Source organism: Gossypium hirsutum, chromosome D04, assembly GCF_007990345.1.
Source record: "Gossypium hirsutum isolate 1008001.06 chromosome D04, Gossypium_hirsutum_v2.1, whole genome shotgun sequence".
Lineage (NCBI taxonomy): Eukaryota > Viridiplantae > Streptophyta > Magnoliopsida > Malvales > Malvaceae > Gossypium > Gossypium hirsutum.
This window is the reverse complement of record NC_053440.1, coordinates 45,929,197-46,073,375: the sequence shown is the minus strand read 5'-3', so window position 1 is coordinate 46,073,375 and position 144,179 is coordinate 45,929,197. Positions and strand designations below refer to the sequence as shown.

The following is a 144,179-nucleotide window of genomic DNA, read 5'->3' as shown; positions in this document are numbered from 1 at the left end:
ATTGCCTTTTAGACCCTATAATAGGGTTTTTTTGGATGGCCACAGGAGAATCCACTGTAACAAAACCCATTGCCACGTCCGTAACCACCAATGAGTTGTAAAAGAATGCTTTAAAAAAGAAACAATAAAGGGAATACTAGAGAGGATTATGATGAATAAAATGCGAGATTTGTTTTTATAAGAAACTCTGCTTTATTATCAATTGCATTTCACAAAATTTTTACTTTTTTTTAATAATGGAAGAAGACAACCAACTGCCTTTAAATCAAATAAATCTTACATTTGATGCACCAAGTTTATCTTCTAACAATAATTTCCTAACAGGAAAGCTATGGAACTAAAAAAAGAGTAAATTCAACGTAATTAATTGAGTAAATTCAACGTCATTAATTGAGCCTGATTTAGCAAACCAATCTGTTACCATATTCTTGTAGCTTGACTTATTGTAACTTTCTTCTGAACTCATTAATCCTTCGTATAATTGTCATTGAAGGAATATTCACAAAATTTCCCAATATCATCTCAATTGCATCCAAAGAGTCACTTTCAACAATAACCTTACTATAGTTCCTTAATCAAGCCACTTCAAGTCCAACTAAAATAGCCCATAACTCAAACTTAAGAGCAAAGCCCCTTCCAATGTATTTCCTGAAACTTTCCAACCAATTCCCCGTGGAGTCGTGCACCACTCTACGAACCATCAATCATTGTCTGTTCATGCTTGAAAACCCATCAACATTGACCTTAACCCATCCCAGACTCGATGGACACCATTTTACCCTCCTACCTTGCTTCACTCTCAAGGACCTAGAATTCTTTAATGGCTCGCAGATATTAGAAACAAATCAATTTACCCTGCAAACAATCTCTTCAGGCCTATTTGCTACTTGTTGGAAGATAAAACTATTCCTATTTTTCCACAGCAACCAACACAAGATAGCAAAAAATCACACATGAGCATCATTTCCACCAAAATCACTATTCAAATTGACAACTACTTAGTCCAAAAGATCTAAACTAAAGAAGTGAGACAAAGAATTTGAGGATATCACATTTTTCCATACCTTAGTCGCAGTAGTGAAATCACACAAAACATGAATAATTATTTCCTGATTATCCACGCACAGGGTGTAGCCCATTGTGGGAGACATATTCCTCCTATTCCTTTCAAAATTTGTTAAGAGCTTCTTGCGTAAACTAGCCAAAGAAAATGCTTGATTCTTGGTGGCAAATTGGTCTTCCAAATTCCACTCCAAATATTATCCCTTGCTCGTCATCCATCTGTACTAAACTATTATACGTTGCTTTGACAGAGAACTTCCCAGTTCTATGTGGTTGCCAAAAATAATTATCCCTCCTTGCCATATCACAAGGGAGAGGGCATACTGCTATATATTCCAAGACATTTCTACATTAACAATCTGCATTAAGCATCTTCTATATTCAAGCTGAACAACATGTGATTATGAATCGCCCCCAATTTAGGAATCTAAATGTTATCAAGAAAATACACATCTTTCCCATTGCCTATGCTCCAAGAAATATTATGCCTAAACTGTTCCCAAATATTTGATAAAGAACGCCATACATAAGAACAACAAGGTCGATAAATAGATTTAGGACATTGGTCTATTACCTTATACATATACTGCAGCAGACAAACCCAAGGAGCATCCACATTGTTCGTGAACTGAAAATCTACCTTCATAAGAAAAGAGCGATTTTTGGGGACCAATCTTCTGAAACCAAAACTCCCATGCTTCATAGGTTAGCAGCATGTATCCCACTTAACTAAATGCACTTTCCTAGAGTCTCTCGTAGAACCCCAAACAAAGTTCCTAACAATTTGTTCAACCTTTTCATATACTCCTAAATGAATCATGGTCAATTACATAAAGTAACTTGAGATAGCCAACAACACTAACTTAGCCAAAGTAACTCTACTAGCCATAGATAGGAGTTTAGCATCAAACCTATTGAACCTCTTCTGCACCTTATTTATAACAAATTGAAACGTACTCCTAGTGACTCTTTTGTGGAACAACGGTATTCCCAAGTAGATCCCCAAGTCCTCCACCTCTTGAAAACCCAAATCTTCACTAAGCATCTCCCTAACCAATTCATCAGCGATAGCTAAAAAATATATTTTTGATTTCTCTGCATTCATTTTATGAATCGAGTACAATAGAATTGTCAAAGGACTGACCTCATAGACTAAGCAATTTTCTTACTTGCTTCTCCAAACAAAACCAGGTCATCCGTAAAAAAAAGATATGAAAGAGGAGGCCCTCCCATCCCTAGTCGAACAGGCTTTCATGTAGACTCCGTAACTGCCAAATTAATTGTCTGACCAAGCTTCTCCATTGTTAAAACAAAAAGATATGGAGAAATAGGATCACTTTGTCTTACTCATCTGTGAAGCACTCATTCCACAAAAATTGCATGAAAGCAGAAGTGACACATTGCATAATGGCGCGAACTAACCTCTTAGGAAGTTGGGCATTTAAGAGTGTCTCCTCAATAAATTCCCATCTTAGTCCATCATAAGTCTTCTCCATATCAAATTTGACTGCCATCCAACCTTTATTCCCTTTTTTGTATTGCCTCAAATGTATAACCTCTTGAGCAATAATCGTGTTATCCATTATGTATCTCCCCCAGCAAAGCTAGTTTGATTAGTTGCAATAATGGACAACATAATAGGCTTGAGGCGGTTCACAATTACCTTTGTAAGGACCTTATAGGGCACTGTACATAAGCTTAAGGGTCGGATCTGTGAGATAAGTTTCGGAAAGCTTACTTTGGGAATTAGAACAATCAATGTCTTGTTAAAAAAGGATTCAATACTACGTTATTCAAAAACCTTTCTAATTATGTTCACAAGTTGATTCATAATATTCCTCTCAAGGGCTCTTTGAATGCCATCAAGTCTATTCATAATATTCCTCTTCCTCTTCAAAACATTCTTGTTCCATATTTTTGCTGCCACAGTTAACTTCTTAACTGACTCTTCTAAAGAGCTTCCACTATCCCAATTCTCATTGATTATAGAGCTAAAATTACTATGAGACAACTAACCACTTAAAAACTAGAAAAGACGAAGAGATTCTGTTCTCACCTTATTTCCAAACGAAATCGAGAGCGAGTGATGGTCAGATTTGATTCTCAACATATGAAATACAGTAGTATTAGGAAACATTAGTTCCCAGTGAGAATTACATAATGCTCTGTCAAGACGTTCGAATATGGTCCCTCTATTCCAATTGAACCTGGGACCTTTAAATCCAAGGTCTTTCAACCCACAAATCTGACAAATCTATTGGAAAACTAGACAACTAGAAGCAACCCTTTTCAAACCACTTTTCTTCTCATCCTCGTAAAGTAAAGCATTAAAATCCCCAACAACCAATCATAGGAGTTGCATACTTTTTGCAATATAACTTAGGCCATACCATAATTCCTTCATTAGTATTCTACGATGACTCCTATAAACACCTGTAAAGAACATCCAATCCATAGCATCATCAAACTTAATTTCATGTGAATGAACTACATATGATTAATCATAACCTCCACACGGATGTTATCCTTCTAAAGAATCCAAATCCCACCTGAAAACCCCATTGTTTCCACTTGATGTGAATAAGGTAGACCAATACTTCTAATCGCTTTATTTGTTTTAATGCCACTAATTTAGGTTTCCATCAACACAACAACTTGAAGATTTAACTCACGTAAATATTCATTCATAATTCTACCAAAATTAGGATTCCCAGCACCTTGGCATTTCCATACAAAAATTCTCGACATCATAAAGAACATAAATTAAATCGGGCAAACCTTGGAGAAGTCCATCACTCATCTGATGAATATTCTATGAGTGTCGCGTCGTTTTCGCCCCATGGACCAAACTCGTCGATCTACCCAGTTGCTATCCACTATCGGCCTACTTTAGCACCACCAGATTAATGCTTTCCTCTCGCGTGCCCGCAGCTCTCCCCTCCACCTTCAGATGGTCCAACATTCCTTGAATAACTTGTTGAACAGGGACCATGCCATCCAAGCCACCAAAGTTATCCCCGTGGCCTAGTCGCAATGCTCAGGGTGTTGTTACTTCTCTTTTCCTTCAAAAATGGAGGGAGTGTCAAATGAGGAATTAGATTAGCGATACCCAAATTATCCTCCATTAGAGAAGAGAAGCCAAATGTAGCATTCGGATTCTAATTCTCTTTGAAGTTATGGACTGAATGAAATTTTTGATAAAAAATTCCTTGATTACCATTAACACTAAAATTAGGTATCCCATACCCCACTTTTGGACCAATTTCTCCATTACCACTGCCCTATTTCTCCACTTTAGGCTCATTTATAGTCTGCTTAGTACCCTGCCCTTTAACACCCACAACCCATTTTTTATGGCCTTTGCCTTTACTGACTTTTCCTTTAATACCCCCATCCAGCTTTCTTCCATTCGTTACTTTTATAATAGATTCTATAATACTTTCCTGGCCCTCACTTGATAATTCAACAGATAATGTAGCTCATTGTTCCTTCTGTTTTTTGAAATTAAATATACTCGTGCCATTCTCGTTGCTATTAGCTTGTGGAACTCCAATTTTGGAAAGAATATTGAACCGAGATCTAGAAAGATTGTTCTCTTTTTCACCCTCCAGTCCATCAATGTTCCTTTGGCTTTGTCTAAGATTCTGGTGATCCACAATCATCCACTCACCAAACCTTCATTCTCAACCCTTTCTTATATTGATCCAGGGCTTTTTTATTGATCCAATCCAACAGGTTCCTCAGCATCCACCGATCCATTCTCCAAATTATTCACTTTCTGGAATTGGGGACAGTCTCATTTCAAATGCCCAAGGGAGCCACAACTGAAACAAACCGTTGAAAGGGATTCATACTCCACTTTGTAAATGTGGCTAGCGATTCTAATTCTGGATACAAGAGGCTTCCTCAAATCTACCTGAACTGCAAATCTGGCAAATTGACCCCTAGCTCTTTCATCTTTCTTTAAATCAATTTTGCTTACATTCCCCACCATTTCATCGATAGCTTGGAAAATACTTCTCTTATACAATGATCCTGATAAACCCAAAATGTGAACCCATGCAACAACACTATGGGGAAACGACTTTAATGGAGAAAACTGATTCGTCCAAGGTTGAACCATCATATATTTCCCATAAATCACCTGTTGCGCGGAAGCGTGTGAAAGAGTAAAATTATTGTACTAAAAAATCACACTAAGTTCAATTCCCAGGAAAGAGAGGTGAATCACGAGGATCACTTAAGTACCAAGTCTTTCCTAGCCAGAATATCCCTCTATCGTAATTTAATAGCACAATAAATCACTACAATCACACTCACAAAATATGAACATTAAATAGTAAAGAACACCAAATGTAACGAGGTTCGGCAAATCTTGCCTACGTCCTCGGGCACTACCAAATATATTTCACTCCAAAATACAAGTGAAACTTTACAAATAGGGAGAGAGAACAATGCCTTAAGTAGAGAATGGCAAATGTGGGATGATGAGAATGAGCAATGGTTGGCCTATTTATAGTTGAGATTCAAGGGCCACCTTGCAAAGTCCCTATTCACTTAGGGACCAAAAATTGCTATTATCCCATGCCCAACACTAAATAAATATTTGGTGCCCATAACTTTGACCTTTCCAAGGTATGGGTAGGTATGGGAAAGGTATGGGCAAGGTATGGGATATATTCTAATATCACCCATGGACCATTTGAGAGAATGTTGCTATAATCCAAATACGATTCAAACTTTGCTGGAAAATAGTCATTTTTAATATCCATAAGCTGGAAGTGCATAGATGGTTTCCACAACTAACAAACTTTGTTCCATGAGGCATTGTACCCTATCTTCCTCCCTAAAAGTTTGATGAACACAAGTTTTGACATGCTCTCCTCAATTATTGAATAGGCTCTGTCAGAAAAATCAATAGAGGGAACACCATCAATAACCTCATTAAGTATATCACCATCTAGTAAATCAATACCATCCTCTTCCCATTTATTCTCCAGAGAATTATTCAACGGATTTGAATTCATCACCAAAGGCTCTATTTGCTCGTTCCCTCCTCCGTCATCAGGAGGGTCCTCTTCTCTCTACCTCACTTTTTTAACCGCCCGCGAAGGAAATCCCCTGGTCTCTTCGCTTTTACCACTCATAATCATTAAAATTGTTAATACTTTTGTGTACTCTTTTGCACAAAATTTTTACTTTAATGGCCTTTTATAGGCTTTTAGTTAAAAATTCTTTTTTCATAAATTATCATTCATGTATATCATAATGTAAAGGATTTTAAATCTGAAATGATACATAAAGTACCTCTAAAGCTCCTGTTGTTTTTTCAATGTCATTGTGATCATTAAACTTACATTTATGTCTGTTTTGAGTATTTCATTCAAAAATGGGAGGACTTGACTTGTACCTTAAGTTTATGCAACCTTGTTAGCTTCTGCCTTGGATATTTTAGTTACAATGCATGGATTAAAGTTTGCGTGCTGCAAAAATTGTGATCACCAAACATCTAGGCCATTGAATGATCATGCATAGGTGTTATTTTCTAAACTTGCTCGACAAGTTTTAGGTTTAGGTTGAGTTTAGCTCATGATCTTTCTAATTAGGGCTTAGGTGAGGACTTGTTGTAATTTCATTAAAATAATAAAAATGGTTAATTATATAAAACTGATAGCACACTTAAAATAATTTAATATAAATTAAGTCGCTCGTAAGCAAGTAATTTAAAAAGTAAAAGAATTGAATCAAATTATATTTCTTTAACCTGCAGCATTCTCAAATTTTAGTTGGAAATTTTTATCTACTTATTTAACCTTTACATAATTTCACTACATTAAACATTTTAATTTTAATTTTAAAATTAAAAAACCTATATATCAAATTTAAATTTGGAGAAACAAAATATTATTTATGCTTAAAGATATATATATACCTTATAAAAGAATTACATGTATATCACTAAAGCTATCCTTAGGCCGAGGCTCAATTCCAAAAAGAATTTCATGCCCAGGCTCTCGACTCATTCAAAAACTAATAAAATACTTAAATATATATATTTTTAATTGATATTTTATGTATTTTATAATTAAATTTAAATTTAAAAATATTTTTTATTATTTAAATTGAATTTGTGTCGGGCCAAGCCAATTCAAAATACAAAAATCCTTATCCAATCTCGGTCCAAGTTAATCCGGGTGGACTACCCGACCCTTGAACAAATCTATATATCAACATTGCAAGGATAACAATTTAACATCATATTACTTTAATTGAGTTTAGCTATAAATTTTAATATACAAATTATTATAGTATAGTATAGTATAGTATACATCCAACATATTCATAGTATTTATGTACTTTATATTATTATTTTATGTTATACTATATTATATACTGTAATTTAACGTGTAAGTGGCTATTTTATACTATAATATAATGTGCATGAATTATTCTTCGATTAACTTTTAAACTAACAAAAATATTATATATTATTTATTATATTACTATATTCGCATTTAAATTATTTGATTGTTTAGAGGAACCTTTACTTTTATTATTAAGTTTTGAATAATAGAAAAACATTTTTCAAAATTCATAAATTTTAAATCCTAAACCTTTAGTTTAGAGGTAGAGCAAAAGTCGAATAAAATCAACTTAATCATCTAAACTAAGGGTCCGTTTAATTGCCAGTAAAATATTTTCCGTAAAATGATTTCTGGAAAATGTTTTACTTTTCTGTAAAATGATTTACTGGAAAATATTTTCTGGTGTTTGATTGAATCTGTGTAAAATATTTTTTGCTGTTTGGCAGATTTCCTGAAAATATTTTCCGGAAAAGTTGTTTTTACATATATTAATATATATTAATAAATTTTTATATTTTAAATTGTTTTTACATATATTGCAATGACTTATTTATAAATAAATAAATCAAATTAAATATATAATAATATTCAATTATTAAAATATAAAAGCATTGCAAACTACTTCTGAAATTTACTAATTAGTAGTGAATCAATTGTAGTGATCTCCTGATGAAATTACGTTTAGCATAAAAGCAATTACGAGAAATGAATTCAATGCCAAAGTACAAGATAAATGGAACCAGTCATTACTTGGTATGAGGTTAATGCTTGCAATAGAGGGATCAACACAATCAGTTGGCAACTTTAAGAAATTGATTCGAGGTCAATTATTCTTCTGAATCATAAAATGGGAAAAAGAACAATAAAATTAATGATACTGAGACAATAAAAATTATAACAGATAGAGGATCGTTGATCTTGGTCTTCTAGATGTCGATGTTTGCACCAAAGATGTGGCAACTCTCATTAACAGCCCATTAGCGCACAATAATACACAAAAGCACATGCCCATGCCTTGACAACAAGCACATTCCACTCTTGTCCATCCCTGTTTCCCTCCTCTGGATTCCAAGAATGCAGAACAATTACTCCATCATCATGCCCTCCATGACCTCTAGCTCCTATTACTAGTAAACTGTTTCCGCATGCTTTAAATGCCAGCCCCCAACCGTAGGAAGAGTCCGCCCTCATAGGGAGTCTCTTCACAACACTCCATGAGTTATTAACCTTATCATATTTCTTAACTTCATTAGTTGCTTGATCAGCAGAGTAAAGCTGATTATTTACAACAGCAACTAAAGGAGGTGAACGCATAGCAGGATGAAACATACCTGCATCGCAACCAAGGTACATATTTTCTATCCTCCTCCATGACCTTGTCTCAATATTGTACTCTTCACCACAAGTCAAACAAGCTGTATGACTTGACATGCCCCCAATCACATAAAACTTCCCATCCATAAAAAATCCCAAACATAGTTTACGCGGGAAGTTCATGTCGGGCAATGTTTGCCAAGTACCTACTTCAGAATTGTAGAGTTCAGCAGATTGTAGTACATTGCCATTCTTATCACTTCCCCCAGCAACAATGGCTATCTCCCCAAGGCTGCTAGAACCAAACAGAAAACGAGGCAAATTCATTAGGGGGCATTTAGAGCAATTGTGATTAACCAAACTCCATGAAAATGTTATAAATTCGCAGCAGCTCATGATTCTAGTAAACTAACTTGAGAACAATTCCAGAAAACTAACTTGGTGTTATATTGAGAGTCTAACTAGTAGGATAATGGTACATTCTCATTTAATGTTGAATGAATAATCATCATCATTTGGTGCTATCTGTCCCCATCTCTCTTTCATTCAAACATATAAATAGCTCACTTATTTCACTACACTAAAACAGGCTTTTAGCGGCATTTTTAGTGGCGTTTAGGTAAAAAACGCCGCTAAAAATCTAGCATTAGCAGCGCTTTACATAAAACGCCACTAATGCTCAGGGTTTTAGCGGCGTTTTTGGAAAGCGCTGCTAATGCTCTGGTCTTTAGCGGCGTTTTTGGAGAAGCGTCGCTAATGCTCTGGTCTTTAGCGGCGTTTTTGGAGAAGCGCCGCTAATGCTCTAGTCTTTAGCGGCATTTTTGGAAAAGCGCCACAAAAACATTTTATCTGTCTAATTACTATTTAATTTGTTTATTTATATTAATTAAAATTCAATTTATTTTTAATTTAATATTTGTTAAAAATGGATAAATTTGAAATAATGACACGTAGAAATAATTTGAAATAAAAAAATAGAAAAATATTTGTTAAAAATGAAAAATTAAAATGCTATTATTTAAAATAATTTTAAAGTTTTTTGGGTACATTACTGAGTGTTTTTTAATTTACATATTAAATAATTTCTTATATAATCGTAAAAGAGATAGTATTAATTTTAAAATATTGAATTAATTGTCTCTATAGTTTAAGGTTTTTTGTTTAGGGTATATGATTTAGAGTTTAAGGTTTAGGAGTTACTATTTTAAGGTTTATGGATTATGAGTTTAGGGGTTATGGTTTATAGTTTATGGTTTAAGATTTAGGGTTTAAGGGTTACGGTTTATGGTTTAAGGGTATAGATTAAGGGTTGGGGTTTAAGGTTTAGGGGTTAAGGGTTAGGGGGTTGAGGGTTAAGAGTTAGGGGTTTCAGATTTAGGGTTTAGATTAATTAGTTTTTTAATTTATATATTAAATAATTTCTTATATAATTGTAAAAGAGATAATATTAAATTGATATATTAAAATTATGATTATAGTTTAAATTATTTATAAATAATTTATATATTAAATAATTTAATATATTAAAATAATGATTATAGTGTTCTTGGTACATGACTGATTGTTTTTTAATTTATATAATCGTAAGATAGATAGTATTAATTTTAAAATATTGAATTAATTATGATTATAGTTTAGGGTATATGGTTTAGGGTTTAAAGTTTAAGAGTTACTATTTTAAGGTTTATGGATTATGGGTTTAGGAATTACGGTTTATGGTTTATTGTTTAAGGGTTGGGATTTAAAGTTTAGAGGTTAGAGGTTTAGGATTTTAGAGTTATATTTTATGATTTATGGTTTAGGGGATAAGGGTTTAGGGTTTAGATTAATTAGTATGTTTTAATTTATATATTAAATAATTTCTTATATAATTGTGAAAGATATAATATTAATTTTAATATATTAAAATTATGATTATAGTTTAAATTATTTAAGAGATAATCGATAAACTTTATATATATTAAATGGTTTAGGATTTAAGGTTTATTTGAGATTTGTTAAATGAAAAATTTTTATACAATCAATTAATGCTTTTATTTTAAAAAAATTTTAATCTAAACCATTTGATATATTTAAATATTAGATTTTAAAAAAATTAATAAATAAAAAAATCACTTAATTAATAATTTTTAACAAATAAAATAAAAAAATTTTAACAAAGCAAAACGACAAAAAAAAGCAGTAACGGCGCTTTTTATAAAAACGCCACAAAATTCATTTTACTTGAAAGAATTCGCACTGATTTTTTCCCAAATTTCCCCCCTAAAACCCCTAACTTTATCATTCTTCTTCTTTCCTCTAGTACACGGGGCTTTGCACACGACGAACACCGTGAAACATCGACGGAGACGCTCCGCCATTAAATCCATGTTTGGCAAACATCGAGCTTCGATAATTTTCAAATCAAGGTTGCCATGTAAAAATACAACAGGATCCGAAGCATCTTCCCCCATTGAATCAAATCGAGAAATAAAGAAAAATTATTCAAAGACGGTCAATGAGAAAAATGAAGATGATAAATAGCAATGTAAAAGGTAGGCAAGGTAGGTTACAGCAGCTTGAAAATAAAATTGTTTTTGTTTTTAGTAATTAATTAGTGTTCATATTGGTGTTGGCAATAACCGGAGAATAACAAAGTCACTGCCGTGTAGGGACGTTGTTTTCGAAACATCAGAATCCCAGTTTGTTTTCTCCGACTAAAGCCAACGTCCATAACCAAAGGCTGTAACAGGGAGCGAAATTCCAGAAGTTTACGGTTTTGTTTCTTTTTGGCTAATGTGGTTCTGTTTATCATTCTTTGCCTTTGCCGGCTACTCTCTCAATTCTTCTTTATCATTCTTGTTTTGGGTTTTCATTTTTTTTTCTAAATGACTGACAGCTTCGATGCGCCATTTTTTTGAACTATTCTTTTTGCAGCGATTGGGTTTAATGTAGAGGCTCTACAATACAACAACATCAAGTTTCAAGTTTCAAGTACGGGAGCCATGAGTAGCTAGTTCTCTATTTCCTTACTTGGAGATTGTAGTTCTTAGAGGAAAGAAAGATTGAAAAAGCTGTTTGATATTTGTTCAATTTTGACAATTTTGATAAACTAGTTTTCTTATGTTGTTAGATTAGGCTCTGGCTTTTAAGGTGGGTCTCTTTTGTATTAATTTGTTATCTATTCCTCGTACAAAATTTAGTTTTTTGAATTGTCATCCATTGTCTTGTGTAGTAATACGGATAGGGATGGAACTTGTGAGAGTTTGTCTTGAAGAAAAGAATGATGATATTTCATCAGTTCCACCAGGTTTCGAGCCTCGTGCATTGTTTACCTTAAAGAGTGAGGCACAGGATACTAAAAGACATGAGCGTGATAATTTGATCTGTTGTTCAGCCTCTACTAGAGCCATTCTAGTTGAAAAGGGAACTGGGTTGGCCAATGATGAAAGTTCAAAGATTACAAGGTCAATGTCTATGAGGCGTCGACCTTGGATAAACTATGGTCAATATGATAACAGTTCACAAGATGAACCCGATCATGGAAAGCTCAATCAAGTTAGTTTCTTCTTTCCTTGTTAAGTTGTTTGTTTTATCATTGTATAGCTGCAGCGTCTTAAATGCATGAAATGACTTAGAAGTCCCTTATAGTTAAGGTTTTTTTGGTAGGATAACTTCATGTTTATTTTGTATTGTAGAGTTGCGTAATTCAGTGACTATAAAGCAGATTGACTATGCTTTCTAGAATGTATAATTGATATGATGTTTTACTTTATTAACCATTGTCTTCAAATGTTACTTCTGAAAAATTTACATGAAGTTGAACAAGAGAATAGGACAAGCAAGCAAAGTTTCCGATAATGAAGTGGAACTAGTGTTGAAACAGGTAACTGCAAGATGGCGTCCAGAAGAGGCATGTCGGCCAGATATTGAGGATGTACCTGTGTTCTACCCAACAGACGAGGTACTTAATGTTGCTTACAATATTTTGAGTTGTTTAATTTTCTTAATTTTTCGTGCCATGCTTGTTACTTTTGCTTGTAAAATCTAGAGTTCTACTTTATAGAATTGAAGTATCTTAACTGGTTTCATTTTGTTTCTCCAGGAGTTTGAAGATACTTTGAAGTATATAGCCAGCATACGACCAAGAGCAGAACAATATGGAATCTGTCGCATTGTTCCTCCATATTCTAAAATGAACAAAGAATATGATATGATACTTGTTAATGAAGAATCCTACTTATGGCATCATAGTGCTTGTGAATTACAGTGTTTATAGTGATTAACACTTTTTTGCTCCACTGTTTTATCAGCATGCTGATCGGTTCAGCATCTGCACATCTGCTTGTTTACTTTGCCTGGTACAATTGTCAGCAGTGTTGAGTGGTTTTTAGTTTCTTCATATAGAGAGTTGGCAATATTAGATGAAAAATAACTTAATCACAACATAAAATATGACACGACATTGAACAATAACATGAATATGACTCAATTACAAATTTATAGTAATATAAAATACCTTAAACAAGATTACGACACAGATACAAAATTTCCGGGTCTATATGTATAGAAAATTTTGCTTCAATTTGGGTCCGCGAAGAAATGAAATATATGCTTGAAGTAGAGGTCGTGAAGTACATATATTCCTGTAACTTGCTTCAATTTAATGGAGAAGGAATTCAATATCTCTAGTATTATGTTTCCTTTGATTTTGTATTTATCTATGCAGCATACTTATAATCTTTGACATTGCTTTTTATAGCTCAACTGCCGGGAACAACTCAAGATCACTTGCAAATATTTAACATAGAGATGAAAGCAAAAATGAAGTCACATCAGATGCCTGAACAGGTCAAATTCATTTGTTTTCTCAAATTTTCTTTGTAATGGTTCTATTACATTTTGCCATTAGCTTTTGGGCTCTCGACCTTTATTGTTTTTCCTTGATGGTAAACTTGATTGCATGAGCTTATCAAACCATCCTGGGTTCTTGTCCAGGTTGTATTTTGGAAATGGATTTCCCCAAAAATACTTGGCCTAGTCACACAAACTTCTATGTATCATTGGTCAATTGAAGGTAAGGTGCTATTTTACAAGTCCAGAAACTTTGTTTTATTCATTGTTGATTAATTCCTTTTGATGCTTGCATACATGTATGCACTCCTTTGTGTTTTATTCTATTTTTGTTCTTAGATCTATTAAATCTAACTTAATTTTCACGCATTCTGTTGTGCAAGTAGATCATTCTTCTCTTATGTAGAAGCCATTCATTAGTATATTTCAAGGCTACCAGATTCATTCCAGATAAAGTTTTCATGAAGTAAAAGAAATAGGCAGTTCTGAGAAGAAATTTGCTCGTAAACTCAGTGAGATCAACGTCGTTGACGAACAGGTATTTTGCCTCATTGAATCCCCATCTGGAAAAAAGCTTTTGTTTTTTTTATTCTTTTAAATTTTGTTGTTTTAAAATTGCAGGAACTTAGAGAAGCTTCAGCTAATATTGAACCAAAGCATCAAAACGACGTTGCAAATTTAATAAATAGTTACAAAAGTTTATACCCAAAATGGGTTTTTGATCTCAGGTAATTTAAAACTCTTATTTACTTAATGGTGTAATTTTGAATTTCATTGGAAACTTTAATTTGTTAGAATTTGATCCTCTTAATTTGCAAAAATTGGAAATTTGATCCTGTTTTTGGTGCATACATGCACTTGAACAGTTGGTTTTTGCTAATTTGTTTTGATCTGCGATAGTTTAAAACTCTTATTTATTTAATGGTGTAAGTCTGAATTTCATTGGAAACTTTAATTTGTTAGACTTCCATCCTCTTATTTTATAAACATTGAAAATTTCATTGGTAAATACATGAACTTGAACCATTGATTTTTGTTAATTTGTTGCATATAAATCGTTATAGAAATTGAAGATTTAGCCCTATTGCCGGTAAATATATGAACTATAAATCGTTAATTTTAATTTATTTACTAACCTTGTGTTCGATTAGGTGAGGAAACCAAGTAGTTCATTTACAAGGCGTGGTTCAATGTTATACACCAAGACCCTTTCAAGGGAATCCTTATCTGGAAATGCGAGATTGTAATATATATACATTTGTTTCAATTTATTCTGTTGAGTTTACTTGAAAATTTGTGGAATTATGTATTTCTTGCTTTATTTTTTTAATAGCTTATACTGTTAGTGAATTAGATAGATTTACTCCCTATTATACCTATATCTAAGTTGAAATTATATATGCCTTTGCATTTCAAATATGAAAAATTGGAAATTAGGCATAGCCTATTGAAATTGGTGTTTTGATATGAATGTGTTATGCTTTTGTTTGTGCAAATCTGTATCGTACCATGGTAGGATATTCAACATTTGAGTTTGTGTTGAACAAATATGCAATGGAAGTGTTTTGCAGGATTATCAAAGGAATTCTCACCAATAAGGTTTGTTTTACATGATTCTTTTATGTGCAATTGTTTTTACTATCAAATTCATGCTCATATTTTAGTTTAATAGCTTTTCATTTTTGAGATGGTTATAATGGGGGTTTTATTCTACCAATCAGTTGGTAGGTCTTTTTTTTGTCCTTTTTCATTTTCTGCTTTTTTTTTCTAGTTTTGTAATGGTGAATGCAGTATGGTTGATGGTTTTGCAGGGGAAGAAGTTCTATTAATGGGTATTTACAATTGAAGAGTGGTAAGGTTTGGAGCAAGTCATTTTACTAAGAGAGCAAGGGTTTTTATTATGAATTTATGATATATTTGTTTAGGTTTGTTGAAAAGAGTTTTAGATTCTAAAATCATGTTGTTATACCAGGATGGTAAGTCTCATGAAAGGAGTGGACAAGAGACAAATCAACAGATGTGAAATTATAAATACCAGCTTCAGCAAGAAGTAAGAGGACTCTAATTCTATTTCATTATTTGTTTTGGTGTATTTGTTCGAAAATCAGTTTCTCTAGAAAATTTTCCCTTTCTTATGTTTTTGTCCCCCCAAAATGATGGAGATTGCAAGAAGTAAGGGTTTTTGAACTCATTTTTAGTCTACGAATCTACATCACTCTCACTCCTCGTCTTTATAAATCTTAAGCTTATCGAGGGTTGATTTGATGTATTCTACTAGGAAGCAAAGAAGCATCGGCATAACAATAGACTTTTAAGGGAAGACATATGAAAACATGAAACAATTGTTTACTCGTTCAGAATTAACGGTTTTGCTAATGAATGACATGCCGTTATCATGATATACATGTTTTGATTTTCTTTTTTTTCTTACCGGTAACAGCTAGCTTTGTGCAGGATTTATATCTCATTCTCATGCAACATGCTACCACTTGGGTGATACAGGTTAAAAAGTTGCAGCAGCAGTTGCAGGAAGAGACCGATTTGCACTTAGCTCTAGCAAGTGCTGTTGAACATTGTGGTTCACCTTCTTCTAGTTCTCCAGGCAAGCTTCCAGATAAGGTCAGTCTCCTTCCGTGGGATTTCCGTTCTTTTTTTATGTTCTTTTCTCAATTTCTGAAACTTGGATTTCAGGCCCAGGAGATTTTAGATAGCATAGTTGTTCTCGAGATTACCGTAGCAAAGTTAGAGCAGGAATTTGTTTATAAATTTTCCCATCAAACATACCTTATTGAGGCACTTAAAATTTTTTATAGATTTCTAAAGAAATGTTCCTTATTTTTGGGTTTTTACTTGTTTTTTATTTGTTTACAGCAAGCATTACACCAGGGACTGTGTTGATTTTGTTGGCTGGAAGGTTTATGGGGAAGAGAGTTGTTTTCTTGAAGCAACTTACTTCTGGGCTCCTTTTGGTCACCGGTGGGCATTACATATTTTACTGCTATCCTTGTTTCGTCATTGATTTGCTTACTGCTTTAAAATATTGGATGTATGATATATGTTATTCAATTGCGAGCTGGATATATGAACATGTTTGTTAAAACCCTTGTTATTGATTTCTGCAGTATTACTTCCATAGTTTCTCACTTGGTTTATTTTCTAGAAGCATTATGCTGCTTTTATCTTATAGATAAGATTTGATGGTAGCAAACCAATTTAACATTTAATACGCCCGAGATTGAGTGATGCTATCTTGAAATTTAATGCTTCAGAAAAGGATAAACGTGGTGAAAAATATCGATTCACTATAAAATTGATTTGATTAAAAATATATTAATTTAAATAATATTTTTTTATTTATCCTTAAAAGTATATTTAAAGTTTAAATTTAACAAATAAAACATAATATAATATTTATTATAAAAAAATTTATTTGATTAAAATAATTTTTTTTAAATGTTATGTTTTTAGTGGCGTTTTTGTAAGAAGCGTCGCTAAAGGTTTGTTCTATAGTGGCGTTTGTGGTAAAAGTGCTGCTAAAGGTCTTTAGCTATAGCGGCGTTTGTGGGAAAAGCGCCGCTAAAGATCTTGATCTATAGCGGCGTTTCTCGTAAAAGTGTCGCTAAAGGTCATGGCCTTTAGTGGCGTTTGTTGGAGAAGCGCCGCTAAAGTCAGCGACGCTGTCATTAGCGGCATTTTTTGCGGCGCTTTGAGCGGCGCTTTTCAAAGCGCCGCAAATTCTTTTAGCGCCGCTAAAGGCCTAAAAAAGCGCCGCTAAAAGCCTATTTTGGTGTAGTGTTTTGATCCATGAATGAAATAAGCCTTGAAAAAAAATCAAATATCAAGAGGGGTAGGGAGCTTACAAAAGGCGATCAGAAACTTTCCATAGCCTTTCCTTTGATACGGAGGAAGGGTAAGGATACATGCCAAATTATATGATTCCTCTTAATGCTTTTCCTGCATGATTAGACACAAACTACTAACTAAGATATTTGTTTGTGTTAGGAAGTACAGTCTAAAACACAAGTATGAATGAAATGACAAAAAATGATCAGTAACAACAGAAAATTTTAGCAGACATGCTATGAAATGAATAAGCAATTGAAAGCCCCAAATACACGCATATAAACAATAAATTTTACTACTTGAAAGCTCATAATTTAAGGCTACAAAGGCAAGAATTGTTGTATCCACTCCATGCCACATTACTAAATTCCAATTACAAAATATCAGAATGACCACAAACATATAGACACTAGTTGTAAACCTCCACTGCATCAAGAAACAAAAACGCACTAAATGTTACCTTAGAAAAGTATCCAACCATATGGCAACCTCGATCATCACATTCACATAAAACATAAAACAGAAACAGATCAACATCATAATAAAGGGTCTTGTGGTCAAGGAATAACTTCGCCAAATAACAAAGATTCTGCCCATAAACTTTATTCTGGAATAAATCACAGCCCTTCCCTAATAAGTACAAAAATAAACAGCCCTTTCCCCACATCAATTTTTTCAAGAACAGTTTTTCAATATCTTAAGCAGTTTTTCAAGAACCAAAATGATGGCATACCTTAAGCAGTTTTTCAAGAACAAGAAGAAATGAAAATGATAAAGAAGATAAAGAAGATGTCATACCTTAAGCCAAGACCCTGCGAAGATTGAGATTTGAGTGAAACAAAACAGCAGCGTGTAATTTTCCTGAGAAGAGAAGATATGAGATGGACACAGCTAAGGAAAAATGGAAGATATTATAAAAGATGAAGAAAGGAAGAAGTAGAATGAGGAAAGTTACTTGGATGAAGAAGAAGAAGGAATGAAGAACGGAAGGAAGACGGAGAAAGTAACCTGGTGAGAGTTGAAAAATGTCTTACAAAAATAAAATCGGTAAGACATTTTCCGTATACTCATGCTCATTTTACCCGTGTTTTGGAGAATGTTTTCCTTCAGGAATTCATTTTCCAGCAAACAAACACCGGAAAATAAGGAAAATATTTTCCGAAAAACATTTTCAATTAAATTAATTTCAATTTTAGATTAGTTGGAGAGATTAATTAAAATATGTTACTTATTAAATTTATATATTTTATAAATATTTATGCCCCAAATATATTACAAGGAAGCCCAAAACCAAATAAATATAATACTCATTATTTAATATCCAAAATACATACATAACCCAAATCCATAAACATTAAATAATAAAATTTGTAAAATTAACCGAAATCCAATTAAAATTTATTAACGATAAAAATTTTAATATGTGAAAAGTATAAAAATTTAAATTATTAATTAATGTATTATATCATTATATCTTTTATACTATCATTAAATATAAATTTTGTAGATTTAAATAATAATAATTTTGAATATTTCTTATACATATATAATAATTTTATTTAAAATATTTTATATTCATAATTAAAATTTTAAAAAAATTGTTTCACTTTATAATTTAAATAAAATCTTATTATTAATAAATTTATAATATAATTATATAATATTTATAATTTCGAAACCATTTTTATTTTGAAAAACGGGATCGACTTTTAAAATGAAAATGGAGTCGCCACCAATCTTTTTTCGAGGTGTGATCGGGTCACCTTGAGATTAATCATTTTAATCAAACATTTTGATTTATTAAAATAATGATTTTGGTCTACAAAATTCGAGAAAACAGGCTCGGGAGTCGGTTACGCATGAGGAAGGATTAGCACCCTCTCATAACGCCCAAAAATTGGTACCTAATTGATTAATTAACATCCTAATGCCGAAAATTTAAAAAGATTTTAAAATATGATCCTCTTTAAAAACCTGAATAAATCGAATTTGATGTTAAGACCTCCTTGTCCCGAAGTAATAAGATGTCACATCCAGTAAGTTAGGATACGACATTTTAACCCTCGAAACTAAGTTTGTCTCATGCATTAAAGTTTAAAAAGGATATTCAATTATTTGGATAAAAAAATCGAAATCCAGTAAGTTAGGGCACGTTTTCTCAAAGCTCTAAAGTACCGAATATTGCCTTATTTTTAAAAGTTTTCTTTTTTAAAATTGGGGAAAATTGACGTAATATTAAAACGATGCGTAAAAACTTTGATAAAAAACGGCAATATGAAAATACAAATAAACAATTTATAAAACACATAATGACAATTATTTAAATGCTAGCATCAATAATCAAAGACCAATGAATTTAAAACAAAGACTATAATATATATATATAAGGCAAAATAATATGTAAACAAATTTAAAAATAATAAATTTGAAAATGAATAATAAGGGAAAAAGAAATTTGAAATCAATAAATAAATTATATATATAAAAAAGTAGGTAATATATGTATACGTTTGGAATAAATAATATATAAAAATGAAAATAGGTAATATATAAAGTAATAATATTTATAAATGAGTTTAAAAATAAATATTGTGTAATAAGGAATTTAGAACAAGTTATACACAAAACATCTTAAAAATAAATGGTATATAAAATAGATAGTATAAAAAAGTTTGCAATTGATAATATATGAAAAAAAAATTTAAAGCAAATAATCAAACAATTTAAAATGGATGATTTATAACACGAGTTTTTACAAAATAAACAACATGTGTGACATAATATTAAAAATAAATAAAGTATATAATTAATGGAAGAAAATAAAAGAATGATAAGAATGGTTAAATGAATGAACAATATGTAAATAAGAAAGTTGATGGATAAATAAACGAATAAAAATAAAAGAATGATTAATAATTAAACAATTAAATGGATAAATAAAAAAGGTTTAAAAAAACGCTTAAGTCAGCCTAACTCTCACAATATGAAGATTCAACGAAATTCATCCACCAAAATCCAACTCAAATTAAAGCAACTTAAAAAGAAATGAAGATGAACGAAGAACAAAATAAGAACAAGCCACAGAAAATAAGAACGCAAGAGAGGGAGAAATTTGAGTGAATGCTATTAAGAATTATTATTGCTCCAAACTCAGGTGTTTTTACAATGAATGGAGAGGCCTCTATTTATAGTTAAGCCTCCCCAAATCCAACGGTACAGATCAATTACATCAACGGCTAAGATTAAAGGGTATCTACAAATTAAATCTCTAAGATTACAAAATCATATCTTCTAAGATTGCATATCCTTGAAGATTATGTTTCCATATGCATCAAGCTTGTAGATGGACCTTCAACCTTTTCAAGTAAAGGGCCATTTCGATCGGGCCAAATGATATAATTTTGGACTAGACTTGGACTTTGTTTTATTATTTTGGGTTTCTTTTTGTGAGCCCGGGCTAATTTGGCCTGTTACATATAATATATTTTCATAATAATAAAATTTGTGAAACCTTTTTTAGATAATTACATTTATTTTCTTTAAATTAAGAGTTATTTTTTTAATTTCATGTATGATTTATTTTATTATTTTCCACAAGTAATTATCTTATTGTGTTACCTAAGTAATAAATTACATCTCATTCAAAATATTCCACATCATCCACGTAAATTTTTTTAACAGTACTTTGATCAAACCAGTTAGAAAAAACAGTTTGAAAAAATAAATAAAGGTTGATGGCCCAAAAAGACTCAAAATTTTAATTAGGACCATTTTGACAAAACATGTAAAGGTTAATTAATTTTTTTTATGAAAAGCTTCCATAGTAAATACAAATTAGTAATCTTTTTCAACTGTGTGAACAAGTAATAATGTCTTTGACAGTAAAGACATCTAAAGCTTAGCAAGAGCTTCGTTCTAAACGTCATAGCCTTCTGCATAACTTAAACTTATCATAAATCAAGAAAATCCTTTCACCCTCCAATAATGTATCTTAATTAAATCTGATTAAATGTCAATTTGTCTGCTCTTTCAAGCGTTAACCGATTTAGGGTGGGTTTGGATGGGCGATTGGGTGCGGTGCGTTTAGCTTACTTTTTGTCTCACGCTACAGTGTTGCTATAGCATCTAATCTCACCGCCACCACTGTTTTTACACTAACCGTAGGTAAACGCACCCCCCATCCAAACTCCCCCTTAATCATCCTCAAACATGTAATTTTCAGTTTTCAATATAGATTATTAACAAGAAGCGACAATCCCTTGCGTAGATAGAGAGACATGGCTCAATTATTAAAGAAAATCATACAACATTTCACCCATTGCCATCCATTAATGAAAGTTTCAGCCAACACAGAGTTCCTATGCGATGGTTGCAGGACACTAGGTTTCGGCACAAGGTATCGATGTGAACCATGTGACTCTGATCTCCATGATCACTATGCCAACTTCCCTTTGGAAATCTCTTCTTTTAAGCACCAAATGTGTCTGCGACTTGTGTGGCAACCTTGTCAAAGGCCTTTTCTATAAGTGCAAGCTATGCGAATTCGATGCGCACACTCTTTGTACACAATTACCAGAATATGTACGGCATGTGATGCATACAGATAATCCTTTTTAATGTTGCAATGATCAGTGCCTAGTAGGTGCATGGTCTGCAAAGATTCATGCTTGTAACGCCTCAAAATTTTGAATGTTTAATGGTGAGATTTTACAGTAATTAAGTCTTTGTATCTATGGTTTTGTGATTTTCATATGTATTCGAGGGCAGGAGTTCGAGTCACGATTTAGAAGTTTTGCTAGTTAAATTTAATCAACCATTTCTCTTGAAGCGTCGACTTAACTTTAATTATATGTCAATTTATGACAAGAATAAGCCTACTGATTCATTGGTTAAGCATTTGAATTTTGTTTGGTCTTGTGTTTGAGTCTCAGCATATGTGTTAGGAAATATTTTTACTTACTATCAAAAAACTTATTGGTGGTTAAAACAATTTTAAAACGTTTCTTTTTCTTCTCTTTCCTTCTCAAAGTTATTTCTTCTTTCTTTATTTTTTTTTATTTTTCTTTTCTTCTCTTTTTCATTTTGTTCATACATCTCTTGGGCGTGCTGTTATCGATTGTTGGACGTCTTATTCTGATCGGATGTTTGGGGCAAGTAAGTACGTTTTTTGTGATATCAACTGAGAGTTAACTGTGTAATTCTGTCGGAAGTTCTAGGAAACGACGGCTTCGTGTCGTTGAGATAGTTTTACGCTAATGGATAAATTCTTGTAGTTAAACGATTTTGGTTTCCCTATTTTAGGAGTAGGTGTTGAAAGTAGCGAGTCTCGACATGTCAATTAGAGTAATTGCTATTGAACGTTCAGTAAATGTTGATTTCGTTGAAGGTTTTGTGTCGAAACTTTTGACATAAGTGTTTTGAGTATAATTGTGCATCATTGTCGATAAATTGGGTTGATTGAGTTACTGGATGGTCATTTTAAGCTTCGGAGATCCACTGCATTGTTACTGCTTTGAAATCCCTCCAGGTGCATACTGAAAACCTCGAATTTTGTGAATTTTAGATACCGAGAAACATGGATGTCGATGCTACATGGCCGTGTGCCAGGCTGTGTGGTAGGCCATGTAACACATTGTTTACCCAATTCGAGCCACACAGGCAGGGGACATGGGTGTATGCCCCGACTATGTGTGGGCATGCTAGTGCAGGGTTCACACAAGCCAAAGACATGGGTGTAATGACCCAAATTTAAGGTTATCGGAACAGTGGTTTTGAGACCACAAATCTGATGAGAAAAAAATTATTTTTATTATATTTCTATGGCCTACAATTTCACAGAAAGATTTCGTGAAAATTTCGTTCAAAAATTTTGACGTTTGGGCACTCAATTTAGTAAAAAGGACAAAATTGTAAAAAGTGCAAAAGTTGAGTTCTATATGTTAGAGGTGTCCAATTGTTATGAAATTTTAAATTGGAGACCTTTATGTGGTAATTAGACCATTGGTTAAGTTGGTGGACAAAAATGGACATGGTTAGGCATGTTTCCAAAGTTTTTCATTAAGGGCATTTTAGTCATTTAGTTATTAAAATGAATTAAAAATAAAATTAAAAGCCAATTTTTTATCATCTTCTTCATTAGGCCGAATTTAGCAAGGGGAGAAGCCATAGTTAGGGTTTTCAAGCTTCCAAGCTCCATAGTAAGTGATCCCAAGCCCCGTTTTTAATGCTCTTTACGTTTTTGATATCCCGGTAGCTTAATTTAGCTTATTCTAGCAATAATTTAACCTAGGGTTTATATTTGGAAAAATACCCATAGGTGAAAAGTGTTTATTTTGATGTTTTATGATAGAATATGAAGCTATAAATTATGTTAAATAACTTTTGCTAGCTGATTTTAAGCGAAAACGAGTAAGTTGACATAATCGGTAAAAATCCCTAATGTACATAAGTAAGTGTTAGAGTGAGAATTTGATGTTGTCATAGAAGAGAAAAATTTTCAGAATGTTATATAACATAAGAATATGAGATGAATTTTAATTTCCGAACTTTGGGGCAAAAGCATAATTATGTAAAAGTTTAGGGGCAAAATCATAATTTTTCCAAAGTTAAAGTCGATGGCTATTTTGATAAATGTGAGTATTAAATGAGTTAAATTTGGTATTTTAGATCAAGAAGAACGAAACTCGAGGTTTGACAAAGGAAAGAATAAAGTTGAAGGCTAAGTTGATGAATTTGGCTATATTTTGTACCGAGGTAAGTTTACGGTAAATAAATGTAATATTTTAATAATTATTATTAATTTTGTTATTTTCCTGCAATTATATATTCATTTCATGAAAATATCTAATGTTAACTCAAGTATGAGATGACAGAGAATCAGTGTTACAAGGCCCCGTTGAAATATGAGGAATGTATCGGATACAAATGTCATGGCATTTGGGTAAAGAGGTCTCATGTAAGACCATGTCTGGGACATGGCGTTGGCACCGAGATGAGAGGTCCCATGTAAGACCATGTCTGGGACATGGCGTTGGCACCGAGATGAGAGGTCCCCTGTAAGACCATGTCTGGGACATGGCATGGGCACCGATATGAGAACATCCCATGTAAGACCATGTCTGGGACATGGCTTTGGCATGTTCTTATCAGAAAAGACCCAAGTATCCTTATTATTCCAACGTGGCTCAATGGGCTAGTAAATGAATCGTGTTAATGAAAGTTCATTTAAAAGCATAAATGGCAAGCTCAGATGAGTTATAACAGTAAGAACATACTATATTATCAATTGATACTCAATGTTTCAGCAAGAGAAGAATAAGTTACGATCATGAGTTAACTAAGTAAACCAACAAGAGAACGAGAATGAGATTAAATAAAGAGTAAACTAGAGATCTTGACATTTGAGTTTAATTATTTGTGTTCAATGTTGTTATTTATTTGCTAGTAAACTTACTAAGCTTTATGCTTACTTTTTCTTTTCTCTTATAGTATTGTAAAGCTACTTTCGAGAACTTAAAGACGTCGGAGATCGTCCACACTATCAACGACAACAACTCGGTATTTTATGATGAACCATGTTTGGGTTATGGCATGTATAGGGACTTAGTTATTTTGAATGTTTGTATTTATGATTTTGCTAAAGAATGATATGTAAGTATTTGATGATGAATGATTGTTAAAATGCTAAGTATGAAGGTTTTTGTTGTTACAAATGTTTAGGTGATAAATCATGCATACAAATCATGAAAGAGTAAAATTTGCAAAGAAATAGATTTCAAGCAGCAATAGTGACGTGAATTTGAAAAATCACCTAGGATATTATAAAGTGAATTAGAAGATGAATGATATATAGAATTAAAGCTTATTAAGTCTAAGTTCATATAAAAATAATGGTATAGAAAAATGAATTTTATATTTTAAGATATGTGAATTTTAGTGAGACAGGGTCAGAACTATTTTTGGAGTCCTCTGTTCTGAGTTTAAAAAATCATTAAAAATTTTACAAAAATGGTTATGAGTTTTTGTTTATATTTATAGATTCCTTATTGAGTCTACTTTCTTTAGAAACAAGTGAGAACACCATATAAAAATCCTAAAATGAGAAAGCTTATTTTTAGTGAAAAGAGGTCAGGATAGTCGAGTGGTGAAACAGGGGAGACTTTAACTAATAAACTGTACTAATTTTCTGAACCAAAAATTCTGAAAAATTTATAGTAAGAAAACATATGAGTCTAGTTTTAGGAAAAATTTACGGATTTAAATTTCAAATTTCATAGCTCGAGTTATAACTAAATTAGTAACTTCTGCGCAGGTGGACAACTTTGTTGTAAATAGTGAAATTAATTTCAAAAGTAAAATTTTATGCCCCGAATTTTTAAGTTAAGTAAAGTAATGCCTCGAGCTCAACTCCGGAAACAGTCTCGGGTAAGGGGTGTTACAATGAGCATGTGTTCAGGCCATGTATCTCATTGAGTACAAGATAAGGACTACACAGGCCAAAGACACAGGCGTATGACTCACTATTTGAGATTTAAGTTCCCACGGACAAACTAAATGGGTGGGTGTTAGGCCGTGTGAGGCACACGGGCATGTACTAGGCCGTGTGAGGCACACGGGCATGTACTAGGCCGTGTGGAATCACATGGACGTATGGGTCAGTTTTGGAAGTCGTTTCTGGGGCTGTAAGCATTGTTAACGTAAATGTAAGCCGTTTGTAGTTTATATGTATGATTTAAATTAGGCCATTGAATGCTATTTGATAATCTGATATTGAGATCCTGATTATACAAATGTTTACTAAATTTGAATGATTGTGTGTACATTTTGACATTTGTAGTCTATAACTGCATTGGGTGGGAAATCATGTAAAGAAGGAAGTGATATGTTCAGATTCAGCGGCTAAACCACTACTCATATGTGAGTTCGGCGTTATTCGCCTATTGATCTGGCAGCTAAGCTACAAACATTCTGAAAAGTATCGTATCGACATTAAGTGGTGTGTAGGGCTGGATGGGTATTCTATACCTAAATGGTGCGTTGGGAGGGACATAGATAGTGTGTAGAGGATGGGGTAAGAATAAATATATCTGTTTTTGATCTATTTTGTTCTGTATCTGAATTGGAACTATTTTGTTATAAAATTGATACAGTAAGTCCGTACTGAATGTCTTCCAATTCTGATTGGAACTTAAGACCCAATAATTATATTTAACGTTGTGCTTTAGTTAAATCTATTATTGTTTTGCACTGGGTTTACAACTCATTTTGTGTTGATTGATTTTCAGATGGGTCGTAGACTTGATCGGGTCGGCGTTGTGGAAGCTCAATCAATCACTTTATTACCCTTTTATTTATACTATTAGTAAATTTCAGCATTCTCTAGTAATACGATATTTGATGACGATTGAATGTTTTGTTTATTTCTATGATTGCTATAACGTGTTGAATGATTTTTCTTTTTCTCTACAAGTATAAATGTGGATTTCTAGTATCGTCAATGTAACTCTTCAGACTTGGTCCTAATGTCTAGGCCGAGTTTGGGGTGTTACAATGATCATCATGGCATTATAGATGTGGGATTTGTTGCTCCAATCTCCACCTTGAGTGTGTTTTAGTACCATGTGAGGAGGAAGCAACGATGTTAGTGCCTCGGTCTTTGAAAACACCAGCTCCACCACCACTGGCTTTGTCGCTTTCTTTCGATGTATATTATACTTAAGGCTAAGGGGTGATTCCACCCCCTCTTTATTTTGCATATGCTTACAGAGTCCCTTATGCCCATGGCTATGGATCCCTTATGCCCATGGCTATGGATCCCCCTCTAATTGTGGCGAATTCTATGAAGTTAATAGTTGTCAAACTCATAATAATGGTAGTCAAGTGCAGGGAAATTTTGGGAAGGTGCGAAAGAAAATGTATGCAATTACTGGGAAGTTGGCTCTTAGAGCGCTTATCAACATGGTGTTTGGAACCTTGTTCTCATGATATAACTCAATATAGCATTGGGGTTTTAGTTGTTTTTCTTTGTAATCTACTTTAATCTTTTGTTTGAAGACCAAAACATTGTAACTTCATGCTATAAAAAATCCCTATATATTTTGTGATTTTCTTTTTTATCATTTAAGGTTAAAATTTTAAAGAAAAGAATTAATTTTGTAATATCCTTTACTAAAATCAGTACATCCAAAGTTGATGTGTTGATCGAATTAGGCAAAGATGACGGTGAGGATAGGCAATTTACTTCGCTTGATGCAAGGTGGCAAACCTCAACTTAAGGTGGCCGATATAAAGAATGAAGAGAAGAGTTGGGGAAAGATATAGTGTCATACCCCGAGTTTGGAGTTAGAAGAATCAAGGTTTGTAGGATGAGTCAATGGGTGCGATAGGGCTTTTAAGTTTGTTTTCGTGTTCTAAACACAGAATGAGACTACTGGTTCAATGGTAAGGTGTTAGCTTACCCTTAGTCTTGTGTTCAAACATTCGCGTATGCTTAGTGGAGATTAATTTTGATTACTTTTTGCTCTAAACTTTTAAAAAAAATTCTAATAGGTTAAAGTTTTATTAAATTTTATTTTAACTATTTTCTTTTAATTTTTGAAATAGGAAAATTTCCTAAAAACTTCCTCACATTCTCACGTCTCTCTTCCTCTCTCTTCTAACTCCAGATTTTGGTTCTTTTTGCCATTGGGTGATCTTTTTGCTATCATCTTCTTTTCTTCTTCTTCCTTTTATCGTTCTTATTTGATTCACTATTACCTTACTCAAAATTCTTGTAACCTAGTGTCATCTCTCTAGTCTCATTCATTCGTTCACATTTTTGTTCATCAAGTTTTAACGGGTAAGTATGGTCTTTTGAGTTTAGATAGGTTATACCTTCATTCTTTCTGTACTGTAAAGTTTAAATTCTTATAGGCTTTGTATACATGTGATATTGAGTTTTTAGATCGATATATAGAGGCAAACCAATCATTTGTTGGTGCTTTGAATCGCGTTTTAAGGTGTGCGTTCTTGAACCTTCATAATTAGGGGTGATTTGTAGCTGAATTTCGTGAATTACAGTAGTTTTGGGGGTGGTTTTTGGGATCACACAAGCATGTGCCGCATACGAGTGGTTCACACGGTCGTGTGCTGCTTAAGATATCAGGTTAAACTTCTTGTCACATGGCCTGGGGTAGGCCACACAGGATAACCACACGGTCGTGTCTTCCCTGCTTCAAAATTGTCAGTGAGTTACATGGCCTGTACACATGGTCGTGTATCTCAGCCACACGGACGTGTATCTCAACCACACGACCGTGTCTCCTCTACTTCTGAAATTGACAGTGAGTTACACAGCCTTCTCACACGGTCGTGTACCTCGGTTACACAGGCGTGTCCCTCTACCACATGGCCATGTACCTGTCACACGGTCTAGACCTTACAACAAGTCTATGTGGTCCCATTTTGCAATTTTTTTTCTTTTTGCAAATTATCTCATTAAGTCCCCGAATGATCCCTAACTCATTTAAGTCTCCGTAAGAGTGATTTATACACTATTTTTGTTTGTGGAAGGTTTATTTAGGGGGTATTACTTCTCGAATGTGTATAATTATATGTATTCATAAGATTTAATTTGTCATTCGCAGGAGTGCTTATTTATGTGGTATACTAAGTTGGAATATGAAAATGTCTGGATGTAATAATTGGAAATTGTGTATGTTGTCGTTCCATTATTTTGTATCTAAATACAAGTATGTCTGATTCTGCTAAACTGAATTGGTTGCAAAAATGTTCATTGTTTATGCAAGTTCAAAAATGATTATGTTCAATTCTACATATCCAAATTGATTCTGTTATTTGCATTTGCATTTGCATTTGTGGTTGAGATTTGGATACGAAGTGAAGGAAGTTTGATTTGGCAATTTAACTGCATTATTTAATTTGTTGGTAAATCCGTAATAATTCAAGTGACAAATGATTACATAAAGGTGTGATTTGGTTGGATGGGTCCACCAAAACCCAAAAATGGTGTGTAGAGGATGGAAGGGTTTAGTGAACCCTATTTGGTGTGTTTGGATAGAAGGAGATGGTCTGTACCGTTTGGATAGGTGGGATTATCTTACATTTGTTTTTGCATTTGAGTATGTACCACATATACGATTAATTTTAATATCTACGTATTGATTCGCTTATTCAATGTGTTTTGATATCATGAATCATCAAGATTTTCATGTGTTTGGATGTTCACTTGACACCGCTTATTTACGTTTGTTTTGGAATCACACTAAGCTTTCATAGCTCACCCCTTAGTTTTCCTTTTCAGGTAATCGATAAGATTAGGATTTTGGACTCAGCAAATCAGAAGTCTCGGGTTACTCATCCCGGTTTGATTTAATAAGTTTTTTCTGTTAGAAAAAATAGGTTTGGAAAACACAGCGGAATATAAATTTAGGGGAAAACTAGAGTTTTAATTTTTTTTCAAAACAAGATCTTGGTTGTGAGATCTAAAGTAATAAACACTTAATCAAAATTGTACCTTTTCGATTACTCTAGGATGAGCACTTCGACCGAGCAGTCTCTCCGCTATCCTCAAGCTCACGTTTTTCGAGTGTGGGCTCGCTTCAAATAAAAAAATTTTCACAAAAATTAACAGTGGGGTAATTTCATAATTTCTCTAAACTTTTGGGTCAAGTTGTAAATCAAAAAAATATCTCTAAAAATTTTCTAAAATAATCTCTTTAGAGAATTTTCTCTCTACAACTTACTTTTGAATTCAAGTGTGTATAAAATTGTAACAGCTCAATTTTGACCCTAATCGGACAAAGTGGTTTCAGGACCACAAATCTGAGTTAAAAAATATTTTTAAATTATTTTTGGTATTTGCAGTATGTGAATTAATATGTGTAAAAATTTCGTATAAAAATTTGATCGTTTGAGTGCTCAATTTGATAAAATGACTTAATCGCGTAAAATGAAAATTTAGAAGGTCAAACTTAAAAGAACCCAATTGTTGTTGTCTTTCAAACATGAGGGTTTTAAATGGCAATTAGGCCATTTAGTAGATAGTGGGCGGCAATGGTCAATATTGCCCTTAAGTTATATGTTTTATAATTTATTTAATTAAGGTTAATTTAGTCATTAAGTAAATTATAATATTACAACTAAAAATAAGTAATGAAAAGATGAATATTTCATCTTTCTTAGCCAAATAGTGAAAATGAAGAAACCTTCCATGGCTTTTTAAAGTTTCGGCACTTCTATAGCAAAATTAAGGAATGTTTTGGTTTCGATTTTTGATAATTTTTATGTTTTTGAGATCGTTGCTTTGTGTATTACAAGACCCATACTTTAATTTTAGAATTTGATGGTGATTTTGAGATATGCCATTAATGAATGCTTGAGCTTTGTGATAGTTGATGATGAAATATGAAAGATATGTAAAGGATTAACATGTTTTTTCTTTGAATGTTTAGTGAAATTGAGTAATTAGGGTTAAAATTGTGAAAATAAATTTTTGAAGGACTAAATTGCAAAAAGTGTAAAATGTCAGGGGCAAAATTGTAATTTTCCCATTTATGTATTTTTGGATTTAATTGAATTTTTTGATGAATAAAAAGGTTAAATTTGAATATGTTTAGATCAAGAAACGAAGAAAACATAATTGGATCGGGGGAAAACGAAAGTAGTCGAATAGTCGATCGTGTCCGCCGATATCCGAGGTAAATCAATTAGCAAGTAAATGATATCTAAATTGAATATATATATACTTTTTTTACCACACATATGATAAGTTAGAACTTAAAATGCGTAAATTAAATAAAACCTTGTAATTTACCTATATTATAGCTGAATATAATAATAAATATTGATAAGTTGATGTTAATGATTTACGTTTCATGTATGTTAGCTAAATATGCTATAAATTCAATGTTTCGAAACAAATGGTGGAATAAATATGCATAGATGTGTAAATTCGAATGTAAGGCTTAATTCTTTGGATTGAATTTAAGTTATGAGTTAAAGATATGGTTCTAAAGTATATTATAAGTTCTTGTAATAAAATTTACATACTATGAATTACATATATTTTTGTGTGTATGGTTAGAACATAGTTATATACGTATATTCATGTTCTTGAGCTGGAAAACTAATGTATGAATTTTATAGGTATAAGAGGGTTCGAACATAGATTACAAAAACATTTGTGCTGAATGTAATGTTTTTTTTTAGTTATACCTATGTGGTCTGAATGTAAGTTTACTATGAAGAATCGAATATAATTCAATGTTACGGATATGCAGTTACTGAGTAAGACTTATGTAATTATAAATAACTATACGAAAGATCGTCTTTGATTTGAGATTCTCAGGCTTGTGCCTGGCAGGCTTAATGCCGGTGAAATATTCAGACTATACGTCTAGCAGGCTTAATGCCGGTGAAATATTCATACTATACATCTATAGCAGGCTTAATGCCGGTGTACAGAATCAAGCTTTAAGCCTAGCAGGCTATGTGCCAATGAATTTATTTAAAACGTGTGTTCAGAAAGTTCTTGTTAATGTAATTTTAAATGTAGTCAGACATGTGAATGAATTATATCTGTAGGTATGTATTAATTAAATGAATGAATGGAAATAAGGTAAGTTGTCTATTCGGAATGAAATATCATAAGTGTTTGTAATATTATAAGTTACCAATTTTATTTAGAGATGTAAATTGGCTTAGTTGATAACTAAGCTACCATAACGAAGGCTTATATATACATTTATATATGAATGAATTAAGGTATGTTTAGATTAATAGAAAGGTATATGGAATTGAAAGTGTAACCAAGAGATGTATAATATCCTTATAAATAATTTAATTGTTCTTTTATTTTATTTGTTAAATTTTATCTATGCTATTGACTTACTAAGCTTTAAAATGCTTACTGTATGTGTTTGTGTCTGTTTATTTTGTCTTACAGATTTTGAGGTGGTTACGAGTTCGGGATCGTCAGTAAAGTTTATCACACTATCGGATAATTACGGTATTTTAAGGTAAAATTTTCTTGAAACTATGACATGTATAGACTAGTTTGAAATTGTTTCTTTTGAGAGTATATTTGTATTAAAGCCATGCGAATATGGCTTAATTAGCTTGCTCTACTCGATTTTGGATTGGATTAAAGACCATGCACAATTTGGTTTTGGTTTGACATTATAGGAAAATTGTAAGGTAAATAAATGTTGTGTGTGTGGTTTATTCGAACTAGGTATGAGCTTAATATATATATAACATGGTTATAGGTGAAAGTATACATTATTTTAGAGTGGAATTTGGTTTTGAATGCTAATGAAAAGTTAAACTTGAGAAGTTGGATTTTATATACAAGTATATATGTTAAAATGGGGTATGAAATGCATTTTTATAAGGTGATGAAATAAAAACTTTGGTAAATGATATTTGTATAGATAATTACGTGTGTGCATATGCGATTTTAGTATTTATATACATATATATACTTGATAATTAAAGTTGGCATTGAAGTTTATAATATTTTGGAATAAGGCGATGGTTGAATATGCTTGTTCGGCTTGGTCATAGTAAATATTAAGTAAAATGTTTCACATTGTAATTTAGCATCCGCATGATATATAGATACATATATATAATGGTGATTTATCAAAATGTTTGACATTAATGATGGGGTGGTTGTTGTTAAATAATGAACTTTGCTTAAAAGTATATTTGACTTGTTAAATATATAATATGAGAATAAGTATATATGCAGTTAGTGAGTAGAGAATATTAAATTGTTGAGTTCTAAATTTATGCAAAGGTTGAATAAAAAAAATGCTATGTACTAAACCTGTATTAGTAAATATTGTATATATTTATATATATTCATATAGAATGTCTTGAAATTTGTTTGATTCAAGTATATAGGTGATAAAGAAATATAATTATGTATATAAGATTTGCTAAACTGACACTGATATATATATGTATAAATTACTATATGAAACTTAAGTTTTTCATTAAATGAGTATATATATACTATTTATGTTCGAGTATACCTGTGATTAAATTTGGTTGAGTTGATAAGGAATGCAACTATGTAATAATTTGAATTGTCCAGTAAGTATATTTAGCATTGTTCTTGCGTGTTTAAAATTTTTCAATAATTGTCTATAATCATGTTACGTTCAGTAATGCCTTGTAACCCTAATCCGGCGACAGACACGGGTTAGGGATGTTACAAAAATAATGACCCAAGGCTATCTTCATATAGGAAGAGTTTAAAGAGTTCAACTATGATTAAACTTAATCACTTTAATATTAAATCTTATTAAAATAATAAAATGCTTATAAATATTAAATTTATTTTAATTTTAAGATAATTACTTTAATATTAAATTAATAAAATACTATTAAGATAAGTATTAAATTTAATTTAATATAAAACTATTAAAATAATATTATTTTTGGAATAATTAATCTAAAATCAAATTCTTTGGTAGAGTCCCAGTAGGAGTGTAACTCTTCCACTGCTTAACCACCGAAGACCAACCACCGCCAGCACCGCTGTGTCCGGTGATGCGGGTGCGACACCCTTACAACACCCTCGAGCCGATTTGGTCCGGGTCAGTGACAACTTGACCGATCTGGTCTATCCACCGGTTGGACCGTCGACCCGGTTTCACATACTGGGCCCAGTTCGACTAGTATTTGGGTCTTGGTCACAGTTTTTAGGCTCTCAAGCCCAATTTACGATCATAGGTCCAATTTTCTAGTTCAATTATCCATTGGGCCAATTGTCTGACTTGAAACTTAATTTTCAAAAATATCATATTAATTTTAATTAATTTGATTAATTTAATTTTACTTGATCAAAATTAATTTTCCCAAAAATCACTTAGATTTTCCAAATTAATTTTTCAAAAAAATTCTTTAATCAAATTATCTAGTTGAACAATTCTCAGGACCACCTAATTTAATTCAACATCGAATAAATCGACTCGATTAAATTATTTCCAAAGTCGTAGAATTTTCTTCTGATTCAAATGCAGTTCGATCGAACTTTTGTTGAGCTAGTGGAGGGACCAATAGGACATATACAATTAGGCTCTAGTAATTGGAATTATGTCTAGAAGCATCGTTCCGATAATTCACAATTACTTAATCATGGAATCAGTCCACAAGAAATACCATGATTGAAAACTCCTTATTGTATACTCTTTACGAAAACAATTCATCCAATTGTTTTGTCCACTGACCTCGTCATGTGTGTGTTACCCTTATATGATATCCTTAATTCCTTGGAGTTAAATCTATTCACTCAATACAATCTTATTTATCTCATTGTCACCATTGTGTCTTTTTAATGATTAATATAATCACTGTCAACAAATGATTGTGATAAATTACTCGTTCGAGAACAAGCAACCCGTAGCCACATTTCATATTTATCAATCCACACAATGCTAATGAGAGGATATCATTAACTCTTTAATTGAGCTACGAATTCCACTGTTGCTAGTAAAGCCATGCCATACACAAGTCATGTACCTAACATACCGGCTATGGGCTCAATCATCTTTAGAGCATAAGCCTTCACTTATATCAAATCACATGAGTTGCATACGCATAGTTAGTGACTAACTCAGGATTTAAGTAAATCACACCATGAACATCATAAGTGAATTAATTCACAAACGGATTCAGAATTAATCTATCTTGGGTCCGGTCCAGTTTATCATTCTACCAATGAATACATCTATATCTCTACCCATGGAGTCAACTGCTCCGATAACCAAGACTAGCCATTTCCCCAATTGGAATTGTAAACGACATAATAATTCTTCTCAGTATTTGAATCAAATGCTCACTTTGATTCTTTTACGGGATTACGGGCTTATTTAGATTATCTACAGAAGTAAGTTGTCTTTCTCGTAATGTAAACGTTCTTACAATGTCACTTATCTTCAATTTGAACTTAGACAATCAATGAGTTAATATTTACGGGATTTTGTGATGTTACATATCGAGAAAGAGAGAGAATTCCACTCTATAGGAACTTTGAGCTTTATATCTCGAATGGGAATTGATAGAGTCAGGGATGATAATTAATAAGTGGGACATTTATGAGTAGTGAATCGAGGGGTGCTCCAAAAAGATATGTCCGATAAGTTCATGACTCAATTTCAAAAGCTGCTCCCAAAGTAATAAAAATTTGAACCCAAAAGAATCCAAGTTCAAAAAGATATAAATTTGAACCCGTAAAAATATAAATCTTAAAGAAAGCTTGATATAAGCCTGCCTGAGCGTAACCATTTGTCGCTTCTATTAAACTCAAAAATGTGTGCTTAACGTGCCCACACATAATGTTGGGGGTGGGCAATAATGGCCCTAAGCCCCTTACTCTTGACTCACGCTATATCTTCTTAGCTCATTTCTTCAGATTTTTATTTGGTGCCCAATAGAATATCTGTTTCGGGCCCAATAACTCTAACCTCTGGCAACTTACATATATTCCCAAGGTCTCTGCTCGGTCCGTCTTCCTAAAGTGTTTTTGTTCTGTCCCGGTTGAATTAGTACCAGAGTTTCAAGCTGAGACAACGACATCATATATTGATCTATAACGTCGTTTTAAGGCTACTATCTAAATCATCCCAATAATTGTCTGTTGACAAAAGGAACAGGCCAGACCAGGCATATGCATCTTGGTTGTTGATCTACGACAACCCCGTAGCCTATTCATCAATAACCATCAACGTTTGTACATTCATTAAATTTTGTGGTGAGATTCGGATGTGGGCCTATATATCATCACCAAAATGTTGAAAAATATTGGATCAATGTGCCTTATCTTGCTAGCTGAATATCCCGTCCATATATTTTTCAAACAGTTGTTCCACAAGAATTTTGCTAATTGCCAATCTATGATTTATCACTTGAAAGTTTATTTCTTTTTCTCTTTGTCTTTGTATGCTTTATTGTGTTGGCACGCTTTCTTACAGTAATAATTTCTGCTCTTGATATTAATTCTCTTTCATTTTGTTTCGTGTTAATGAATTGAGCTTGTTCAAATTAATCTAAAACTAAGCTTACTTAGAAAGAATTTCCATGTTTTTTTTTTCTTTTTAAAATTCAGATTGAACCATCGCCTTACGCAGCAAAACTGTTGAAAATTTTAATTTTTTGATTCTTACTAGGATTATTTCACTCAAAAAAAAAAAAACCAACCCAATTGGTAGATCAATGCTTGCTTTTAATGATAATTATATTATTTTTAGGAATAATAATAAAGATAACCTTTTAAAGTTTACATTTTTTATTAATTTGATAATTATTCTTCTTTTAGTTAAACTTGATTATGTCAAATCACTTTTCTTTAATAGAAATATTGACTAGAACATTAATTTTTTTAATGAAGTTGATGTGGTACCTGTGTGGCAGTCTACATGCGTTTCATATTCATGTCGCACTATTTGACTTATATGTCACGCTAAGAAAAAATTTTAAAAAATATAAAAATAAAAAATGAAAATTATAAAAATTATAAGTTCATAAAAATTCAAAAATATTAGCATGCAATACATATGGATTGCCATGTAGGCTACTATGTTTTAAAATTTAACATTTTAATTAGTATTTCCATTAAATAGCATACTCAACTCTTTTCCAAAAGGCTAATGGTCAAATTGGGCTATTTATAAAATCTCAAGGCCCAAATTTAGCTTAAAAAAAGAATATGGCCAAATTGGTAAAAAATATAGACATTAAGAGCTAAATTTGACATTGGACCTTATATTTAATACAATCATACACAGATAATTGACATGCATAAGAATTGGACTATTTGTCCATGCAAGAAAATAAGTTTGATACTTTTACGAATAAAAATATTAGATTCTAAAAATGAGTTTTGACTAAAAACTAGGTTCATTTAAAATATGGATCGAACTTGGGCATTAATATTCAAGACTCAAGTTTGGTTTGACATAATTTTCAATTTTATAATATGTTGATGATGACATGTTTATTTTGCATGTTTTACATGTTTAAATCAATTAATTCTTGAATCAGTTCCTGCTAAATTGGTGAATTTATGTTTAAATTCTGTCAGGAATGCAATTGGGATGTTTTAAGTCAGAAACAAGCAGACAAGGACTAAATTGAAGCACAAGCAATAAAAAGGAGCCGAATCAGAACTTTTGAAACATTTAGGGATGATAAGATTTTATTTGATTTTGTAAAAGTCATATTTAGAAAAAAATCAGATATGAATTTGATTTCATGTAATTGGTTGTTAGGTAAGTTAGGCTAATTTTAATATATGTATATAATATGTATATAAATAGGATGGGTGGTGGCCTTTGAAAAAACACAATTGAATACACTGGAAATTGAATAAAATTATTTTTATTCCTTTCTATTTCATGCGTCAGTAGCATTCTGCCATTTTATTTCTTTTTCCTTGTTTCTTTACAAATTTGTTCAATTGCTTCCTAACTCTTTTCTCTTTCCACCTTTTACCATTTCCACTAAATCCATTTACATACACCAACTAGCATGATTAATCTCATTCTTCATTAAACTTCTACTTAACTTTAGGCCGGTATTCTTTCCAGTCAAGAATCGTGAGAAAAGGAATCCACACTAAAAATCTTTCATAGCGGTATTCACCATCTCTCCAGAATACGGGATAGTACAAATTCATCCCTTAAAGTTAATTCAATTTTAACACTAAGTGCACATTGGGTTGGAGTCGTTTTGGCATACAGTTGGGAAGTCGAGTCGGCCATGTTGTATTCGGATTTCTGCGAACAAATTGGCATATCCTAGCGGGATCATACTAGTGGGATTTTCGTCAAGAGAGATAGTGATCGGATTTAAACGACCCACGCAGTTGAGGCCGTTGATCCGATTTAGGTTTTTCAAAATGCAAGGTTGTCTAGGTCTTGAATTGTGAATGTGTGTATCGCGGTTAGACAATCGGTAAGGGTTGGTTTGCAGGTCATAGCGGAATCAACTATGAAAGGAAGAATTGGCGGTTGGGACATTCTTGGTAGCTATAACCAACTTATGGTTTAGAAGAGAAAACTCATTTTCAAGGATCAATTCAGTATCGAAATTCACCGAGTCTAAGGCTGAGACTTTATATTACTGCTTACGAAATTTGATTCCATTTCTTATTTTATTTTCAATTAATATAATTGTTTATTATTGTTCTTTCATTTTATTTACTTTCTAAACATTTTCATCTCCCCTTATTTGTTTTATTTTTTCCTGCAAGTTTGTCACATGTCGTGGGCACTACTATTGTCGTAACAATAATTCTATTCACAAGAAAGGCAAAATTAGATAACCAATCTTTGTGGATTCAACCCTACTGCTCAATACTGCTATTTAGTGTTATTTTGTCATAGGAATTTATATTTGGTGGTTTCGATGCATATCAAATTTTGACGTCATTGCTAGGAATTAGAAATATTTTTTTATATTTTTTATTTGTTTTCTTTATGACCAAGTCAAAATCGAGGATTCTAAAATTTGAACCGAAAATAGAAAAGTTGGCTCGAACACTACGAAGAGAAGCTATTCGGTGCGGTAATCGACCGCAACCTGAGTTTGAAACAAGATCTTATACCGAAGATATTTTCTCATTCGACGAACCAGAAGAAATGGCAAATCAAACTATATGCCAACTTGTAGCAACACTAGATGAACAATAGCCATTATGCATAACTTATCCGGTGGGGGAAATGTCGTTTGACTTAAAGTCGGGCTTAATTCATCTATTGCCCACCTTTCACAAATTGCAAAATGAAAATCCACATAACCATCTTAAAGAATTTCACATGGTTTGCACAAGTATGAAACCTCAGGGAGTAACCAAAGATCAAATTAAACTTCATCCTTTTCCTTTCTCGTTAGCCGACTCTGTCAAAGAGTGGTTATTTTATTTACCTCCTGCTTCAGTTAATACATGGTCTAATATGTCTCGTTTATTTCTTGATATGTTTTTTCTAGCAGCTCGGGCAGTCAAATTAGGACAAGACATTGTAGGAATTCGAAAAAAAGAGACTGAATCACTCTATGACTACTGGGAGCAGTACAAAAAATTGTGTGCAAGTTGTCCAATACATGGCCTGATTGAACAATTGCTTTTGTAGTATTTCTATGAGAGGTTACTTCCAATGGAGATGAAGATGATACATGCTGCTAGTGGAAGGGCACTTATAAATATGACACATCAGAGAGCAAGAGAGTTAATTTCAACCATGGCTGCGAATTCTCAACAATTTCGATCGACTATAGAACCCACGAGACAGGTTCATAGGTTAACTTCTTTACCTTTAGAAGATAAAATTGATAAACTTACTAATGATGTTCAAAATTTGCTTACAAATAAAATAAGCCCAGCACGGTTATGTGAAATTTGTGTTATGCCAGATCACCTGACAGACTTATGTCCTATTTTACACGAGGTTTCGACAGAACAAGTAAATGTTTTCAAAAACTTTTTAAGGTCACTCCAAAGGCGATATGATCCCTATTCGAACACTTATAATGTAGGGTGGAAAGATAATCCAAATTTGAGTTATGGATCGAATCCTTGATTCAATCAACCATACCAACAAAGGTCAATTCCGATTCAACAATTACCACCTCCAAAATCATCTTTGGAAGCCATAGTAGAAAGGTTAGCCAACAGTATTGAAAAATTTCAACAAAAAACTTACATGCATTTGCAGGAAATAGATAAGCAAGTGAGCAAGCTTATACTTACGGTAAGTCATTTGGAGTCTCAAGGTAAGTTGCCATCTCAAACTGAATATAATCCTCAACATAATGCAAGTGTTATGACATTAAAAAGTGGAACAGTTTTGGAGTCAACTCCTAACACGAATCATACCCGTAACCCAAAATAGGAAAAATAGAAGCCCGATCTAGTGTCTACTATGGATTTGACTCCTCAGAAGTCATTTGTAATACTGTCTCCATTTCTTGGAAGACTCGTCCAATGTAAAAAGAAGCGAGAAGAAAAGGAGATCCTTGAGACTTTTCGAAAGGTAGAAATAAACATTCCTCTTCTTAATGCGATTAAGCAAATTCCTCAATATGCAAAATTCTTAAAAGAATTATGCACAAGTAAGAAGAAGCTCATGGGTAATGAAAATGTGAGTGTTAGAAAAAAACGTCTCCGCTATGTTATAAAAGAAAATCCCACCTAAGTGTAAGGACCAATGTATGTTTTCTATATCTTGCAAAATAGGTAGTGTTGGAATTAAAAAAGTCATGTGTGACTTAGGTGCATCTATTAACATTATCCCTTTGTCAATTTATAAAGTACTAAACACGAGTCCTTTGAAAGAAACAGGTAGGTCTGTAGTGTATCCGGAAGGAGTGCTAGAAGATGTTTTTATCAAGGTAAATGAACTAATTTTTCTTGCAGATTTCTACATCATCAACATGAAGGATAACAACTCAGTCAATTCTTCTGATATACTGCACAAACTGATACATGCACGAATTGGGTGAAATTTATTAAATTTCAATCATCAAAGCTGCCAATTTTCAAGCTTGGGAAGTCAACAAACTTGCGACGACTTTTTGGATGGGATCTTGGCATTTTTAGGTTGAGATGTCTCATGGCGTTTGAAGATCTATCTCTTAGCTTCGAAACGCATTTTGAATCACTCGATTTTGAGTTCGGGAGCTCAAGTTATGACCGTTTTAGTGAAGACTACACGAGCATAATTTCTAAACGGGATTATGACGAGAATTATGAATTTCGGGCTTTTAATTCAAGTTTAAATCATATTGGGTTTAGGTTTTAGGCTTAATTTTTATTATATATGAGCCCAATATTGTATTTATTCGGTCTTATTATTTTATTATTATTTTATTCTAATTTTTTATAATTATCAAGTATTTTAAGTTATTTAGGAGTTTTATGTTAACAAGAAAGTTTAGTTTAAAACTACTTCTTATTTAGATTAAATTAGAGTTCTAGTATACTTAAGAGTTTTATTTAAATTTATTTAGCTAGCATATATATAGGCATTTGCATTGTACACAATTGATACAATTCATTATTATTCTATTTCTCTTTCGCGTTTATCCGTCTCATCCTTTATCACAAACAAAGATTGATGTGCGGAGTGGAATGCTCACTATGGAGTTCGATGGTAAAGTGGTCAAATTTAATATTTATAAGGTGATGGGCCAACCCAATACAATATTGAATGTCTCTAGTATTGATATTATTGAGCCACTAAAAAAGTTACATTTTGAATATCATGAAGAAGATGGGTTACAAACTGTGCTTTGCAAGAGTTTAAACTTCGATACTATGGATAAACTGGAGGAATTAATGCCGTTGGAAAGGTCAATTCATGAAGCTGTCATTTGCATGGAGACCCCAAAATTAGAGCTCAAATTGTTACCGAAACATTTAAGGATTTCGATAGAGCAAAAGGCAAACCTGAATGGAGAAGCTCAAAGACGCCTCAATCCACCGATGATGAGGAATCCAAGAAGTACTTCAAGGACAATGGGAAAAGGTTGAAACCTTTCTACAAAAACTTTTAAGTGCACGTAATGGAAAAATTTATTCTCAATGAACCAAACGAATAACACTCAAGTCGTCGAGCTAACAACGTTAAATAAAAGCGCCTTTTGGGAAGCAACCCATATTTATTTATTTTAATTTATTTAATTTTTGAGTTAAGTTTAGTTTATGTTGAAAATAAAAAATAATAAGATTATTATTTAATCTATTTTAATGTGTTGTTTTTCAGGAACGATGGTGGAGGCTATCCCTTTTCATGCAAAAATAAATCAAAATCGGATTTCTTTTGTGGCACGGGCACACCTTATGAAATTTCAGTGCTGCCATTTGTTGAAACATACACCTAGGACCGAACCAACCAGAACCAACCTGAACTACCCAAACCATCCTCTGCCGAATTAAACATACACGAGGAGTACACTTGACCCTTCTCTTTCTTATTTATTCTTTTAAAATTGCACATTGAGGGCAATGTGGGCTAAGTAGAGGGTGTTGGATTAGTAAGTATGCATGATTGTTTCTCTTTCATATGTGTTAATTCTTATGCTGGGACTATTCATTAATTTGTTTGACATTGAGCCTCTAATTCATATGATTTGTCAATTTAGATACTTGGGTGTTAATTTGTTCGACGGTGTGTTATAAAGTTGAAATATGTAATTAGATTATTTCAAGAAAATTAATTCTTTATAAATTTTCTTGGTAAGTATATCATTCTTAGTTATTTGATTTTAATGCATTTGCTAATGGAAAAAATAAATAAATAATAATAAATTTTACTCCGTTGATGGCTTAAGTTATGAGTGAAGATTTCAGAAATGTGACTGAATTTAGTAACCGAGATGAGGTGCTTGGGTTGTCATCTCATTTCACATAAAAAGGTTTGAGTGACGAACCGGAAACTTGCAAACACTCCACTAACCGAGCTACCATAAGTAGGGAGAAATAGTCTGTTTGGAGACGTGTCAAATTGAGTAACCGGGGTAAGGTGCTTGGGTTGTCATCTCACTTCGCGTAAAAAGGTTTGACTATGTCCCAAATTTACTACATAATTAATTGAGAATAAATACCTTGCAACTTTTGGTTCAATTTCAATTTAGTGAAATAATTGAATTTACATGTTTGAATTTTATGGACACTTGTTGGTTAAACTGAGTATTTGAACACTTATTCATTTTTCACCTAAATTGTTTATATGGATCATGGTTGCAAAAGAGAGGCTTGATTTTTGATAAATTATTGGATAGTTTCTAATGTACGAACATACAATATGCTTGAGGACAAGCATAGGCTAAGTAGAGGGGTTTGATAGCATGTTTATTTTGCATGTTTTACGTGTTTAAATCAATTAATTCTTGAATTATTTCCTGGTAAATTGGTGAATTTATGTTTAAATTTTGTCAGGAACGCAATTGGGATGCTTTAAGTCAAAAACAAGCAGAAAAGTACTAAATTGGAGCACAAGCAATAAAAATGGGCCGAATCGAAACTTTTGAAACATTTAGGGCTGATCAGATTTTATTTGATTTTGTAAAAGTCATATTTAGAAAAAAATCAGATATGAATTTGATTTCATGTAATTGGTTGTTAGGTAAGTTAGGCTAATTTTAATATATGTATATGATATGTATATAAATAAGATGGGTGGTGGCCTTTGAAAAACACACTTGAATACACTAGAAATTGAATAAAATTATTTTTATCCCTTTATATTTCATGCATCAGTAGCATTCTGCCATTTTATTTATTTTTCCTTGTTTCTTTACAAATTTGTTCAATTGCTTCCTAAGTCCCTTCCCTTTCCACCTTCTACCATTTTCACTAAATCCATTTACATACACCAACTAGCATGATTAATCTCATACTTCATTAAACTTCTACTTAGCTTTAGGCCAATATTCTTTCCGGTCAAGAATCGTGAGAAAATGAATCTGCACTTAAAATCTTTTATAATGGTATTCACCATCTCTCTGGAATATGAGATAGTACAAATTCGTCCCTTAAAGTTAATTCAATTTCAACATAAAGTGCACGTAGGGTTGGAGTCGTTTTGAAGTACAATTGGGAAGTCGAGTCGGTCATGTTGTATTCGGATTTCTACAAACAAATTGGCATATCCTAGTGGGGTCATACTAGTGGGATTTTCGACAAGAGAGATAGTGATCGGATTTAAACGACCCACGCAGTTGAGGCTGTTGATCCGAGTTGGGTTTTTCAGAATGCAAGGCTGCAGAGGTCTTGAATTGCGAATGTGTGTATCGCGGTTAGACAATCGGTAAGGGTTGGTTTGCAGGTTATAGCGGAATCAACTACGAAATGAAGAATTGGCGGTTGGGACGTTCTTGGTAGCTATAACCAACTTATGGTTTAGAAGAGAAAACTTATTTTCAAGGATCAATTCAGTATTGAAATTCACCGAGTCTAAGGCTGAGACTTTATATTATTGCTTACGAAATTTGATTCCATTTCTTATTTTATTTTCAATTAATATAATTGTTTATTGTTGCTCTTTCATTTTATTTACTTTCTAAACATTTTCATCTCCCCTTATTTGTTTTATTTTTTCCTGCAAGTTTGTCTCATGTTGTGGGCACGACTATTGCCGCGACAATAATTCTGCTCACAATAAAGGCGAAATTAGATAACCAATCCCTGTAGATTCGACCCTATTGCTCTAAATTGCTATTTAGTGTTATTTTATCGTAAGAATTTATATTTGGTGGTTTCAACGCCCATCAGTTGAGTTTTTTTTATTTTTATATATTATGTAGTTTATATTATATTAAAATTAAAAATATAATAATTTTTATGTCAATATTAGATTTAATTTTTGTAAAAATCTTAAAAAATTGTTTTCACATATTTTTATTAAACCTTTTATTAAAAAATGAAAAATAACATGGAGGGCATAAATGTACTTTCATTAATCATTTACACATATTTTGAGCGAAGATGAACTTGAGTGACATAGTATGGTATCGATAAAATAAAAAGACCCACCTCAACCAAATTATGGACAGCTCCAACAGTCGAAAATTTGTTTTTAAGGATTTTTAACAAAATGTTATAGCATATGAATTTTTTTTTACCAAAATTTATATATTGATAATATATTAAATATAAATAATATATAAATTAATGAAATATTGATTAAAATGATAAAACTAAGATATGTTGAAGTGTGATCATGTAAACCGCATAAAAAATTTCAATTTTTTGATGGTATTTGATTAACTTATTGTACCAACATGGACAACAACTTAATAATATAGTATTGTTAACAGGTAATCATATATATATATATATATTACTTTACAAACTCTGCCACAACTGCGAAGAATCAGTAGCGTAATGGAATCAAACATCTGCAATTATTGATATGGTTACAAAAGGGTGCACAAGGGAGTGAAATGATTAGCCCCAAAGACCCAATGCATTGTCTTTTGACAACCAGAGACGACAACACCAAGTGCCTACATTGGCTCTCAAGTCTTAACAAACATATAAAAATCCTATTTCTTCAATTCTATAATCACTGTGGAGGCTGATTCATCGTCCCTGATCATTACCATAATGTTTCACTTTCGTATAATATATTGAGGAATCAAATGGAAATTTGTCACTTGCTTTACAAACAACAATATCCAAACACGTCATGTGAATCAAGATCTGCCACGACTTTTAATTTACTCAACAAAAACACTTGTCCTCACAAGATATTTTATTTTAATAGCCTGGGACATTTTTCTGCTGCTGAAACCTGGGTGTGCTCCTAGGCGAAACGACTTGCATGGTTTTACCTTATAGGATCAGCAATTGGGTGTTAAAGTGGGACATTGGTACACACCTAGACTAGAAAAACAAAGTCCAAGAGAGACGTGAATCACTTTTAAACTAAACAAATGAAAAAAGCCGACCATTTCTCACGTCTTTCAGGTGTGACTAAAAGTCGTGCATTGATTTTGGTGCCGATCTTGCTTTGTCTCTTACCGCAGCATATTTCAAAGCTTAGGAGTACGTGGCGATATCTCCATCGCCCGCGTTGTTTTCTTCCCCTAATGATTGGAGGGTATAAATACGAAGATCTAATCAACCTGATTTCTGAAATAAAACACCACCATCGTCTTCGAGTCGCCTCAACCACCCAATTTAACTCAGAAAAAGCGGCAGTTGCCGATCTGACGCAGTTTTCCAGGAGATGTGGCTTTGTCCCTTCGCTGAGAAGGCCATGGAATCTGAACGAACTTTCATGAGAAACGTGAAGCGTGTGTTCGTTAAGGTTAGCTAAGTGTTTAAGAGTTTCAACCCAATCTTTATTTTCTTATTTTGAAAATGGAAAGAGACTAATGGAGGGAAATCTGATTTTGATTTCCTTAATTAAGAGATCAACGTATTTAAATTGTATACCTATTTCTTATCAAATAGGATTACTTAATCCTATATTTTCTAACTTGCAATTAGACCTGTTCATGGGTCAACCACCCGACTCCACTTGAAATGTGAGAGGTTTAGGCAAAAATATAAGTCTGTTTAAAAAATAGATCAGGCCTCAAGTAAGGTATTTTTGGCCCTGGCCCGACCCGAATTCACTAAATGACAAAAAAAATTATTTTTTAATATTATTTTCTTGTTGTTTTCTCCCTATTTTACTACCATTTTATTATTATGTTGCTACTATTTTGTTGTTATTGTTTTGATGTTGTATAAAACTTATTTTATTGTTAAATTTGTTATTATTTTAAAGACATTTGTTAATTTTGTTATTATTTTAGAGGCATCTATCTTAGTGTTATTTAAGTAAACATATTTTTTAAATTTATTTTCAATTTGTTGGGAATTATTTATTTTGATATTTTTAGTATTTTTGATGTATTATATATATTTTAAAATTTTATAAAAAATAATATAAAAATTAATATGGGTAGGCCAGGTCGGGACCGGGTTTTAGCATTTTTATCCGGGTCGGGCTTGGGTAAAATTTGAGGCTCATTTTTCGAGTCGATCCGAGCTCAAGCTCAGGCCTAATAAATGGGCCTAAATTTTTAATTGAACCTGGCCCGGCCCATGCACACCTCTACTTGCAACTACTATTTTCTTTTTTATTTAATTTCTATAAATATACTTTTTTTTATTTGTGGTTTAAAAATATTTTATCTACTCGGAAAAAGAGTTCACATGCATTCTATTGGTTTTTATAATTTTTATTGGTATCGACCAAACTATAGATTAAAAAAAGTACTTTTATAAATTATTTTTTGTCTCAAATGCACTTTTAAAAAGCTCAAAAGCATTATATATAACAATGTTTTTATTTTAAAAGTGTTTTTATCCCGACAGTACTCTCTTATTTTTCTATATCTATATTTATAATAAGCTTTAAATTGAATGGTGTCACGAATTAACCAAAAATAAAGCTCAATTAAAAAATTATTAAAATGCTTTTACTTTCACGAAGTAATAAATATCTATACTTATTTATATTAAGCTTTTGATTGAGTTAGTGTCACGAGTTAAACAGACACCAACTCGATTTGAAAATTATTAAAATAACATTATTTTTATAAAGTAATAAATATCAATATAAGAGTGTTTTTTTATGTTTTCAGTAAATTAATATTATGGTAAATTTTGTGTTTAAATACGAATTAAGTTGTTATTTCTAATATAGTATAAAAAAAACTAAATTTAAAATATTAATATTAGGGTTGGTTATCATTAGTTTCAAATTAAAAATTGAATGTATATTTTAAAAAGAAAATCTGACTAAATTTGATAAATCAGTTTATTTTGATGCGATTTTTCTCAACTGACTAACACTTAATTGTCTAACTTTGTGATCATTGCTTCCATGGATAAATGAACATCCAAGTGTTTACATGTTAATTGACGTGATGATATTTTCCATAGATTTTTCTCGTTGATTATGGCAAAACACAATTTCATGGATGTATTTGAGGGCTTCCAACAATATCACCATTATTACTCCTATATATCTATACTATTATTTACGTCTTTTAAGTTAATAAAATTATGAAAAGATCCTTCTAAAATTAAAATAAATTATATGATTCGAAAGTATTTTAATCTTTTTACTTAAAAAATTTAATAAAAATTACACGTGAAGTTAGATTAGAATTTGTACTATTTACAACCATAAAACATTAACTTTACTACAACACTAAAACTTTATTTTAATATAATATTTACATTTTGCTTGGATTATGCATACTTTATTATCTTCGTCGATTGTATATTAATGATGTTTTTAATTGAGTTTGTTTTATAAGTCAACTCGATACTAACTCACAATTCATGACAACACCACAATAAATAATTATAATGCATTTAATATTCTTAATTTGATGTATTTATGTGTTTAATTTTCATTTTACTCACAATTTAATCTAACTTTTTTTTTATTTTAATATCGTACATATTTCATGCATTATTATAATTAATTAATTCCAAACCATGCATTTCTTTATTTATTGTATGCTATTTTTAAACACACATTTGTGTTCTATATACCTAGTTTTCACACGCGTACGTATGTGATAGTATTCCTAATATTAGATTATGACACATTTACTATGTGAGTAGGTATATAAAAATATAAAATTCAAATATGACTTTCGTTGAAATAGCAAAAAGCATCATATATTAAATTTAAATCTCATGATTTGTGAATGAATTTTTCTAAATTTATTAAATATTAAAAAAATAAATAACTTCAAAATAATATTTATTTCGTTGGAAGTATTTAATAAATTCACAATTAAATTTGAATATGATTGATGAGCCACTTAATAGATCGAGGACACCCAATTTAACTGTAGAAAACATACTATTCTCATAATTAATTTAATTTTTAGTTAATTTTTTTTATATTATTTAGATAATAAAAAAAAAACCCTAATAGTATAGATAGATGCTTAATAGATTCCAATAGGCATCTGGATGAAATGTAGGGGGAGGTAATGGACATAGCCTATTTTCTATTTTCTTTTTCGAAAAGAATGTAGGTTTTTCATTCACATAATGGATGTGAAAATGATATCTTTTTCTGTATGCCTAAGTACTCAGATGAAAGCTATCCCATGTGATATTGTTGATGTGGCAACTGCTGCCGGGATTCCCTACGGACCAACCCAGACTACACGACAACTACATCAAATCAACTATAACCATAGAAAAATTTAAAATAACAAAACAAAAAACAAATTTTATTTTTTAAAAAATATATATTTTTATATTTCTATCCTTTTTGTTCGGACTTGGGAACACTATTTAGTATTTATTGAAATTACTTGGACGTGGCAAACCGCTACACTCATTCATCTTCTTCACAACTTCTGAAACTCCATAAAAAAAAAAAGTTGAAAGCTTTTTAAGTAGATCGACCCGACTCAGCGAGACTCACTCGCTCGCTTTTAAAATTAACTCAATGGATCCTTCCCGTTGTTTTGTGACAAATGTCAAGCGTCTCATTGTCAAGGTTTCTTTTCTTTTTTCTTCAATAACCAATTTCTAGGATTCTTTTATTGATTGTTCTGTTTTTTTTTATTCTTTTTCATAATGGGGTTTTGATTTGATGTTTTAGTTCATAAGGACTGATTTTGATTTATGGGTTTTGATTAAAACAGGTGGGAACAGCTGTGGTAACTCGAGCTGATGGAAGATTAGCAGTGGGGAGGCTTGGAGCTTTATGTGAACAGGTAAATATCGAAAGAAGAGAAGGGCTCAATGGAAACAATGATTTTTTTTTTGTGACCCATTGCTGCAGCATATCTATAGCAAAGGGAGATATTATGCCTAACAAAATGATTGGCATTTTTCTAATGAATTGGTTGCTTGCAGCTTAAGGAACTGAATTCTCAAGGGTATGAGATTGTTTTGGTCACTTCAGGTGCTGTTGGTCTTGGTCGTCAAAGGCTTAGATATAGGAAATTGGTTAATAGCAGGTAGTTTATTTTTGTGTGTGTGTGTGTGTGCGTGCCGTAGATAGTTATATGGCATATTTTGAGAAATTTTGAATGAAACGATTTCATTTTGGTTCTGTAGCTTGGCTGATCTTCAAAACCCACAATATGAACTTGATGGGAAGGCTTGTGCTGCTGTTGGGCAGAGTAGTTTAATGGCTCTCTACGACACCTTGTTTAGCCAGGTGAACAAAAAAAATAACACACCCTATTTCTGGTGTTATTTTTATTAAGCATTTGGCAGTTTTCTTCTTTTTTTACTTGCTTTAATATGATACTCAATTTTTGTGCAGCTTGATGTTTCTTCTTCACAACATCTTGTGACTGATACTGATTTTAGGAATGGTAGCTTCAGAAAACAACTCTCTGAAACAGTGAAATCCTTATTAGCTTTGAAAGTTATTCCAATTTTCAACGAGAATGATGCAGTCAGCACCCGAAGAGCACCTTATGAGGTATATAATTTCTTTCCCCTGAATCTGAATTCCCTTCTGTTGTTCGTTGTCATTTAGCTATGTACGCCTGCTAATAGTCTTTCAGCATTTTGTTGTAACAAGAGTTCGGATGAGATTTAGCTGTTTCAAAGGTTTCCCTTATGTATCAGTTCACTTCCTCCTTGGAATATAAACAGTGCTTTTAAACTAATTAACTAGAATGACTAAGAACTAGAGAGCGCTCAACACATTTAGCTGAGGTCATTTGTACTAATGACTGACAATTCAAGCTCTTCCTTTGTTGTATGTCTGAAGTGGCAAGAAGTGAAGCTTTTCTGTTTGCTTGGTTCTTTGAAACTGCTTTTTTAGTTTCTAACAAATTTATTGCAAGTGTTATTTCAGGATTCTTCTGGTATATTCTGGGATAATGACAGCCTGGCAGGTCTCTTGGCTTTGGAGCTACAAGCTGACCTCCTTGTTTTATTGAGTGATGTGGAGGGTCTTTATAGTGGACCACCAAGTGATCCAGATTCAAAGCTGATCCATACCTACATAAAAGAAAAACATCAAGGAGAAATAACATTTGGAGACAAGTCCAGGCTTGGTAGAGGGGGTATGACTGCCAAGGTTAATGCTGCTGTCTGTGCAGCTTATGCTGGTATCCCTGTTGTTATTACTAGGTACGGCCTGGATCCAACTCCACAAACTTAGTAACAACATATATCCATGTCATTAGTAATCCAGACGGTTTAATCAGCTTCATTAATTCTTAATGAAACTGATTCATACTACTGCAATTTTAAAGAATCATTAGCCACTCCTCTGCATCCTAGTCAATTCAAGAAATTTCTACTTCCCCCCTTCATTTGTTATTTTCTAAAACTTTATATTTATTTTGGATAAAGTTGACTAGTTGTTATGAAAATAATTCTATGATTGAGTATTTATTGTTATCAAGCACTAGGCGTCTCAATATATATATTCTTTTGTGCTTCAAATTTTGCTTTTGCTCCATATTTTGAAGCATGTGTTTCATTTCTCAAATTTAGTATTTGTAAGAAGCATGTTTTTCCTGGTTCACCATGAACTGTTTTGTCGTCGCAGTTCTCATTTTGCTTTTTTCTTCTTCATGTTTTGAAGTGGATATGCCACAGACAGCATTATAAAGGTACTTCAAGGAAAGCGTATTGGTACCCTGTTTCATCAAGATGCACACTTATGGACTTCAGTTAAAGAAGTTGGTGCACGTGAGATGGCAGTTGCAGCACGGGAATGTTCCAGAAGGCTTCAGGTGGGAAGAACTATTTCTTCTTGTAGCACCAAAATGTCTCTCTTAGGCTTCATGTTCCTTCACTGAAGGAGTTAAGTTTGAATGTTTTTCTAAATGGTCGTAATTGCAGGCAATGCACTCAGATGATAGGAGGAAAATTTTACTGGACATAGCTGATGCTCTTGAGGCCAATGAAAGTTTGATTAAGGTTGAAAATGAAGCAGATGTTGCTGATGCCCAGGATGCTGGATATGATAAGTCATTAGTAGCTCGTTTGGCCCTGAAGCCTGGGAAGGCAAGCATTTATTTATTCCTGGATTTATGTGATTGAAAACGAATCTAATTTAGTTCTTTGTATGACTGCTGCTGTTCCATTAAATCTTTTGCACAAGCACATTCCTCAGGTTTCACACTGATTATTATTTTACAGATAGCTAGTCTTGCAAAATCTGTTCGTGTACTTGCTGAGATGGAAGAGCCTATTGGTCAAGTTTTAAAGAGAACAGAGGTTAGAAAATCCTAAAAAGTATCTGAGCATGTCAACTTGCTTTCTTCATCACCTATTTTGGCCCTTACTTTGACTGCCTTGTCCCAGCTTGCAGATGGACTCATCTTGGAAAAAACGTCTTGCCCTCTAGGTGTCCTGCTGATTGTATTTGAGTCTCGACCTGATGCCCTAGTTCAGGTAACAGACAATGGCTTTTAGTCAGATAAACTGATATCATATAGCTTTTAACGCTGTTTTGAGGATTACACTCTCTTGTCAATTCATGTTTGCTTGAGAACTTGGGTTGGGGCATCAGTTCTTAACGGATAATTAGCCAACAAGTTTTGGTGGTTGATCGTGTTAAGATGAAATCCACATGATCCTAGGTCTATGAAGAAAATGACTTGTTCTCTGCAGTTAAACTATGTTATTTTGTGTATTATTTCAGTGACAAATGATCTTCCATTTTGACTTTTCGTGAATATCCACATTCTGTTGAGTCACATTCCTTCTTCTTACTATAGTGTACTTGATTGCTTTCTCTTGCTATTGGAACATGAGATATTGAAGTTAAGCACGGGTCTATTTGATTACTGCATGAAGAGTCCTTTCATCGTTGAATATTAAACTTTATGCTGCATTTTATTTTCTGCCATTTTAATCTTAAGCTCTATCTTGGGGTTTGTAATAGTTTCTTGATTATTTTACCACTTTTTTGTTTACCTTTATGATTTGGCAGATAGCTTCACTGGCCATTCGAAGTGGGAATGGCCTCCTGCTGAAAGGTGGCAAAGAAGCTAAGCGGTCAAATGCAATCTTGCACAAGGTTTGATCCTCTGGGTTCCTTGTACTGGAGCATAAACCTTATTTATTTTCTTTCTATTCACTATTTTTCCCCTATATGTCAGGTCATTACTTCGGCTATTCCAAAAAGCATTGGAAACAAACTAATTGGACTTGTGGCTTCAAGAGAGGATATTCCTGATTTACTTAAGGTGAGTTGCTGGATTCTGTGTTAATGGCAGTTTTTTGGTTATGTGATGGTTTTTAAGTTATTCTACTTTGGCACAGCTTGATGATGTGATAGATCTAGTGATCCCCAGAGGCAGCAATAAGCTGGTTTCTCAAATTAAGGAATTGACAAAAATTCCTGTTCTTGGTCATTCTGGTAAGAAAAATATTGGGCCCTTTGATGCTCTACAGATGGAATTCGTCAAGTGGAGCTTCAATTTGTATTTTCTTTTTTCTGTACAGATGGAATTTGTCATGTTTATGTTGACAAATCAGCTAAGGTGGATACGGCCAAGCGCATTGTTCTGGATGCAAAGATAGACTATCCTGCAGCATGTAACGCTATGGTAATTTCATTTGATATTTGACATCAATTTCCTGTGTTCCAATAAGTAAATCTGACTTGTTAATTCTTACACATGGAGTCTGTTTCATACTCTAATTTATCCTTTACAACTTTCTTACTTTTGTATTGTTTATTTTGAAGTTCATAACCATTTTTTTCCTACAGGAAACGCTTCTTGTACACAAGGATCTGTCAAGTAATGGTTTGCTCAATACACTTACTAAGGAACTCCAACATGAAGGTATGCTTCTATGAATGATTTTCCAACTACCTAGTGCATTAAAAACTATAGATCACTTACAGTTTTTAAATATGCTGGATTCAGTGAATTTGGTAGTTTTCGTAGCTTTGTTCTCCATGATCATGTAACCAGTTTTCTGCAAACCCTTTTGGGCAATCTAGTTGAAAGGGTTGTTCCAATATTGACTTTTCCAAGCAAGAAAACTTTGAATGCAGAACTTTGTCTAATACCAAGCAGCATTATTAATTTTAGAGTGGGGATATCCATAGATTAGGTGGACTAGTTATTGATATGCATAGACGAGTATGCCTCCCCAAAATTGCAGTGTATGGAAAGATATCAATTTTAACTGGTGCTATATTTGACAGTATGCATCACGAGGATGTGGCTTTGTGATAGTCGCTAAGAGGTCTAAACTTTTTAACCAATTTAATGCATGGTCACTTGGTTTGGCGAGATTATGCATGATTGGGCTGAAAGTACAGAAATTTTATGTTAAATCATAGAGGCTTGAACATATTTGAGTATGTGGAGAAGATTCAGTTTTATGCTGTTAAGTGGTGCAAATGCACTCTCCTTTTTTCTTCATGTTGTCGAGTGTTTTGCATGTGGAAAAGTTATAGCAGTTCCCAAGGGATTATCTAAACTATAGAGATATATCAACTATTGGAGGGATTATCTACTGCAGGTGTGACCCTTTATGGTGGACCAAGAGCGAGTTCCTTGTTAAATATTCCTGAGGCACATTCATTTCATCATGAGTACAGTTCAATGGCCTGCACAATTGAAATTGTGGATGATTTGCAGGCTGCTATTGACCATATACATCAACATGGAAGGTATGTCTTACTCATTTTCTTTTTATTGCTTCATATTTTCCTTTGAATAGTTAAGCTGCCTTCCCCTAGATTCTAAGTACCTTGCTGTCTCTGCAGTTCTCACACTGATTGCATTGTCACTGAAAATCATGAAGTTGCTGAAATTTTCTTACATGGAGTTGACAGGTAGGCTTACGTCTAAGTTGAAGATCTACTTTATTTGGACAGTCACTTAAGTCTACCATGAGACTTTTTCTCATTATCATGCATTGCTGCATGCTTTAATATGGACATCAATTTTTCTTCCTCCTTGTCGGGATAATATTGGTGACATTGCAATTTGACTATGTTTGTGTTACAGTGCTGCAGTATTTCATAATGCAAGCACTCGATTTTGTGATGGAGCCCGATTTGGACTTGGTGCTGAGGTATTCAAAATTCAAAATTCCTGGTGGTGTTATAAGAAAAAGGTCCGTTTTTCTAAACTGTTTGGTGCATGAATTTTAACAGGTTGGAATAAGTACTAGCAGGATCCACGCCCGAGGTCCAGTCGGGGTTGAAGGAATGTTAACAACTCGATGGTATGCTTCTGATCTTGATTTCTACGATTGCAATTTGCTTAGACAAAAATCTTTTGTGGATATGACTGAACATTAGCTTCTATCTATCTAACTACTTGTCTTGTTAAAAATGCAGGATATTGAGGGGGAGTGGGCAGGTGGTAGATGGTGACAAAGGGGTTATTTACACCCACAGGGATCTTTCTCAGTAAACTTTAACTATAGTCTGCTTCAAGAGATGCAAGGAAATTTGTCTTTTTATTTTCTTTTTCATGCATATTATTATTAGTTTCTATCTTGTAATATAGCACTGCAGATCTGCTTAGGTAACTGCGTATGGCGTTACTCTTTTTTTCCCCCAGTTGTTTTCGCCCTTACTATCATATTATCTTATGTCATGGATAAGGATTTTAAGATTACATCTAGGATTTTTGGCAAGCTGTTAAGGTGAAAAAGATTGATATGGCAGGTTGAAATTCTTATTGCTGGAAAGTTTGAATGTAACACCAGATTCATTCATGAAAAAGGAAATGTTGTTTTCCAATTGCCACTTACCTAAAACACCAAAATTTCTTTGTTCTTGAATTAACACAAACTTTGACAAAATATGGAAAATAAAAATAAAAATAAAAGAACACTGCAGTACGGAATGAAACTGCTATGAATCATGATTTGTCTTCATCGACTTCATCTCATATTTCACCATCCCACAGTTCTTGAAGGCTCTTGTAAGGACTACAAGTTTCATGTATAGCAAATTCCCCTCGGAGAAGCCGTTGCTGCATAGAAATTAAACAGGATTTTATTCAATGGCAGGCAATTGAAATTCTTTACTATTATGCATACATGCATGCATGCATGTGATGAGCCATGTTTTACCTGGTGGATGCTTGAGAATTTCGAAAAGAGCTCAGGAGGTATGGACCAATCAAACAAGCTTAAATTCTCCTTAATCCTAGATTCGTTCACACTTTTTGGAAGTACACTGTGACCGCTCTGAATACCCCAGCGTAGAGCAACTTGTGCTGGAGATTTGTTAAGTTTCTCTGCAATTTCAACCAAAATTGGTTCCTTCAACACTTCTCCTTTAATCCAAGACCCTGGAGATCCTAGTGGGGAATATGCCTGCAAGAATATTCACATCTTACCATTCAAAATTTCAAGGATTTGTGTCCATTTTTATGATTAAAAACTAAACCAGTTACATAATCATACCGATAGATGAACTCCGGTGGACTTGCACAAATAGTGTAGCCCAGGCTGCTGCCAAACAGGGTGGCATTCCACCTGATTTACAGCAGGTGGAACTTTAGCATACTTGAGCAGATCCTGCAGTTTCTTAGTTGAGAAGTTGCTGACACCGATGGCCCAAGCCTTACCAGACACATGCAAGTCCTCCATTGCTTTCCATGTCTCTGGAAGACACAAGGGAGCCATGATTTCAGGATCCCATCCTCTAATACCAGGCTTTGTACGAAATGGCCAATGTATCTGTTGCAAAATACATAAGACAAATTTGCATTAGCATTGTGTACAAATTCATTTTCGAAATGGGAATGATTTTTCATTGATGATTTCGGGCAAAATGAACTCCACTTAAGAGCATAAAGACATACAAGATAGAGATCAATATAGTCAAGTTGGAGGTCTCCCAAAGTTCGGGCCAATGCCTTGGGGACGTCTTCAGGCGCATGGTCACAACACCTGTTTATGTTCCAAAAACAGAAAAAAAAGGACTCAAGTCACGTATCAGCCAGATCATTAACATTATTTTTAACCAGTCAGAGCTTAATAACAAATTTTTAAACCTGAATATGGGTTTCAAAGCTAATGTCTTTCTCATTATCATACAAACCATGCCTTTAAAGCTAAAAGGGAGATTAAAATAGATACCAGAGTTTAGATGTGATGAAGAGTTCACTGCGCTTCACCTGCCCTGAGGAAAACAGTCCCTTCAATGCAAGCCCAATCTACATAGCATGAACCATAAATAAAAGAAGCAATCACCTTAATCAATTTAGAAAATTTCAGAAAAGAAGGGGGAGGAGGATTTTACCTCCTCTTCATTATCATAAACATGAGCACAATCAATGTGCCTATAACCAGCCTGCGAAACAATGGCATTATCAGAATACTCGATAGTTTTAAGAGTAAGTCCCCTCTCAATATAGACTTGCAAAATAAGATTCATATCGAACTGAACTATATATGGGCAAAGTCAAATCTTCTGCTGCTGCAAAATGCCTCCCAGATCTATTATAGTGGGAAAGTTAGAAGCAACTTTCTGGGCTGAATAAAAGTGGAAAAAACTGGGATCGCTCATGGGATGAAAGGAAAATTTATAGACTTGGGTTCCAATCAAATACAAGGAAGAGCAGGAAGAGAAACAAAATCAATGGGAATAAAATAAAATATGAAAACCTTGACTGCAGCAACGACAGCTTCACCAACGACACCAGGAGGAGCTTTCCATGTCCCTAAACCAATACATGGCATCTTAGCTCCCGTGTTCAGTTCAAAATAGAAAGGTCCATGTCCACTTTTCATCTCCATTTTACTCTATAAGAAAAATAAAAGAACTTAACGAGCAAACACCCACAGCTTTTAACTTCTAATACTATATTGAAATTGAAAAAGGAACAAGTTCAATGATATATATGGTGGTTTTTTTCTGTTGGAAAGAGAAAAAGATAGGAACCAAATGAGAAAATCACGATATTTCAGCAACTGATCCGGCAACTGTTGGCCAATTTCAACACAGGTTATTGAATGTCAACAGAATTCCACATGTAACAGGTTTGTACACATCGATATCAAAAGTATCTTAATCATTTATATTAGAATCGTACGGCTGACAAAGTTGGATCTTTCTAAGAACTCTACAAACAACAAAACACCCCAACGAAAGAGTTTTGTGACTCACCTCTTTCTTAATATAAATGTTGAGTGGAAGTTGATTCCTTCTGGAGACTATTTGGAGCTAACGGACTGGGTTGGTATGGTCCTTGGATCAAGTTAGGGTGTTGTTTCATGAGAGCATGAATACTGAAAGTGACAAGTTAACGGAACAAGAATAACTAGTTGGGCCGGCCGGTGTGTGATGTACGGTCACCACTAAGGGATGCAAGCATCCACACATGGTAGGTTTGCCCTTGCCCCATAAATGGCAACTTTTATCATGTTCTCCTTGATACGCGGTTATCCACAATGCTCGTCACATAACTTAACGTAATGAAACATCCTTACTCTTTGAGCCCTTTACCTTTGACATTTGAGTTCTTATTAGAGTCAAGAGACAATTAACCAAATCTTAACTTGAACTGAGAATTCAAAAACTTCTTTGAAAAGAATCAACCTCCCCTCAACAATAAACTACCATATTTTTGTGAAAAACAGGTGTGGATTAATTACACAACCCCAAACAGGTGTGAAAAATAGGTGAGGTCAAATGGGTGGATCGTAATTGCAATAGAGTGGTTGATTTTTTATGTAATTGGTCGCTTTTGAATTGCTGTACTTCAAACTTTGAGATGGATTATCCCCGTGATATCCATACTTGTAATTTCCAAATCTTGTTAATTTTGAGGTAGTGACCTTTGGGCCCATTTCTTTGTTAAAAAAGAATCTGAATTGTAGCAGCCCTTGACAAATGTAATTATTCAGATGCTGTTTTATAGTTATGATTGTAACTTGTAATGTAAAAAAATATCTGAATTGTAACGTTAGAATTTACGTGAATGAGTTTCGTCAAAAGGAACTATCAGGCTGAGACTGCGAATGTCAAGGATTTCAATTTGCCATGTTGGGAACTTGGTGAAAGGCTAACCAAAATGTAATTGTTTTCTGTTGTACTGTTATTGCAGTTGCTGACCTTATGATAGGGTTGCCCTTTTTCTTCTTTGGGTAATAAAATTTTCAATCACTTTTGAGTGTTGATTCCAATTTCCAAAGATAGATAGTAGTGCAGTGTGGATGAACCGACACTTTGAAATCTTCCTTCTATACCTTCTCTTTTTTTTTCTTTTTTTTTTGTAAATGCAGTTTTGAGGATAGGCATACAAGTCACTGCGGAATTGGTTTGGAATAAGTACCATTATGAGATATTCATGGACCAAACTTAAGTGGAGATATATGAATCCTTGAAGAAATGGCAAGGGTCCTACCAACCCTTCAAATTTTAAGGTTCATCCATGGCCAATTAAACCAAATTTCAGAAAATTAAACAATGCCAAGATCAATTTCGAAACTATTATTATAGTTGTCGAGCACAAAATACCCGAGCGATGCATCCATCGGCCATCCTAGTTACTGATATTGATAGAAACAAAACAATAGGAAGAAAAAAAAAAGTACTAAAAACATCCCCCTTTTCACTCTTTTTCCCCCTCACCACAAACAGGTTCGCTTTTCCTCTTTTATATATCTGCTTCTGCTCCACTGCTCCTGTATTATTCAGTCATTCAAATCTCACCATCCCAAAGTTCTTCAACAGTCCTGTATGGACCAAAAGTCTCATGCACAAATGAATTTCCCCTGAGCAATCGTGCCTGTATAATTCAAAACGAGAATACATTCAGGACAATAAGATAGTGGAGCAAGAGAGCTATCGGAATTAATCAAGCCACTTGTAATTCCTTACTACAGAATAATAACATTTTTGCTGAGAAAGGTTATAGCAACTTGCCTGTTCAATTTCAGAAAGCTTGGCAAATAAGTCCTCGGGAATAGACCAATCAAAGACATTAAAGTTCTCCTTGATCCTCTCTTCATGTGTGCTCTTTGGAAGCACACTATGACCCATTTGCAGGCCCCAGCGCAGTGCAACTTGTGCAGGAGTTTTGCCTAATTTCTGTGCAACCATATTTAGAATTGGGTGCTTAAGAACATCACTCTTGAGCCATGTTGTGCCCGGAGAACCCAGGGGAGAATAACCCTGAAATAAAGATATGCCACTTTGTTATTTTTCACTAATACAAGACTCAAGAATCCAACACAAAGTGGAACAAGAATTGCATGCTCACCGATAAGTGAACTCCCTTGGATTTGCAAAATTCACGTAGCTTAGCCTGCTGCCATGAAGGATGACACTCAACCTGGTTGACAGCAGGAGGAACACGTGCCACAGCAAGCAGATCCCCCAATTTGTTTGAAGAGAAATTACTAACACCAAGAGCCCGAGCTTTACCAGAGTCATAGAGTGCTTCCATTGCTCGCCACGTGCAAGGTATGTCCGGCTGAATAAAGTTTTCAGGCTTAAAGCCAGCTGATCCTTTCTTCATCCGAACGGGCCAATGGATCTTACAAACAAACAAACATCCTCATATTAGCCACAATTGAGAATTACCTTCAATAATACAGGATACTACAAAATCGCTAACATAAAAAACTCAACATCTTCCAAATGTTATTCTTAAAACTTGATGTCAGGCAATAGTTTCTAGTTAACATAAAATATTCAATGACAGTGTTTAGAAGCTTCACTTAATATGCATATTCACCAGTATAAATAACACAGACAAAGGTCAGATAAAGTAGCAGTTATCAAGCAATACATACAAGGTATAAATCAACATAGTCAAGCTGAAGATCCCGCAAAGTTCGCTCTAATGCAGCCGGCACGTCTTCAGGTGAATGATCAGTACACCTGTGCATAACATAGTTTTAGAAAGCAATCTTCGATAAAAAATAAAATCCATGGATAAAAAGAATATACAAGAATGAAAAACGAACCAGAGTTTGGAGGTGATAAACAGCTCCTCACGTTTAACCACACCGTCTTCAAACAGCTTCTTAAAAACCACCCCAATCTAAAACATATACAGACATGCGCATACCGATCTGATCATTATCATTAACTTACTACTCAATTAAAAAAAAACTAAAATCTTAACTTTATTTATTCGGTATCCAAATATCGGCTTTTGCTCTTCTTTTTTTTCGCTTTTCTTAACAAAAAAAAAGTGAGAAAATTTAAAACATAAAGTAAAAGATGGATTCTAAAAATATGTCCAATCCAAACAGAGCACAGTTTACCTCCTTTTCGTTTCCGTACACTTGAGCGCAGTCGATATGGCGGTATCCGATCTGAATAGAACGACCAAACAGACATCTAATTATTATTTTATTTTTGAAACATCAAAATAAATACGACCAGCGAACTGAATTTCCAATGAAGACAGAAATATTCGAGAACTGCGACGATCAACAATAGTGCCGACTATATATACCTTTACGGCGGCGGCAACGGCGGCGCCAACGAGGCCAGGTTCAGACTGCCAAGTCCCCAAGCCTACGGAGGGAATCTTGGCTCCGGTGTTCAACTCGAAGAACTTGATTGCATTCGCCATCTGGATGGAACAAAGAGAAAGCAATGCGAAACGCTAAAATACAAAGAGCACCTTGTAGTCAGCCACGCTTTTTATAACGCTAAAATGAAAAAAAAAAAAAAAAAAACATTTCCTTCCCTAAATTTGTTATTGAGGAGCGGGGATCATGTGAGAAATTTCTTCATTATTCCACCACGTGTGCTTTGATGAGATGATGGACTGGAAAATGCAAGTGGGCCCTATCCCCAATGGTGAAAAGTCGGCCTGCATTGCGGGACCATCCACTTCGGTAGGATTTTGGATTTCATTTTGGTCGGACAGACCAAATTATTGACCAGGTGGGCCTATCATATTTTACTCATTTAATTTCAATTTTCTTACGAAAATTATTATTAATTAAAAAATTATTTGAATATCACTTTTTTCCGGAAAAATTAATTTTTTTTAAATGAACCGGGCTGAATTTTATAATAAAACAAATCAAAGTACAAACTAACCTATTGAAAATGGGCCTACGAGAATGAAGAAACAAACTGAATTAAAAACAAGAACCAAAATAATAAACAAACCGAAATTGAAAAAGAAAACAAACTAAAAGCCAGCTTAGACTTAGCTGGCACCCACTCTCCAAAAGTAAACCCTAAAAGGTTGTGATGGTGTCAGATTCCTAAAACGCAAATGTTCCTAAAAAATTGATCTTTTGCATTTCTTTGCCTTTCCTTCTACCCAAACGTTCCCTTTTCTGCTATTAAAATGGGTCTCTTGGTCTGAAGAGCAAAGATCCCACTCTAATGTCGTTCATCATTCCTAAGTACAAGAATTTTTTTTTCCTATTTTTAAATATTCTGTTGCAAGATTATGAGCGAAAATATTTGCAGAAGGCACATAAGCAAACTTTAGTTGTTAAAACGATTAATGTTAAATGGACGAAAACATAGAAAACAAAAACATAAATTAATTTTGAATTTGTTTTTGTGAATTGTGTAATGCAGTTCATCTTGTTTTAAAAAGAAGGTAATAATAAAATAAAAAAGTTGTCGTTTTGTTGAGGTCGGCAGCTACTAGCCGTGAGGGCGACGAAATCCATGATCCAATATTGTTTTGCAATAAAAATACCTGCAGTTTTTATATTTTTTGAAAACAAATCTTTTGGATGAAACATGGTTTCAAAAATTTCTATTGTATTATTAATTTTAAATTTAAAAATAATTATAATTTGATTTGCGATTATTAGTTTAAAAATTTTGATGTGTTATAAAATAAAAAGATAAAAAGTAAAAAACAAAAACAAATAGGAGAACAAAAGAAAGAACGTATTTTATTTATCAATGGGAGTGTTTAGAATGCTTCTCTAAAGTCTTTATTTATAGGCATAAGAATTATAACTGAAATAGAGATTTACTTCTAATCACTATTAGAATTTAAAGTACATCAAAACATATCATGATAATGATGGACATTCACTTAATAAGATATTCATAACACTCTCCCTTGAATATCTATTGGTAGATAATGTATCTCGTTAAAACCTTACTAAGATAAAAACCTTACGGGAAAAAAATTTCCTAGTGAAGCAAAAAGAGTACACATATTTTTAATACGCATAATATGTTGCCTCGTCAAAAACCTTATCAGTAAAACTCAATGGGACAAAACCTAAGTTAAGAGAAAAGAGTACAACGCGTATTTATTCCCCCTTATGAAAACATCACATATTTTCTCATATTCTACATATTCAATCTTGAATACTAGTTTTTCAAATGACTATTTGAATGTATTTGCTAAGTATTTATATCACTATTCTTTTGAAAGTCATGAGTGAGAAATTTTAGGGGGAAAATATTTTGATCTCTTCAGGAGTTTCAATAATAATTATAGCAAATTTTAATCATGATTCTTCTACAAAAACACAAATAGGTATTTTGAATCATTTTATAATCCCCCTTCAATTACTATTTACCACATATATTCAAATTATTTCAATTCATATAAATGAATAATTTTTTGAGAAATTCAATATGCTTCTAGCATCCTAAATCATTCAAGGGTTTTAATATAAATTTTACTATATAGTGGTTCATAAAAGGTTGTAACAACAATCATTATACGCAAGTTAAATCTTTTATAAATTGTCAAAATAATATATCTAAACGTTATTGCATTCACCACAAAAAAATATTATATCTTTTCATAATCAATGCCAAGACTTAGTAAAAAACTTCATATTTTTATTCTGCTTTTGCAAAATTACTTCATTTGCACCCTCACTGCTTTATATCTTTAAATATTTGGACTAAAAGTTCAAAAACTCCACGAATTTAATTGTACTTGAGTTGCGTTTTTCTATTTTGAACAATCTATTCCATATCTATATTTATTAATAGATTTATTCAAGATCATCTTTTTATTTCATTATTTCAACAATAATATTGCATACAAAACCATTGTCAACCACTTTTATTATCGGTTCGATATTTTTTGAATTGACATAACTTATCAAGATATCTTATTTTCACTATTTTAATCTTCAATTTCAGGTACCTGAATCTCTTCTGGAGTTTTACTTATTAGTTATGTCTTGGGTCTCTTCTGGAGCACCCGCCTTCACTATGTGACCATCTAAATTTATTTATTTTTATGAGAATTTTCATATTTGGAACTTGTAATGAATTATCCTTGTTGAACTTCTGGTTCAAATTACTCTCCCCCTTAACTCATTACAAGTTATTATTTCTCTCCCCCTAATGTCGAGAAAACTATCAAATCGAAATAATAATCACAAATCATGTCATAATTGAATCTCCAATACATTTAAAACATATAATAATATGAGACTCGTAATTAATATATATTCCTAACTTTTTTTTGAATATTCACTCAACTTTGTTGTGGTGGAGCAATTGGAACATATACACACATACAAAAATTCAAAGATGAGAAATATTTAGCCCTTGATCAAAAATCAATTGTAATTGGGAGTATTTATAACTTATTGGCTTAATGTGTACAGCACGTAAATCAACATAATCTCATATTGAAATAGGAAATTTAGTTTTCATAAGTAATGATTTAGACATTAACCAAAAGCGTTCAATCAATAATTTCTCTAAACCATTATGCGCATAAATAATAAACTTTTACAAAAAAATTTCAAACTCAATCAATAAAAGACTAAGATATAAACTCATCAGTATTAGCAAGCTTAATTGCATGATCTGAAATTAATTATTTAAACAAGCAATCTTGCAAATGACATGTTGCAAGTTGGTAATACATATGTGATTATTTTGTAGATGCATCTATCAAAATCATATAATAACACAACCATCCACATGGTCATATGGTGGATGAATGTGCCTATATTCATTTCAGAAATGCAAGACATTAAATCTCAACTTTAACTAGTGAGTTTCTAACAATCAATTTTCATTAAGAACAAGCAATAAGTGAGAATTCTTTAAATTAAAGAATCTTTTGGTTCTTTAATGAATTTTAATATGAATTTTCAATTAATTTTTGCATCATATATGATCCAAGATGGTCTAACTGGTCACGCCAAATAGTAAATGTATTTGTATCAGTAAACTTCTGGTTTACTTTAATATGCGTTTCAATTGTACTAAATTATAACAAATTGATACTTTTACTATCATTCCTTTTATTTTATATCCACATATAAATACTATTGTGACATTTACTACTGGAAATGTCTAAATTAATGTAAAGTCTATAATGCCACTAAGTCAATAGATATAATTTTCAAATAATTATATGCAATTTTCGTTTCAAGGAATATGCCAAAATCTTCAAATGCAGAGCATTTGGTCTAGTGGTATGATTCTCACTTCGGGTGCAAGAGGTCCCAAGTTCGATTCAAAATACGTTTAGAACCCTTTTAACAAGAGTTTTGCATAATTAATTAATTATCAAGAATAATTGTCTAGGTCATGTATAGAAACAAGCCTATATTAAATATATCAATAAAAGTCACATCTCAAACATAAAAATATGACATAATGAAAAACTAGCAAATTTTTTTTCTTTCATAACCTTCATCATAAACATGTATGAAATTTAACTCAAAATCCAATCATTCATACTCATAGAACTTCTCATTTATAATTGTTCATGTCATTTCTCTAAATAATTAGCATATGGAATAATAAAAAACGCATGAACTACTATTTTTAACAATTCTTTGAACTAAATCAAATCCGAATAACCATAAAATGTATTGGTTTATTAACACAAATTTGCATACTAGATATGTTTTAATCAAATATATTATTTAATTATAAAACCTACTATAGCGACATAAATAAATCAGTTAATATTTATTTTCAAGAAAAAATGAGATGCTTAAAACAATAGTTAACCCATATAATAAAAACTTAAAAAGAAGAACATCTTAAATATTTAAACCATATATCAAGTTGATTTAATATTTAAATATGGTACTTCTTTTTTACGTTGAGTCTTGACAATTTTATCAAGAAGTAAACAAATTAAACTCCAGTAGTAGACTTTGAATCCAATCAAAATCTATTAATAGCAAACTTTGAAAGTAGATCTTATTTTCTAGGTGTACAACAGGTACATAACCAATGATTTTTTATACATAAGTTTTCTCTCTTACAAGTTCTTATCAGTAATATTTTTCCACATAATTTTAATTGAGAACTTATTCTGAATATTGTAAGGATTATATAAATCTCCTTGCATAAAAGATCATAAAAAACTTTAGAGATTTATATGTACCTGAGTGGTTAAAGGCTCTAATGATTACCTATAGTGCGTAGGCCTCAATTGAAATATTAGTAGCTTTAGGAGGCAATTGACAATAGTAAATTTTGGGATATTTTTGTGACATAGAGAAAAACAATTAAAAGATAATCGTGTTGATAACATGTTATAAAATAAAAAAATAGAAAGTAAATAACAAAGAAAATAGGAGAACAAAAAAAAGAGCGACTTTTATTGATCAATGAGAATGTTTATAATGCTTTTTCAAAGTCTTTATTTATAGGCATAAGAAGTATCAATGGAGTAGAGATCTACTTCTAATCACTATTAGAATTTAAAGTATATCAAAACTTATCTTGATCTTGATGGACATCCACTTAATAATATATTCATAACATGATGTAAAAAAAGTTTTGTTAATTTTAAAATAAAATTATTACTTAAATAGAATTTTAAACAAAAATAAAGGAAAAATTTGTGATAATTATAATTATTATTTAATTTACAATTATTAGTTAAAATTAATTATAATTTAATTTTGACATTACTATAAAAATGAATTTTTATTTAAAAAAAGTTGTGATAATTTTATTTATGAAAATTAGAGTTATTAATTGAAATAGAATTTTAAGCATTTTAGTTATCACTAATTAGTATTAGAGTTATATACCAATTAAAATTTATCTTTAGCTTTATAAATAACATTTAGTAGTTAGGTATATTCCGTCAAGTAGCATATAGTAAAAAAAAATGAAGATTATTAACAATAATAATTTAGAATTATATAAAAATGAATGTAGTTTTAAAGCAATTATTCTTTAAAAAGGTAATATCAAATAATATTCGAACAGCAATGGCATGAGAGAGATAAAATATTATTTTAATTGACAATGAGGTAATATAATATTAAGAATTTTTTATTTTTGTAAATTATTTTTACTATGCAAAGCACGCAGTAATAAATCTGTTGTTTATTTATCAATTTATTATTTATTTAGTGCAAGTGAAAATGTTTGTGGATTTGTAATTTCAAAAATTATTTTTTAATTGTTATTATTAAATGTGATTATTAATTTACTGTAAATAAATTTTATTTAATTTTTTATACAGTTCCAAATAGTTTTTAAGTATTAATTCATTTTTTCTTATTATTTAAAATTTTTATTTTATTTCCTCAAATGTTTTTTTTAAATTAATTGACCTTTAGTTTAAATATATATTTGAAATTATAAAAATATATTATTTAATGAAATTAAATTTAATTACCGTAAATATATATTTGAAATTGTAAAAATATATTATTTAATAAATTAAAATAATATAAAATCACATGCAAGCAACATTAAAAACTAAGAAAAATGATAAAAACTCTTTATTGATGAAAAAATCTTTTATTAATATTGCTACATTTGGAGATATATATTTGATATCAAGCTGTTGGCGCAATCAAAATATAAAAAAAAAATTATACTGAATATCGGTGCTTATGAAGCAGCACCATTCCAAATATGCTTTTTCCAAATTACTATTTTATTACGGGTAATCTATTAAAATAGTTATTTTTGTTTATCTCAGATTACATTTTAATTATTTATATTTGAAATGTTACGTTTTAATCGCTTACATTAATATGTTGTAATATTTTAGTCACTGAGTTGTTAATTGTCGTTAACGGTGAAACGGTTAGCTGACGTGGCACATTTTTTTTATGAAAGCTATTGTGGTACATTAAATCATCATTTCAAACAAAAATTTTAGGTTAAATCATGTTTGAAATGGTACGTTTTAGCATGCCACGTCAGCTTACCGTTACACCGTTAACGACAATTAATGACTCAGTAACTAAAATATTATAACATGTTAACGTAAGTGATAGAGGTGCTTATGGGTTTGGCGGCCCGGCCCGGCCCGGCCCGAAGGTCAGCCCAAAATTTGAGAGGGTTTGGGTAAAAAAATAGGCTCGAAATATGGACTCGGGTAAAAAATTTTTGGCCCGGGCCCGGCCCGAATCTAAATATATTTTTTTTATTTTTAAAATTTATTATTAGAATTAACTTTCCCAATTCCCCTCCCCATTTCCCCGACACACTTCCCTTCCCTTTTTTTTTTCTTCAGAGACAAATCCCTAAATTCCCTTCCCTTTTTTTCCCCCCAAATCGGAAACCCACCTCGGCCGACCCACCATTCCACCTCCGGTGACCGGTCCTCCACGACTCCACCTCCGCTCTAACGGTGCTTCCAATGAATCTAGCCTTCAACGTCTTCAAAGGTGAGTTATCTGTTAACGGTTTCTTAATTTTTTAACGTTTTCTCCCTTTTTTGCTTTTTGATGTTGGTTGTGATTTTGATTTTTGCTGTTAATGGTGTTCTGATTTTGATTTTGCTGTTAATGTTGTTAATGGTGTTCTGATTTTGATTTTGCTGTTAATGGTTGTGTTTTTTATTTTTGCTGTTAATGGTGTTCTGTTAATGTTGCCATATTTATGGCTTGAAGGTGTCCTGACACATAAATGGTATCAACACAAAATGAGGTTGAGAAAATGAGTTTAAGGCCATCGAAATTGTCAGTGTTTAAGCTATGACGATCCAATAACAATGAATGGAAAATCTCAAACGAATTGGAATATGATGTTTGCTTATTTAACTGTAAGTTTATTTATTTATGAACTGTGATCCTCTTTATGATAAAAAAAAAAGACACCTACTCAAGGGTATTTCATTGAAATTATTATTAGATTATTCTAGCCATTCTGAAATGAGTTGTCTAAAAACCCAATACAAACATGTTACTGTAATGATTGTTCAAAGCACATATATGTAGCAGAGAGTAGATAAAACTTGGTCTGGTGTAAAGATCTTGGCATATCTGATTATAGTTTGTTTTAATATTATATTCTGGCAGGTTGGTGCCAATACACATCATTCATGCATTAATACATGATGCCTTAAGTCTTGATTAAGCTCTTTGTGTGGAAAGAGCTATGGATTCCTAATTTCGCTTATTTTCTTGTTAACCTAGTCATTCAGTTGCCTTATAATTTGCTAAGGATGAATCATATTATAAATCAATTGTCAGAGTCTCATGGACCTTCCTTTTATGTCTTTGTTGTCACCTTCTTTTTCTTTTTTATTATTTCAGTTTTGAAAAGCTAATGAATTTTTATTGGTAATAATGCATTCTTACTACCACTGACTTGCAAGAGCTTTGTTTGCTTATATTTGGTAGCCTGAACTTTATGTCAGTGTAGACACAATCATAAGTAGTTGAAACCTGAAGCTCATTGCATCCCTCGCAGAAAAAAAATATTTATTTAAGCGGGGGCTAAAATTAGTTCATTTATTTTCATTTAACTAGTTCCCGCATCAACTGAATGATTAATTAAGAGAAAGCTAGGGAGTAATAAATTGCAGGTTATTACCAACTTACCGTTACATTTATGGTCTAAACATTTGTTTGAGATTTGTTTTCATTCATATTCCAATTCGTTATGGTCTAAACGAATTGGAAAATCTCAAACGAACCGTTACATTTGTTTTCATTAGTTTGATATAGCAGTTGTGTTTGCTTTGTTGCTTTATTTAATCTCTCTTTTTTTTTGTGTTTGCTTTGTTTTATTGCAGAAACAAGCTATTTAGTGAGGCAGAAAAAATAGCAAGCCCAGGCAGGTTGCTACTATCACTATCTCACACCCTTTCCTTCAAAACAGTTAACCTTAGCGACTTTTCATTTGAATTTTGTGTGTTCTTTTAGTATTACTTAAAGACATGTGACAAGTTTGATCTTGTATCACAAGGCTACTAGCATAGTTAAATAACTAGTTTATTATCTCGTGCAATATATGAATTCGGTATTATACTATTATGTATTATGTATTTATTTTTATATGAAAATGGTCGAATATCATTTTATCCCTCTATTATGCTTACAAGTTACAACTAAACTTTAATCTTTATATCCTTTTAACAAAATGATTAAATTTTAGTTTCTATACTTTATTTTTTAACATAAATTGGTGCTTATATTTTTATAATGTTATTAACTAAATAATTAATATTGTTAATTTTTTATTAAAACAATAATTTTAAATGTAATATACTGTTTTAATAATATATTGTTATAAAATTTATAATATACTATTTTAATATACTATTATAAATATACTTTTTAATATATTGTTTTAATATACTGTTATAATTATATTGTTTTAATATAATGTTTTAACTTTTAAATTTTAATATACTGTTATAAATATACATTTAATTTGTAACACATTAAATGTTGATGTCCTAATGTATTATAGTGTTACTTGTCAAACATTAAAAATATTTAAATTTAAATAATTACTTACCATTTTTAAGAAAATACTAGAAAACTATGTCTTTAATTGCCCAAGATGTTGTTTAAAATCTAATATTTTTATGATTAGATGTCGTAAATCGTAATTTACCCCCAAATGTAGTGTCATCTTGAAGGTGCATGACATTGATTAAATTTAAGATTATTTAATTTTAATACATGTATATATATAATTATATATTCAATAACCGAGTTATAAATAAGATTATTTTTGGATTGCAGGACTTGAGTTTTATGACTATGGCTAGTTCAAATACTCCTATACCTGTGGATGATGGGTTTAATGAGTATGAAAGTTCTCTCAAACGTCAAAAGTTTACCACTTCAAAGGTGTGGGATGAAATGACAAAGCTTGAATGCGAGAACAAAAATGAATTGAAGGCACAATGTAATCACTGTAAGACTATCTTCTCTGCTAAACCTTCTAGTGGAACCTCTCATTTAATACGTCATCTAAATAGTTGTTTGAAAAAAGTTAATAAGGACATCATTCAATACACCATAGCCACTCAACCATCACCCGAAGGTGTTCCATCTATAAAAAACTACAAGTTTGATGCTGATGAGTGTCGTAAAGCTATTTCTACTTTTCTTGTGTGTGGCAAGCATTCATTTAAGACAGTTGAAGAACCGGGCTTTAGGTACATGATGAGAATTGCTAGTCCTAATTTTAAGAATATAAGTAGACATACAGCTGTTAGGGATGTCCTAATGTATTATGCAAAAGAGAGAGATCGTGTTAAAGAAGAGTTGGCTAAAGCACCTGGTTTAATTTGTCTAACTTCCGATAATTGGAAGTCAGAGCATACTAATGATGAATATATTTGCATTGCTGCTCATTGGGTTGACAAAGATTGGAAGCTACAAAAGAGAATCATAAGGTTTAGAGCTTTATTTCTTCCGTATGATGGTTTGAACATAGCAGATGAACTTGTTTTATGTTTATCTCAATGGGGTATAGATAAGAAAATTTTTAGCATCACTTTGGATAATGCTTCTTATAATGATGTTATGGTTTCTTGTCTTAAAAATCGTTTTCGTGCAAACCGAGCTATTTTGTGTGATGGTGCTTTTTTTCAAGTTAGATGTTGTGCACATATATTGAATCTTATAGTTAAATCTGGTTTGGAACTTGCTGATGATGTTGTTGGTAAGATTCAAAATGGAATTAGGTACATAAGAAAGTCGGGAATTCGTAGGAAAAGATTTTATGATGTGGCCGACAAAAGTTTTCATTTGAATATGACCAAAAAGTTACGTCAAGATGTGTGTGTGTGATGGAATTCTACTTATTTGATGCTTGAATCTTCTCTTTACTATAAAGATGTGCTAGATTATTGGGGCCAACGGGATAAAGATTATCAAATGTTTGCACTTTCTAACGAGGAGTGGAGAAATGTTGCTATTCTTTGTAAATTTTTGAAAGTCTTTTATGATGTGACTTGTGTTTTTTCTGGTTCTAATTATCCAACGACTAATCTTTATTTTAGAGGAGTTTAGAAGGTTCACAAGGTCTTGCTTGATACAGTTAAAGGTCCTTATTCGTTTTTAACTCCAATGGTTAAGCAAATGCAAGAGAAATTTAATAAGTATTGGGCTGAGTATTCGTTGATATTGTCATGTGCTACAATTTTAGATCCTCGTTACAAGTTGAATTATGTGTAGTATTGCTTTAATACAATCTATGGTATTCATGCTTCAGATTTTGTTGAGACCATTCTTAGCAATCTTAGACTCTTGTTTGATGAGTATGTTAAGAAATCCAAATCCACGTCTTCCTCTTTGGCTGGGAGTTCTAATGTTTCGGATAAAAATTCTGTTGATTCTGGTTTGGATGAACACAATGATAGTAGTGCTGATTTTGGGGGATATTTTGATGAGATTGATGATTATAAACGGTATTTAAATGAATCTAGCACTAAGAGTGAGAAGTCACAGTTGGACATTTATTTGGAAGAATCGGAGCTTGAGTTGAATAGTCAAATAGATGTTTTAAATTATTGGAGCAAAAGTTCAGTTCGATACAATGAGCTTTCATTATTGGCTCATGATCTTTTGGTAATTCCAATATCGACTGTAGCTTCCGAATCGGCTTTTAGCATGGGTAAGAAAGTTATCACACCTTTGAGGAGTTCGCTTAAGCCAAAAACGGTTCAAGCCGTTGTTTGCTTGGATGATTGGATGCGAGCTAAGGGATTTTCAGCAGGTAATTATTATTCTCGTTTTATTGTTCGAATTTTATATTATTTTTTCATCAATTTGATTATCTAATTATTTGTTTTTATTTCATGTTAGAAATTGGTTGCAAAAAGGACGATGAGGACGATGATGATGATGTTTCTTCAGTAGCTTTTTAAGATACTTTCTTTCTAAATGTTTAAAATTTAATTTAGCTTACAATTTATAATTTGTTATGAAATTAAATATGTTGATGGATTAATGTATGAATATTATGGTTTGTTGCTTAATTTTCCAAAGTCATTTTGGAGGTATATGTACTTGTGGGGTTGAACTTATGTTTTCTTATCTCAAACATAGTTTGAAGCAAAATTAGAGATTGGGATTTTCAGTGCTTGATTTTGTTGTGATTATTATGATTAACAACAAACATATGGCTAAAACTTTGTACTAACATTTAAACAGTGGCATTCAAATTTTTTAGATTTATTCTGATTAGTTATCATATTCTTTCTTGATATGCTATGCTAGATTTGGACATTCATTTGATACATTCTAGTTGATCTCTTTTTCATCTAGTAACTTTGATCTTTGGATTAAAACTTTTAAAAAAGAAAAAAAGTTAGAGCTTTACCATTTTAAGTATAGAGTATAGAATAAGAAGTTAAGAACTGACTCCATATTTTAAAATTTATATAATAAGTATTTTTTTGCTACTTTTGTCTTACTTATTAAATTGAGTATGGAACTATGGATCAAAGATCAATGAGAGTAATAGTATGGATCAATTTTGATATTCTTATCCTTTAAAAGCATAAAAATGTAATGATATGATAAACTTTAAAATATTTAAGTTAAAAAGTTAAAAAGTTAAAAGGAATTAAATTCTTAGTTAATTGTTTGTAATTACTTGTATAATCATTTTTTATTTTTAAGATTTGATTGTTTGTAATTAAATTCAAATTAATTGTTTGTAATTAAATTCAAATAAGTAATCTTATTTTATCTTTTTGTTCATTATATACAAAAAAAATTACAATTTGATATTTGATATAAATTCAATAACAATTAATTTTAAAAACAATTAGTTTTAACTTTTAAGTCAAAAAAAAAAATGGGCCGGGCCCGGGCTTCATATATTTTTCACGGGCCGGGCCTGGGCAAAATATCAAGCCCATATTTCGGGTCGGCCCGGGCCCGGGCCTAGGAAACAGGCTGAAATTTTTTTATGGGCCCGGCCCGAACCCGGCCTGGCCCGGCCCATGAGCACCTCTAGTAAGTGACTAAAATGTAACATTTCAAGCATAAGTGACTAAAATGTAACCTGAGATAAATAAAAGTGACTATTTTAGTAGTTTACCCTTTATTATATTAGCATCCCTAATGTGATGTGCCCTTTCCTCATATTTCACCATCCCATCCCATAAATCATTCAATGTACCCTTTCCTCATATTTCACCATCCCATCCTATAAATCATTCAATGTTTTTGTATGCAAAAAATATTTGGTGTACAAAAAAGAAACCTTTAATCATGTAGCACCTCATACTCGACTCAATCATCGGGTTCGAGTTATGAAATGTCACGTTCATTATTGGGGTAATTACGACCTCAACTGCAATTTAATTCAATAATGTATACATAATATCAAGCTCAATACATCATTAACACATGACATATAATCAAATGAGGACTAAAATGTAAATTTTCAAAACTATCAAATTGATGCTGCGACGTCATGGATGTCATATCACGACCTTATCAAAACAATGAGTGTCATTACGGCTTCAGAAGCTAGAGGTAACGATGCCACTCTCTATCGATTCAAGTCGCAATGTTACCACCTATTTGTGCATTAACCATTTGGTACAAGTTCAATACTTCCGACCTGATATCACATTTGCATATAAAAGGTTCATTCCAAATTTCAACAATCATTACATCATTTACAATACCAAAATAAAACAGAGACTATATAAGTATTGTTGAGTTGAATATTGTTGATTGAATGCTGAATCACGTCTCAAACTTGATGATTTACTAAAGTCATCACCCTAATTCATTACTTTTTTAACTTTTAAGATAATAGCTACATGTCATCTGAAGTTTCTAGAATTAAGTAAAAAAATGTAAATAAAGTGAATAAATATAAGAAAAGAAATATAAGTTAATAAACAAAAACAATGGGTTTGGTCTAAAAGTCTATTGGTTTCTAATTGGAGACCTAGTCTTTGTTTTTTTATACAATGTCTAAAATTACTCATAATTCTTCCTCAACTTTTAAATTAGAGGATAATGAATTTTAATGCACTCGAACCCACGTCTTCTTGCACTAGCAACAATGTCGATACCAATTGAGCTATGACTCAATCAACACAAATTTATAATATTTAAATATAAATATGAAAAATAAATTGAGGCCTTGTGTAATTTTGTCCCTCAACATAATATATTATATTTATATTAAGTATTTAGCTAAATTGGTAACTAAAGTTAATTTGGAATAAGTTCAATTTTGAATTTATTAAAATGCCCTTATTTTTAAAATATAATAAATATTAATATTGTTAGAATTAAGTGACACAAATCCTTATTTAAATTAAATACTGTGGTAAAATAAAATAAAAGTAAAATCCTTATAGAATTATACTTCTTTTATTTTATTTTAGAATAAGGTTTTTTAAACCTTATTAAACTCCATCTATTTGATATTATTATTAGAATAAGGAGTTTCACTCCTATTAGAATAAGGTTTACAAGCCTATAAATAGGCATAGTCTACTCCTCTTGTAAATAATTCGAATTCGACATAGTGAATTTTCTTCTCCTCTGCCCGTGGTTTTTTCCCGAAAGGGTTTCCACGTAAAATCTGTGTGTTCTTTATCTTTCTATTTCTATTTCTATTTTTCTTTGCGATATATTGCCATTACCGACATTATATTTTTCTCAAATTGGTATTCGAGCTTCCGGGTTGTTCATCTCAATCACAGTAATGACGTATTTGAAATACGAAATTCCGCTGTTGGATCGCAACACCAGATTTGCGTTGTGGCAGATAAAGATGCAAGTAGTTCTTGCACAGATGGACTTAGAGAAAGCCCTACTAGGGGTAGATAAGATGCCTTCAACATTGACGGAAGAAGAGAAGAAGCGCAAGGATCGAAAGGCGTTAACACAGTTACATATGCATTTGTCTAACGAAATTTTACAGGATGTGATGAAGGAAAAGACTGCCGTTGGATTATGGAAGAGATTGGAACAGATATGTATGTCGAAAACTCTAACTACTAAGCTACATATGAAGCAGAGTCTTTATGCTCATCATTTGGAGGAAGGTGCATCTGTGCACGAACACTTAACAGTGTTCAAAGAAATTCTCTCAAACTTGGAGGCCATGGAGGTTCAGTATGATAAGGAAGATCTAGGGTTGATTCTACTTTGTTCGTTGCCCCCGTCTTATTCAACCTTTAGAGATACGATTTTATATAGCCGCGAGTCTCTTACAGTTGATGAGGTTTATGATTCTTTAACCTCGTATGATAAGATGAAGCATCTTGTGGTTAAAACTGACTCTCAGGGAGAGGGTCTTATTGTTTGTGGGAGACAAGATTGGAATGCTGATGATGATCGTGGAAGGACACAAGAACGGAATCCTCGCAGTAAATCTAAGGGTAGATCGAAGTCTTCAAATAGAGGTAAAACTTGTAACTTTTACAAGAAGAAAGGGCACATTAAATCTGAGTGCTATAAGCTACAGAACAAGATTAAGAGGAAGGCTGCAAATCAAAATGGAAAACAACTAGAAAATTATGGTAAAGCTGATGTTGTAGAAGATTACAGTGATGGTGAACTTCTAGTCGCTTCTGTCAACAATTCCAAAGCGAGCGAGGAATGAATCCTTGATTCGGGTTGCACCTTTCACATGAGTCCCAATCGGGATTGGTTTACAACTTACGAAACAGTGTCTGAAGGTATTGTGTTGATGGGAAATAATGCTTCATGTAGAATTGCAGGTGTTGGAACAATTAGAGTTAAGATGTTTGATGGAGTTGTCAGAACACTCAGTGAAGTATGACATGTTCCAGAATTAAAGAGAAATTTAATTTCATTGAGTACTCTTGATTTAAAAGGGTACAAATACACAGCTGAAAGTGGGGTTTTAAAGATTTCCAAAGGTTCCCTCATTGTGATGAAAGGGTAGAGAAAGACTACCAAGTTATATGTTTTGCAAGGTTCTACTGTTACTGGTGATGTAGCTGTGTCATCCTCTTCCTTGTCAGATGATGATATTACTAAACTTTGACATATACGCCTAGGGCATATGAGTGAGAATGGCATGGCAGAATTGAGAAAAAGAAGACTTCTTGATGGGCAAGGAATTTGCAAACTAAAGTTCTGTGAGCACTGCATTTTTGGGAAGCAAAAGAGAGTTCGATTCACCAGAGGAATCCATAACATGAAGGGAACATTGGAGTATATTCATTCTGATCTGTGAGGGCCATCCAGAGTGCCTTCGAGAGGTGAAGCTAATTATATGCTAACTTTTATTGATGATTTTTCCAGAAAAGTGTGGGCGTTCTTCTTGAAGCAGAAAAGCAACGTATTTTTTGCATTTAAGTCTTGGAAAACCATGATTGAAAAACAGACGGGAAAGCAAATAAAATACCTCCGCACAGACAATGGCTTAGAGTTCTGTTTTGATAAATTTAATAAATTGTACAAGTCAGAAGGGATCATGAGGCACTTGACAGTTCGTCGTACTCCACAGCAAAACGGCATTGCAGAACGAATGAACAGAACGATCATGGTGAAGGTTCGATGTATGTTGTCAAATGCCAACTTATCAAAGTCATTTTGGGCAGAAGCAGCCTTTACTGCATGTTTATTTATCAATAGATCTCCATCCGTTGCCATTGAGAAAGAGACTCCACAAGAGGTATGGTCTGGTAATCCTGCTGACTATTCTGATATAAGGATCTTTAGTTGTCCTGCGTATGCTCATGTTGATAATGGAAAATTGGAACCGAGATCCATTAAATGTGTTTTTCTTGGTTATAAAGCTGGTGTAAAAGGGTATAAGTTATGGTTTCCTGAAAATAGAAAAGTTGTGATTAACAGAGATGTTGTTTTTGATGAAACTGCTATGCTACCTAACTTATCTCTTAAAGACTCTTCCAATAAAGAAAATCAAAAGCAAGTGGAGCATCAGATTAATCTAGAATCTACAACAGAGTCGACTACTAAAGCCAGTACGAAAATTCAAAATAGAGTTGCTTCTTCACCACAATATTCTATCGCCAAAAACAGAACTAGAAGAGAAATTAAACCTCCAAAGAAGTATGCCAAGGCTGATCTAGTTGCTTATGCTTTAAATGTTGCTGAAGATATAGATGCAAACCAAGAGCCATCTAATTATTCTGAGGCGGTTAGTTGTGAAGATTCAGAAAAGTGGATATTTGCTATGCAAGAGGAGATGGAATCACTCCACAAAAACAAAACATGGGATCTTGTGAAACTTCCCAAAGGTAAAAAGGTTGTTCGTTATAAATGGGTGTTTAAGAAGAAAGAGGGGACTCCAAGAGTTAAAGAACCCAGATATAAAGCAAGGCTTGTTGCAAAGGGTTACGGTCAAATTCCAAGAGTGGATTTCACAGATGTGTTCTCTCCAGTTGTGAAGCATAGTTCGATTCGAGCTTTACTTGGTATTGTGGCCATGCATGATTTGGAGCTTGAGCAGTTAGATGTAAAAACTGCATTTTTGCATGGAGAACTTGAGGAGGATATTTACATGCAACAACCAGAGGGTTTTACAGTCTCAGAAAAAGAGGACTATGTTTGCTTGCTGAAAAAGTCTCTTTACGGTTTGAAACAGTCACCAAGACAGTGGTATAAGAGGTTTGATTCTTTTATGACTTCTCATAATTTTAAAAGAAGTAGCTTTGACAGTTGTGTTTACTTTAAGAAAAACAATGATGGTTCTTTTGTGTATCTACTCCTTTATGTTGATGATATGTTGATAGCAGCAAAAGATAAAGGAGAGATAAGAAAGGTCAAAGCCCAACTAAGTGAAGAATTTGAGATGAAAGACTTGGGACCAGCAAAGAAGATACTTGGTATGGAGATTCTCAGGGATAGAAAAGCAAGTAAATTGTACCTAAGTCAGAAAGGGTACATTGAGAAAGTTCTTTCCAGATTCAATATGCAGAATGCTAAGCCTGTTAGTACTCCTTTAGCAGCCCATTTCAGACTATCATCGGCTTTGTCTCCACAATCAGATGATGAGATTGAGTACATGTCACATGTTCCATACTCTAGTGCAGTAGGATCTCTCATGTATGCCATGGTTTGTTCACGTCCAGATTTATCATATGCAGTTAGTGCAGTTCGCAGATACATGGCGAATCCCGGTAAAGAACATTGGAAAGCAGTTCAGTGGGTTTTAAGATACTTATGAGGTACTACCGATATTTGCTTACAGTTTGGAAGAACTAGAGATGGAGTCATTGGGTATGTTGATGTTGATTTTGCTGGAGACCTCGATAGAAGAAGATCTCTCACAGGTTATGTCTTTACAATCGGAGGTTGTGCAATCAGTTGGAAAGCCACTTTGCAAACTACAGTCGCTTTGTCTACCGCTGAAGCTGAGTACATGGCGATTACTGAGGCTTGTAAAGAAACTACTTGGTTGAACGGACTCTTTAATGAACTCAATGAAGACCTTCAAATCAATACAGTATTTTGTGACAGTCAGAGTGCCATCTTCCTTACAAAAGATCAAATGTTTCATGAGAGAACAAAACACATTGATGTTCGGTATCATTTTGTTCGTGATATTATTGCTCGTGGTGATATTGTTGTGAGAAAAATTAGTACTCATGAAAATCCTACAGATATGATGACTAAGTCACTTCCTATAACCAAGTTTGAGCACTGCTTAGACTTGGTTGGTGTTCATTGTTGAAAATAAACCCTTAAGGGGTTTTATAGAAGAGGTGGAGAAACTTGTTCGTTGAGAGTTCGCGATGAAGAACTTGTTCATTAAGAATTCGTGTCAAGGTGGAGATTGTTAGAATTAAGTGACACAAATCCTTATTTAAATTAAATACTGTGGTAAAATAAAATAAAAGTAAAGTCCTTATGGAATTATACTTTTTTTATTTTATTTTAGAATAAGGTTTTTTAAACCTTATTAAACTCCATCTATTTGATATTATTATTAGAATAAGGAGTTTCACTCCTATTAGAATAAGGTTTACAAGCCTATAAATAGGCATAGTCTACTCCTCTTGTAAATAATTCGAATTCGATATAGTGAATTTTCTTCTCCTCTGCCCGTGGTTTTTTCCCGAAAGGGTTTCCACGTAAAATCAGTGTGTTCTTTATTTTTCTATTTCTATTTTTCTTTGCGATATATTGTCATTACCGACATTATATTTTTCTCAAATATAATAGTATTTTTATCTTTTCGTATTTTAGTAAAATAATACTATTATAAAATTTGAACTTGGGACAAACCATTTAATTTGATTTTAATATAAAATTTTTATAAATATTATTGAAAAATATGAAATTGACCTTTGAGTGCTGAGGGAAGTACTCATTTCCCTAGCACTGTTAAGTGATAATTTTTATATTTGAGTCTTGACAATTTATTGAACGATTTGAATGGGTCGTGCTGATCATTTGGAGGATGGTGTTAGCCCAACAATGAAAGTCATATTAATTGAGAAACTCACATGGAAGATTAAATCGAATTAAAACACCCGAGACAATCCTTTGCAACATGAACATTTGGATTGGATTGAAACTCTATGAGATTAACTGCCAAGAGTCCACCTTTGGTTTATTCTCTATTATTATATTGTAAACATGTTATTGTATTGCTGTTTTAACGGGATTGTGATAGACCTATTTGTTAGCATGTATTAAATATAAATCTATGTAAGGGAGAGATTTGTTGTAATTATTGAAGAGAGTGAATATTTTTCACAAACATAAACAATTCCGGTGTATTCTATTTATTTTCTGTTTTCATATTTGGTGTATGAGAAATGCTCACTTTCCTATCACTCTTTCCAATCACTTAACTTTAGATTGCAGTAATGGTCTATTAATTTCAAATATACCTTTTTACATACTTTTTCCTTTACCCACAACTTGATGTGCCATAATGCTAAGCTGTTGCCATGGATGACATTCAAATTGAACCACATCAGGGGGAATGCGAGCCACCTCCAACAGATCTCTAAGCTTATTGGAAGAGAAATTGCTGACTCCAATAGCTCTAGCCTTGCCGGAGTCATAGAGTGCCTCCATTGCTCTCCATGTACTGCCTATGTTGGAGGCTTGAAATTGTTGATGATTATTATTAAATTTGAATACAAGTAAATGGAAACTCTTCATCTAATAATTGAATATAATTATTGCATTTCACAAGTTATCAACTTGTTTAACAAAAATAGGAACCAGAAAAATGTATTTTACTCTTGTGAATTATATATCTACAAATTAAGTTTACTTACAAGTGCATCAATCACAATTAAGAAAAAAGCTTTATTAAACTTCAAATTTTGAATAAAAGGTAATGCTGCTGCAATCTCCAAGTTCCAGTGCTTTGTTCCGGGTACTTTACTTCGCAAACTTGACATCCGGGTTTCTCATTGTTTTGAGCCACATGTCGGCCATTACTCTCGAGGAAAGGCTCCACAACATATCTTGTCCCTTTGACACTATTTGTTTACCTTTTCTTCCAGACTTGCCCAATCCGTATGCTACCAGCCACTGCATCGCAGTTAGCCTGTGCCTTTCGCTATCCCATATGTTCCTTTTTCCAGGTGTTCCTACCTTCAAGCCTCCAACATGCAAACTCATCACTTTGAACCTCTTTTCTTCGTCATTCTTCTTTGGTTCGATGTCACCACTTGACGCATGAACGAGTGTAAATACAGGGCCTCCAACTGCCTCGTATCGCCTTAAGGGGTCACGTAGTTGGACGACCAATGCTAGCGTCAGTGTTTCCGGGTCGCCTAGCTGATCTTCGGAAGAAGTCAAGCCGTAGTCCTTAGTCCAATTCTCAAGTGGAATAGCAGAATCAAGTGGTTGATCTTGAGTTATTGCCTTTCCACTGAGAGCTGAAACATCGAAAGGTGGTTCTTCTTCTGCCATTTCTGCTTGTACTTTCAAGGCTTCAACTGCCATTCCCTCAATCTTTTGCAGCGAAAACGCTAGAATTTCCTCAGCCGTCAATGGGTTTTCGCTCACATTCCAAATCCCAGTCGCGATCCTCTCTTTCCTGCCGGTGTTCATCGCAGTCGCCATGACTTTTACAGCTGCAATGGTGCGAGCTGCACTCGAGTTAGCACCTTCCTTGTTTCTCCCTTGGATAATAGAAGAAGCAATTCCTTCAAAAGCTATCTGCTCTGCAGTTTTACCCATTATTTCATCCAGGGGCATCGAAGATGAAATCTGGGAGCTGAGTTTCTCAACTCCAACGGCTGCCATCTTCTGAAATAGTTCAAAACCATTCAATGATTTATCCGATGGGATAACCATTGGTTTCGACACCTGCATAGCTAATTTTGGCATGTCTTTTCTAGCAACCAAGGAATCCAATGGATTCACAGCAGCTAAGTAGCCTCCATCTCTTGTTTGAACCACACAGCCTAGCCCCTTTCCTAGATCAGGGAGATATACTTTAGAATCAGAATCACCAGCGATATCATCCTCAGCTTTGTCGAGTTGAAAATGTGGAATATCTTTAAATTCATTGCTTCCTTCATCCTCTAACATCTGGAGAAATTCCCTTGTTACAGTTTCTTCATCAGCATCCAGCCTTTGTGACTCTGTTTCTTCATCAGCTTTGACAATCTTTTCATCCCCCATCATAGATTCAAGAGCTTTAATCTGCCGGGCAATGGAATCAAGCTCAGTTAACCTTGTCTTATGTAACTGATCATTCACCATCTCCTTGACAACCTCACTTGAAACTGATTTATTGTCTTCGGGTTCTTCTTCCTCGGCTTCCTTGAGTTCTTTCTCTTGAATTTCGACCCCCTTGTCTTCAACATCAAACTCTGGGAGGTCAATCTCTTCCATCTTTTCCGGTTCTTCTGATTTCTGAACGGAGACAGAGGATGAAGGAACCGTCGCCGGTTCATCGAGGTTCAAATCATCTAGTCCTTGAAGATCAGGTGCCACCCCTGCTTGTGAAGGAGTCCAAGCTTCTGATCGGCTCATCATCCTCGGACTAGGAACACTAAAAGATGTTTTCGATTGCTTACGAGCAAAAGATGCTGAAAAATTCTTGGATTTGGTGCTTTGCAATCCTCCCGAGGCTTGATTGTAAATACCAATTCCTCCATCTTTTTCCATGATCTGAAATCCCAATTTCACAATGAGTTCTCCCCCTTTCGCCTTCCCTAATAGATTGAAAGTTTTGTCCCATTGCCGAACCCGAGTTCCTTCGTAGCTCTTCTCCACAGACTCCTGAATAAGGAGACTCAAATCCACAGTGTTTCTCCCAAAATCAAGCTCTTCAGCATCAACAGCAACCAGATAGATCCAAAACGGACGAGGCTCAAATTTCGTAGGCTTTCCATTGCCAGAACTGCAATATACATGGCACCTAACAAAAAGAGTCTCTTCAAAATCCGCAGCTCCTTGTGATACCCGTGACGGCATGGTGTTAACAGCTCCATCTTTGGTTTCTTTCTTCCGAACACAAACGGAAAGTCGCAGGCCATTCATGGAAGCAGGAAGGCCTTGCGCAGTCACAACTTCAACAGATAACAAGCAACTCAGCTTTTGCATCCCGATATGCGTAAGCGCTCGAATCGGCTTCCAATTCCATATCCCTTTCTTTTCAGTTGATACAGCTTTCGCTTCTAACTGATTTGGTCTCGTGGCCTGAACCTGGTTATCATTCTGGTCGTCAGCTTTTGGTCTGGAACGCCAAGGTGACAAAGACAAACGCCGAGCTCGGGGCCTAGCACTGTGCTTATTATCTTCAAATTTAACTTCGGGGACCTCATCAGTAGGTGGAAGAGAAGAACGAGGAAGAGCAAGGGAAGCAGTTCTTCGAGTAGTAGAGATGTGGGATTGATACAGGGATTGACTAAGTGCTTCCAGTTCATCCAAAAGCTGAGTATTGGAGTTTCTCCGACCCGTTGCAGTTGCCATGTCGAGTTATGAAAAGAAGAATTGGTGATGTTGGAATGTGTTGCAGAGAAATGGAAAAAAGAAGATGAAATGAGAAGATAAGGAAAAGACATGGTATGAAACGTTATTGTGTGGTGGAGAAAATGAAGGATGATGAAAAGTATGTGTGGTGGAGAAAGTGCAGTGAAAGGGGATGAGAAGTGGCTGTTTCTGGTCCTTTCAATAGAATTTACCAGTCACTGCCACCAAAGGGAGATGATAAACATGTGAAGGATAAGAGGAAAACGTTGGCTTTCTCTCCCTCTCCAACTCTGTGTTTTGAGAGTGATGGGGATGCAGGAGAAGCAAATATGGTCCCCATATAATTTAATGTTGGTTCTACAGAAGCGGGGGATGGATCATTTCAGAAATTTCTTCAGTTTCTAGTCCCCAATTTTGTTGAGTTTTATATTTCATTTTGACCTGAGACAGCATTTATTTGTCAGATGGGCCTATGCTTATTTTACTTTTTACACCCAAATTTTAATCTTTAATATAATAATATAAAATATAAAAATATATATCATCTTTCACTTTTTTAATTTCATTTATAAATTTAAATTTAAATTATATTGATTGTTAATGAAAATTTATAAATTTTAATATATCTCTAATTTTTTTTAATTTGATAATTTTCATAATTAAACTTCACATTTCTCCAATCTGATGATATCCTAGTTTGACTATTCTAATATGGCCTCTAATAGCATAAGAGGACCTTGATTGGCTATCATCATCATCATTTACTAGCATCCCAACATTCTCAATTCCATTCAAGCCACCTTCTCCTACGCCAATACCATTTACATTGTTTTCTCTTCCACAATATCATCCTCCTCTTCCATTCTCTTAATGATGTCAGTTTTTGTTTTGGACATCGTTCCCATTAGCAAAATCTTTACCATACATGATATTCAAATCTTCAAATTATGGAAGTGTCTTGTTCTAACTCTGCATACATACTTAATCATGATCAAATATGAAGACAAATTTAATAACATAATACTTTATATAATCACCTTGAGAAATTCATCCCAAACCACTTGCTTTGCCATCACCACTCTTCTTGTGGCATCTCGTCTAAAGCCACTAGAGTGCATACCATAAATCATGTCATATACAATTGATCACTTCTTTCTAAGAGTCCTCAATCTATTGTCAATGTAAGGCTTGATACCAGAAAAAAAAGGGGGAAATTTCAATTGTGACATTTTCTCAAGTATAGGTAGATATCTTGTCCTAAAGCCACAATAACCATTGTGACTACCTAAGTGGTACAATTCAACAAGGCATTGCACTAACATTTTTTCTCTGTCATTTGTCCAATGTCTTTCATTGGACTTACTACTTGAATTCTCACTTTAAAATTTCACCTCTAGGCTTGTCATTCTACATATATATGTGAAAGTGGAATAACATGATACATCATAATTGTTACCAGATCATATATAAATGAAATATACAAATAATAAAGTATAAATACCATAAACAAATGCATTTCATACAGTTGCAAAAATAATATTTATAAAAAGTAGTTTGCATATTGAAAACTAAACTTAGATCTTGTAGCATCCCAAAATTTTCACTCAGGTTTTGTAACATCCCAAAATTTTCGGTTGGACACATGACACTATTCTAGTAATGGATACAGTGAACCGGTGAGAAAATTTGGAAAATGAGTTGGATAAAGAAATCTTATGGAATCAAAGTTGTTAATTGCTATGAGAAAATTTTGAAAAGAATTTACACGTAGAAATGTGACAAAAGGAGAAAATTACAAATTTTAAAAAGTTTAAGGACTCAAGTGAAATTTTGAACAACATGGGAAAATGAGCTATCAATGATTATTTGCCATGGAAACATATTGAATTATATGTTAGTGAGAAATAAATCATTTTTGAACTAAATTGAAAGAAATTTGAAAGTATAAAGACTAAATTCTAATTTTCCAATTTTACTAGGTTAAGGGTAAAAATGTAATTCTCACCACTCAAGGATTTATATTAAAGGTTTATTATGAATTACAAACTTGAATTGGTCTAAGTATCAAGTTTTGAGAAGAAATCGCTAAAAAGGGGTAAAAAGGGGAAATATGGTAATTTTATCGTAAAATAGTAGTTTGGTAAATTCCTGAGACTTTTTTGATGGAAATGATATTCAAATATGATATTTGGAATCTAAAATTATTTTGAACCGTGAGAACCCCATATTAAGGAAATGTGCTTCAAATGGATAAATTTAGAGTTAAGTTGTTAGATGTGGGCCTAAGGCCCATATGTTGATATTTTTGTAGGGGATGAGAACCCCCATTGGCCCCATATTCTATTCTTTTCCAGCTAGTAGAAGCAGCCATTGTTTCCATTGTTTTGCTTCTTCATCTCGTTGCTTATTTCTCCATTTTCTCTAAAAAATTCCACTACCCACATTGAGTTAATGTTGAAATCCTCATGAAATCAAACCCCTTAAGCTCGTTTCCTTCACCAATTGTAGCAATGGAAGCTTAGGGTTTTATTGGTTTTAGTGGGATAATCCATGGCTTGAGCGAGAAAGCTCTAATAAGGTAAGAAATGGTTTACTACACCTACATTAGCTTGATATTTACTATGATTTGTCATGAGAAAGCTTCGAAGGAATTTATATTTATTTTTTAATGTATTTTTTTGTATGGAAATGTGGAGATGATGATTTATGGAAATTATAAGCTTCAATGATAATGGAGTAGAGCTCATGGAAGCTTGATTAAGTGTTTTAGATCATCCATTAAGGTAAGTACCTTAGATAATCTTATTTATCTTATATTAAAGTTTATGAACTACGTAGAAATATAAGTGATAAATATGGAATAGAAGCTTGTAATAAACATATGCAAATTCCATGGTTTAAAATATATGAAATAAGTCCAAAGGTATGCTTCATTAGAGTGAGAAGTTTTAAGTTTTTTATTCACTTATTAAATTTCAAGCATTGTGTATATCTTTGGTTTGATAACATAGAGCTTATTAGACATCCATCCATTACAGATAAGAGTACGATTTCTAAATATTGCAACACTATTATTGAAAGTCACGGTCAAGCCATCTTTAAATAAACATGTAACAAAAAATAAGTTTCTTTTGAAACTAGGTACATAGGTTACGTCTTTCAAAATAATCTTCCTAAAATTATCAAAATAAAGATGTAAATCTCCCATTACTTCAGCTGCTACACTTGTCCCATTTTTGGCCCACAATGATAGACACTTATCTCTAAGATCTTTCATTTCCTTGAACCCTTGTAGAGAAACACACATATGATTAGTGACTTCAAAATCAATGACCTAGTTGTCTATTGAATCTTTCACTAAACAAATTTCTACCATAAAGAGTTTCATACCTTTGCCTTTAGTGGCTAGGTAATCCTTCCACTATTTGCAATTGGCCTTGAAGTGCATTTTCTTGTTGTAGAAGAAATATTTGGATTTAGATAAGTCTTTAGGCTTCTTGGTTATTTTTCTTTCCACTTTAGGTGGATCAGTGGACTTAGCCTTATTTCTCTTAGCATTTTTTCCCTTTCCTTTAGAGGAAGAAGCAACTGGTAAGTTTGCTTCTGCTTTTTAGACCAGTTGACTGCCATTCAACATTAACTCATAGGATTTTAACTCCTTCATTAGTTGTGTAAGCGTCAGATTCTTATTCCTGAGGTTATATGCGATCCTAAAGCTTGCAAAATCCTTAGACAAGCTTTTGAACATCATCTCTATTTACGTATTCTAATCCAGATTGGCCTCATTATCTACGACCTCAACAAAGTAACCTATAAGTGTAATCATATGGTTTTTGGCTGGAGTACCAAACTTTTGTTGGACATTCATCAAACTAGTTATAGCCAACTGTCGAGCCAAGGCAACTTGGGCTCTGAACATATCTTCTTGTTTGTCTAGAATCGCTTTGAAAATCTTACAACTCTCTAGTTTCTTATAAAGGGTGTTGGTTACGCTTGCCAATATATAGAAACGATTTATCTCATCTGACTCCTCCTAATGTTTTCTAGCTTTAGCTTGAGTGACTAGTAGGCATTTATTATCAAGAAATGTTTTGAGTTTCTCACAATTTAGGAAAATCATAAGGTTCCTTTTTTATTCCTTATAGTTATTTTCATTCAGTTTGTTCTCAGTAAGTATTTTAGTTAAAGAATAGGTGTCATTTTTTGAATTGAAAATAAAATATTCATTTATTAATATCTTTGTATTAAGAAAATATTAAAAACCTTTTGCAACAAACGATATGCATTAAGATGATGTACAAGTCTTACATTAAACCTTGAAAATATTTGTAAGTCGTTGCAACGATAATTCCTACACCCATTGAATTAAGTCACCCTAGAGCAATTTTAACCAACTAGTAAGGACATGGATTTCCATCCAATAAATATGTTAACCTAATCCCTTTGGTATTCACACATACTAATAATCGCTTCACGTTTGACCATCACTCCAACTTAAGCATAGCTTTTTGGGAAGTTACTTAACTAGAATGATCTTGAGTGTATAACCATCAACTTAACAACTATCCTTCCATGCACCATAAATGAGTCATCTTGGGACAATCTCAACAAGTAACATGTATGACTAGTTTCCCTTTATAAAAAGAAAACTTCAACGAATTCCACATGATAATACCTACTTCAGGGCCGACAAATTATCATATGCTATCATAAGATAGTTATCTATTGTAAGGAAATATCCTCAGTGAAATCCACATTACAATACCTACCTTGGGGCATGCAAATTGTCATGCCATCACAAAAGATTATTTATGTGAGTCATAGGTCTTATCCTACTCAATTTTTTTAAAAACAGGCAAGGTTTTTATTTCCGATTTCAATCATGAATGATTAAAATATTTTGACAAGTACATGCGGCATTCTTCTCCTAAACTAAATGGCATGCTTATTATACATATGCATGAACATGCTTTTTAGTCAATTTAAATATCATCATGTTATCATAGAAAAAATCATAAAATTAAATGACTCTAACCAACCAAAGTTTCCATGATTCCATCATATAAAAAATAGATAATAATAAAAATTACAATTGTTATACTAAAACATTCTTTGGGTTTTCTGGTGAAAGCCAAATATCCTGGTTTTTGGTTTTTCAAAAACCGAAATGACCTGAAAAATAAAATCAAAGGGATCTACTGTCAAACTAATGTCGCCACCATGGATCTTTGTTGCCGCCATCGTTAATGTCACCGTTGCTGTTATTGGGCCGTCACTGATCACCATGTTAGCAATAGTTGAACCATGGTTGACTGGCCACCACTGTTGACAACCACCACCGAATTACCGGTAAACATTGCCTCCCGACCATCGCCGGTTGGTCATTTGCTGGTTGGTTAGGTTGAGTTTGTGTTGCCTCGGTCAGTTCTAAATGTGTCTCGATTCTCCGGGATTCGTCGAAAAATTTAGTTACACAAAAAACTTAAGTTTGTTTCTAGCTCACATGAATTTTCCTAAAATAAATAAAATAAAACCTACATGGAAATGATAGTTCACGGTCTAGTTACATCCAATCAAAATTCTAAGAATCACAACTTTGGCAAAATTACATTATCATATATATAATAAAATAGTAAAATAGATTTATTCACAAACATAACCCAAAAAATTCATATAATTACAAGAAAATTTGGTATTGGTTTATACTATAAACAAAGCACAACCTAACTTTGATACCAATTATTGAAAAAAAATCTGGTTTAGAAAAATGGTTTTAAGTCACAGCAGAAAATCAAAATTTTGAAAATTAACCAATTTGTGATATTTATATCAATAAATTTTTTCCTAAAAAATACATGTGCTTTATGCGATTCAGATCCTAGTTATTCTTGGCTTTGAACCGAATAGTCTTATCTGCTATTCTTGTCCCACGAATTGCTTCGAGTGGTAAAGTAATTCTCTCTCAAAAGAAACCAGTAGAATTGTTATTCCTAGAAAATATAATTTATGCTTAAAATAGTGTAGTGTTGAAATAGGCATGACATCTTAACGGAGAACATTTGACGTCGCGACGTGACTAACTAAGTTAATGAGGTCGCGACGTGAGAAAAGAGTAGTCGTGAAGTCACACATTGAGGTCGCGACGTAACTCACAAAGTTCACCCAAAACATTTAAAAGTCATTCCAAAACATATCCCCAAACATCACCATATCATTCCAACATAAATCATGTCATTATAAATCAAAACATAAACTTATTTAAGCTTAAAAACTTAGCATGAACACATCCAACACAAAAGATACATATTTGTTTAAGAGAAACTCAAAAGAGGCTCAAGTTCATCATTTAACTTTACAGTTGCTCGAGTAATCTAAGCCTTTATATACATGCCAATAATCTAATATGAATGGTATTTAAACACTTGAACTACAACCTTAAAAGCTCGACGGATGATGCAATGCTCCCAAGCCAACACCATGGCTTCTTGGTAAGCCTAAACCTATGTGTCTTAAACAACTAATGCGTGAGCTTAAAAAGCTCAGTAAGTAGCCATGGAATATATCCGCAAAGCAATTTAAAATTGTGACGATGCGCCTTTCAGATCTCGTTTTGAGTTCCGATCACCTTTGATTAAATTTGCATAAATATTAAATGATTTTAAATTGTTTTTAAAACTTTGAGTCTTGTCTATAACATATTTTAATTAATTTATAAAAATGTTTTAAAACTTTCAATTCTTAAATGAATCCAAGATTTCTTACTCATACATGCTTTGGTGGCCTCTCTCATTCGTACTGATTATCTGAAACGGGTGAGGGGTGTTACAAGTCTACATTTATTGAAAGATTCTTATAACTATTTCAATTTAACTTATGCCATTGTTTAACCTCCCTAATCAAGTAGCCCTCCCCTCATTAAACATCTCAGTAGCAAGTTGTTGATGCCACATGGGCAACTCATTTGTAGGTTGAATTTTGGAGATTAATGTTTCATCCATATCTTTCCAATGTTATGTAAACTGAATCAGATTGGTCAGTTGAACTAGTTGGATCGAGAACCAGTTGGGGTATTGGTCCCATGAGAGGTAAAAAAAATGATTAACCTATAAACTGGTACAGATTGGTTGAACCGAGCTAAAAAATTGGTTGAATCGATAGTTGAACTAGTTCCGAGTTGGTCTAACCAATTGGTTCCCAAAACCACCTGCCTGATTGGTTCAAAGCAAATAAATTATTAAAAATAAAAATATTAAAAGTTATAAAAATATGTTCAACTGCCAATTCAATTGGTTTTTTAGCTCGGTTTAGCTAGTCCATATCGGTTTGTGTGTCAACCAGTTTTTAAAAATTTTAAACATTTTTAGCCCTCAACATTTACATTTTTTTTGTGTCAATTTGGTCCATACTCTTTAAAAGTAAGTAAATGTTTTTCCTATTTTAAACAAAAAAAAATACAAAAATTAAAAATATAAATTTTTAAAAAATAAAAAAACTCTTTAAAATTAAAAAATTAAAAAATATTTTAAAAATACAAAAAATTTCAAAATTCTATCTTATCTAAATCGTATTGGATCGATTGGACTAAGAATCGACAAGGGTATCAATCTAAGGGAGGTAAAAAAACTAGTTGGCTTGCGAACTAGTAAGAACTAGTTGAATTGATTTTTAAAATTTTGTTAATATTTTTATTTTTATTTTAAAATAATTTATTTGATTTGAACTAGTTGGACCGATCATTTTAGGAATCAATTGGTCAGACTAGTTCGAAATCAGTTCAACTGCCGGTCCAACAGATTTTTTAGCTCAGTTCAATCAGTCTATACTGGTTCACGAATCAACTGATTGTTTAACTCTCACCGGACTGATAATCTAGTCAATTTCTAGTCCAACCAATTTGATTGGCTGGTCCAGTCCAGTTAAGATAACATTGAATTTTTAATTTTTTTATATTTTTAAAATAATGTTTATTTTTTGAATTTTAAAGAGTATTTTTCATAAAAAAATTTAAATATATTTTTAAGTTTTTATTTAAAATATGAAAAAAAATAATTTTTAAAATTTTTAAAAACATATTTTATATACTTTTAAAGGGTAATGATCAATTAATAAGAGGGACCAAGAAATTTTAATGGAATAATGGCAAAAATATCCCCTATACTTTAACAAAACTTTCAATGCATTACTTGTAGTCTTAATTTGTTTGATATGGTATTTTGGTACTTTTGTCTAAGTATGTTAATTTTTAACAGAAATTAATACGTGGGCCAATGAAAGAGTGGGACCAAATGAAAAAGCTAAACCAGCGAGAGGGCTGAGGAGGGACTTGCATAAAATTTTACCTTTTATATTTTAAGGTAAAAGATATTAAATAAATTAAAACTTTTTTATTGAAAAAAAGTTGTTCATCTTCCAAACCCATTTTTTATTATTTGTTAACATTCTTTTAACTTCTTTGAAACTTATTTTTCTCAAGACTATGTTAAAGATGAAAGCAGATTGCTTGGAAACCATCACAAAAGGAAAAAGAGCAAGTTATTGCCTTTTGTCTTTCTATTTTGGTATCCCTGAAAATCTTGGGAATAGCTAAAACGGGTGAGTTGCCCTGCTACCTTCTGCATGTCAGTCGGGTGTTGAGACTGATCCGTACTGACTTCCCTTAAGAGTAGAGCTTGATTGGAGGCCACGAGAGATTGTTGCAGGACTCCGCCTTCCTTTGGCTTTCTCTAGTAATATGAAACAAATATTAAAAGAAAAAAAAAATCCTGAAATGGTGTTTCTTTTTGGGGGTTTGTGAAAGTTAGAAGATAAAATAGGATTGTCTTTAAGATTCCATTCTTCATCAAACCTTTCGATTTTTTTTTTGGTTATAGATGTGATTCAAGATATGCCGGCATGGCCTGACTGCCACTTGTTCGAAGGCGAGGAGAACTGTAGATACTTCGATTGAAGACGGAGATGCACTGCATGGTTGAGTTGGAGTGCAAGAGTATGATATTTGGACTCCAGGTGTGTCAAGGCTGCTCTCCATCGCTGCAGAAAAGAACAACAGAAGTAAGATTTGTTGTGTTATTAGTTTTTGACTAAAAATAGAGTAGAGTTTTGAATCACAGTAACCAAATCCGTGTGTCAGAAGTTAGATTGGACATTGGAGTACCATAAAGCTAGATGGAACACAAGCACAGGTGTTAATTTGGATCAATTAAAACTACCAATACTACATTGAAAGTTTTGTTGAAGTACAGGGAGATGTTTTTGCTATTATCCCTTTTTCAAATGGAAAAAGGTAATAGGGACTAAATTTTAAATTTTAAAAGAATATAGAAACCTTATAAATCAATTTAAAATACGTATCCGTTCCTTAACCATTATCATAAATTTTAAATTTTGTAATTAACAAATGAGTATAAATGATATAATTTAATTCAAACTTCATTTTTATTATTAATTAAAAAGGTTAATGTGCAAATTTACTTAAACTTGAAAGTTTTCATCATATCTAATCCATATTTGTCATTATACCTTGAGATAAAAATAAATTTACAACTATATTGTAAATTTATTATGAATTTTTACACTTGAATTCAATTTTAATTTAAAAACATTTTAAAATAATTATTATAATAATAACAATTTAAAATAATAAATTAATATAGTATCCACAATTAATAAAAATATTATTTATATAAAACTAAACTTAATTTTTTTTAACTTTTCAAGTTTTTCTTTTATTAAATAAAAATTCTATGTTAATTTATTATCTTATTATATAAAATAATTTATTTTAATATTTTATAAATTAGTTTATTATTAACTATTAAAATAAAATACTTGAACCCAAGTTGAATAGTTTGTGTTTGAATCATTGTTGTATCAAAATAAATTAAAATAACACTAGAAATCCTATCACATGCATATGCGTGTAAAAATCATGTATTTAGAACACAGAAGTGTATTTGAAAATAACATACAATAAATAATAAAATGTATAATTTGAAACTAATTAATAATAACACGTAAAATATGTAGGATATTAAAATGGAAAAAATAGATTCAATTGTGACACCAATTTAATCAATAGCATTACTAGTATCAGAAATTTTATCACATGTGTATGCATATGAAAACCATGTCTTTAGAACACAGATATATAAAAATATAAAAAAATGAAAACACCCACATAATCATATAACTTACTTTACAAATAAAATTAGTTTTTGTTAATTTCTTAACTGAGTTGAGACTCGGTAATGAGTGACACAAACTCAGTTAAAAGCTTAATAAATAGTCTAGATACACAAATATAACTTACTAAAGTTTCAAATAAAAAATAAAAATTACGTTTATGTACGATGGTTCTAGTTCGAATCTCATAATGGATAATCTTTTATTAATCTATAAAATATAAACAGACAAAACACCAACATAATCATAAAATTTACTTTACAAATAAAATGGATTTTTGGTAATTCCCTAATGTTGATAAGTGACACTAACTCTATAAAAGACTTAATAAAATAGTATGAAATAATATTTTTTTTGTTAAATTTTATTTTCAAATCATGAAAATCAACATTAGTTGGTAAAGTTTAATGGCAAAATTCAGAAAAAAAAAAGTTTAGTGATAAAGTTCAATGTCATAAAAGGTGTGTGATAAAAATTTAGTCATGTTGTCAAATTATAATGACAAATATTAATTAAAATAAAATATAGTAATAAATTTTAATATTCACGTGATAAATTACATACTAACCCTTAATTAAAGGGTATTATTGGTAGTTTCAGCTAAGCAAACCTACACTCAATACTGGTACTCGATCAAACGTCAGTTCTCCAAATGCTACAGCATTTTCTTATTTAATTAACAACACCTGATGCGATGTTACTTTTCTCAGATTTCACCATCCCATAGTTCTTCAATGCTCCTATATGCACCCAATGTTTCGTGTACGAAAACGGAGCCTTTGATCAGCCTCTCCTGCAACATCCAAAATTTACATCATTTTCTTTTAACCTTAATCTACTCCAATAGAAATAGAATTGGATTAGCTTATTTAGCTTGCCTGCTCTATTTCAGCAAACTTGGCCAACAAGTCTTCGGGTATGGACCAATCGAAAACATCAAAGTTTTGTTTGATCCTCACTTCATTTGTACTCTTAGGCAAAACACTATGACCCTTTTGCAGCCCCCACCGGAGGGCAACTTGAGCAGGGGACATGCCCAATTTCTCTGCTACCATATTCACAACTGGATTCTTCAGAACTTCTTTCTTCACGAAACCTGTGCCTGGGGAGCCCAGCGGTGAGTACCCCTGAAACAATGGCATGTAATGCGCTTCACTACATTAATAAACTTAAATTGCTTGATACATATATGCATTCATCGCTTCATACTCACAGTTAAATGAATTCCCTTGGATTTACATAATGCATGTAGTTTAGGCTGTTGCCATATAGGATGGCATTCAACTTGAACCACAGCTGGAGGAATTCGAGCCACCTCCAACAGATCTTCAAGCTTCTTGCAAGAGAAATTGCTTACTCCAATAGCTCTAGCCTTTCCGGAGTCGTAAAGTGCCTCCATTGCTCTCCATGTACTGGTTATATCAGGTTGTGTTAGGTCCTTTTGTTCAAAGCCAACTGCTCCCTTTATCATGCTGACCGGCCAGTGCATCTTTCAATGTTAAAGAATCACCATTTATGGTAAGAAAACATTTACAAAATCTACTTTGTGATAAGGGCAAGTCGAAAACATGGTTGCCATTAGCTTATACTTACCAGATAGAGATCTACATAGTCCAGTTGCAGGTCTTGCAAGGTACCATTCAATGCCTCTGGTACGTCTTCCGGTGCATGATTAGTGTTCCTGAAGAAAATACAGTAAATTCATCTTTAAGCCTTCAAACGTTCTTCGGATAGCAAATTCAATATACAAAACGCTTGAAAAGGATTTCGAAATCGGGACAAACCATAGCTTGGAAGTGATCCAAAGTTCTTCACGCTTCACCACACCATCTTCAGAAAGCTTCTTTAGAACCAAACCAATCTGCATGAGCAAACCAAAAGTTAAGGTGATATAAGAAATGAAACTTGAGTACTTAAGATGAGGAACCAACAAATTGTGAATTTTGTTTCATGCAATTACCTCTTTCTCGTTCCCATAGACTTGAGCACAGTCGATATGCCGGTATCCATGCTGCATTAAAAGCCAATATCAATCAATCTGCTATTTCCCAAAATTTTCTACTAGTCATCATGCTTCTTAGTTTGTTTCTTTAGGCCTAGGCCTTTTATGTTACCCCCCAAAAAAATTGTTTATCGCTTTCTTTTTCTCCTACCCAAAACCATTTAGGATAAATAGGATATTTCTACAATAACATGTGGTCAATATTTTGAGGAATATTTTAATGAATTATCTAAAATATCCGTTAGGCGTTCACCATAGCTAGAAAATTTGACTCAAGAATCAAAACCCATACAATAATCTTTGAGTGTGCTCAAAGAGAGAGATGCAAAACAAAACAGCCCCCAGAGTCCAATCCATGGTAAATTATGCAATATCAAGAAACAGAAAAAAGGGGGGTGGGGATGGGAAAGAATTAAGAGAAATCATCAAGCATAGAGTAGAGATGAGAAACAATACCTTAATAGGTGGCCACTGCATTGCCAACGACTCCAGGAGCAGCCTGCCAAGTTCCTAGGCCAACAGAGGGAATCTTAGCCCCAGTATTAAGATCAAAATATCTAATTGCCGCAGCCATTTTCACCACAGAATCATCATCCATGGAGTCCTTTTATATAGAGAGTAGAGACAGCAACTAAACGAGGTTGCCACAAAATACAAAAAGTTGAAATGAAGATGTACATCTTTCACGTTTGGGAGAGACAACATGCGTGGTTGGGTTCGTTTTGAGTTGGGATAATTAGATGGGTTAATTCATGTTTAATTGTTTTTTTTTTAGATATTTTGATTCTTTTTATTTTTAAAGGTAATTTTAGTTTGAATTGTAATAACTCGTTTTTTAGTAGTGTCAGAAACAGTGATTTTAGGACCACAATTTTCACGAATGAGTTTGTAAATATTGTTATTTCATATTTATAAGTTAAATATGATGTTATTGTGAATTTTTATTTTATAGATTTTATGAATTAGTCAGTTAGTCAAAGTACAAGTGATTTGTACCAAAAGTCAGTGGTTTTAAAAAAAAAGAGGTTTTGAGACCGCATTTCCATAAAACGAGCCCATAAATTATATTATTGAATGTTTAAGGAGTTATTATTTTAGTGAATTGAAGTTTGGTATAAAAATTTTTAAATTTAGATGGTTAATCAAGGAAAAAAGACTAAATCATAAAAATAGTAGAAGTTAATTATTATTTATTTCTATAAATTAAAAAAAAAGGCTAAAATGGTAATTATGTGAAGACTTATATGGCAAATAGACCAAAATGGGAAAAGCATGTACGGTTAGATTTAACATTAATAATGGTAAAAAGCATGAAAACATAAAATCATCACCATATTTTGTCTTCCACCAAAAAGAAAAAAAAAATAGAAACACCATTGTTGAACACTCAAGTTTCGTCCAAACTTAAATCTTTGCATGGTAAGCTTTTTTAAGCCGGTTTCTTGTAAATTTTATGTTTTTGAGATCGTTGCAACTAGGTCCAGCTAACTCATACCTCTGTTTTTAAAACTTTCAAAGATTTAAATAGTTGTCATTGATGTTATTTGAAGTTTTTGAATGTTTATGGTAGATTTTGAATCTTAGAATTGAAATAAGATTAATTTGTTAAGTAAATTTTGTTAGTTTTGAGTTTATGGACTAAATTGTGAATATCTTGAAATTGGTATGAAATTTTTATAAATTGTGATAATAGGAGGCTGTATATGGACATAATTGAAGTGGGTTTAAAATTTGGAGTTCAAATTCAGAAGATATGATAAGTTCGGATTTAGGGACTAACTTGAATAAAATGAAAAATTTTAAGGGGCATTTCAATAATAGAAGTAAATTGATATATACTTATAATAGGATGATATAAGGTGTTTGGAATTGATAAATTGAATTGAGTTATTGAATAGATTGGAAATTGGACTAAACTGAAGATAATTGGGGAAATGACAAAAGTTGTTGATTAGTCCTCAGAGAGTCATTTGTTTGTTATCTTGACAAGGTAAGTTCATACGGAATTTTGTGTTAAATTTTTATACATTTAGAATTATAATTGTAATTATGTTTAATTGAAAATTTAATTATTTACGATTCGGTACAAAAAGGTAAGATAAAGGATTAAATTGAATACGATGAATTGTAAATTGAGATAATTATAGAATTGACCTTAAATTGGATTGAAATAAGATATATTATGCAATGATGTGATTAAATGAGTCGAATTGATTCGATTTAGACATGTTGATAGTGATAAGGACCGAATTGAATATATGTGAAAGTATGATATAATGTTGTAAACGTGAAATTGAATTAGTATGGTTGTGTGATGTGCTGTTATATTTGAGAATTTATTGTTTGGTTGATGAAATCATGCAATGGAAATGAGAAAATGTTACCCTATTAAATGTTCGGAAAAAGTCGGGTATAGTTGGTATGCCATAGGATAGGAACAGTTCAAGGTTATACGACTACGTGCCGAGGAGTGCTGAGCACCCCATTTACCAGTTATACCGACCAGTGTTGGGCACATCTATTTGCCGATTTTACCAACCAACGTAGGGCGCAACTTATTATTTTCGAAATTATTCGACAGATATTGGATGTCAAATTGGTGTGTTGGTTGGATCCGTGTATCTGTCCGAGTCCGAGTCAGGTTAATAGGGACATCTATATTGTAAATGGAAAAATGATGATCGAATAATACTTATACATATTGAGAATCGGTTATACAAGCCTAGGGGCCAATATGGAAACATGATAAATCGATGAATGTGATTTGAAATAAAGTATTATGAAATGAAGTAGTAATTAACATTAAATTGAAAATTGATATATATTTGGTATAAAGATGAATTGATATGATACGAGAATAAAGTTCATATGATTTAATATGAGAATTCAAATTATGAAATGAAAATAATGTTTGACATTAATTTGAAATGGGATGTATTGCAGGTAAATAGATTGTATGATATGATTAAGGTAATGAATTGATTAAATAATTATTTATTTTGTGAATGATAATGAAATGTTGAATTAAGTGAACTGAAATGTTATATGATTGAGTTACTATATGGTTTGATAAATGTTGAACTCACCTATTTGATATTTGATTTGCCATGATAGGCAACTTTACCAAGCTAAGTAGTATGTAGTGTATATTTATAACCTACGTAAGTTACTGGGTTTAATACATGTGAACTTACTAAGCATTGAATATGCTTATCTCGTTTGTTTTTCCTTTTCCCTGTAGATTGTCAACTTGAGAAACACGTCAAGCGGATCGTCCGAAGTTCACACTATCCCGATATTGATAGTAATATTTCAATTGTTTAAAACTCGATTTTGTAGCATGTATATAGGCGATTCATTTTTGGTCAATTTTGAATGTTAGAACTTTGGTTCTTGATTGTGATTTGTGACTTGAATGACTATATGTTATATATATAGGCTATTTTAGGTTGATGGTTTAAAGTTACAAGTTGAAGTTGTAATTTGTTATAATGGTTGTCATGTATAAGGTTGTATTTAATGATTACTATGGTATGCATATATGTGGTAAATGATGAAATGATGATAGTATGTGTGGTGATGGTATGCCTGATTTTGGATTGTGAAATGGTTGGAAAATGGTTAAACTTGGACGAAATGCTTGGTTTATGTGTTCGTTGATACTTGTAGTATATGCAATTATGGTGCTACGTTGTTTCATGAATTTGGTAAGTTGTGAATATGTACCAAAGTAATTGTGTGTTTGAGATTTATGTATGGATAATTTTGGTAAGAGTTAAGGCATGTTTTAGGTTGATGAAAAGGTAAAGTTTGGAAGGTATTTATGGTAAAATGCACATTGGTGTTTATATATGCTTGTATGGATGGTTATGTTGGATGTTTTATATTGGTTTTGATGGTGCCAAAATGGTATATTGGTTAGGCACTTAAGAATGATGTTTTAAATGGTGTTTTTGGTATGTTTTGGTGTATTTTGATTAGGTTTAAAAATTGGTATGAAGTACATATATGGTGTATGAGTATTAGTGTTTTGTAAGTTGCCTTGTAGGGTATTTATAGGTACACACAGTTTGTTACACGGTCTGACACATGGTCGTGTGTCTTACATAGACAGATGACACGCTATGTGGTGTGTATAATTAGGTGACAATTAGGTCCACATGGCCACAATTAGTTACATGGTCTGACGACACGGCCGTGTGACCCTAAATTACACGACATCAGTCTGTTACACGATTGGGAGACACAACTGTGTGGTTCAGCTCCATACGGCTTCAACCTATCACACGGCTTGGCCAAACGGCTGTGTGACCGTTGTTTTGCATTTTTTCCACAATTTTCTAAAATGTTTCAAATTAATCTTTGTTTTGTTCAAGATTTTTTTAGAGCTTCCGCAAGCTCAATTTAGCATTGATAATGTATGAATAACATGTTTTTGACTATATGATTGACAAATGATTATCATTTAGAGAAATTTGAATTTATATAGCATGATTTTGTTCTATTATGTGTTGTAGCATCTTGTAACCCTAATCTGATGACGGAGACGAGTGAGGAGTGTTACATAAATTATTTTGGATTTGAATTTTGAATTTTTTTGAATTATAACAATTATAATAGAATCAATCATTACGCATAATGAATTGAATAAATAACCACTAATTCAATTTGAACTAATTAAGTTAACTAACCAAGGTAAATTTGAGAGAAAATTTCAAATTGGGAATCTAAAAATTGTTAGGGTTTCAATATTTCCATCAAGCTAAAGTCTAATTAGATTTTTTTTGGATCATTATTGGTTTGTATAATTGAGTTGATGTTACTTTTGGCTCAATTATCCAAATCATTTTAAATTTAAATCGTTTTAAATTTGGGTTATTTTGAGGTCAAATAATTTCAATTAAGGTTAAGATCTAAAAATTTTCACTTATTGCCTTTTATGCTTAAATCAAATTGGATCCTTTTTCCGTCAAACAAATTGCATCATATTTAAGTTTAAATTGAGGAAATCAAAATTTTGAGTTGGGATTAAAATTAATATTTTAAAACAAGTATATGAAAATTGATTTAATCAAATTATTGGATATGGACGCTACTATTTTTTTTTTGAGTAATTTATATTGATAGTCATTCAATTATTGGTAAATTTCTTTCAAATTGATATTAAATTTTTTTTTCTACAATAGTCTCAACATTTAACTTTTTCCCAATTTGATCTTGAACTTGGATCCCATTGAAGGTTGTAAAAATTTTCAAAAAAATGTATAAATAAATTTTTTACTTTTAGATTTTTATACATATTTCTTAATTTTCATACCATGATATTATATGATATTAGAGTGTTAAATCATTATAGTATAAGTGAATCCAATAACTAAGACCAAACTGTTAAATTATTGAATTAACATGAATCCAAAAAAAAAAAGGAACCAAGTTGTATCACTTTAAAAAGGTGTTCGGATGCCGAGGCTTCTCGGACAAAGAGTGAGTATTGAACACTTGAATCAATTGGTACTTAAAATTTGGGGTGAGCATCTGATCGAATTGAGTCGAACCAAGAAAAAAAATCCAAGTTAATAAGTTACAAGTCCTATTTCATCATTTTAACCCGATTTAAAATTTTCTAAATCGAGTCGGGTGAAATGAGATTTGAGTCAAATCAAATAAAATTATTCGAGTTAAATTAAAAAGATTAAAGTAATTATAAATCTTATTGACAATATGACTAAATTTCAAGTTAAAAAACATAAATACCACGTAAAAAAAGATAATCAATATGATAAGCTTGGTTTGATAATTTACATATTTAAGGCATCGATTTCATCATTTTGGGATTTAAAAAAAATTAATTTAGCATTTTAATATTTTTTTAAAGATTTTTAGTAATTTTTAATTCTTGAATACATGTTTATAAAATTTTCGAAAAAATATTTTATAATTTTTTTGAATTTTTGAAGATCATTTTTTTTTGTTTAATTGTTTTTTAGAGAGACAAAGTTGCACAATTTTGAAGTTGTCACAGACTTAGGGGATATTTACATCAATTTGTTATTTGAGTTGTAAAATTCAACTTACACATCATGGGCATCTTGCTTTTTTTATATCATATAGACTTATAAGTGATTGTTGAGAGTGAAGCTATTATACATAAGGTGACTATTCCACCAAAAAGTTTTTTTTTAATTCAAAACGATCCATATGTAGAATCAAAGCAAGTGAATGCTGAGATTCACGCAGGAGCATGCACTTTAAATTTGAAAGGCATTGGAGCACCATGCAAATAAATTACTATATGTACCATTGGGAACATGATGTGATTCATTGTGAACCCGCATGTACCATTCGGAAAAAAAAAATTTCTTTGCATTACCAACATTCCTCCACTTACGCAAAGAAATTAAAAATTTTGTAAACATGAGAAAATGTAAAACGTGAGAAGAGAAACATCGAAATTAGCCGCTTAAGCACTAGTATCTTGTGGATTTGAACTAGTATGTAGTGAAATAACTGATTCTTCTATTTAACAAGTGAACGGATCTTGAACCTGTTAAGATAGGGGTTAACTCATGACACACGACTAATCTCAGATTCAATTGATGTTCCATGATAAATCAACAAGTTTTAGCAAATATACATCAGTGACCGCCTCCAAACGTGTGAACGTTTAGAAAAAAGTCGTGCAAATAAAAATATAAATATTTAAGTGCGGTATTTGAAAGCGAACATGTCAAATTGCAATATAGTTTTGTTTATAATGAAACACTTGGTAGGTATTCCGAGGATTGTAACCAAGGGATTGCAGATTAGAGAAATTATTATTAAATTAATTACAAAAAATAAGTATCTAATCGAGTCTCGTATTAGTAGTGTGAATCCAAATTAAAATATTAAGTAAACTAATTAAATTACTTAACCTAAATTAACCTAATGGAATTTCCTGTTCCTAGTGTCAACAACGAGCCTCTAGCCTATGATCGATTAAATCCCTAATTAAAGTTTTAATATGAATTAGCTATTAATTAACTAGTATTAAATCTCGGCCTCTACTAATTAATTAATCGACATATACTCGCTTATCTCTTGATCTCACTTTCTCCATCGAGATAAATTATGATTTACTCAGCAAACTTGTTTCCTGACATCGTTTAACCTTTGATTACTTCTTAGAGTGTTAAGCCTAGGGTTTAAGAACACATAATTTATATAAACTAATTCTATAATAAACCTTTATTTTTTTTGTTATTAATCAACTTAGTTAATTAATCAATTCAATAAGCGAATCATGCAAGATATGAATAAAACGCAAGAAATTATTCTAATATTCATACAACGGTTAATTAATTAGGTTAACTAAGTATAAATAAAAGAATGAAATAGAATAGTAGAAAGAATGCTCATTGATAATATATTGATACGCAGATCGGAAGCAATCTCCGTTCGTAATTGTCTTCACATCGAAATAGGAATAATTCTGATCAAACAAACATAAAAAGAAAATACAACTGAAAACTAAAGAAAACTTTTTAAGTCTAACTCTGCATATAAATTCTAGTGACCTTAAGGTGACTTATATAGGCTACGAGCTACTTGGTGACCACTTAACCTAGATACATTTTGGGATTCTAATTAATGCAATATTCTGAGAAATGCTTGGGGTCCAAATAAGGAAATATCCCAAAAGTATCGTCCAAGGAATCAACCACATTTCTTCCATGCTATGTTGCGTCATCGCGAATCATCGCGACATCCAAAAGCCCATGTCGCGATGTTATGTCTTTTTCAGCCCTAGCAACTTCATCGTCCTGTGTTGCAACACGGCTTCCTTTCTGTCGCGACTCGATCATCGTTCCTTGTATCATTGGGCCTATATTGGCACCCTACACACTCAATTAGCCCATTAGTAATTTCCTAGGCCCGAGTTGGCCTTACAGGTCATCGAAACATTAGAAAATGCGTAAAAACACTTATTTTACTAATAATTAAATCCTAAGCTACTAATACTAAAGATGCAATAATTAATTATGAAATTCCTAGAAAACAAGCTCGTTAAGTGTCGAAATGTACTTAAACTACCACTGCAATTGGCACACCTTTAGTAACCTTGTTGCATCGAGTTGACATTTCAGTCTCAAGTCGATTTTGGGCCTTCAAGGCCTAAGGTTATGATCCATTCAACGCACATTGGGCATAGACTCAAATTTGGTCTCATCTCAATCGCTAACGTAGTCTTGTCTATTCTCATTCCTCTAACAAACACTCCAACTCAATGCCACAATACATAATCATCAAATTATAACCTTGAAAAACCTTTAATGGTATGACCCTTTTTCGACTGAATATTACCATGTCTTTGATACTCAAAATTGCATCCTTCTAGATGTGGCACCAACTGCACTCTTGCGGTATCCCACTGGATGCGTCCCCCTGGACGTGGTTTATGCCAATCGCCCTTTGCGACACCAACACTAAGGTTCTAAACAAGGGAAATTTAGACACATTGGTCACCCCCAATTTAGGCCATCTCGGCCCCTCCATGGTTACCCCATTGGGTGTGGCCATCTTGGCTAACCGCAACCCATGCAACACCACCGTACTAGCTTAATCTCAATCTTAGACTTTGAAGCCCATACACGTAAACTCTGGCATGCCACTCATTTCTCTAAACAATCTCATAGGTTGCATGAACAAGACATCCCTTACTTGTTCTCTTGTTCAAGCTCTCGAACTATGACTCTCTAGTCTGCTCTAGCTCAAAACTTGGTGATGCTTTGGACTAGGTCCACAAATCTCATGTATTAGTAGTGCATCGTGGATAAGGGTATTGTAAGCTCTATCCAAAAAGCAAGGATCCAACAACTCACTCATGGTCCTCCGTCTAAATCAAACTCAAGTCTTACTTCTGTCTTGCTCAACTTAGTAGGTTCGCTGACCTGCACAACACAAAATACAAGATTGGCTTCTCATGCCACAATCTCAAGTGGTCTTCTGACCACTCAATCTCGCCAAGTCTTCCAAGCCCATCTTGAACGCAATGGCCTACTAGCTAACACAGATGGAGTTTGCAACCACTCTAACACTACTTAAGCGCACTCTTGCACTGCTCAGTTACCCTAGAACTCGATTGACTCAAAAGCACACTTCACTTTGTCACATACCGAAATGACCTGTCCCATCGAAGATCTCCACTACCAATCTCGTATTTGCCAACGTTGGCCTCGCACACATGGACAATGTTGGAGCTCTTGGATTGTCCACCATGGCAACCATAGTATTTCAATATGCCTAATGAAATATTTTCTCATGTGGAAGATCAGTTCAAACCGCCACCACAGAGCATACTTCGAGTAACCTTCAGCTTTGATATTGCTTGTTGTGCAAATAAGGTAAAAGAGAGTAAATTATCGTACTCAAAAACCACACTAGGTTCAATTCTAAAGAAAGATTAGAGGGGTCACAAACGATCCCACTTAAAACTAGCACAATATATCATTACAATTGTAGCCCACAAAATACTGAAAGAAAATAAAATAAAATAAACCAGAATCTTATACTTTGTTTTTTCCTCCATTGCTTGTTGGTATAGTTTTTCGAGAGTTGAAGATGTCATATCGTTCTGCATACGCTAATCAATGGACTGACTTCAATGTATTTTTCCTCCCCCATCATGGTAAGCATTGGAAGAAGATGACTGCTATTTGTCCGAGTAATAGTAAGGTCATATTCTATGGGCACTAAAAATCTGGTTCAAAATGTCATCTTTATTGTTCACAGCCGAATATGAACTTGTTCATCGTGACAAACATGTTTAAACAGTAGTTGGGGTCTTGCTTCTAAATTGTTAGAAATATACTATTGCAAAATGAAATCCGCTAATATTGACAAAAAAAAAACAATTGAGCGTAAATAATAAAAGAATCACTATGTTGTGGAAGAATCACTGCCTTAGAAGCAAATCCGTCCTGATCAGTGTAATCGAGTACTGGACGTTGCCTCCAAGGTTAACACAGTACTTCAATATTCGTACACTCGAGACAATTGGTATTGCTCTTCTCACAAAGGAATCAGAACTGAAAAATAAAAGCTCTGAAAGAAATAGACGAGTTGTGGAAGAAAAGATTGCTTGTTGTTGTTAAAAATGAAAATAGTGACCTACTATTTATATTGTTTTCTGAAGGAGAAAATGGTAAAATAGCAATGTCCTTTTCCAAAAATAGCAAAGGATTAATATTCTGCAATAGTCATTGAATTTACCTCAACCGAAAATATTTTGAAAAACAAAAAAATATTTCTTTCCACTACCATCAAGATTAAGATCAAATAAACATTCATTATCTTTCTTCTAAAGGAAAATATATTTCTAACTCCCAAATTACTTATTCAAGTTGATATGAAAAAATCAAATAATTAAATTCAATTAACTCAAAATTAAAAAAAGAATCATTTTTCCAATAGACTTGACTTTTGCTGAGCCCACTTAAAATGCAATTATAATGAAAGAGATCCCTGGTCCAGGATTTTAGTGCCGGCCTATGCAGGGCTTCGTGTTACACCATCCATTTGATCATATTTAGATTTACTGCATAATCCTATCATCTTAGATACTTTTTTTTTCCTGTTAGAAGCCAACAATGAGTTTCTAATATTATTACATACCATAAAGTTATAGTCACCATAACTACATCCAAAGATCATATAGTATACTTAAATAGCAAAGGACTGCTTTACAAGAGCCATGGCAATATCTTCCCAAACATTTAAAAGCATTGTTGGTGGGCATACATATATATATAGGCATATATAATTGCTTAGACCTTATAGTTTTGGTGTATGTTCAAAACTCACCATCCCATAGCTCCTCAAAGGTCCTGTATGCCCCGAATGTGTCATGAACGAATCCGCTGCCTCTGATCAGCCTCTCCTGGAAGACATACAACAAGCAATACATAATCCAAACTACACCCGAACCCTACATATTTTGAATCAGACACTAAAGTAATCCGGCCACGAAAAGAGGGTAAGAAACTTACCTGCTCAATTTCAGCAAACTTGGCAAATAATTCTTCAGGTATGGACCAATCAAAAACATCAAAGTTCTCTTTGATCCTTGTTTCATTTGTACTCTTAGGCAAAACACTGTGACCCATTTGTAGCCCCCAACGAAGAGCTACCTGAGCAGGAGACTTGCCCAATTTCTCTGCTACCATATTCAGAACTGGATGCTTGAGGACTTCTTTCTTGATGGTTCCGGTGCCTGGGGAACCCAATGGTGAGTATCCCTGAAACAATGAAAAGCAACTCACTGGTCATATGCTAGAAATGATGAGTGTTTGAGAACCAATAAACATAAACACATAGCTTTTCCTTTACATTCATCTTTAATTTTGTTTTAGATGGTTGGACTTATCTAGTACAATTGTAGAAGCAGGCATCACAAAAATAATTGTGAATTTGAGCACCAATCGGTGTTTGTTGCTTTTGTGCTAGACATATCTGTACTCACAGTTATATGAATTCCCTTGGATTCACAGAATGCATGTAGCTTAGGCTGCTGCCAGACAGGATGGCATTCCACTTGCAGAACAGCAGGAGGAACACGAGCTACCTGCAGCAGATCTCCTAGCTTCTTAGACGAGAAATTGCTTACTCCAATAGCTCGAGCTTTTCCAGAGTCGTATAGTGCCTCGATTGCTTTCCATGTACTAGGAATGTCAGGCTTGGTCAGGTTCTCAGGCTTAAATCCAACTGAACCCTTCTTCATGCTGGCAGGCCAATGAATCTTCAAGCATTAAACAATCAAATAATCAATTCAACATTTGCTAATGTTAGTAAGGCCAAAATGGAAGAAAAATGGTAAATACCAGATAGAGATCTAGATAGTCCAGCTGCAAGTCTTGTAAGGTGTTATTTAACGCCACCGGTACATCTTCCGGTGCATGATTAGTGCACCTGCAGAAAGTTTTAATTCATCGGCAGATCCATATAACATGCCTCAAAAACAAGATAACACTTGTAGTATCCTAAACAGAATTAAATTTTGAGTGGCTTCATTCGTGTATGGTATATGTAAAACACTTGGAAAAGGGTTTTGAGATTGAGGCAAACCAGAGTTTGGAGGTTATCCAAAGATCTTCACGTCGCACAACACCATCTTGAAACAATTTCTTCAGAACAGAACCAATCTAGATCAACCAAAATTATGGGGATATCAGTAAATTTCCTTTCTATATAATCATCATCGAAATCAAAGCATCAAAAGCATGCCGAACATAAATTCTACAGCAAAAGATACAAATAAATAATTATGCGAATTTGACTATTAAAAGAAGTTGAAAATTCAACCCGGAAAAGGAATTGCAGCAAAGGTCATTACCTCTTTTTCATTGTCATAGGCTTGAGCACAATCAATATGCCGATATCCGATCTGCATATACATAAAGATAAGCAGTCACTCCAAAGACAGACACCACAGCTTCAGTTCCTACAAAATTATCCAGAAAAATACCTTGATAGCAGCAGCAACAGCAGCGCCAACTACGCCAGGAGAAGCCTGCCAGGTTCCGAGTCCTACAGAGGGGATCTTAGCTCCGGTGTTCAGCTCAAAGTATCGGATTGCCTGAGCCATTTTGTTCATAGAGAACCGATGAATGGACTGTTGTTTAAAGTAAAAGAGAGCTGCGGAAATGATCAGTAAAGGAGAAAAAACATTTTCTAGTATCAGAAGTCTAAGGGGTTGATAATTGCCTATTTTGGTACGTCTATTAACATTGTATCTCGCTTCAATGGTACTAAAAATGGTTGACGCGTGTGCCTATCCTATGCTATCAAGTGACACTGTTTATCAAGAAAAGAATTTAAAGAATCAAGTCACGACCATTTTGTTTTCAAGGAAAAATATCTCAAACTTAAGTGTCTGAACAAAAAAAATTTCAGGGTGTTCATATTCATAATTTAAAAAATCATTTTCTTATTATTTTCGTCCCTAAGAAAATTGATTCAATAAAAAAAATTACTTAAACTTTCAAGTTATTTATTAAAAAAAATGAGGCATAATGATTTTTTTGGCTCTCAAAAAGTTATTTTAGCCATTCATTTAATCTTTCGTCTCTTGTAACACATTGTTAACATGACATACACATTAACATTGGCAATTAATTAATTTTTTAATTTAAAAAATATTTTAATAATTTTTAATTTTTTTAAAAAAATTTAAATTTTCTTATATTTTTAAATTTTTAAATATTAATTAATTATTGATTAAGCATCCATGTGGCAATCCACGCGTATGCAAATGTTAATTTTTCTATCAAATTTGGAGTGATTTGACAAACAACACAAGTTTAAGAGCTAAAAAAAGTGACAAATTAAATCGAAGGCTAAAATTATTTTTTTTAAATACAAAAATTAAATAACTAAGAACTCTTTATTCTCTAAACTTAAGTTGTAGCCGATTGAGTTTAAACCTAAAACAATTTTGTTGAGGACTCCTCAACGAATTAGTTTTCTCCCCATTGGAGTTTTGTTTTACAACTTTGCTAAGAGTTTAAGTGTCCAAAGAGACGGCAGATTTCCAAAGTGGAAGCATCTCGTCAAGTGCTTGAGAAGACAAACTATGCGTGTTATGCATGATCACCCACCAAAGAAACCTCATACCCTATAGCATATAGGGCATTGTTGAGTAAATATGCTACCACTTGAACTTCACCTTCTCAAGCACCCAAAGCGTTCCCTCCCTATGAAGTTATTGCCTCTTTAGGCTCTCAACAAAGTTGGGAGACCAAGCCCCCACAGGGGTAATAACACCCATTAAGGGGTTCATTGGCTTCTGGCAAATGACGCTTTGCAGGTTTCTCTTGATGTAGTTGACCTCCCTTCAATAACTTTAATATAGAGAAGCAAAAAAGATTACCTAAACTTTAATTTGAACTTGAAATTACTAAATATTAAAAAATATATAAACAATTTATGAAATTGAAAATATTAACATTTGATATAACTTAAACTCGAAATTATTGAAGTTTGCTAATCAAGAAGTTGGGAAATAATCTAAAATTACTTTAACCTACAATTATATACAACAAATTCTAAATCGAACTTAGTTTTTAAGTGAATGCCACAAGTGCCCCTTAAACTATAGTTGAAGGCATGAATTATGTATAACAAGTAGGCTTAAATGTTAAAAAAGTCCTAAAATAATTTTAAAAAATCAATTAAGCCTTAATTAAAAATTTTCACTCAATCAAAGTCTTAAGATGAAATTGGGGATTTGGCATTTAATGCCCTAGAATCCTTAAAGGAAATGAATAGAAAGACTATAGAGGAGATAGATAGGTTGATAAAGAAAGAACCCCAAAATGTTTAAGATTTGGCCGTTGACCACATCAGTAAGAGTTTATATAGTGATTGGAATTACTAATATTGACCCCAAGTTTCAAGGATTGTCATATGGTGACAAAGAGAGGTGGAATCGTATTACAACTTAACATGTAACTTTGGTTGCTATTACTAAGGTTATTGAAGGAGCTAATGAAAAGAAGAAAGTTTCTGATAAGGGTAAAGAAAAAGCACATGTTGATGATGATGATGATGATGATGATGTACATCTTTCCAATTTGATGCCTCAAACTACTAGGAAAAGAACCAAGAGACCCAATGTTCCATTGAAATCGAAGCAAAGAAACAAAAGGCTCAAAATCGTGGATGCTGCTAAAATGCTTGAAGAAGTGCAAATCACTCCTAAACCTAAAAAGCTTGAGTTTCTAAACACTGCGTGTACCAAAAAGGATGAGATTGATGGCACAAAAAGGCTTCATCAATGAAAAAAATCAAGGAGGCATGTTTTTTGAAGCATGGAGTTGATGTTTTTTTTCTTAGAAAACTAAGCCCTGTTATTCTCTGCGTGTTGTGTCAAGCCTTATGTCCAAAAAATGGTTTTGGACCAATCTTTAGAAGACAGTCACTGATCCTAATGATAAACACTTTATGCAAACATATGTTCGTGGACTTTATTTCATCTTTAGTCCAACTATCATCAAGTATTTGAAGCATTCAAGAGAAGACGGACTCCACCCTTGACAAGGACAATTTGGTAGAACTTTTTACTAACGGATTGAGGAAGATTTGGCCTAATGGGCAAGATTTTAGAATTTTTTGAGTTGGAACTGACATATGTTGCGTTGCAAGCTATTGCCACCAGGACTTGGTTACCATCCAAGCAAATCATATGTGTGAATAAGATTATGGTAATATACAACATCCCACACCTGAACTAATCGCGAGATCCGAGATGTGAAATGTTAAATTTGTTGTCAAAACAACGACAATTGCATTTGCATATCTAATAAACAAGTTATCAGGTTCCAAAACTTAATAACCGTATTATTAAATTAAATTCAGATTATAAACTAGTATATGAAATCCCTTGTTAACATCGATATTAATGGAAGGAATAAAACGTAAAGTTTTCAAAAGACAAATGAGATATCACGACCATGATGTAGACATATCATAACATTGAAGACAGAAACATGCATCGCGACTTTAATCGAGGTGAGTTGCGACCTTTAAGGCAGGGGGATTCAATGTTGCAACCTTAATAGGGGAGAATCGCGACTACGAGGACAAAAAATCAATGTCGCGACACCAATAAGAGAGTGTCTTGACTCTGAGGGAAGTTTCCCCAAATTATGATTTATTCTTCTCTAATCTACCAAACATCATTACCCAAATGGTCAATGTTGCGAACACCTGAACTAAAAATATTGCAATAAAATAGATAAATAATTAAACAGTGATGTCCGCAAATATTCAGGTCAAATTGTAATACAGATTAGTATTACAAAAAAACACTTCGGGAAACATTCCAAGGATCATACTCAAGGGAGGTTGAATTAGACCTAAATTAACTCTCTACATTAATGAGGTTAAATAATATCAATTTAAAATTATATTACAAAAAATAAAATTAACATCAATTAATTAAATTAAACTAAAAATCAACCAATTAACAACCAAATTTAATCCAATAAAACAAGAAGGATATCAACTCACTTCAGTGCTCCTAATTAACTTCAGAACTTAGGTTTTATCGAGTTAGCTATTAATTAATCAATTATTACCTTTCAGTCTCTAACTAATTAACTAATCAACCAATACTCGCTTACCTCTTGGTCTCACTTTCTTAACCTGGATAAATTATGAGGTACTTAGTAAACTTATCTCTCGATCTCGTTTATCCTAAATTACTTCCTAGGGGTGTTACTTCCTAGGGTTTAGTCGCACATAATTTAAACCAGCTAACTCGAATCTCAACCTTAATTCATCCGTTAATTAGTCACACATTCGTTCGTTAATCTCCCTAAGGAAATTAGCTCTTCGTGGTCTAGATGCAATAATCCTTAAACTCATATTTAACATAAAAAAACAGTAAATTAAATAAAAGTAAGGAATAGAAAAATAAGTTCGTTTCAATATCGATTTGAGCTCGAAAGCGAATCTCCTTTGATAGTCACGAAGATCCCTTCGATTGCAATTGGAATCCACGAAGAAATAACAAAAAAACTACTATATTAAACTATTGGATCACAATTGAATCCAAGTTAAACAAGAACAAAAAGTATGTAAAGGATTAAATTGGAAGAAAATAAAAACTAAAGTAAAACCCTAAAATAACTAAGTGACTCAATTGGTCAAGCCTCCTCAAATGAGACTTAAAATATCTATTTATAGAGTTTATGATCAGACCTAATTAAGGTTATTAAACAACCCAAAAAAGCTGTTTAAGTTACTTTGTGTGGACAAAAAATACCTTAATTAAAATTTCATCTCTTCACTTGATGTTGTGACACCACAAGACTGGTGTCGTGACACTGCCTTTAATTTCTGGGTACTTTGGACACCACTCCTCGGTGTCACGTGTTTCAATGCTACAGTCGTCCTTCGTTTTCTAAACCCAAAAACAGTGTCCTACACACTAGATAGAATCGTTAGATCATCCCTAAGCCCATAGTGGCCCATTAGATTATTACATATAACTCAAAATTGTATAAAAACGTTTATTTTACATAATTTAAACATAAAACAATAAAAACTAAAAATGAAATCAAAACATATAAAAATACTATAAAATATGTTGATTAAGTACTAGAAGGACCTTAATTTTCCGCAACGAATTCTGACAAATCAAATATTTTTAAATCAAACCAACCAAAGCTACAAGTCATGTTCCACTTAATAAATCTTTTTTATGGAATGAATTTCTTTTATGGCCCAAAAGAAAATAAGACTCTTATTTGGATTCAATCCTTAATATCCATTTTCATTACCCAATTATTAAAAAAATAGAAATAGAGAAGAGGATTTTAACATGTCTGAAACTCTCTCGTTGGTTAACTTTGCTATTGGTTCTAACTCTATAGCCTCGGACTGTGGTGTTGGAAGGGCTACGAAAAGGGTCAGGCGTCAGCCAGAGATAATGACTGATCCGATAATAGATGGGAATGGCCAGACAGTGCAAGAGGACAATGTAGCAAAGGACTCGTATAAGGCTAAGTTAATGGGTGCTTTATCGATTCCAAATGGGGATGTTTGTATGGATGAGGACTTTGAGTTACAAGATACGGATGGGACGACAGAGATGGTAACGGGATCCCTTCCATTACGTTTTCGGATCAGGTTCATAGATTCATTGAAAAGAAAATGGCTCTAACAGTTGTGATCAAGCTGTTGGGTAGGAAAATAGGTTTCAAAGCCTTGCTCAATAAGGTATCTGCTCTATGAAATTTAAAAGGTAAATTTCAGTTATTGGATCTGGAGAACGATTTTTACCTTGTCCATTTCCAAGATAAGGGTGACTTTGACAAGGTACTGTTGGGTGGCCCATGGGTGGTATTCGGTCATTACTTGTCGGTGAGAGCTTGGTCTGCGGATTTCTCAACAAGTAACAGTGAGGTGGACAAACAACTGGTTTGGATCCAATTACTAGGACTGTTTGAAGGGTTTTACTCTGACTTTTTGCTAAGGACCATCGAAAGTATGATCAGACTAGTGTTTCAGATTGATGCTGGAACAGATGCAGCAGTCAGAGAGAGATTTACGAGACTGGTTGTTAGTGTGGATCTGCAAAAGCCATTAGTTTCAAAAATAAGAATAAATGGAAGGATTCAAAGAGTTGAATACGAAGGATAACCCAATATTTGTTTCTCGTGTGGGCTCTATGGCCACAGCTCGACGCTGTGCTACGAGAAAAATGCGCCTATGGCGGAGGATACGACGGTGGAAGGTGGTTCGAGAGTTCAAAAGTCAAATCTCCAATCTAGTGCCAAGGAGGAGGAATTTGGCCCATGGATGGTTGTCGAACGTCGACAGAGGGGTAAGATGAGTGACTCATCGCAAGGTAGGAATGTTGGCGATCATGGCCGATTTGAAGGTTCTCGTTTTGTTATTTTGGAGGCCAAGGGTGAGGGGATAGATTTCGAAAATCTTGTTGAAAGAGGGAATGTTGCGAGGAATTCAGGAAGGAAGGTGCATGCGACGGCTAGTAGGGATGGTAGATTAAGGGTTAAGGATGTTAGGGTTAAGGGTAAGAGTGTTGTTAGGAATTTTGGGCTTAAAAGTGTTGGTAGGGTTTTGAAGCTCAACAATAGTGGTATTGGGTCTGCTTCTAAAAAGAATTTTAATGGGGTTAGAAAAAGTATTACTTTGGGCCATGGGAGTAGTAATGATGCATTAGCTCAAGAGAAATTCAAGAGTGTTCCCCTTAAGCCCAAATTGGATATTTTAAAATATTCTGCCTTTCAAGTTGTTGAGGTTGATTCACACAGTATAGGAATTGGAAATGAGAATAATTTGTTCAAATTTGGAGTTGCTGGGAATGTGAAATCGGGAGAAGGGTCTAATATGAAGCTTGTTGAAATTCTTACTATTATGTAACCACCTGAAGGGAATTCAGGTAACATTGGGCAGAATTCGGTGGAATTACCGGAGGTTGTGAACAGTATTGTGGGTATTTTACAGCAGGCTCTGGAGCAACTGAATGGGCAAAATCCTTCATCAACAGAGGGTACGAATCCTGTGGAGGTGTCTGTGCAGAAGACTGGGGTAAGAATGTCATGCCTTATGATTGCTTGCTTCTTCTCTTTGATATTTTTTATGGATTTGAATTTAATTTTCTGGAATTGCCAAGGAGCAGGTCATCCCCGTTTCCATAAATTTATTCATGAGTATAGATGTGAATTTGCAATTGCTATTTTTTTTTTAAGACACAAATAAGTGGCTATCGTGCGGATGAAGTTATTAGCAAGTTGGGATTTCTGAATTCTTGTAGAATTGAGGCAAATGGATTCTCGGGTGGAATTTTGATTCTTTGGAGTGATAATGTCCATGTTAAATTGCTGGGATTACATTCACAGGTTATTCACATGAGGATTGGTTCTGGACAAATTTCATTGGGTTTTTGTTGTTGGGCAATTTATGCTACCCCTCAAAACCTCAAAAAAGTACTAGACGTATGTTGTGGAAGCATTTGGCCTCGCTTACTGATTCGTGGGATGAACCTTGGCTTATTGCTGGTGACTTTAACTCAGTGCTAGATGTGTTTGAAAGGAGAGGTGGCTCAGATGCAGTTAGACATGGTTGTTCTTTGTTTCAGGAGTTTCTGTTTAATAATGGATTCTAGGATCTGGGTTGTTGTGGGTCTCAGTTCACATGGAGTAGAGAAGGTGTATCTCAACGTTTGGACAGGGCCATAGGGAATGCGAAATTTGACTCTTTTGCTCCGAAATGTTTGGTTCAGAATGTACACCGTCTAAAATCTTATCATCGTCCAGTTTGGGTGACCCTTAAACCTCGCCGGGTCGATAGGACAAAGCATTTCCATTGTCTTAACAGTTGGTTTCTTCACTCTGAGTTTAGAAGTTTGGTTAGTTCCAATTGGAATCCTGATGAGTCTGTGGTAAATCTGATGGAGAAGTTTCGACCTAAGGTCCAAGAGTTGGAATAAGAGTGTCTTCAGGAACATTTTTAGTCGAAAGAAGCAGTTAATTCATGAGATCAAGAATATACAGAGATTGTTGGAGTTAAAATCGAATGATAGACTTCGTAGGAAGGAATTAGATTTGAGACAAACGTTAGAGGATATTTTAAAACATGAGGAACTCTCATGGTTTCAAAAATCCCGCTCAGTTTGGCTCTCTGATGGCGACAGAAATACTAAATACTTCCACGGTAGAACTCTCACTAGACGACGAAGGAATATAATTAAAGGCCTTAAGTTGGATAGGACAAATTGGTGTTTTGATCTTGATATACTGAAACAGCATGTTGTGGGTTTTTATGCAAAGCTTTTTGCTTTGGATTATCCAATTGTTGGGTGTCTGCCTTGCACAGGTAAGTTTCAAGGGTTATCTTTGATTGAGAAAGGTAGTCTTGAGATGAAGCTAACTGATTTAGAAATCCATAATGTAATTTTTGGTATGTCTCCGCTTAAAGCTCCTGGGGTTGATGGGTTTCATGCTAGGTTTTATCAATCTCAATGGGATATTGTTGGTCCTTCAGTTTGTTCGCTGGTACGACAGGTGTTTGGTGGTTCTCCAGTGGATCACAGGATTAAAAAAACACTTCTTGTCCTTATCCCAAAGGTTGATTGTCCGGAAAGTATCACTCAATTTCGGCCAATTAGCCTTTGTACGATTTTATATAAGATAATTACTAAGTCAATTGTCAACAGAATGTGACTGTTAATGTCTAAGCTCATTCAGCAGAATCAGGCTAGTTTTGTGATGGGTAGAAACATATTTGACAACTTAGTTATTGCTCAATAAGTGGTCCATTCTTTGAGGAATTTGAAAGGAAAGAAGACTGGGATGGTCTTTAAAATTGACCTAAAGAAGGCATACAATAGAATTCGATGGGACTTTTTGCGGGATACGCTTTCAGAAGCAAGTTTACCTCCCCTGTTGATTTCAGTAATTATGAACTGTGTGTGTTCTACTACGTTTCAAGTTCTCTAGAATGGTACGATAACTGAGGAATTTAGGCCTGCTAGGGGGTTACGACAAGGTGATCCACTGTCTCCTTATTTATTCGTTCTTTGTATGGAGAGATTGGGGCACTTAATTGTTGATGCAGTGAATAATGGAAAATGGAGGCCTCTGGTTTTATCTAGGGGTGGCCCAGCTCTTTCACATTTTTTTTTGGGGATGATCTAATGCTCTTTGGAGAAGCAGATCCGCAGCGGACAGATGTGATAAATAACATTTTGCATAATTCTGTCACTTCTCGGGACAAAAAATGAATACAAACAAATCTCAAATCTTTTTCTCGCCTGTTCCTGATATAGTTGCTTCAGTTATATGCAGGAATGTGGGCTTTGGACGTGTGGAGGACTTGGGAATGCATCTTGGGCTTCCGGTTTTACATAGAAGAGTTGGTGTTGGTAATTTTGAGTTTTTGGTGAATAAGGTACGTAGCAGACTCAATGGGTGGGAGGCTAAGAAACTATCTTTGGCAGGTAGAATTACTTTAGCTAAATCAATATTGTTCTCTATACCTAATTATTTTATGTCTACAGTTCGGATTCCCATTATTGTGTGTGGAGAAATCGAGAAGTTGGCCCGTAATTTTGTTTGGGGATCTACGTCTGAGGTTAGGAAACCGGCTCTTATTAAATATGATGAGTGTTGCCAATTGATTAAAATAGGAGGTTTGGGTTTACGGAACCTATCTGTTCAAAATAAGCTATTTCTTTTGAAACTCGATTTTCATTTACTGATTAAGACTGATGATTTATGGGTCAAAATTTTGAGGAGTAAGTACAGAATTTGTGGAGTGCTACCGAATTCAATTGATAGGGGTAACTACTCTTATGTTTGGAGGTCATTGATGCGGGTTTGGACGGATGTGGTGGATAATGTTTATTGGGCCATTGGAGATGGAACTTTGACGAATTTTTGGAATGACAATTGGATTCATCAGGTTGGTCCGCTGAGGAATTTCTCCGTGGGATTTGAGGAACAAGATGACACTCACCGAGTTTGCGATTTAATAGATGAATCGAGTAACTGAGACTGGTCCCGTCTTAAAAGCCTTCTGCCGAAACCAATAGTGAAACAAATTGCTTTGGTTGTACCTCCCTCTCCGGCTGCTGGGAATGACCGGTTAGTGTGGAAATGAGCTGCTAAGAATGCATTTTCCATGGCTGAGACTTATAGAGGTATGTACCAGTTCACTTTGGAGATGAACTCTAATACTTGGAAATTGCTTTGGAAAGCTAAGGCCCCCCAGTAAGTTAGAAGGTTTCTTTGGCTATTATGGAAGAACAAATTACTAACTAATGCTGAGAGAGTTAGAAGACATATGGATTGGGAGGACTGATTTCCTCGATGTAATGGCACTATTGAAACGGAGCTCCATGTCGTTAGAGATTGTTTGTTCCCCAGGGCTGTTTGGACTTCAATTATACCAACTCATAAGCAGGTACTTTTCTTTTCGCTACCTCTTCATGAGTGGGTTATTTGGAACTTGCAAAATAAGGGGAATTGTGGTAATCATGAAATTGATTGGCAAACTTTGTTTCCTATTGTTTGTTGGTTACTTTGGACAAACAGGAATATGTTTGTTTTTTTCGAAAGTCATAGTTCTGTTCAGGAGGTTGTTGATACAGGTATCAGTTGGACGAAAAGTTACTCTCATTCCTCAATTGATAAATTCCATTCGACTCTACTATTTCTGCTACAAAATGGCTAGCTCCGGAGAGGGGTTGGGTTAAACTCAATACAGATGGAGTTGTTTCGACTAGTACTCAACCAGCTGCAATTGGGGGCAACATTCATGATGATAGGGGTAGCTGGGTTTGTGGTTACTCAATGACATTAGGGAAGGATGAAGTGTTTCGAATTGAAGCACGACCGATGTTAGAGGGGCTTCGACTAGCTTGGGATAAGGGCTATCGACAAGTTGAGCTTGAATTGGATAATGCTTTGTTACTTGAATTATTGCTAGTCATATTGTAGAATTATGTGCTATTCACAAAATTTTGCATAGGCATTGGAAAGTTCGGATCCGCCACATTCCCAGAGCTCACAACGAAGTTGCAGATTTTATGGCTAAACATGTTCCAAGTTTCACAAGTATCCAGGTGTCTCCATCCCTCCTCAAGCTATAAGGGGGTTGATTCAAAAGGACAATTTGAGTTGTGATTTATGATTTTATTGTAATCGCTTAGTGCTATTTATTATTTACTAAAAAAATAAGACTCTTATTTTTTACATGGTCCATTTTTTTCTTTTTTTTTTTCACAATTTTTTCCTTCTTTTTTTTCACATGATGTATTTTTTCATATATATATACATTTCAAATTTGTTTTCTACATTTCTTTCTTACTTTTAGACATGTTTTAGACTTGAAAAAGAAACACGAAAATAGAATCAACAACAAAGACAAGTTTCAAGAAAAAAGAAACACAATTTACATGAAAAACAAAAGATGAAAAATTAAAAAGGATAGATTAAAATGATTCTGAAAAATCTAAAACTCTGATGTCAACTAATGTGAATCTCATGCAACTATTGAATAGAATATAGACCTGCTAATGTTAAAGAATCAAGAACCAATATTATCAAGTGATTGAAATTCACATGATCTCACCCTTGAAATTTCTGGATTTCACCTAAGACAAAAATGAAAAACTTTTCATAAGTTCCATTTAGTGTTCAAATTTGTTCCAACAAAAGTTGCTAATGCTTATTTAAAATAAAACTAGAGCTTTTTTGGAAAAAAAATATTACAAGGCTAAGTTGGTAATCATAATTCTAATTAAAAAAATAATTAAAAACAAGTAATTAAAATCATGGTTGTTTAAATCAGTTCGGGTCAACCGATCAGATCGATTGAACCAAAAAACGAGTAGATCATTAGTTCAATTAGATTATTTAAACTGTTTTAAGAATGAATTCCATTGAAACAGATTCGAATGTTGAATCGTTGGATCTCTAATCACCACAAAACTGGAAAATTCGATTTTTCAAAATTTTAGCTTAAAAATATTACCCAAAACAAAACCCAACTCAAACCTACCCTAACTTGAATCCTTAAAAAACCTAGCCAAATCAACTCTTAAAAATTAAATTTAAAAAATGAAAAAAAATCTAAGCATAAAATAAAATCCGGGGTTATTTTACCCAAATGATCAAAAAAATAATTAATTACAAAAATGGCCCATGTTAAAAAAACAATCACCTAAATGACCTAAAATGAACTGTAAACTTGGGTTGGGGGGACTTAATGACCGACACCACTTAAAATTCTGTCACAAATTCTGTCATTGGTTAAAAATTATTTTTTGGGGTGTTGAACAATATATGATCAGCACCCATATATATTTTTTAAATCGTAGCATACTGGTATATATTTATACTAGTATTTCAAAAAAAAAAGGTGCTGGACAATAAATGGTTGGCTCCACTTTTTCCTTTAAAAAATAATTTTTTTAGGTGCTGACACACTGATGACCGACACCAAAATTTTCAAGAAACAAAAAAACGCTCCTCACATGGGCTAATGAAGCCGGCCATTTAACTGGTCTGACAAGGCCCGATGAAGCAGGCCTGAACCCGGCCATTCATAGGCCAAGGCCTGACACCTTTTGCTAGCCTAAAGCCGGCCATTTAGTGGCCTCGTCCAAACACCCTTTTTTTTTTCTTAAAATCTAATTTAGCCTTTCATTAAATTTATCCTTTAATTATAATATAATTTAGTGTCCCGTATAATTTATCATTCAATTAATTATTTCTAATTTAAATTTATTGCTTTAAATATGATTTATCCTATACTTAATTATTTTTATTTAAATTATTTTATTTTAATTAAAATTTATTATTTTAAATATAATTTATTATTTTTAATTTAAATTTATTGCTTTAAATATAATTTATCCTATACTTAATTATTTTTATTTAAATTATTTTATTTTAATTGAAATTTATTGTTTTAAATATGATTTATCATTTAGTTGATTATTTTTAATTTAAATTTTTTGCTTTAAATATAATTTATCCTTTAATTAATTATTTTATTTTAATTACTGTCCTAGCAACCAAAAAAATTTTTGGTTCCCAAAAAAGTGGGCACCGACCATTTACTTCCCCTAACTCAAAAAAAAAATTATAGGAAAAAGTGGTGCTAGGCATTATTGTCCAGCACTAAAATTTTTTTTTGAAATACTAGTATAAATAAATACCAGTATGCTATTGTTTGAAAAAAAATACATGGCAGGCCATCCAGTGTCCAATAGCCCAAAAATATTTTTTTAACCTTTGATACAATCATTAGGCAATGATTGTGTTAGAATTTAAGTGGTGTTGGCCATTAAGTCCCCCAACTCAAGTTTACTGTTCATTTTAGGTCATTCGAGTGATTATTTTTTAAACTGTGTCATTTTTGTAATTATTTATTTGTTTTGGGTCATTTCGGTAAAATAGCCAAAATTAGGCAACAACATGAAAACTCAAGAAAATTTCAAAGCAAGGTACAATTATTTTACCTAAATGACCTGAAAAAAATAAACAATTACAGAAATGACCCAGGTTTAAAAATAATCACCCAAATGACCTGATATGAACAGTAAAATGGGGTTGGGGGACATCCCTAAAGGCATAGATGATGAAGGCTCGGTGGACGGTGAAAATATACATGCCCATTCGGCCGGATACACAGGAATCGATATAGTTATCCGTAATAAACTAAGGGCTTTCATGACTGATGTAGATTCTGGTGCGATGCTTGCACGTGAGCTCTCCGAATATCCAGATATAGTGCCGACTCACCTACTAGATGAAGAACCAAAAGCTGAAGAGTTGCTTGTAAGACAACAATTCGATAACAAGAAAGACTGTTTACATGCAATAAAGAAGTATAGTTTGAAGCTGTCTGTCGACTACAAAGTCATGAAGTCAACGCAATATTTATATGTTAGAGAATACTGGAAATCATCAAGTGGTTGTAAGTGGTGTGTTCGAGCTACATTAATGCAGCGGACACAAATGTGGACAATAAGGAAAATAGAAGGTCCTCACACATGCACGGTTGCTCGTATGTCGCAAGACCATCGAAAGTTGGATGCAAAAACCATATACAACTACATCATCTCGTTGGTGAAAGACTCACCTACCATCCATGTATCTACGCTTATTGTGACATACAAACTCGATTGAAGTACAAAGTTTCCTACAGGAAGGCATGGTGGAAGAAGCAAATGGCGATGGAGTAGTTATATAGTGACTGATGGTCACTAAACCAACTATAAATACGACAAAGGCAAGCGCACCTATCGACCAATAGTATAGCTATGGTGAGAAGGGAATATTGTATCTACAAGGACTAAAAGTACTAGTAATTACCGTCCTTTTTATCATTTAGTCGACAAATTGGAGTGATTGTGTTTTAATCTAAAAATTACTAAACTAATTTAACTAAGAACGCGACAGAGAATGAATCAAAGAAATAATCGAATATTAACCAATGAGATAGACAATACCAGGAAAGAATCCACCTAGACTTCACATTTTATTATGAATCTGAATTAAATGATTTATTCACTTGTGTCTTAATTCGTAGAAACCCCTAAATCATGTCAATATCTCTTTCGTGAGTAAGAACAACTGACTCCAGGTTGATTAATTGAAATCTCTTTCTAATTAAAACTCCTATTGTCACATTAATTCAATTTATGGATTCTCCCATTAGATTTGACTCTAATCTGGTAAATTTATGTTGTCATATTTCTATGATTGCATGTAACTCCACTCAGTTATACTAGATCTACTATTAAACTGAGATATTTGCTCCACTGTAATAAGCACAATAAACATGAATTAATATCCCGAAAATATTAAAACAAGAAATAAGCATACATAATTGAGAAAAAGAATCAAGTATTTATCGCGTAAAATAGAAATTAAATAATAGGATTCATCATAGGCTTCATCTCCCCTATGTATCTAGGAGATTAGTTCATAATCCTGAATGAAAGCATCTCAAAGTCGGAAAAATCAAAATACATAAAGAAACTCAATAAAAATTTGAAAGAAATTAAAAAAAAAATCTTCAATCTTGATGGAGTTCCGCTTCTAAGTTGGATTCGATGGTGTTCTTCTAGTGTTTTCTTCGATCTTCTCTGATTGCCCCTCTTCTTCTAATTAGTATTTATAGACTTTAGATTGCTCAGAAAGCCTAAAAATTGGGTTTTTCCACGTATTTGGAAAGCAGGGTGCAAAATTGACACGGGCTGGCACATGGGCGTGTGTTCAGCCCATGTGGCTCACACGAGCTTGTGTGAAATGCCCTGGTCGTGTGGATCCTGAAAATAGCTCTTTTTGTCTGATTTTGGCTTGTTTTTCGCTCCTTTCGCTCCCAAATGCTCTCCTAAGTATAGAAACATGATTTTAAAGTATAGAAACATGAATTTAAATAATTCAGCAAATCAAACAGAAGAGCATAGTTAAGAACCTAACCAAATCAAATCTCGACAAAAAGGGAGTCAATAAAACGGGAAAATGTCTCAACGAAGAGATGAGTTATGGGTTAACATTAATGGGTAAATAAAGAAACGGTGTGTTAGGCTCAACGAGGTTCACTAAGGGTTAATTAAAAGGTAGGCTTTTTATGGGGTAAGTGGGTCAAAACCTAAGTGCCTTTACCATCTCAGTATATCAAATCAAAGGTGTGGTCTCAACATGTATAATCGAAAAAGTTCTAGAATAACAAATCAGGTTGACACACTCATAACCAATAATAAAATGAGCAAGAAAAATGTATGCTCTAAAGGCTCAAAATCTCACAAAAAATCATGGTTTTTTATGTCAATCTTGTAAATCTCAAACTTCAAGATAATACTTCAATTTAGAGAAACAACCTAAAAATTTTTAATTTCTGAAAAATAACTTATCATGCTTGACTCTCTCATATCTTCAAGTTTAAATCAACCAATACACAATTATTTACAAATTAATCTAAAAAATATCAACAAAAATTCTAAATCGACAAAAATTCATTCTGATGGAAGTATGGGAAAATTACTTAAATACAGGACATAATTTAGGAATTTTCTAATAATTATATAAATAATCTCCTCGCACTTAAGACGTGCGTTGTCCTGAATGTACAAATAGATATAATCACAGTATAAGCAAAATATCATAAGAGGGAAAAAACTGAAACTGCCTTGAATATTGGATGAAATTGCCAGAATGGTGAATAGCGGAATTGTAGACAAATCTAGATGTAGTGCATGATTCCGAGCAAATTAATAAGAAAATAAACTCAAATAGTAAAGAAGATTAAGAGGGTACAACTCAATTAGAAATAACCATAACAATAAAAATAAAAACATAGTTCAAAAGATAATAAATGAAATAAGTCTAAGAAAATAAAAATAAAGCAACTAAAAACAAAAATAAAAATAAAGCTAAAAGAAAAAGAAAACGAAAAAGAAAAGAAATAAACTCAATGATACCAATAAAATGAAAGGAAATAGTAAGAATAATAGTAAAAAATACCAAAAATAATAGAATTAAAATAAAATTAAAATTTAAGCATAAATAAAAATAAAATAAAAAATAAAGAAACAAATCTAATATATATAAATAATATAACAAATAATAAAAAATAAAATAAAGAAAATAAAGAAAAGGGTAAAAGGGAAAGATCGACGGAAGACGGTGGCCGGAGTTACGACGAGGAGTCGCGCGTGGGAGGCAGTGTCGTGCGTGGGTGGGGGTGGGAGGAAACGGGGTGACTTGTTTGTGGAAGAAGAAAAAGACAAATTGAGAAATAAATTTTAGAGTTTGACCGTGTAGGATGTTTTCAGCCCGTATGCAATTAAGAATTAAGCCCAATGTTCACACGACCTCGGACACGCCCGTATGGCCCGACCATGTCTCTCACACGATAGTGTGCATTGCCCGTGTAACTCAGTGACTTGATTTAAAATTGAAAAAAATTAGCTCCAAGATTCACACGGCCTAGGACACACCTGTGTGTCCAGGCCGTGTGGACTATTTTAGGCCGTGTAACCATCGAATTTTTAAAAATTTAAGTCCCAGTATCCACATGGCCAAGGACACGCATGTGTGAGTCACATGGCCATGTCGTTAGATTGTGTAACTCACTGTCGAACCCCTTATAGTGCACACGGCCTGGGATACGCCCGTGTGGCCAGGCCGTGTGGATCAAATGTTTTAAAAAAAATTAATTACTTTTAAAAAATAACATGAAATAAAATTAAAAGAATTAGCAGTGTTAACACTCGGGTTGCCTCCCGAGAAGTGCTTATTTAAAGTCTAAGCTCGACTTACCTTAAATTCGCACGATTACGGTGGTTCGCGGAGCCGAGGCTCATCTTTCTCGCTATCAATTCTATTATCAAAATAAGGTTTAAGTCGAGTATTGTTTACCTTAAATGTGTCAAATTCAGAATGAGTTACCTCGACTGTACCGTAGGGGAAGACGTTCAATACCGTAAATGGGCTTAATCCGTTTGCATCAAGCTCCGAAGGGGCAATTCGTGGATCTATTTTATCTAGATGTACCTTGTCCTCAACCTTAAATTGGTTCATCACGTTCATATGTTCATCATGACATTGCTGTGGCTTTTCATAATGTATTCTCGGTTTCTCCTTGACATGTGTTCACCATTCATCTAGTTCATCGATTTGTAACATTCGTTCATCATAAATAGTTCTATTTCTGTCGCATTGACTGGAACATGGCTCCATTACGTTTTTTCGAAAAGTTTCTTGCAAAGAAGGTTGAGCCACATGGTCACTAACATTAACAAAAGATTTAAAATCATCTTGATCACTAGATATTCTAATAGGATCCCGAGCTTGGAAAGTAATCGTTTCGTCACCTACACAAAGTACAAGCTCATCCGTACTAACATCAATTATAGTTCTAGAAGTTGCTAAAAAGGATTGTCCTAAAATTAAAGGTACCTCATTGCCCTCATCTATGTCTAACACAATAAAGTCAACGGGGAATATGAATTTATCGATTTTAACAAGCACATCTTCAATAACACCTTTAGGATATCTAATGGTTCTATCTGCTAATTGAATACTTATCCTAGTTTGTTTGGGTTTCCCAAGACCTAGCTGTTTAAACATTTTGTAGGGCATGACATTAATACTAGCCCCTAAATCAACCAAAGCTTTATCAATATTTAATCTACCAATTACATAAGAAATAGTAAAAATCCCTAGATCTTTCAGTTTGTTGGGTAGTTTATTTTGCTATATGGCTGAGCAAACTGTATTAAGCTCCATAGCCGACGAATCATCTAACTTCCTTTTATTTGTCAAAAGATCCTTTAAAAATTTGACATAATTTGACATCTGCGAAAGAGCTTCAACAAACAGTAAGTTAATATGTAATTTCTTTAAGAGTTTGAGAAATTTAACAAATTATTCGTTTGTGTGGTCTCTCTTCGTCGCATTAGGATATGACACTCTTGGTTTATATTCCTTAACAACCGATTTTTACTCTTTCTGGCTTACCTCAACCTTATAGTTATTTACCATAATTTTTTGCCTTGATTATTGTTCAGATTCAATTAACCTTTTTTTATATCGCATAGTAATTGCATGAAGCTGCCCGCTTGGGTTAGTTTCGGTATTTCTAGGCAAACTACCTTGTGGTCTTTCTGAGATTAACTTAGCAAGATAACCTATTTGGTTCTCAAGCCCTTGAATTTATGCTTGTTAATTCTTCAATGCTACCTCAGTGTTTTGAAAGTAGGTTTCTAACACCGAGATAAACTTTTTCAACCTCATTGATGTTTGACTTTTTCTCTTGCTGGTAAGATTGTTGTTGGAAACCCAGAGAGGGTTGTGCTCTTTGATTTTCTTGACCACCCCAAGAGAAATTGGGATGGTTTATCCAACTTGCATTATAGTGGTTACTATAAGGGTTATTTTGAGGCCTAAAATTATTACCCATATAATTGATTTCTAGGAGCGAAGGAAACATTCTGGATTATTCATTCCTCCTCCATTCATATCACATTGCATCACCGGATGTACTTGCATAGAAACATATAAACCGTCAATTTTCTTATTTAATTGTTCTACCTGATTTGATAACATGGTGCATCTAAGTTGAAAACACCGGCTACTTTCATTAGCTTCGTCCTCATGACTTGCCACTGATAATTATTCAGTGCCATCTCCTCAATAAATTTATAAGCTGCTTTGACTGTTTTATTGTTCAGTGTGCCACCAGCTGCTGCGTCAATCAACTGCCTTGTTGAAGGGTTCAAACCGTTATAGAAGGTTTGAACTTGTAGCCATAAGGGTAACCCATGGTGAAGGCACCATCTCAATAAGTCATTATACCTCTCTCATGCATCATATAACGTTTTTAAATCGATCTGCACGAAGGAAGAGATATCATTCATCAACTTGGTTGTCTTAGCCAGTAGAAAGTACTTTAGAAGGAACTTCTCGGTCATTTGAACCCATGTGGTAATGAAACCTTATGGTAAAGAGTTCAACCATTGCTTAGCTTTATTCCTCAATGAGAAAGGGAATAACCGTAAGCGAATGGCGTTGTTAGTGATGCCATTAATCTTGAAAGTATCACAGATCTCTAGGAAATTGGCCAAATGAGTATCTTTGTCTTACAAACCATCGAACTGAACAAATTGTTGTATCATCTAAATAGTGTTCGGCTTCAGTTCGAAATTATTTGCAGCAATGGTGGGTCTCACAATACTCGATTCATCTCCAATCAGAGTGGGCTTGGCATAATCGTACATAATATGAAGGACAGGATCTGGATCTACAAAAATTGTAGAATGTAGTTGATTTTTCTAGTTACCACCCATCTCCTCAGTAATAACAATGTCCTCTTGTTCGTCTACTAAATTTTCTCGACTCTACCTTACTTCTCTATAGTTTCTATGAGTTGTACTTTCAATTTCACTATCAAATAACAATGGTCCGGAAGGGTTTCTTCTAGTCATAAACTAAAGGAACCTGTCAGAAGTAAATAAAAGAAAAATTAGAATGAAAAAAATTAAACTAAAAATAGAAATATAGAATAAATAAAAATGGCTCAATTAATAAAAATCGAGTGTTTCTAATATTTTAGTCCCCGGCAACGGCCCTAAAAACTTGATGGTCACTAAACTAACTATAAATACGACAAAGGCAAACGCACCTATCGAACAATAGTATAGTTATGGTGAGAAAGGAATATCGTATCTACAAGGACTAAAAGTACTAGTAATTACCGTTTTCTTATTATTTAGCCGATAATTTGGAGTGATGGTGTTTTAATCTAAAAATTACTAAACTAATTTAACTAAGAACACAATAGAGAATGAATCAAAGAAATAATCGAATATTAACCAATGAGATAAACAATACCCAGGAAAGAATCCACCTAGACTTTACCTTTTATTATGAATTTGAATTAAACAATTTATTCACTTGTGTCTTGATCCGTAAAAATCCCTAAATTATGTCAATATCTCTTTCAAGAGTAAGAACAATCGACTCTAGGTTGATTAATTGAAATATCTTTCTAATTAAAACGCCTATTGTCGCATTAATTCGATCTATGAATTCCCTTATTAGATTTGACTCTAATCTAGTAGATTTATGTCGTCCTATTTCTAAGATTGCATGCAACTTCACTAAATTATACTAGATTTACTACTAAACAGAGACATTTGCTCCACTGAAATAAGCACAATAAACATGAATTAATATCCCGAAAATATTAAAACAAGAAATAAGCATATATAATTGAGAACAAGAATCAAGTATATATCGCGTAAAACAGAAATTAAATAATAGGATTCATCATAGGTTTCATCATCTCCCCTAAGTTTCTAGGGGATTAGTTCATAATCCTGAATGAAAACATCTCAAAGTCAGAAAAACCACAAGACATAAAGAAACTCAATAAAACTTCGAAAGAAATTAAAAAAAGATCTTCAATCTTGATGGAGATCCGCTTCTGAGTTGGTTCCGATGGTGTTCTTCGAGTGTTTTCTTCGATCTTCTCTGATTGCCCCCATTATGTCTTCTTCTAATTGGTATTTATAGACTTTACACTGCTTAGAAAGCTTAAAAATTAGGGTTTTTCACGCATTTGGGAAGTAGGGTGCAAAATCGACACGGCTTGATATATGGGCGTGTGTTTAGCCCGTATGGCTCACACGGGCGTGTGCCCAACCCGTGTGGAAATGCCCAGGTGTGTGGATCTTGAAAATAGCTCTTTTTATTCGATTTTGGCTCATTTTTCATTCCTTTCGCTCCCAAATGCTCTCCTAAGTATAAAACCATGATTTTGAAGGCTTAGGAGCATCAAATTCACTAATGTGCATAATTAATCATCAAAAAATGTATTAAGAATGAGATTAAAATATGTTACTTTTATAGCTTATCAGTGACTTTAGTGCGTCGTAGAACAAACTTTAAGGGTGGGTAGTCGCGATGCGGGAGTATGTGTCGGGTACGATAATTGATTTCCAAACACTACTGCATGGAGGCCTAAACGGTAAGATAGAACTAGGGAAATGGGTTTTCCACTGATTGTTTTAAACGTTTGAGCCGTGTGTTAGGGCCTCCCCTTACTGCAAACCGATGGTGCAGGTGGACGGAACCTGGCTCTATGGCAAATACACACAAATACTTCTGATTGCGGTTGCGCAAGATGGCAAGTAGAACGTACTTCCTATCGCTTTTGCTATCGTAGAGAGTGAAAACTTCGAGTCTTGAGAAATTTTCTTATCAAATCTGCGGAGGCACGTTGTTAAGCAAGACAACATTTGCCTCATCTCGGACAGATCGAAGAAACTACTTACTACAGTGAGGCGTTCGGGGGTTTTGAATCTAATCATATTTTATTATATTGTATTTTTAATTTTTTTTTCTAAATTTCTAACTGTGTAATTGTTTTAAAATATTAGTTTGAAATTGCATACACAGGGTACGAGCTAGAACTGTAAAGATTCAGGCAAAGGTTCGTGAGGCTTGAAGCTCTAATGACATCATTACTTGAAAATCGCCGTCTCCATTCGTGGTTGGGTAGAATGGAGGACTGGCAATGAAGTCAAAGTTACGATGATGGGTTTCGATATGGTCAGATGACGACCAATCTCGTAGAGGCGGTTAACTAGGTCTTGAGACGTACACGTCATCTACCAATTTCTGTTGTTTTCTCGGCAACATTCTATGGACTGGCCACGTTAATGCCAAAGATGAAGATGAAATAAGTAAATCAGATAGAGGTCGAGCACGTGTACATTGAAGGCGTCCGAAAGGCAATGAAAGTAAACGCGAATAGGGCGCGGAGGATGAACGCAAAATTGTATTCGCACGACTTGGAGACATTTCGAGTTCAAGAGTACGTAAGTTGTCGGTCAAGTATTCCACCCAAGTCATACGCTGTTAATCTGCGAAATAGGCGTTGCGAGTGCAGGAGGTTCTAGACTCTTCGATATCCGTGTGCACATGTTCATGCAGTGTGTGCATCATAAGCTAGATGTCGAACAATTCATAGAAGAGGTCTACACGTTGCAATGCACATTGCGTATTTGGGGGAACGAATTTCCCGTAATGTCGAATGTCTCTAACTGGGAAGTTTCGCTACATGCTTTCGAGATACTATTGGAATACCGTCTCCGCAGACATCCTAAAGGTCGACCACAGTCGACGAGGATTCGAAACGATATGGATGTCAAGGAGACGGGCGAACTCAAACAGTGCACAATCTGCCGAACATTCGGTCACAACCGATTAACTTGCCCACATCGTGTTTATGTTCGCGGTCAAATTTCCTGTAATGTTGTATTGAAAGACAACGAATAGGAGGAGTAATTTTTTTATTTTTTCATGATTATTGTAAAAACTTGTAATTAAAGGTGTTTTTATATTTTATTTACCCACGCCCTTATTATTTATTTTAATTACAGCATAAATTATATAAAGTAATGAAGTCAAAAGTTAAAAAAATAAATAAAGTAATAAAATTAAAAAGAAAAAGTAATAAATAATTGATGGAACAGGCCTAAATTAATGGCCGGTGAAGTAATAATGTTAAAAAGAAAAACTGAAATAGTGTAAAATAAATAAATAAACTAATAAACTAATTTAAAACTAAAAAATGAAATTAAAGGAGTTTAATTAAAGGATAAATGAAATTAAAGTAATAAATTAAAGTAACAGCTAAAAGTATAAATGAAATAAATGATAACTTAAAGGATAAATGAAATAGTGTAAAATAAATAAATAAATTAATAGTATAAAAGTTAAAATTAATAAAGTGATGAAATAGTGTGTGCGTCAGGCCCTAGAAGCAGGCCTATGTGTGTCAGGCCATGGCAATGGCCGGCTTCAAGCTTAAGTGTCAGGCTTGTATCATTGTCAATGGGTAATTGAGCCCTTGGTTGCCGACTTCAGGCATGCACGGATGTGACCCATTAGTCACGGGTCACATGACTTTTCAGGTCAATTTTTTTTCTTAATTTTTTCCTTTCTAATGGTCCCTCCAGTATAAATTCCTCATGTGAGCCCTCAACTGTCTGACCACTGCAAATTTCTTTGTCAACCACCGTAAGTCGTCATCGACCACCGTCGACCAACACCAGTGATTGAATTTTTTTCCCTCATTTTTTCCTACAGCTTTAAAAATTGCAAGTTTATGCAACCTTGTTTCAAATTTAAATGTTTTCTAGTAATTTCTTAATTATTTATATCATTCGTGATAATTTCTTCGATTTTTATGCAGATATCTGATAGTACAAAACTCCGATAAGAAAAATCTCGAACACACGATCAGAACTCGAAAAGAAAAGAAGAAATAGGACAAGGCTCCAAGGCGTGTATCAAGGCACTATCTTTAAGGTTATATTCGCCCCCACTTATCTTCAGTGTGCAAATGAGTTCCAAGCAAATTAACCTCGAGTATACAATGAAGCCAATAACTATTTGCATTTTGCACTGACGAGAATAGTCCACTATGCACTGAGTAATGTATAACAAAAACTCAATTTCTACAAAGGATTTCTGCAGTAATACTTTATAGAATAATCTAATAATATTAGAAAATGAAGGAAGAGAGGAAATAATGTTAGAATTTGTTGATATATTTCCAAATGAAAACCCATTCCTATTTATAGGAATTTTCTTGTCTCTTCATAGAGACATCTTTCAATAGGTGTCTTTATGAATAAATAAATAATAATAATTATTCATTTAATTTTGTAACTATTCAAATAATATTTTTTGAATAATTATAATTTTTTTTTAAAAATCAAATGATATAACTTTTGACCAATGACCAAAAGATTTATCTTTTGATTAATTACACCCATTCATTTATAGTTATTGGGATACTATAAATATTTGAAAATGTTCCAACAATATCAAAATGGATGATAATTTTCTTCTAAAGCATGACAATCACATTGTTAAATTTGTTCACAATACGGTCAAATATTCACTACATGACCTTAAAACAAATATTCACTAATTGATAATATCTTATTTTTGAACGATAATTAAAACTTATTATTTTTACTATTTTCGTAGGAACAATACTGGGTTGTCAGACCACGACTCTATGATCCGAGATATTTTTCAGATCGGAGGATTCTGCCGTATTTTAATGTCGCGACGTTTAGGGTAGTCGCGTACATTTAGATTGCTAATCTACGGGCCGATTTAATATCATCATTGGTTGAACGACGACGCCTGGAGACACACACGTTCTATCTCCCCTATAGAGAGGTAACAATCACACTGCAAGACGTAGCAGTCCAGCTGGGGTTACCTATTAATGGAGAAATAGTTATCGGGCTAAGAAATGTGACGGATCCGTGGGGCACTTGCCAACGATTATTACGAAGAGTGCCCCCGATGATGAATGAGGAAAATTAATCGAGTTGAAATTTACTTAATTAAGAAGTAACTTCGAGCAACTCCCCAGTCGTCCAACGGAGATGGACATTATCTACGCTGCTACAGCGTTTATTCTACAGCTCATAGGTGAAATATTGATGCTGGACATAAATCAAAATAAATTCACATCATGTACCTCCCTTTACTCGAAGATCTATCCCAAGCCGGTAACTATAGTTGGGGCTCTGCAGTATTGGTGTGCTTATACTGCAAGCTTTGTCAAGCGATAAAGCCATCCACGAAGACCATGGGCAGTTGCTGCCTTCTATTGTTGTCGTGGGCCTTATACTGGATGCCATTTCTAGGAGATGTGAGCCACCAACAACTGTCCTGCCCACTTGTAAATAGGTGATTTATCATTCGACTATACCTTTTTTTTGTTTATTAATTTATAGTATAGTACTTTTTGCATGAAACAAAATTAAAATAAAAAAATATTCACGTGTATTTTAGATGGGCAATAATACCAGGAATTGGACAATCATACACTGTGTCTGTGTACTGCCAAATGAAAGAGACTAACGCTGGGGATAAAGTAAAATACGTTTTCGAGTTTTTTTCTCCTAATACAATATTTTCAAAAAAAAATAAACTTAGCTAAAAACGTCTGCTCTATACTGTGCAGTTTCGATGAATGTCGTATTCAGACAAAAAATTTACGCCACTCATACCATAATGGGTTCACGATCAGCAAGCTCTATTCGTGACAAACGTCCTATTGATTAATTTTCATATGGTCGAGTGGCATGCCGCGGATCGGGTCTTGAGATAGCTCGGTTGCATGCAACCTATCTCGAGCCCTCCATACGATTTCAAAAAAATACACGGGATAAACAAAACGGGAAGGACCACGTAAATTGGGCGAACCAACATGCTCCGTACATCATTCTATGGAACGCTCGACATGAGAGACGGTCTCTCTTGTTTGTCTCGGAAACAGGGTTCATTCCTTCGCGCGAGTATGCAACATGGTATGTTGAAAACAGGTTGCCTTACATATACCAGGGTCGATACATGGTGATCCTAGAGCACGTGCAACCGAAATTTACTCGATGGCGTAGGACCGAAACACGACCACGTCTTAACTGAGTTCCACCATTCGGGAATACAGAATCTATCTCAGACACCGATATCGAACCCGAATATGAATCATCCGAGGAAACCTTATAAACCTCCTATCCGAATCCTCCTTCGTTCGAGGACATATTTCGTGACGTTCCTGAGCCGTAACACTCAACACACTCCAGATCGTACTCATACAACTTAGGGCTCCATCGGCAAGCATCTACACCTAACATTGAGGATATTTTGGCTCGGCACCTCCGGTCTCGCAATTCCCCTTCACCCCCAATGATGGGGTATACGATTATACAACTTTCTTAAGTACACTGGGGGGGACGCCGGATGCCGGACTGAGCAACTATCAAACGCCTCCTCAAGGAGCACGCCCTCGCCAACAGAGGCAGCTCGATCGTTTTACGCCAGCCCCTGGGGTGTCGCTGGGATCTAGACAGTTTTGATCTTTTTGTAAATATTAACTTTGTAATTATTCTTCCAATACAGAAAATTATTAACTTTTAACTTAATTATTTTTGGGCATAGATGAGTACAAAATATTAAGTAATAAATAATAATTCAAAAAAAAAGATCCAAAAAAATTACATATACAAGAGAATACGAACATCCTAAAAAATTAATATACGAAAATATATAATTCAACCAATAAATAATACTGATTAATTTTGAATAGTAGTTTCTTCACAGTTAGTCATCTTCTGCTTGAATCAAGCCTACGCTACATTTCGTAATTTCGACCATGTTCGCTTACCGTATTTTTAACCGTCACTGATCTAAACAATTCATCATCTATGGCAAAAGAAGTCATCGGCCCTTAACGGCATAATCTTATCGATTCACGTGACAATATATAATTCAACTTCGTTAAAACATTACAGTATATAATTCAACCCTGAAATTCAATTGTACACTCTAAAACACTCCTATCTTCAATTCACTACATCACACCGATTTGATGATATACTACCAAATACGGTATCCCCATTTGATGGTACACACCTAGACACTATTGATGATAATCTCAATAACTTTTTTCTCATCCAGTTACAATACCACAACCAAATAGCTTACATATATATAAGCTAAATGGGTGCCGGCCATCAGTGTCCCAGTACTCGAAAAAAATTTTGATCCCCGAAAAAGCTAATGCCAACCATTTAGTACCCCTAACCCAAAATCTTTTTATCTGATAAAATGAGTGCCAACCATTAGTGTGCCAACACCCCAAAATTTTTTTTTATGTGTAAAAGTGTTGCCGGCCACTTACACCCTACAACCATTTTTTTTTCAAAAATTGGTATAAATGTATAAAATATGCTACAGTCTGAAAAAAAATATAGGGGTACTGGCCATTAAGTCCGTTGGACTTCTTATGTTAGGAAATGGATCAAATAATAAATATTCCTTTTTAGGAGGTCTGCGAGCCGCTGCTCAATCGATCAGTTATGAAATACCATTAACTTTATGTGTTTTATTAATACCTCTACGTGCGATTCGTTGAAATACAAAATTTTATTTTACTTATTCCTTTAGTTCTAGAAAATAAGTTGAGTTGATAAACTAAATTAGATAGTTATATATATGTGAAAGAAAACAGCTTATAAATTTGCATTAAATTAAACAAAAAAAAAAGAAACTCATTTCCTATGTACAGGAGATAAGTGGAAGAAAACGTAAGTGGAAGAAGCCTTCACCCTAAGACAGGTTGATTAGTCAATATTGCTTGAAGCGGGCTCAAAAGATCAACCTTATAGAGTTTTCGTTATCCTCCCCTTTTCTTTCCAATTCCTTCCAAAGGTCGACAATCTGTTTATTATCTCGTCGAAACTTCCAATTAGGAATCACTTTTAGGAGTTAGATCTTTGCAGAATAAATCAAGAAAAGAAAGGAAACTCTTTTGGTTTAATTTATTTATATATTTAATATTATATTATATTCAATTTATTTATATATTATATCTATTTTATTATTTTATATATTCTAAATATTTTATATTTATATATCATTTTTATATATTATTATATATATTATTATTTCTATTTTTTGTATACATTATATTCAATATAAAAAAGTAAAGTATGGATATTGATCCAGTTCATCTAATACAATCCTTCAATCGGTTTCGCTTCATTTAGTTTAGTTTTAATTTCGGTTTATGAAATTTCAATAAAATTCAAATTAATAAGGAGTCCTTATGTCATGTTAGCGAGGGCCTTGTTTCAAAAAAATACGCTATTTAGGGGCTTTGCCGGAACTAACTAGTAAAAGGCCTAGAGCTAGAAGCGATCTTAGAAACCAATCGTGTGCCAGTAAAAAATCTTAATACTATATTTGTTTATAACAAAAACAAAAATTGTGTTTTTATTATGGCTTTATAGAACGATAATTACTTAAATACGTTCGTATTGCTAGAAAAGCCAAAGGGTCAACAGGTCAGGTTTTACTACAATTACTTGAAATACGGTTGGATAACATCCTTTTTCGATTGGGTATGGGTTCGACTATTCCTAAAGCCGAACTTGGAAAATGGATATGTTTATCATAAAAAGAATCGTTGTTCCTGACCCTGCTTCACCTTAATTGTTATTTAAACAAGTCAAAGTCAAAGTTATGTCTTGGTCTGAGTGGGGATAGCCTTTCTCTTCTACATGTCCATGGAGTTTTGAAAAATCCAAACATCTCAAAAATAGATAGAGAGGTAGGAATTTATCGAACAAACCGCACTCCTTCATATACGTCAGGAGTCTATTAATGAGAAGTGGCTAGGGATAGCTTGATTCCAATTCCTACAATGATGAATATAAGCGCAATTGAAATTCCTGGGGAGTTATACATTTGTGTATTGATAAGACCATTCACTATTTCATGAAGCTCGATCTCTCCCCCGGATGAACCATTTAGCCACTAGAAACCATGAACCAGAATAGAAGAACTTGCCTCACCCATGAGTAAATATTTCGTAGTAGCCTCATTAGACAGTACATTTTTCTTGATATATCCAAATAATAGGTAGGAGCATAAACTGGAACACCCTGGAGCTACAAATATAGTTATTAAATCGTTAGCATCGAATAAATACATTCCTTCTAGAGTAGCTGTTAATACGAATAACAAAAACTCTACTATAGCCATTTTTGTACATTCAATGTACTCTATGGATAGAGGAATACATAGAGTTGAACATAGTAAAATAAGAAATTGAAAGATTTCCAGAAAAGCTAATCATAGGTTATTCACTCCATCAGAACAATAGGGCTGTTATGCTCATTACTAAACTTGTTGAAGAGATGAAATATAACCAAGGTATATCTTTTTTATCAGAGGTTGAATCGATCATCAAAAGAATAATTAGGCCAAAAATTAGGATACATTCTGGGAAAATAAAACTTCCATCGAAGAAAACCAAATGAAAGGCTTTCATAAAAATTCTCGTAGAATCGAAAATGAAGTTTTCATTCTGTACATACCAGATCATGAATTACTAACTACATCCAATCTCCAAAAAAATCCCAATTATTTTGAACTTTCTATTTTTGGAATGGGAATATTTACGGAATCCCCATAAATAGGATCAAACCTAATTTCATGGTATTTACATGAGATTCCTCTTTCTTATTCTTAAGGAAGTCCCCGAGAGGGTTTAGCTAATCGATGATTTATGTTTTAGCTTTCGTTTCCTTTTCGTTTGTTTCAAGAAATATATCAATCAATTCTGATTCTTTCTTTTTCTATTGATTCTTTTCCGATCGAGATGTATGGATCCATGAATCTATGTGTCTATATCTATCATGTTCATGGATTAACAAACATATGCAAAAGCTCTGTTTGCCTTTGTCATTCTATAAGTCTATTCCTTTTTGCGCATGGTATCGCCACTCCCTTTGGCAGCATCCACTAATTCAGAACTTAATTAGAAAGCCAATTTTAGACTCGGACGATTTCGGGATACCCCTAATAACCAACCAATGGCAAGTGCTTTTCCTTGTATAGATCCTATTTCAATTGGAACTTGATGAGTCGATCCGCCTATACATCTTCCTTTTATTACTATATCGGGAGTTACTCCACTTGTTGCTTGACTTAAAACATATATTTGATTTGTTTCTTTCTTTTTTTGAATATTTTTCAAAGATTGATAGATAAATTGATAAGCTAATGATTTTTTCCATGTTTCAGAATATGGTTAACAAACATGTTAACTAATCGATTACGATAATTTGGATCAGATTTTACAGTTTTGTCTTTTGCAGTACCTCGACGTGACATGAGCATGAAAGAGGTTTAAGAATTCATTTTCTTTTTATAAGGGCTGAAATAATTTATTTTGGCTTTTTGACCCCATATTGTAGGGTGGATCTTGAAAGATATAAAAGATATCCCTCCAAGTCGTACATACGACTTTCATCAAATACGATTTTCCATAGAATTCTCTATGTTTCTATGAGATCAAGTATGGAATTCTATTTACTCACTTTAAATTGAGTAGTCGTTTCCCTGCATTTCCTGCTAGGATTGGAAATCTTGTGTTTTAGATATCCATACGATTGAGTCTTTGGGTTTTCGAAATAATGTAAAAAGAAGTGTTTCGAATCATTGCTATTTGACCTGGACTTGTTCTAAAAGAGTCAAGGCATTTCGAATTGCTTCTTGACACAGAAAAAGTTAGGGAAAACCTCTGAAATTATTTCAATATTGGACCTAGGACATATAATAGTTTCGAATCGAATCTCTTTAAAAGGAAGATCTTTTGTCTCATGGTAGCCTACTCCAGTCCCCTTACGAAACTTTCGTTATTAGGCTAGCCATACACTTCACATGTTTCTAGTGATTCATATGAAATCATCAAATGATAAAAGTCTTGGATAAGAATCTACAATTCACTAGTGTCACAAACTTAGAATTTTTGCCTCAAGATCCGTGTGGCTTTAGGCAGTTACTTTGCTTCAAAAACGCCTAAGTCAGCCTAACTCCAACAATTGATGATTCAACAGAATTCCTCCACAAAACCAACACAAAGCGAAAGCAACTCAAAGATGAACGAAGATCAAAATACGAACACGCTATAGGAAGCTAAGAACACAAAAGATAAATTTTTGAGTGAATGCTCTCAAGAATTCTTAATGCTTAAGAATGAAGTGGTTTACAATGAGGAGAGTTGCCTTTATTTATAGTTGAGCCTCCCCAAATCCAATGGTACAGATCAAAGTACATCAACGGCTAAGATTAAAAGCTATGTATAAATCAAATCTCTAAGATTACATTCATGTCTAAGATTGCATATCTTCGAAGATTATGTTTTCATATGTGTAAAGCTTCGTAGATGGACCTTCAATCTCTCCAACCAACGGGCCAATCCGATTGGGCCAAATGACCTTTGAACTTGATGGATCGCACAAGTATGCCATTGTTTCGGGCGTCCATGCGTAACCCATGACATTTTTCCCTACCGGTTCTAGTGACGTCCTCGTCGCGTCCTCTGCATGAAATTGTTCTATATTGTCTTAGAATTGCCACAAGGCCTCGGTGGGTTCCCAACTTGTTTCACTATCGGGAAATCCCTTCCATTGAATTAAGTATTCATGCCGTGACCAATAGTACTTTCATCTGATCACACAGTCTGCCTCGATGCTTTTAACTTCTAGATCGTAGGAGACATTTACCCCTATTAGTGCTCGTTCAAACTTGCCTCGATTTGGATCTTCACTTTCTTCATGGAATGGCTTAAACATACTTACATGGAATATTGGGTGGACTTTGAGCTTTGTAGGCAGCTTAAGCTTGTAGACCACTTTGCCTACTCTCTTCATAACTCGAAAGGGTCCCATATATCGTTGTACAAACCCCTTGTGCAAGCAATTATGTCGTAAAATCAAATGAAGTTTAGCAAAGACTGTATCACCAGCCTGAAATTGTACATCTCTTTGATTTTGATCCTCCCATTTCTTGTTACGCTTACTTGCCTTGTGTAGACAAGCTCTAGCTAAATCGTTTTGCTGTTGTCAATCTCTCACAAATCGATAAGCTGCTGGATTTGGTCCCGCATAGCGAGTTGCAACAACATTGGGTATAAGAGGCTATTGCCTCATCACTATCTCGAACAAACTTTGGTTCGTTGGCCCACTTTATTGTATGTTGTACGAAAATTAGGCCACATCCAACAAATTTGGCCAGTCTCTTTATGTAGCACTTAGATAGTGCCGAAGATATGTCTCTAACAATGCATTCACACGCTTTGTTTTCCCATCGGTTTGCGGATGCATGCTAGTGAAAAATTTCAATATGAGCCCATTAACTTGAACAACTTTGTCCAGAAATAGCCTATGAATTGCCCATCTTGATCACTGATGATAGGTTGTGGTACTCCCCAATATTTCACCATATGTTTAAGGAACAAACAAGCTGCCCCTGCAGTAGGGCACTCCTTGATTACACGAATAAATGTTGCATTCATTGAAAACCTATCCACTACAACGAAAAAGCTTGCAAACCCATCAAAATTAAACAAACCCATAATAAAGTCCATGGATAAACTCTCCCACGGGCGCTCCAAAATGGGTAAAAGTTGTAACAAACCGGCAAGAGTCTTCAACTCGACCTTATCTTGTTGGCACACTAAACAAGTTTTCACATAGGTCTCCATATCATCACCTATGTGAGGCCAATAAAACCAATCATTCAAAAGAGCCAAAGTGCAGTGCATACATGGATGGCCAACCTATCTTGAATCATGACATTTTCTCATGACTTCTTTATGCAAATTCGCATATTGAGGCACATAGAGACGTTGCCCCCGAGTGTATAGCAATTCTCCCAAGCCAAAACTTCCTTGTTTTTCTATCTTTGGCGAGCGCAATCAAATTTTTAGCTGTGGGATCATGGGAAAATCCTTCTCGAATGCGCTCCAATAAGGGATTGTCAGGTTGGTTTATCATTGCAAACTCTATTTTTTGACTAAGCGCATCAGCCATAACGTTGGCGCTCCCCGGCTTGTATTCCATGCTAAAATAAAACTTCGTTAGAAAAACCTACCAAAGAGTCTGTTTGGGAGACAACTTTTTTCTGGGTTAGGAAATAACTATTTCCAACATTATCAGTGAATACCACGAACCTGGAGCCCAGCAAATAGTACCTCCATGTACGCAAGCAATGTACCACAGCGGTCATCTCTTTTTCTTGAACCATGTATCGTCGTTCCGTTTCATTAAGCTTTCGACTCTCTAGAGTAATTTGATGCCTATCTTGTATCAGTACTCCCCCAAACGCATAGTCTAAGGCATCTGTGTGTACCTCATACACCTTTGAAAAGTTATGTAAAGTAAGTACAGGCTTACTTGTCATTGCTTGCTTCACTTGGTTAAAGGCATTCTCACACTGAGGGTCCTAATCCCACAGTTTACCCTTTTTCAACAAATTCATCAAGAGTGTAGTAATTTTGGAGTAGCCTTTAATGAAGCGTCGATAGTAATTTGCCAACCCAAGGAAAGACCGTAACTCCATTTCCTTGGTTGATGGCTCCCAATCAACAATGGCCTGAACTTTGCTTTCATCTATTCAAATCGTGCCACCTCCCACAATATGGCCTAAAAATTGCACGTATCGTTGGGCAAATGAGCATTTCTCTTCGTTGACATATAGCCTATTTTCCCGCAAGGTTTGGAACACCTCCCTTAAATGTCCCACATACTCCTTAAGTGACTTACTATACACCACAATGTCATCAAGATAAACAACCACATAATGATCTAAGAAGGGTTGCAATACCTTATTCATTAGGGTGCAAAATGTGGCTGGAGCATTCATCAACCTGAAGGGCATCACAAGGAACTCAAAAGACCCATACCGAGTCACACAGGTAGTCTTGGGCTCATCCCCTTTGACTACTCTTACTTAGTGGTACCCCAATCACAAATCCAACTTAGTAAACGATCTTACGCTACCAAGTTGATCGAACAAATCTACAATAAGAGGAATGGGATACATACTCTTTACAGTGATCTTGTTTAAGGACCTATAATCGATGCACAATCTCAAAGACAAATCATGCTTCTTTTGGAACAACACCGGCACACCAAATAGGGCTTTAGATGGTCTAATGAACCTGATATCTAAGAGTTCCATCAACTATTTCCACAATTCATCCAACCTAGGCGAAGACATACGATATGAGGCCCTAGTTGGCAGCTCAATATTAGGTATCAACTCGATCCTGTGGTCTACCTCCCTCTTAGGTGACAAATTTTTTGCCAACTCTACCGGTATTACGTATTAGAAGGACTTCAATAACTGGCTTACTTCCTTTGGAATTTCACCAACGGATTTCACATCTACATTGACCTTCAAGGTGGCTAAATAGGAGACTTCATCTCTACATACTCCTTTAGTGAATTCAATTGCCGACAATTTTACCCTCCATGCTTCCTTTCCTCTTCATTCGCACCATACATTGATGGTTTGAATTTGAGATCACCATGTAATTACCAAAAGAAAAAATACCTACATTAATCTGGTCAAGTAAGCTTAATCCAACCACAAAATCATAGTCATCAAGTGGGATTACCTTAATGGTTATTTTACTGGTCCAATCGTCAAGTCTGATTCCACCCCTTTTGCAACACCCGTTATGGGAACGCTTTTCGAGTTCACCGTTTTGATTCGACCTGAATCTTTCTCAATTTTGAGTTTTTTCGCCATCTCTTTGAACATAAATAAATCAGACGCACCAGTATCAACAAGTGCATTCAATCCTCTGCTAGCCACGATAATTTCCACAAATATCAGCCCATTATTCGCCCTGTCTTTGGCACCACCTAATATCGCACTAAGACTTTTGGTGTTGTCTTCGACCTCCACGCGCGCTTTCATGGCATTGAAAGCGGTTTTTTTTAGATAGCCCATCATTCAATGTGGGACTTAACAAAGATACCATCTCCGTTTCCTTTCCCATAGCTTACCTTGACTAGCCCTTAGGACTTCGCCATTCTTTTCCGCTTGATCCTTGTCTCCCCCACCATTGCCTTTGGGTTTTGATTTGGGTTTGGAAGGCTCATTATTATCAAACTTTCTTCCCTCAATATCGTAGAAATTTCCTGCTTCTGCCATGGCTACGGTCAATTCAATACTACCCAGGCGATGTAACTCTTACTTTGCCCATATTTTCAGCCCATCTTCAAACTGATAAAATGTTTATTTTTCGTTCAAGTCTGAGATCTGAAGGATCAACTTGCTGAATTCCCGAACAAAATCTCAAATGGTGCCTTGTTGCGTAAGTCGACGCAACTTGGCAAGAGCCTCTTTCTCGGTATACTGCTAATAAATCTACTTCTTTAACTCTCTTTAAAACTCCTCCCAAGTCCCAATAGTCTTTCTTCCATGTTTCTCATCCGTGGACCTACTCCGCCACCATAAGAGAGTAACACCATTAAAATAAATAAAAGTAGTGTTTACCTTGGTGGACCTACTCCGTCACCATGTTTCTCAATGCCCATCGCTCAAAAATTTTACTCCAACTCTCATAAGAAGTTATCCACTTCTCTTGCGGACCTAGCACCCTTAAACTTCTCAGGTTTTAAAACATCGACATGGTGTTACTTCAGTCCTGAAGCCATCATCCCACTTTCTAAGGCAGCCTTGTAAATCGTGAGCTCTCCTTTAAGCTCAGCAATCTCCTCTTTCATGGCTGTCACCAAGGCTTTAAGAGTATCATCCCTTACCGTCAATTTGTCAGAAGTGGATTTAAGAGTGTCCCACACAAATTCTTTGCTATCCCCCCGCAGATCCTTCATAAGACTTATGACCAACTCGAGTGTGTCCTTCATGTTACCAATGGAATCTTCGAGATTGACCACCCAATTTTCCAAGCTCGACAGCATGTCCCTCGATTGACTAGCCTTCTTGACCCTCCTACGAGTCTCCATTGGATCATGCTCAATAATTTTTTTCGACATCTTTCAGTAGTGCCTTCGCAAACAAAGCTCAGATACCAACTGTCACAGACTTAGAATTTTTTCCTCACAATCCGTGCGACATTAGGCAGTTACTTTGCTCCAAAAATGCCTAAGTTAGCCTAACTCCAA

General features: G+C 33.5%; 9 protein-coding genes, 1 long non-coding RNA gene and 1 other non-coding gene across 33 annotated transcripts; 4 read left to right on the top strand and 7 right to left on the bottom strand.

Annotated features, from left to right (window-relative positions):
- Nucleotides 1–8,116: 8,116 nt before the first annotated feature.
- Nucleotides 8,117–18,278, bottom strand: LOC107898410 (F-box/kelch-repeat protein At5g60570-like). 4 transcript variants are annotated; one of them, XM_041090696.1, is made up of 3 exons: nucleotides 18,216–18,278; nucleotides 17,435–17,528; nucleotides 8,117–9,036 (listed from the first exon to the last, which is right to left on the bottom strand). In XM_041090696.1, exons 2-3 carry the CDS (start codon nucleotides 17,494–17,496, stop codon nucleotides 8,394–8,396), a joined length of 705 nt encoding a protein of 234 aa, XP_040946630.1. In that variant the 5' UTR covers nucleotides 17,497–17,528; nucleotides 18,216–18,278; the 3' UTR covers nucleotides 8,117–8,393. The 4 variants fall into 4 exon arrangements, with proteins under 4 accessions (XP_040946630.1, XP_040946632.1, XP_040946629.1 ...); XM_041090698.1 differs by having other exon boundaries at nucleotides 8,117–9,033; XM_041090695.1 differs by lacking the exon at nucleotides 18,216–18,278 and adding an exon at nucleotides 17,878–18,209.
- On the top strand, nucleotides 10,989–16,717 carry LOC107939656 (putative lysine-specific demethylase JMJ16). Of its 18 annotated transcripts, XR_005911854.1 has the most exons (12): nucleotides 10,989–11,275; nucleotides 11,393–11,873; nucleotides 11,956–12,030; nucleotides 12,118–12,278; nucleotides 13,483–13,571; nucleotides 13,719–13,797; nucleotides 13,961–14,112; nucleotides 14,196–14,302; nucleotides 14,726–15,426; nucleotides 15,547–15,624; nucleotides 16,077–16,193; nucleotides 16,446–16,717. XR_005911854.1 is itself a non-coding variant. In XM_041090700.1 (9 exons), exons 1-5 carry the CDS (start codon nucleotides 11,239–11,241, stop codon nucleotides 12,997–12,999), a joined length of 678 nt encoding a protein of 225 aa, XP_040946634.1. In that variant the 5' UTR covers nucleotides 10,989–11,238; the 3' UTR covers nucleotides 13,000–13,571; nucleotides 13,719–13,797; nucleotides 13,961–14,112; nucleotides 14,196–14,302; nucleotides 16,446–16,717. The 18 variants fall into 18 exon arrangements, 1 of the variants encoding a protein (XP_040946634.1); XR_005911851.1 differs by having other exon boundaries at nucleotides 11,393–11,496; nucleotides 11,658–12,278; XR_005911850.1 differs by having other exon boundaries at nucleotides 11,393–11,714; nucleotides 11,956–12,278.
- Nucleotides 18,279–46,063: 27,785 nt separating the features above from the next.
- On the top strand, nucleotides 46,064–55,523 carry LOC107899340 (delta-1-pyrroline-5-carboxylate synthase). 2 transcript variants are annotated; one of them, XM_016825020.2, is made up of 20 exons: nucleotides 46,064–46,237; nucleotides 49,602–49,673; nucleotides 49,816–49,919; nucleotides 50,020–50,122; nucleotides 50,231–50,392; nucleotides 50,774–51,051; nucleotides 51,512–51,662; nucleotides 51,772–51,936; nucleotides 52,072–52,149; nucleotides 52,237–52,326; nucleotides 52,868–52,954; nucleotides 53,037–53,123; nucleotides 53,200–53,296; nucleotides 53,383–53,486; nucleotides 53,651–53,726; nucleotides 54,415–54,565; nucleotides 54,662–54,730; nucleotides 54,906–54,972; nucleotides 55,055–55,125; nucleotides 55,241–55,523. In XM_016825020.2, exons 1-20 carry the CDS (start codon nucleotides 46,157–46,159, stop codon nucleotides 55,314–55,316), a joined length of 2,169 nt encoding a protein of 722 aa, XP_016680509.1. In that variant the 5' UTR covers nucleotides 46,064–46,156; the 3' UTR covers nucleotides 55,317–55,523. The 2 variants fall into 2 exon arrangements, with proteins under 2 accessions (XP_016680509.1, XP_016680510.1); XM_016825021.2 differs by lacking the exon at nucleotides 46,064–46,237 and adding an exon at nucleotides 49,230–49,453.
- Nucleotides 55,524–55,597: 74 nt separating this feature from the next.
- Nucleotides 55,598–58,446, bottom strand: LOC107899341 (NADPH-dependent aldo-keto reductase, chloroplastic). 2 transcript variants are annotated; one of them, XM_016825022.2, is made up of 8 exons: nucleotides 58,028–58,446; nucleotides 57,526–57,663; nucleotides 57,161–57,211; nucleotides 56,998–57,074; nucleotides 56,721–56,808; nucleotides 56,320–56,595; nucleotides 55,984–56,229; nucleotides 55,598–55,883 (listed from the first exon to the last, which is right to left on the bottom strand). In XM_016825022.2, exons 2-8 carry the CDS (start codon nucleotides 57,655–57,657, stop codon nucleotides 55,797–55,799), a joined length of 957 nt encoding a protein of 318 aa, XP_016680511.1. In that variant the 5' UTR covers nucleotides 57,658–57,663; nucleotides 58,028–58,446; the 3' UTR covers nucleotides 55,598–55,796. The 2 variants fall into 2 exon arrangements, with proteins under 2 accessions (XP_016680511.1, XP_040947177.1); XM_041091243.1 differs by lacking the exon at nucleotides 58,028–58,446 and having other exon boundaries at nucleotides 57,526–57,999.
- An 876-nt stretch (nucleotides 58,447–59,322) lies between these two features.
- LOC107899342 (NADPH-dependent aldo-keto reductase, chloroplastic) lies at nucleotides 59,323–61,550 on the bottom strand. The gene is made up of 7 exons (XM_016825025.2): nucleotides 61,332–61,550; nucleotides 61,138–61,188; nucleotides 60,835–60,911; nucleotides 60,661–60,748; nucleotides 60,126–60,401; nucleotides 59,789–60,037; nucleotides 59,323–59,651 (listed from the first exon to the last, which is right to left on the bottom strand). The coding sequence occupies exons 1-7, from the start codon at nucleotides 61,449–61,451 to the stop codon at nucleotides 59,565–59,567; spliced, it is 948 nt and encodes a 315-aa protein (XP_016680514.1). The 5' UTR covers nucleotides 61,452–61,550; the 3' UTR covers nucleotides 59,323–59,564.
- Nucleotides 61,551–81,171: 19,621 nt separating this feature from the next.
- On the bottom strand, nucleotides 81,172–84,277 carry LOC107899338 (protein PLASTID MOVEMENT IMPAIRED 1). The gene has a single exon (XM_016825019.2). It carries the CDS (start codon nucleotides 83,884–83,886, stop codon nucleotides 81,337–81,339), a length of 2,550 nt encoding a protein of 849 aa, XP_016680508.1. The 5' UTR covers nucleotides 83,887–84,277; the 3' UTR covers nucleotides 81,172–81,336.
- An 8,088-nt stretch (nucleotides 84,278–92,365) lies between these two features.
- On the bottom strand, nucleotides 92,366–93,228 carry LOC121216051 (uncharacterized). The gene is made up of 2 exons (XM_041091242.1): nucleotides 92,732–93,228; nucleotides 92,366–92,609 (listed from the first exon to the last, which is right to left on the bottom strand). The coding sequence occupies exons 1-2, from the start codon at nucleotides 92,912–92,914 to the stop codon at nucleotides 92,397–92,399; spliced, it is 396 nt and encodes a 131-aa protein (XP_040947176.1). The 5' UTR covers nucleotides 92,915–93,228; the 3' UTR covers nucleotides 92,366–92,396.
- Nucleotides 93,229–94,580: 1,352 nt separating this feature from the next.
- On the bottom strand, nucleotides 94,581–96,952 carry LOC107899337 (NADPH-dependent aldo-keto reductase, chloroplastic). Its single transcript, XM_016825018.2, has 7 exons — nucleotides 96,527–96,952; nucleotides 96,029–96,079; nucleotides 95,853–95,929; nucleotides 95,662–95,749; nucleotides 95,282–95,557; nucleotides 94,947–95,195; nucleotides 94,581–94,861 (listed from the first exon to the last, which is right to left on the bottom strand). Exons 1-7 carry the CDS (start codon nucleotides 96,545–96,547, stop codon nucleotides 94,775–94,777), a joined length of 849 nt encoding a protein of 282 aa, XP_016680507.1. The 5' UTR covers nucleotides 96,548–96,952; the 3' UTR covers nucleotides 94,581–94,774.
- Nucleotides 96,953–97,373: 421 nt separating this feature from the next.
- Nucleotides 97,374–99,536, top strand: LOC121216050 (uncharacterized). The gene is made up of 2 exons (XR_005912065.1): nucleotides 97,374–97,489; nucleotides 99,312–99,536. It is a non-coding gene; the product is annotated as an uncharacterized lncRNA (long non-coding RNA).
- Nucleotides 99,537–106,699: 7,163 nt separating this feature from the next.
- LOC107899336 (NADPH-dependent aldo-keto reductase, chloroplastic) lies at nucleotides 106,700–108,931 on the bottom strand. Its single transcript, XM_016825017.2, has 7 exons — nucleotides 108,573–108,931; nucleotides 108,441–108,491; nucleotides 108,173–108,249; nucleotides 107,929–108,016; nucleotides 107,571–107,846; nucleotides 107,098–107,346; nucleotides 106,700–106,988 (listed from the first exon to the last, which is right to left on the bottom strand). The coding sequence occupies exons 1-7, from the start codon at nucleotides 108,699–108,701 to the stop codon at nucleotides 106,902–106,904; spliced, it is 957 nt and encodes a 318-aa protein (XP_016680506.1). The 5' UTR covers nucleotides 108,702–108,931; the 3' UTR covers nucleotides 106,700–106,901.
- An 18,482-nt stretch (nucleotides 108,932–127,413) lies between these two features.
- LOC121216643 (small nucleolar RNA R71) lies at nucleotides 127,414–127,520 on the top strand. The gene has a single exon (XR_005912823.1). It is a non-coding gene; the product is annotated as a small nucleolar RNA R71 (small nucleolar RNA).
- The last annotated feature ends 16,659 nt before the right edge of the window (nucleotides 127,521–144,179 follow it).

Coding starts and splice junctions, on each gene's coding strand:
- LOC107898410 (XM_041090696.1), bottom strand. CDS start 17,496: ATGTATCCTTACCCTTCCTCCGTATCAAAGGAAAGGCTATGGAAAGTT. Junction 9,037..17,434: donor AAAGTTTCTGATCGCCTTTT/GTAAGCTCCCTA, acceptor GTTTGGTTCTAG/CAGCCTTGGGGAGATAGCCA.
- LOC107939656 (XM_041090700.1), top strand. CDS start 11,239: ATGAGAAAAATGAAGATGATAAATAGCAATGTAAAAGGTAGGCAAG. Junction 11,285..11,657: donor CAATGTAAAAGGTAGGCAAG/GTAGGTTACAGC, acceptor TTCTTTTTGCAG/CGATTGGGTTTAATGTAGAG. Junction 12,279..12,606: donor ATCATGGAAAGCTCAATCAA/GTTAGTTTCTTC, acceptor GTGTTGAAACAG/GTAACTGCAAGATGGCGTCC.
- LOC107899338 (XM_016825019.2), bottom strand. CDS start 83,886: ATGGCAACTGCAACGGGTCGGAGAAACTCCAATACTCAGCTTTTGGAT.
- LOC107899342 (XM_016825025.2), bottom strand. CDS start 61,451: ATGGCGAATGCAATCAAGTTCTTCGAGTTGAACACCGGAGCCAAGATT. Junction 60,912..61,137: donor TGTACGGAAACGAAAAGGAG/GTAAACTGTGCT, acceptor TATATGTTTTAG/ATTGGGGTGGTTTTTAAGAA. Junction 60,038..60,125: donor CCAAGGGAGTTCACTTATCG/GTGAGCATGCAA, acceptor TCTTTATTTCAG/GGTTATTCTCCCCTGGGTTC.
- LOC107899337 (XM_016825018.2), bottom strand. CDS start 96,547: ATGCAGTGGCCACCTATTAAG. Junction 96,080..96,526: donor TGCAGTGGCCACCTATTAAG/GTATTGTTTCTC, acceptor CTTTTAATGCAG/CATGGATACCGGCATATCGA. Junction 95,930..96,028: donor TCTATGGGAACGAGAAAGAG/GTAATTGCATGA, acceptor TTGCTCATGCAG/ATTGGTTTGGTTCTAAAGAA.
- LOC107899341 (XM_016825022.2), bottom strand. CDS start 57,657: ATGGAGATGAAAAGTGGACATGGACCTTTCTATTTTGAACTGAACACG. Junction 56,230..56,319: donor CCACCGGAGTTCATCTATCG/GTATGATTATGT, acceptor ATATTCTTGCAG/GCATATTCCCCACTAGGATC. Junction 55,884..55,983: donor AATTCTCAAGCATCCACCAG/GTAAAACATGGC, acceptor ATTTCTATGCAG/CAACGGCTTCTCCGAGGGGA.
- LOC107899336 (XM_016825017.2), bottom strand. CDS start 108,701: ATGAACAAAATGGCTCAGGCAATCCGATACTTTGAGCTGAACACCGGA. Junction 108,017..108,172: donor TGGATAACCTCCAAACTCTG/GTTTGCCTCAAT, acceptor AACTTTCTGCAG/GTGCACTAATCATGCACCGG. Junction 106,989..107,097: donor AGTTTGCTGAAATTGAGCAG/GTAAGTTTCTTA, acceptor TATGTCTTCCAG/GAGAGGCTGATCAGAGGCAG.
- LOC107899340 (XM_016825020.2), top strand. CDS start 46,157: ATGTGGCTTTGTCCCTTCGCTGAGAAGGCCATGGAATCTGAACGAACT. Junction 50,123..50,230: donor ACGACACCTTGTTTAGCCAG/GTGAACAAAAAA, acceptor ATTTTTGTGCAG/CTTGATGTTTCTTCTTCACA. Junction 51,937..52,071: donor TGGCCCTGAAGCCTGGGAAG/GCAAGCATTTAT, acceptor ATTATTTTACAG/ATAGCTAGTCTTGCAAAATC.
- LOC121216051 (XM_041091242.1), bottom strand. CDS start 92,914: ATGGAGAGCAGCCTTGACACACCTGGAGTCCAAATATCATACTCTTGC. Junction 92,610..92,731: donor ACCAAAAAAAAAATCGAAAG/GTTTGATGAAGA, acceptor TCATATTACTAG/AGAAAGCCAAAGGAAGGCGG.